Here is a 133,290-nt window from a genome sequence, read left to right as displayed (position 1 = left end):
TTATTCCCAAATTTTCGACCCTCTCAAAATTTTCCCTTTGGAGCCAATTTTGAGCCTTTAAGTCTATTCTTTGGAAGCCAAAATAAATAGGGACAATTCCTTGGGTTAGTATAGTTTTATTATCTTTTGTAAAGGAATTGGAGTGATAAGGAGGAAAGTTTTAAAAAAAAGTAGTGTGCTTAAACATAGAAAAATGCAAGTTGTGAAATAGTGATAATTCAAAATTTGATTGCATTAATTCATGCTTAAACATATTTGATTGCATTAATTCATGCTTAATCTATTCTTCCATCTTTTGAGGCAATTACGACGTCTAGTCGTTGTGCATTCCGTGCGTCTATTCTCGTGTCTTTATTGTTTTGTTTGAGGATAAACAAAGTTTTGAATGTCAAAGTTGCATTACATGTCTATTATTTTTGCATATTTTATACATTTTGGTATTTTAACATGTTTTGTGAGAAATGTGCATATTTGAGATTAAAAATGGAGTCAAAACGCGAAGTAGAAAATCTGGAGTTTCAGGTAGCGTCCAGCGACCGCCGCAACATTGCCGGCAACCACCGGCGCTCAGCGGCCGCCACTTCTGTAGCGGTCCGTTTCGTGAAATCTGTGCATGGAATGAAGACACGCCCGACGACCGCCGGGCAAGGCGTGGCGACCGCCACCCAAGAGTCAGAAGCCTCGGAACAATACATAACGACCGCCGGCCAAGGTGCGGCGGTCCGCCACAAAAGAGCGGCGAGTAGATTTGCCCTAATTTCTCTCCAAGATTTACCATATTTTGCAACAATTTTCCTTATTTGAGAAGGGCGATTTCTTCCCTATAAATAGCCCATCAAGCTTCTTCAAAAGGATCCTCTAGAGATTAAAAGTTAGAGTATTTCATTGTGCACGGAGTTGAAGAAGGATTCAAGAACATCAAAGCTACAAGGATTCTACCTTTGGGTTTTATTTGCTTTAGTTTTATGTGCCAATTGTTTTCCCTTCAATCTATGTCTTTAGATTATTACATCATGTGTAACTAAATTCATAGAATTCTAGGGATGTGTTAGTAACGACTTTGGTTATACAATTCCTTTTCTATTTAATATCTGTTTTGTTCTTACTTTGTTTCTTCCTTAAGTTGTTGGATAATGCTTCACGTTTGAGTAACACATTCTGTGATGAATTAATATAACTTGCTACATAATCGTGAGAGGAGGTTGGCGAGTTAGATCCACTTAATAGACACTACAATTAGCTTCCTTTAAAACGGCGCTGTTAATTGAGAGTGAGGACTTTTCAAGGGTCTTACGAGCTTTTATGAGTTACGTATTTAGGATTGACAACCCTAATGTTTGTAACCAACGTTTGCATCGCATGGGCATAAACTAGGTGACTCGTTCTATCAAAGTAAGAACTGCGCTAGGGTATTGTAGTTGGAACTTGTATAACCCTAACTGTGTACGCACATCCCTGGAATTCCCTTATATCTATACTTTTATCTCTGTGATTTATTTGCAATCAATTGTTTATTGCTTTCAAAAGTTCTTTTGTTTTTAAAAATTTTCAAAATATTTCGGTTCTCCAAATAGTAATTGAGTTTTAGTAGAGGATAGTCCGTTTGTGTTTGTTTTCCCCGTGATCGATATCATGTACTAACATTTAGCTATACTATTCCCACTCTATATACTTGCAGGTATTTATAGTGCTAATAAAAAGTGCATCGTAAAAAATGAGAGAATGGGTCATTATAAAAGACATGAAGTGGAAACAAGCTTATAGATCACTCATTTGATTGGATGCACCTGAGTCTGAATCTCAGAAAGGGCAAAGATATTCCTTGCTAACCTAGGGCCAGTGGTGGATCCAAAAATTTAGATTTAGGGGTGCGATAAATAGAAATATAATACTCTAATATTACATAAAGTATATATTAAAGGTTTGATTTATTTAAAAAAATATTTTGTTATATAATAATCATACAATCACAAATTAAAAAAATAAAAAGACTAGTACAAAAAGTGAAATAATAAAGAAAAATAATAGGAAAACATACAAATGAAAAAAAAATGAAAGTAACATTGAAAAACATAAAGAAACGAACTGGTAAGATTTGAACTCTGCTCTCTGCTTTGACTTTGGTTATACACTACCAATCCACCAACGAAGCTTAGGTTAGAAAGATGGCTCAGATATACAATTAATATTCTATACCTGGTTGTTATACATTGGATAGGACTTTAGCTCGGATCTACATTCAAGAATGACTGACAATACACACAAAAAAATATCAACGTATATAATATCGATCGGTAGCATGTAATATCAATGTCATGACAATCTGGAGAATATAATATCAATAGGATGTCATATATCATAGTTGATGGCTAATCAATCTAAGTTGATTATAAGCCACACATATGTAGTATAACTACAATTTACTAATACCGTTGTTTGCACTATCAAATAATTTCAATATTAAGAAATTATACCATGTACAAAGATTGTATTTTTATATCACGTGAGTTTAAAGACTGGATCTAAAATAAAAACAAATCCTTTGACGTAAATAATGAAATCATAAAAAACATCATCTTAATATCACCCCATGCACCAGAAACATACCTTATGATGTGTAAGAAACATCAATAGAATCAAAATCGTTTATCAAGTATCGTCGTCTTCTTAGAATCACGCCGAAGAAGATTATTGTGATGGATATCGCCAGTGGCGGACACAGTAAGTAGCAGTGAGGGGCTTAAGCCCTTCCCAAATGTTTTATTTTGATGTTTTTCTTCTTCTAAATTTTTTAAAATTTCCAAAATTTAGCTATAGCCCTCCTAAGATTTTGCCGTAGGAGAGTATATTGTCGAGTTTTAATGAGTGAAAGGGGCTGAAAAATCTGTAAATCGGAGAGTTGCAGAAAAAAAATGGTTGTTGCAAATCGCAACTTGAAGAAGACGACTGGTTGTAGACTTGTATAGTATAATTAAGTATTACTCCCTCCGTGCAGAATCAACCCACTTTCTATTAAATGCTGCAGGCCCTCTTAAATGCTCTCTACTTAATATCTTAAAAATACTACTACTAAAAAAAAGTGACGTGACTTGATAGTATTATACTACTCCGGAATCTCTTATATTTTTCTTGTGAATTCTATTATAATAAAATTGATTTTTTTATATTTATTTAATTATAAAAAATTGACAATAAAAATTAGAGTTTGTAGTTTACAAAGTTTATACTATTAGTGATTAATTAAAAAATAATTTTGCCTTGATTTTTGTCCAGTATGTTCAATGCAACATTTATCCTATTTCAATTTTTATTATACAAAATACTTCTTCCGTTCATAAAATAATATCATATTTTATTATTTTAATACGCCTGTAATTTAAAATCTGATTCATTTTCTTTGGATAAGTGAACCCGTTATTTTGCTCAATCATTATATTTATATTTCATTATAAAATCAATATCTAAAGTTTTTCTACCCTTGCGGAGGGCCGGGGGGTTTAAATTCGCAAGACGAAGTACACAATAGAGCCCCTGCAAAAAAACATTTCTGCGTCCGCCACTGGATATTGCTGTAGTGGAGATTACATGCCTGAATATTTGTGAACATTGAATATATTTTCTTTCCATAATATGCATATCTATCGTTTGGAATGCGAGAGTGAAATTGGGACATTATAACAGATGAAGTAATAAACATTTCCATATATGTCCTTACATTGACATCATATGGCATCTGTTGACATTCCAATATAACCTCATATTATTTGTAGAATCTATGCATATATAAAAAACTAGTTTTGGCCTCTATTTTGAATATTGATTAGTTTTGGGCATAATTTTGAATATTTATAAGTTTTGGATGGTATTTCTAACAATTTAAATATTTGTAAGAACTGCAACAATTTATGCAATTGACTAATCTTTGGATAATCAATAGCTAGAGCTAATAGCTATTGGATGACTATATATACACGTTGCTATAAATATTGATGGAAATTTATTTAGTTTGATGCACTAATTTAAAGGATTATAATAGGTTACATAATATTGTAATAAATGGCGTAACTTTTAATGCAAATATTAATAGGAATTTATTTGTCGGAGAAGTTACATGATAGATTTAAGCTATATGAAGATTGCATAATGTTTTAGTGGGTTGGTTTATCGATGCCTAATATTTTATATTTGAATAGGTTTTTGTGAAAGTAATTAAAAAATAGATAAGGATTATGTATGAGTATAATAATTAAAAAAAAATCAATATACCATATTGCATAACACTATTTCAATATATATGAGGCGAATAAATTTTGTTTGTACAAATTATAGGAATAGATTATAGGTGTATAGATGTGACAAGCCAAAATATATGGATTAGTTTGTTATGCCTTCAATGAAGCCTTCAATGAAATGAAACTGTCGCGATTAAATTTGTAATCAATTCGAAATATTTAATATTCCTAATTATAATATTTGTAACTGTCACCTTATTAAGAAATTGTATTACCCCACAAACTTTACCGTTTTTGCAGCCAACTAATGGTATATATATGCCCTAGACTATCTCATACTCCAAATATTCACACGGTCTATTAGCTTCTCCAAAATACGCAAAAGTTCATTTATTTGAAGGTATATTTTACATCATTTCTAGCTTATAACTCACTTCTTCATTGTCTTCCTTTCTTCATTGTCTTCCTTTCATTGCATCAACGAATTTTCTGTAAAAAATATGTGTATTTTCAGCATGATTCTTATTGTTTACCAATAGAAGTATATTTATGTTAATTTATTGTAAGCACTCTTCATGTGATTAATGATCTCCTAATAAAGCGCTTTATCCATAAAAAGAACACTGAAATCATAAAATTCACTCCTCAATGATCTCCAGTCTAGCAGAACTTCATCAGTCATCAAAGTCCGAAATGTGTGTACTTTTGAAATGACTAAGTATGGAGATCAAGCAAATATTGTTAGCTTGAAATGGGTTTTCCATGATCCCATGGTATGAGTTTTGTCATTTCTTATCTTATTAGGTTTTTTTTAGTAATTTAGCTAAAATCATTAATGTTAATTTTTTTTCCATGCAGGAGGTTTGGATTCAATGAATATTTTCCCACATTTAGCGCAATGGATAATTGTATGTTGTCGTGTCAAGAATTACAAGTCATGAATGATTGAAGATTTTAGTTTATATCGAAAATGTTGATGGTATTTGTAATTCTTTTGTTAATGTTGTTTACAAAGAAATTTCCTAAAATTAATTAAATATTTCTCCCTCCGTCCCGGCTAAGATGACACATTCCTTGACCGGCACGGGATTTTAGGAGTTATTGATTAAAGTGTTTAATTGGAGAGAGAAAATGTGGGTGTAAGTATTAAAATAGAGAGAGAAAGAAAGATGAATATTTTAATAGGGGCGAGAAAAAGTTGTTGGGTGTATTGATTGGAGAGAAAGTTTCCAAAAAAGGAAATGTGTCATCTTAGTTGGGACAAACTAAAAAGGAAAATGTATCATCTTAAGCGGGATGGAGGGAGTATTAAATTATTATTGTGTTAGTTATGGATTAATTATGTCATATCAATAGTATTTTAGTATTTAATTGTATGAGTGGCTATGGAATGTAAAAGTGTTTCAATCAAATTTGATTTAATTCAAAATTATTTACTTTCATGCTTTTCATTATCTAATATGTGTTTATGATTTTTTTCTGATCATTCAATTAATTTACACTTTAAAAATTTACAAAGAGGAAATAAAATGAGCAGTACAATGCACGAGTGTGATATTAGTATAATTACTGGACCAAATTATAGTTTGAAGTTTGAAAGATATTTGAAGTTTGCATTTGATTACACACACCTACATATATATATGATAAACACATATTTAGCATGTTTCTAATGCCTAATTAGGCTCATTTTAAATATCAATCATGTGAATTACATTTTGGTATTTTAGACATAGAAAAAGGTGAAAAAAAGCCAATTTCAGACATAGGCCTACTAAAGAGGGTCAGCGGTCAATCACCAGTGCCTAGCGGCCCGCTTTGGAAAAGCACATAGCCAAGGAAGTCCCGATCAGCGGTCGCTGAGCTAGCCATGGAGAGTCCAGAAAGAATTCAGCGACCCGCTGAGATATATACGGATATGCAACAGCCTTAATCCAAGCCAATTTTTCTGGCGATATTCAAGTCCAATCAGTGCCTAATTCAGAACATTCTCTTCGTCTTCGAAAGAGCTTCGCGTGACTACTTTGAACGTCTCAATCGAAGTTCTATGCTATGACCATTCAGGTACGTACAAACTAGTATCATCAATATTAGCAAGAAAGGTATTTGTATTTTTTTTTGTGTGTGGATTGTATTGCAGTCTACAATATGTTTATTTCCAGAAATGCGTGAGCTGGTCGGTGAGGGATATCCATGAAAAGATGCATGTGCAGCACTCGCAGTATTGAATCCTGATACTATATTATGTCAAGTCAAGGATTAGAGCATCTCCAGTGGGCGGACATCCCACTAGGACATCCCAAAAACACCTTCTGCCACGTCACTAGGACTTCCCATCCCACTGCCACGTCACTAGGACATCCCCTCCTATGTCCGCCCTTCCCACTAGGACATCCCGCATCATCCCCGCCATCATCCCCGGCATCATCCCCGGCATCATCATATTTGGGGTCATGCCCCCCATCCCCATCCCCGACATCATCATATTTGGGGTCATGCCCCCCATCCCGGCTGCCCTGGGCATCATACCACCCATACCACCCTTCTGTCCCATCCAATTGTACATATAAGGGGACATCATCCCACCCATGACCCCCATCTGTCCCATTCCCGGTACCGTTGTCGCATTTCCGCTTACGTTTCCCTCCAGGTCGTTGGGAAACGCCGGAGTCTGCGACTCGCTCGTGGCCGGGGAGTTCCTATCGTTCTCCATTAAAAGTAGAAATGAAATTTGTAGTAAAAGAAGAGAGAAACTTGTTAACAACAAGTGGTGCAAATGAAATGAAGTTCAACGAGCCGTATATATAGGGTTTAAAAAAAATAAAAAAATTCGGACGTCCGAGCGGGACGTCCGACCCTTGCCACAGTGGCGGACGTCCGCCCACCCGTCGCAGGGACGTCCGAGGACACCCGACGTCCTCACGGGACGTCCGTATCCGACCCTAAACGCCACAGTGGCGGACGTCCAGGTCGCCCGTCGCGATGTCCGACCGGATGTCCGACCGGACGTCCGCCATTGGAGATGCTCTAATGTAGAATACAAATTCACACTTCATTTATTTTGGTGCTTCTGCTATCCTGTTCTGATTAATTATAGTTTCATATCCTGTTCTGCCATTCAAGAGATACATGAGACAACATTAAATTATTAACTCTATATGAATGTACCCACAATATTTTCTGGGACCAAAATTGAGTAAAACAGTTAGTTTAGGATCAATTTCAGGCTTTATAGTAAAATATAAACTGATCGATATTTTGAGTACGATTTATAATGGCGATGGGTTTCCCAAACAAATCAGACGACCCTTATTTCATACAACAATGTCAATCATATATACGAATTTGTTCGAGTTTTTGTATTTATGCATTTTCTTAATTCCTTTGGGAAAATGGGCGGTAGCCAATCTTGAAGAATATTCGCATGAACAAAAGCATGTCCAGTTAAAACCACACAGATTTTTCTTTCCTTTCATACCACAATTTCTTCACCGCTGCCGCTCCTTAATTCCCTATATAAACATCACTCTTTCATTTACTTTGCTACCACATCTTATAACCAATAATTCACGAGACAGAAAAAAAATATGGCAACTGTAGCAGATTTACGCGTGGGAGAGCCGACAAAGCTAAGAGCAAACATGAGAGAAAAAATTCCATTATTTTTAATTTCCAGAAAAAGGGATGCTGCTCAACAAGTGGAAGAAAGCCAAGAAGCAAAACAACAGGCCAAAAGAGAGGAGACGATGTCGGAAACCGCCATGTTCTTGCTCATGGACCGGTTCGCGCCAAGCTGAGGACAACGGATCTTCTTTTGTTCTGTAAATGATCATTTATGTTCCTACTTGTCTACAAGAATGTTGCTTGCTCTTGTATAATACTATAATGTTTCATATTACAACTCTTAATCTTGATTATTATATGCACATTAAACTAAGCAATCAAGAATCATCATGTTGATCTTGAATTCGATATGCATACCTGAAGCTAAAAGAACAAGGTTCAAGATCTGCTTCTTGTCTCATGATACAAATATAGATGTATACGTTTCTTTGGATTACGAATTTGATGCTCGAATGGAACAGAATATACAATCATGGCATGGAGTGAAAAGACATGTTTGGTGATGGAATTCAATCATGAGTTTTCATTTTCAGTTAAATCAATTTGCCACATTTTAACTATGAAACTATGTTGATGACTTTTTTCCAGCTACAATCAATCACAGAAAACAAAGAAACAGGGGAACTATGAAAGAGCCTAACACATGGAGTAGAAACTTTTAGACATTCTTTCCAACCAACAGTGGTACAAATGACAAGGCTGGTTATTGCTGATGCAACATTCACACTGTTATTACCAAACAAAATGATGTTTTTTTCTTTTTAAGTAGCATGCCGTGCTTTAAACAAAATCGTACATGAAACTTGCACATTGAAAAGCAAGCAAAATGGAAACTAGTAGCAATGTTGAGTTGAGTTGAATCCAGCAGCTTGAAGTAGATATAGACATGAAAAACGAATGTCAAAGTACAATAGCATGAACTCTACTTTAGTATGATAATCTCACTTGGTTTCTCTCCTTGATGCATAATTAGGATAGGCCACTTGTAAAAGTATAAGATATAATTAAGCAATTACCCACCCAAGTGTAGAAAGAAGAGCTTGGTTTGCAACATTACCAACTCTGTAGTAGGTGTAGGTGGCAAGCAGTTTTTAAGCATTCCACAACACTTTTCTCCCATTATTCCTTTTATAGTTCTCATAATTCAATGCCACTGGATATTTGCATTCTGCCTTGGCCAGAAATACACGTGATGAATTCTCTGAAGAAACTTCCATCGACTTGGCATTCCAACTTTAATCATATGAAACCAGCAGCAACACTTTCATAGTTAAAGCCCACAACATCCAAGCTGCTCGGTGCCATCTAATTTTATTCAGTTAAATGAGCATTAACAATTGGTGTTCTGTTAAAATAAATGGAAAAATAATTCAAATTCATCAAGTCGTTGTAGTATAGTGGTAAGTATTCCCGCCTGTCACCCGGGTGACCCGGCGTTTCCATTTTTGAATAAGGTTTTGTGCTTTATTTGACGTTTTAACATTAACAAGATCAACTTTTATAGTTCAAATGTACTCCAAATCTTCTCTCTTTCTGATTAAATACGAATCACAGAAACGTGTCATCATGTCGAATTCAAGCCATAAGACGAGCATGAGTTTTGATGGCAAACAAACATTTGTCAAGTTTTAAAAAAAAAATGCTAAAGTACAAATAAGTCACAGTAGTAATTTATTTGGCAGTTTTAAAACAAAGTTAAAGCACAATCCTACATCTACTCTTCACTCGAGTGTGAACTATACCTCACTCAGACACCCTCCAAACCTTAACGCTCTTATCCAAACTCCCACTATATACAATCCACCGACGACGACCCTCCTCCTCCGCCGCTAGGCACTTCACGGGCCCACCATGCCCCCTCAGCACCGCCACACACTCATGCACTCCTCCGCTGCCCCTCCGCCACACACATATGCTCTTATCCGCCGATCCGCTCATCACCAATCTCCCCACCGCCACCAAACACAGCACCGCCACCTTGTGCCCCCTCAAAACACCGCCGCACGCCACCATCCGCTTCCCAACCTCCCAAAATCTCACCAGCCCATCCGACGATCCCGCATACACAGCCCCTCCCCCTCCGACTCCCGCCACCGCCGTCACGGCGTGCTCCTGATTCATCAGCACGCCCTCCAGAAAATGCTCTGTCCTCCTCCCGACAAACTCCCGCCGCCACGCCTTGAGCGTCCCATCAGCGGATCCCGTGAAGACCATCTCGCCCGGCGCCGCCATGACGGAATTCACGGCGTCGTCGTGCGCCGCAACGGACTCGAGGCATTTGGAATCAGAGATTCTCCAAATCTTGAGGGTTTTATCCCATGAGCCCGAGTACAGTAGGCCGTGATATTCATCGACGCTCATGCATGAAACGGCGTCGTAATGCTTTATCCACGGAACATTACGATTCCTTTTCACTTTAACGTAGCTTTTGGGGCTCAAAGATTTGAGCAACAAATGCTTGGTTTTGGGCAAATAGCCGAGGCGGGTGGGTTTATCATCGAAGAGGGTCCATACCCGGATTTTGCCATCTTGATGACCGGTGAAGATCTTTCCGTTGAGGAGGACAATGGCTTTCACCATCCCACTCGTGGACTTGAATCCCGAGAAAGCTTTCATGTTTTTCCATACTCTAACGCTGTTGCACTCGGAGCCTGTGTAGAGCATATTTCCGGCGGCGGCGAGGGAGTAAATGTGGCCTTCTTCCCGGAAGATCGACCCGATTGAGGCCCATTTGGCATTGGGAGTTGATGATACCGAGTTTGAAATGGAGGAATTGAAGTCATTCATCATTGCATGTAGTTGGAGCAGTACTACTATTGTTTATTTTATGAGAGGGTGTAACGGTAAGGTAAGTGGGCATAAATATATAGGTGAATCGAGCTAGTAGTGAGGGACACGTGGTAGTATTATATCATTTGCGATGGAGAAAAAACTTGTGCCTACTTTCTTTCTTTTATAATTATTAGTACTATTATATTAAATTCTTTAGAGTGAACTAAAAAAATAGTCCCTGGATTATGGGTTTATCTCGCCCATAGTCCCTGGATTTTAAAAATATCCTCAATAGGTCTCTGAACTAATGGTTTATTTCAAAATTCGTCCTTTTAGTTATTTTTTAACCGAAAATTCCCTTTTGAGCATTTGGGCAATTTCTTCTTTTCTCATTTTAACTGTTTCAATATGATATTATTTCAATGATGTACTAAATCTGATATTATTTCAAAATTATCTTTTTCTTCCCTTTGTCATCCTTCACTTTATTTTTAATTTCAATATTAGATTTAATTTTATAAAATTAAATTTATATTTTAGATTTTAAATATCAATAAATTATTTTAATTTAAATTATTAATTTATGTATTTTTTTCTCGTCTCATAGCTATATATATAGAAATAAAACTATGCAGCCAACTCACACAAAATTCTTTTATAATAAATATATAAATTAATAATTTAATTAAAAATAATTTATTGGTATTTAAAAATTCAAATTTTAAATTTAATTTTATAAAATTAAATCTACTATTGAAATAAAAAACAAAGTGAAGGATGACAAAAGGAAGAAGAAGATATTTTAAAATAATATCAGATTTAGTACATCATTAAAATAATATCATATAGAAACAGTTAAAATGTGAAAAGACGAAATTGCCCAAATGCTCAAAAGTGCATTTTCGGATAAAAAATAGTCATAAGGACCAATTTCGAAATAAACCCTTAGTCTAGGGACTACTGCTGATATTTTTAAAGTTCAGGGATTATGAGCGAGATAAACCCATAGTCCATGAACCATTTTTGTAGTTTACTCAATTTTTTAAATGAAGGACTCCCTCCCATTCGCCGCCTACAATTTGTAGTTTTATTTTGACTAGGGACTAATTTCGATAAATGTTAAAAAAAATGAGTGGAAAAAGTTAATGAAATGTGAATCCTCCTTTATAGTAAAATATGAGTCCCCTATTAATGATTCTTATTCGGCATCACAATATTTGGAAGCACTTGTTAAGATGGACCAAATGAGATATATATCCTGACTTTAGTTTTCGTTGCAAAGATGGATGAGGTCATTTAAAGGATTTTGTTGGTGACTTCTGTCACTGATTTTGAATTTTTTATCTATATATAGTTTTGATTACTTGGCTACACCCGATTTGTAGGGTTTTCTGATGGAGTACGTACTAAACAAGCCCAACAGCAGTAAAGCCCATCAGCCTAAAGCCCAAGAAAGAGTATCAGTTCGGCATGACTAAAGAGTATCAGTCCGGCATGACTAAAGAGTTCAGTTCGGCACAACCAAAGAGTTCGGCCCCAGCCTACAGCTCGGTAAAAGCCAACCAATCAAACTCTGCTCTCAGGTCGGCATCAAGCTCTACTCTCAGATCGGCAAAAGCTGCTCGGCAATAATTCAGCAGTTCGGTCTCAGTATTCGACCGAACTAGGAGATAGTGGACTCATGCAGGATTTCCACCTCCACTACACCCACGATCTATTTAGTGGTGTCAAGCAGTCATTAACTCATGCAGGATAGTGGACCCATGCAAGATCGCCACGATCTCCACGACATCCACTACCTAGTAAATGGCTGCATGCCACGATCTTGGTTCAATGTATAAATAGAACCTAGATCAGATAGATAGGGACTCTCTCTCTCACTCTCTAGAGATAAAATATCAAATAGCAAGTTTGTATTTGTAAGCTGTAGAAAACAGATCAAGCAATACAACTCTGCCCTCTTTTCTTCCCGTGGACGTAGATTTACTTCAGTAAATCGAACCACGTAAATCTCTGTGTCGTGATCTGTATTTTCCTGCATTCATCAACATCAAATTTTCGCGGATTCATCACTGGCGCCGTCTGTGGGAAACAGAGAACCAAATTTGTGATAAAGCGAATTTTTGACCCTTTTTCCACCCCAAAAAAATGCATACCAGATCACATAACACCCATAATACCGTTCGTGATAACCGTGAGGAAGCTAGTCCAGCTCGCAGGTCTGAAAAACGGCCTCGGGAGACATCTACCTCCGGTTCTCACGAAGAAGGAACAAGCCACTCCAGGAGTCATCGCACCGAGTCTTCCCAGCAGCCCGATTTAAATGAAGCTGTCAAGCTGTTCTTGGCCGAGAAGCAGGAGGAGTTCTTAACCTTCCTGCAGAAGAGCCAACAGCCGGAGAAGACAACGACGGATTCTCCCTCCTCATCTAGGCATGAAAGTCACTACCGCAGTAGTGACGTGTCTTCCAGGAGAAAGAATCCTCAACCCCGACATGTTCCTGTTCCTCCTCGGTACCGGAACCACAGGAGAACTCCATCTCCTCCGTACCGAAGAGATGTCGGGTTCGCCATGTACGGAGCATTAAAGACTCCGTTCTCGGACGATATCACCCGAACTCCTTTGCCGCAGAACTACCGAACTCCGTCGATAACCTATGACGGACTCGTGGATCCTCACGATTTCTTGGGACGCTATCAATATAACATGGCGAACCAGGGTCTCAACGAGGTCCACATGTGCAAGCTGTTCCCCGAGCTGCTCATCGGGAACGCCAGAAGGTGGTTCGACAGCCTTCCTCAAGGCAGCATTAGATCCTACCGAGATCTAATGGATGCTTTCCACAGGAGGTTCTTTCAGAAAGCGGAAGTCCGAATCACTTCGGCTCAGCTGCTTTCCATTCGTCAAGGTCGCGACGAAAGAATCAGCGACTTTATGACAAGATTCCACAAGGAATGCCTGCAAGTAGACGATCTCAACGATCTGCTTGTCATCTCGGCATTCCAAAATGGAATCCTGCCCGGAGCTCTCTACAGGAAGCTCGTTGAGTGCGGTCCGCAGACAGCTCAGGAAATGTGGGACATTGTGGACCAGTACTCCCGGGCCGATGAGGCAGACCGTCGCAAACGGTCGTTAGACAGCTCATCGTCCCGAGGAGACAGAAGGAAGCCCGATCATAGCGATCAGGGGCATCCTCGCTGGACTCCATTTGAAAGAATTCAAAGGGCTCCAGTGCAAGACAGATTGGGACCCCGTCTCAATCCCGAGAAGCCGCCCGCTCAGTTCGTACCGCTGAACAAGTCAAGAGCGGAAATTTTCGAACTACATTCCGATATGTTCGAAAGACCAAAGCGGATGACGAAATCAGCCGCGCGGCGACCTCAGGATCAATATTGCTCCTTCCATCAAACCCACGGTCATGATACCGAGGAGTGCCGAAATTTGGCTGCAGGTATTGATGTTCTTGTGAAAACAGGAACGTTAAAAAAATACCAAAGCAAGCAGCCGAAAAAGAACAAAAGGCAGAAAGGTGCGAACTGCAATCCTCAGGATCCGAAAAGGCATGAGGATCCCGAAGACGACGCCGAGCCGCAATATGATGGAGTAATCCAGACTATTGATGCTCTCCCTGCCGGGAAGACTAAGTCGTCCCTAAAAGCAGAACGCAGAGGTTCCAATCAAGAGGAGCCAACACATAAAAGGCTGAAGAAAGACGAAGTGATTACATTTTCAGATGCCGATCCCGTCCCAGCCATCTCTCCTCACCAAGACGCTATTGTCATTCAAGCCGGAGTGGCAAACAAACTGATCCACAGAGTATTTGTGGATACAGGAGCGTCAGTCAGCATTCTTTTTAAAGAATGTTTCGATAAAATGGAAGTGGATCCAGCTCGGCTCAGTCCGGCTCCACTTCCTCTGAAAAGTTTCGCCCAGGAGGACACCCGCCCTGAAGGTATTATCAGCCTTCCGATCACGGTGGGAAAAGCGCCTACAAGCTCCAATACGATGATCGAGTTCTTTGTGGTGAAAGCTCGGTCCCCGTACAACATCATCCTGGGGAGAGACTGGCTCAACACAGTTCGGGCCGTTTGCTCTACTTATCACCTCACCATCAAGATCCCCACTAAAGGTGGGATAGCGGTCATCCGAGGTGATCAAAAGAGAGCAAAAGAATGTCTGCAGATTGCGCTTAAAAGTGCCGAGCAATCAGTTCGGCACCATCAAGCATAGCAATCACAGCAACCGGAGTCAGAGGCAAGCGAGATGACCGAAGTCACTTCAGAGCCGAACTCAATGACCGTTCAGTTATACGAAGATGATCCATCCAGAGCGGTCAAGATCGGCTTCGCAGGAACGCCTCTACTCCGGGAAAAGACCATTCAGCTCCTCAAGGAGTACAAAGATGTCTTTGCATGGTCTCTGATGTGATAGTTTAGAGTTCTTAATCAAAGCATAAAGATTATCAAGTTTAATTATTTTAACTCTAATAATACTACACTACTGCAAGAATACAGTATCGTAGTAGTATTTCAAGTGTCGATCCACAGGGAGGCGAGATTGCTTACGCTTAATAAGACTACACAAAGCATAAAAATATTTTATTTTGATTTTGAGATGGTTAACTAACTTAAACTACTGAAACGAGATTTTTAACACGAGAAAGACAAGTCACTCCAAGTTGCTTTCTAAGCTTGCATTGTTTTACACCATTACAACGAACCATATGAAGGGATTAGAATTATCAACCTAATCGCGTGCACTGAACATGTCTACGACGTATAGTTCACAGTCAGCTGAACACTTGTTCCATGAACCAACTTTCAACGACATTTAATTCCTGCGGATGCGCTGGAACAAACGTTGTCTACTATAATTACTTACCTAATCCACTATCAAATTATCCCCTGAACAGTTCTAATTCGATAGCATACCAACAAACGATCAATCCTAAGCTATGTTAAAGAGACAATAGTTAAGATTTAACAACACTACATCATTAGCCAAAAACGTAGCATTTTAATTATCAAACACAATGTTGGTATCAAACATACGATTCAAGGTGTTAAAACAAATACACAAGCCTAGATTACAACTGGGAGCAACAAAGAGAGCCTAGCCTATACACATGGTAGAATGTAGAAATAAAACCATAGGTGTGATGCTCTCGTCGAGTGGAGTCGGGATTCGGGAATGGATGGTCGGAATAATGGCCGGAATGCCTTCCTTCTCTTCTTCCTCTCCTCCTTTCTTTCTATTTTTTTTCTCTATCTGTCATTTCCCCCCAATCTAAATCCGTCTCCCAGCCTCTTTGATCCATCAACCGCTGGGTCAACTGCAAAATCGCAGTTACGCGACTAAAACGCCCGACCGGGCGAATTCAAAGGAGGTAATCGCCCGACCGGGCGAAAGGCTACTGCATGGCCTCGCGGGAAACGCCCGACCGGGCGTTTAGTTGAAATCAGAACGCCCGACCGGGCGAACTTTCTGGACTCCGCATGCACAATATGGAAACGCCCGACCGGGCGTTTAGCGACATCAAAACGCCCGACCGGGCGAACTCTCTGGAATCTCAGCTATGCATTTCCGATGAACTTCCAGCTTCTAACACCCGAAACTACACTCAAAGCACGACTTGGTGAGTTATAATTAACATGAAATCCGGGGTAAAGAATAGGAAATAAGCTTCGCATCAAATACCCCCAAACTTAAGCTCTTGCTCGCCCCGAGCAAGGTACATTTTTTTTTTTTAGCACAAAAACTCAACGCAAGTCTACCCCGCAGAGAAATTTTCATCACAAAGAATCATGTAGGGACGTGAGTGACAAAATCTAAACCCCCAACATTTCCAATCAAGATTTCCCACTCTCAAGAACAATCACTCATCCCCCTAGAACGTCAAGTTAAGGTGCACTTCAAAATAAGTCCAAGCATGCGATCAAACAACTCAAACCATCATCATTGACTCATTAAGCAATACTAACCACATAGACTCACAGATTTCAAATCGAACCTCTTTAACTCTACCAAGTTCTTTACACAACATCCACAAGCATCAACGATAAGGTCCAAGGTCTTATTTCAAGGTTGTAATGGGGCTAGGGACGAGGTAGGATAAGTATGGATAGTGAGCTCAAAGGCTACACATTTGAGTGCCAAAATCTTCCCTCCTACAACTTCCTTCCAAAGATTAACCAATGAAAAATTACAACCAAACCCACACTCCCCCAAACTTGAGATCTATTCCAGACGAGATTACACAAACAAACATAGAAGCTCTATCTTTATTTCATCAACTTATTTCTTTTTTTTTTTGTAAAGACCTCGACTTTTGTGAATTTGGAGGTCGTCTTTTTCTTTTTCTTGTTTTTTTTTTCTTAGAACTTCATTCTTTTCACCTTCTATCAAGTCTAGAAATGTCTACTCTTTACAATTCACCACCCACACTCAAACTCAAACCACAAAGCTCAACTTGTATTTAGCACCCAAATAGTAGCAAGGTCTATCGATGAGGCTAAAATTAGGCTTATTTCAGTGGCTAAGTGTTTGGCTAAGTGTTTACACAAAGAATAAGAAATTAAGCTCAAGGTGGCTTCTAGGGGATCATTTGATGGACTAGGCATGTGATCATTTGGCCATGGAGTTCATCCTAGTGCCTTGTCCTCCCATATCGTTAACACAAACGAACGCAAGCATTTCACTCGATAAAGCAAATCAATCCAAAATAATTTCCACAAGTCATGCGATTTTCATACTCTCCTCAACTTAAGAAATCGGATGTAATCACGACATGCTTTTTCAAATAGATTCATGCACCCATTCTATTCATCCTAGGCTTCAAAGTTCAAGTAAAATTAAGCAAGATTTCCCAACCAGAAAGCCGAAGATAAAGCATGCACCCGTCAACTACATAGATTCAAAACATCTTTATCACGCAAAACACCCAAAAAACATACATCACAAATCATTCATAACCCCACAAACTTGAATGCATCATTGTCCTCAATGCATGCAAAGAAGACAAATAAAGTAAAGGGAAAGGAAACTCCCCCAAACTTGGCATGACGTCCATAGTGCATTCGGGTGGGAGGGTGGGTGTAAAAATCCTTTGCAGGTGTGCTTCCTCCTAAGCTCCAATCCTAACTCCCAGTTGCTCCTACAAAAAAAACAAAAACTACAAAAAGAACACTCAATTCAAAATAAATGTTGGAGGAAAGAATTGAGCAAACAAAACCTCCAACATATGAAACCAAAAGATAAAAGAAAGATAAAAACTTGGGTTGCCTCCCAATCAGCGCCTTTGTTTATAGTCGTTGGCTCGACCTTCTTCATCTTTGGTCTACACTTTCGGATTCTCTAGTGTGACCACCTCTTCTGTCTCCGTGCCACTTTCAACTCCAACATAGGCCTTCAAGCGTTGGCCATTCACCTTCCAAATGCTACCATTCTTCTGATCCCGAACATCCACAGCACCATAGGGGTATACCTTGTGCACCACATAGGGACCCCACCATCTTGACTTGAGCTTGCCCGGAAACAGTCTAAGCCGAGAGTTGTACAAAAGGACCAGTTGTCCCTCATGGAATTGACGAGGCTTAATGGCTGCATCATGTACCCTCTTAGCACGCTCTTTGTAGAGATCAACGCTCTCATATGCATGAAGCCTAAACTCATCCATCTCATTCATATCGCACATCCTCTTCTCGGCTGCAGCATCATAATCCAAATTAAGCTTTTGCAAAGCCCAAAAAGCTTTATGCTCAAGCTCTACCGGCAAATGGCAAGCCTTCCCAAATACCAATTTGTATGGTGAAGTTCCAATCGGGGTCTTATACGCCGTTCGATAGGCCCACAAAGCATCATCTAGCTTTTGAGCCCAATCCTTCCGAGACGGCCTTACAACTTTCTCAAGCACCCGCTTTATCTCACGATTGGAGACTTCAACTTGACCACTTGTTTGGGGATGATAAGGGGTAGCAACCTTGTGTTGGACACCATACTTTCCTAGGAGGTTTTCAAACAATTTGTTGCAAAAATGAGTTCCTCCATCACTGATAATGGCTCGTGGTGTCCCAAAGCGGTTAAAGATGTGATTCTTGATAAATTTCAACACCACTTTGGCATCATTGGTTGCCGAGGCCACTGCCTCTACCCACTTAGATACGTAGTCGACAGCAACGAGAATGTATTGCTGCCCATTAGACTTGGGAAACGGTCCCATGAAGTCTATTCCCCAAACATCGAAAAGTTCTACCTCGTGAATATTATTCATCGGCATTTCATTCCTCCACGAGATATTGCCGGCTCTTTGGCAACTGTCACATCGTTCTACATAGGCTTTTGCATCCTTGAAGATCGATGGCCAAAAGAATCCGGACTGAAGCACTTTAAAAGCAGTTCGTCGTGCTCCAAAGTGGCCGCCATACAACGAATCATGGCATGCAGACAAAATCTGAAGGTGCTCATGCTCTCCAACGCACCTTCGAATCACTCCATCACTACAAATCCGGAAGAGAAACGGATCTTCCCAAACATATGTGCGGGTGTCACTTAAAAACTTCTTCTTTTGGTTAGATGACAACCCTTCTGGTATAATGCCCGTGACAAGGTAGTTTGCCAAATTGGCAAACCACGGCACATATGTTTCCCGAGCCTCCACTTGCAACACTTGCTCGTCGGGAAATTTCTCATTTATCCTTTTCTTTCTTTCATCTTCCGTCTCTTCCAATCCCTCTAATCTAGACAGATGATCGGCTACCAAATTCTCGGTCCCCTTTTTGTCTTTGATTTCCACATCAAACTCTTGTAGTAAAAGGATCCACCTCACCAACCGAGGCTTTGCATCTTTCTTGTTCATCAAGTACTTGATAGCCGAATGATCCGTAAACACTACCACCTTCGTGCCAAGTAAGTAAGCACGAAACTTCTCAAAAGCATACACTACTGCTAGCATTTCCTTCTCTGTCGTGGTGTAATTCAGTTGAGCTTCGTTGAGTACTTTGCTAGCATAGTAGACAGCGTGTAGAACCTTGTCTCTCCTTTGGCCTAGAACGGCCCCCACAGCATAGTCCGAAGCATCACACATCAGCTCAAACGGCTTTGACCAGTCGGGTGTGATAATAATAGGAGCTTCGACTAGCTTTTTCTTCAGCAATTCAAATGCCTCAAGGCATTTCCCATCAAAGACGAACTTGGCATCCTTTTCAAGCAAGTTGCAAAGTGGCTTTGCAATCTTTGAAAAATCCTTTATAAAACGTCGGTAGAATCCCGCATGTCCAAGGAAACTACGGATGCCCTTCGCATTCGTTGGGGGAGGTAACTTTGAGATCACATCAATCTTCGCCTTATCCATCTCCAACCCCAACTCTGACACCTTGTGTCCCAACACTATGCCTTCCTTGACCATGAACTGACACTTTTCCCAATTGAGCACGAGATTTGATTCTTCACATCTTTGTAGGACCCGTCTCAAGTTTTCTAAGCAAAAGTCAAATGAGGATCCAAAGACGGAGAAATCATCCATGAAGATCTCCATGATGTCTTCATTCATATCAGAAAAAATTGCCATCATGCAACGTTGGAATGTAGCCGGTGCATTACACAAACCAAAAGGCATCCGACGGAAGGCATAAGTTCCAATAGGACATGTGAATGTCGTCTTTTCTTGATCTTCCGGGGCAATTGCAATCTGATTGTACCCCGAATATCCATCTAGAAAGCAATAATGGGAATAACCCGCAATCCTATCGAGCAACTGATCCAGAAATGGCAACGGGAAGTGATCTTTTCTCGTCGCCGTATTCAACTTTCTATAATCCATGCAAACTCTCCATGAGTTCACCAATCGAGTTGCCAAAACCTCATTCTTCTCATTGACGGTCACGGTTATTCCCCCTTTCTTTGGTACACATTGTACCGGGCTAACCCACTCACTATCGGAAATGGGATAGATCATCCCATATTTCAGCAATTTCTTCACTTCTTTTTCAACCACTTCCTGCATAAGTGGGTTCAACCTCCTTTGTCTCTCTCTTACCGGCTTAGCTCCATCTTCCATCAAGATTTTATGCATGCATATTGCGGGGCTAATTCCTTTGATGTCGGCAATGGACCAACCTAGAGCTTTCTTGTGTGACTTCAGTAGCTCTATCAACTTCAATTCCTCTTCATCATTCAACATCGCCGATATCACAACCGGTAAAGATTCATCCTCACCAAGGAATGCGTATTTCAGATTTGTCGGGAGTGGCTTCAATTCTAGCTTTGGTGGTACTTCAATTGAGGGCTGCACATCCGCCACGAAAGTATCCACCACACATTCATTCTCTAGACTTGGTTGATCAATTTGAGCATCCTCACTTTCATCAAAATCAAAATCAACTTTAATTGTCGAACCAAAGTCTCTTTCCAAGCTCCCCTTATCATAAACGCTTCCTTCTATACTTGCCGAGCAACGCATCTTGTCAAAGATACACTTGTCGAGGACATCAACTCTAAAGCACGCTTTTGCATCACTAGGATGCTTCATCGCTTTCTCCACATTAATGGTCACTTGCTCACCATTAATTCTAAACGTGACCGAGTTGTCCTTTGCTCCTAGCAACACGTCCCCTGTGGCAAGAAACGGTCTGCCAAACAGAATTGGCACCTCTTTGTCCTCGGGCATATCCAATACTATGAAATCAACGGGGATGACGAACTTGTCTACCTTGACCAAGACATCCTCTACTATTCCAGTGGGCTTCACAATGGAATGATCAGCCAGTTGTAGAGCAATGTCGATGGGCTCCATTCTGTTCTCCAGTCCAATGGCACGTGCTGTTTTCAACGCCATCAGTGAGATCCCCGATCCTTGATCCAATAGACATTTGGTGAAAATTGTGTTGCCTATCTCACAAGGAATCACACAACTTCCCGGATCCCTCTTCTTCATGGGCATCATTCCCGAAATCAATTGTGAGCAATTCATGCTCAATGCCACTATTCCCTCGTCTTGAAGTTTCTCCTTGTTTGCCATCATGTCCTTAAAGAACTTGGAGAACTTGGGGAAATTAGTGAAGAGGTCCACCAACGATACATCCACATTCACTTTTCGAATCACGTTCATCATCCACTCGAAGCTTTTCTCCTTTGGAGCTCTCTTCTTCCTCTTCGGTGGATATGGTGGAGGAGGAATGTGATCAGGGAAGTTGAACTTGCTTTTCGGGTCTAATGCCGGACTTGTCATCAGCTGTCCATTTGATCCCATCTCTACTTTCTGCTTTCCCTTCTTTTCTGCCAAAAACTTCTCACTTAACTCGGCTTCTACACCATTTTCCTTGCTGCCGGATGCAGCCTGTTCTTGACCATGTTGGGCACCCTGCACCAACGCGGGACTTCCCTTACATGCCTCGTCCGCCCCTGCGTGCGAGGAATGCAAGCCTAACATCTCATCCGCCCCTGCGTGTGAGATGCCGGAAGTACCTTGGCCGTCCATTGATGGTGTCGAATCCAACTCACGACCACTTCTCAAGACCACTGCCTTACACTGTTCATTGCCTCTCGGATTAGGTACGGTATTGCTCGGGATGGTGTTAGGAATCCTCGTGTGTGATGCCGTGGCAAGCTGCCCTATCTGCGTCTCAAGATTCCTCATTGTCGCATCCATCTGCCCAAACTTTTCCACCGTCCTTTCCTTGAAATTTTCGTTCTCCTTTTGACTCTTAGTCATGAAAGAGAGAATCTGCCCCAACTGATCCTCGACGGTTGGCTTCTTCTCATAACCCGGCGGTTGAGTGTTGTTCCTCCATTGATTTCCCGAGTTGTTGCTAGGACCAGCCTGATTCCATCCCGTTTGTTGAGGTCTCCAATTTTGCTGATTGTTGTATTGGTTGCCTTGATTGAACCCTTGGCGATTGTTGCCAATATAGTTCACATCTTCCACAGGTGGTCCTTGAAGACTTGGGCACTGATCAGTATGATGCCCGCCTTGGCACAACCCACATCTCATCACCGTCACAGCTTGGGGTTGAGGAGTCAGTTGAAGAGATTTAACTGCCTTTGTCATCGACGACATTTGAGTGCTAATGTCCGCCAGTTGAGCCTCAATTGCGGTCACTCTTTCCGCATCCTTGGTAGCACCAAATGTATCTCCCGCTCTATCAGCCCCTCGCCTTGGATTGTGCCAATTCCGTTGATTGTTGGCCAGCCTTTGAAACAAAGCCCTCACCTCATCGTGAGTTAGATCATCTAGGTTCCCATTCGAACCTGCAGTCACCAATCCCGTGCCTTCACTGTTGAGTCCCTTGTAGAATTTCAAAAGGTCATGCCCCGGAGCTAGTCCGTGACTTGGGCATTTCCTTATCAATTCCGTGAATCTCTTCCATGCTTCCGCGAAGGACTCGTCATACTTTTGTCGGAAAGAGGTGATCTCCTCTCTCAACTTCTCAATCTTCATAGGAGAATTGTATTCCAAGAGGAACAACGTCTTCAACTCTTGGAACGTTGCTATGTTGTAGCCCGGGATAGAGTCATACCAAGCTCTTGCTTTCTCCCTCAGAGAGAATGGGAATAAGACCCTCTTGATTAGATTGTGTTCCACATTCGGGGGTCTGTGAGAGTTCGTCAACTCGTAGAAGGCATTGAGGTGGCTCACCGGGTCCTCATCATCCCGTCCATGGAAAAGATTCCTCCCATTCACCAAACTAATATAGTGAGGTGGAATGTTGATGTTGTTGTTCGCATAAGCAAACTCTCCGGGGTACTCAATTCCCGATCTCAGTGTATCGCCAAACCTCACAACAGGTGGTGGTATCTCATTGTTATCTGCCATCTCACTTTCTGATTCTGAATCTCTTTCTGTACTCGGCTCGCTGAACAAGTTGCCTCTGATTGGACTCGGATAGTCCGGGAAGATTTCAGTAGGCGATCCTCTAACTCTTCTTCTTTGATAACAGAGCAACCCAAACGGTGGTGTACCCTAAAATAATACACTCCTTCGTCTTCAAGTCCGGACGTGGTAAATGGCTATCACACCGTAGAACACGAACAAGGTACCTAAAAAACTCAAAAAAGAAAAATCAAACAAAACAAAATAAAAACTAAAACAATTAAGCATAAACAAGCTATTGCCTCCCCGGCAACGGCGCCAAAACTTGATGTGATAGTTTAGAGTTCTTAATCAAAGCATAAAGATTATCAAGTTTAATTATTTTAACTCTAATAATACTACACTACTGCAAGAATACAGTATCGTAGTAGTATTTCAAGTGTCGATCCACAGGGAGGCGAGATTGCTTACGCTTAATAAGACTACACAAAGCATAAAAATATTTTATTTTGATTTTGAGATGGTTAACTAACTTAAACTACTGAAACGAGATTTTTAACACGAGAAAGACAAGTCACTCCAAGTTGCTTTCTAAGCTTGCATTGTTTTACACCATTACAACGAACCATATGAAGGGATTAGAATTATCAACCTAATCGCGTGCACTGAACATGTCTACGACGTATAGTTCACAGTCAGCTGAACACTTGTTCCATGAACCAACTTTCAACGACATTTAATTCCTGCGGATGCGCTGGAACAAACGTTGTCTACTATAATTACTTACCTAATCCACTATCAAATTATCCCCTGAACAGTTCTAATTCGATAGCATACCAACAAACGATCAATCCTAAGCTATGTTAAAGAGACAATAGTTAAGATTTAACAACACTACATCATTAGCCAAAAACGTAGCATTTTAATTATCAAACACAATGTTGGTATCAAACATACGATTCAAGGTGTTAAAACAAATACACAAGCCTAGATTACAACTGGGAGCAACAAAGAGAGCCTAGCCTATACACATGGTAGAATGTAGAAATAAAACCATAGGTGTGATGCTCTCGTCGAGTGGAGTCGGGATTCGGGAATGGATGGTCGGAATAATGGCCGGAATGCCTTCCTTCTCTTCTTCCTCTCCTCCTTTCTTTCTATTTTTTTCTCTATCTGTCATTTCCCCCCAATCTAAATCCGTCTCCCAGCCTCTTTGATCCATCAACCGCTGGGTCAACTGCAAAATCGCAGTTACGCGACTAAAACGCCCGACCGGGCGAATTCAAAGGAGGTAATCGCCCGACCGGGCGAAAGGCTACTGCATGGCCTCGCGGGAAACGCCCGACCGGGCGTTTAGTTGAAATCAGAACGCCCGACCGGGCGAACTTTCTGGACTCCGCATGCACAATATGGAAACGCCCGACCGGGCGTTTAGCGACATCAAAACGCCCGACCGGGCGAACTCTCTGGAATCTCAGCTATGCATTTCCGATGAACTTCCAGCTTCTAACACCCGAAACTACACTCAAAGCACGACTTGGTGAGTTATAATTAACATGAAATCCGGGGTAAAGAATAGGAAATAAGCTTCGCATCAGTCTCCGTTGGACATGACCGGAGTGCCCCCCGAGGTAATCACTCATCGGTTAAATATTGATCCTTCAATCCGGCCAGTAAAACAGAAGCAAAGACTCTTTGCGGCAGAAAGAAGCCAAGTCATCCATGACGAAGTCCGCCAATTACTAAAAGCGGATGTACTATTCGAGGTGAAATATCCTTCTTGGGTGGCCAATCCTGTGATGATCAAGAAAAAAGAAGGAGGATGGCGGATGTGCATAGATTTTACCGATCTAAACAAGCACTGTCCTAAAGATTGCTATCCCCTTCCGAATATAGATAAAAAAGTAGAAGCTTTGATCGGCTTCGAAATTTTCTGTTTTCTTGATTTATACAAAGGATATCACCAAGTGTTGATGGATGAGAGTGACGCTCCGAAAACAGCTTTCATTACCGATTTCGGCATTTTCGCTTATAAAAAGATGCCATTCGGTTTAAAGAATGCCGGAGCCACTTATCAAAGGATGGTAGACAAGCTTTTTCGGCACCTGATTGGAAAGGAGGTCGAAGTGTATGTTGACGATATAGTCGTCAAAAGCAAAAGCACTTCGGAGTACGAGCACAACCTCAAGTCCACTCTCAACGTGCTCAAGAAAGCCAACCTCAAACTTAATCCCCAAAAGTGTACCTTTTTGGTAGATTCGGGAAAGTTTCTGGGTTGTTGGGTTTCAAAGGACGGACTCAAGGCAAACCCCTCAAAAGTTCAAGTCGTTCAGAACATGGCAATGCCGAAGTCCATACATGACGTGCAAAGGCTAACCGGATGTCTAGCCGCACTGAATCGATTCCTTTCCCAAGCAGCCGAAAAGCAACTGCCGTTCTTCAAGGTGTTGAAAAAGGCACCAAAGTTCGAGTGGGGAGCCGAGCAGAAAAAGGCCTTTGACGAGCTCAAAAGTTATCTAGCCGAGCTTCCTATTCTCGCTGCTCCAACCGAAGCCGAAGTAATATTCTTATACTTAGCGGCATCAGATCAAACCATCAGCGCGGTGCTTGTACGAGAAGAAGGCCTAAAGCAGTTTCCCATCTACTTTACAAGTCGAGCATTAAGAGGTCCAGAAACAAGGTATCAACCTCTGGAAAAAATTGCTCTGGCGTTAGTAAATGCAGCAAGGAGACTGCGGCCATACTTCTATGCTCACAAGGTATGCGTCTTAACCGATCTGCCTCTTCGGCAAGTTTTGACCAAGCCAGAAGCATCAGGCAGAATCGCCAAATGGGCCATAGAGCTGGGAGAACACTCAATCGAGTACCTACCTCGGAAAGCCATCAAGGGACAAGCCTTGGCAGATTTTCTTACAGAGGCCAAGTTCGATCAAGCAATCCCTGTCATTGCCGAACAGAAAAATTCTGCCAATGCCGAACTAGCACAGCCCTTGGAATCCGAAGTAGAGCCGCCAGACTGCTGGAGCGGATTCGTAGATGGAGCTTCAAACAAGATGGGAAGTGGAGCTGGTATTTTACTCGTCGCTCCCGACGGACACGAGGTAACCTACTCACTTCGGTTCCTATTCCCCACTACTAATAATGAAGCCGAGTACGAAGCCCTCCTTGCCGGACTCCAGTTAGCGCAAAGTCTGCTCGTCAAATCTCTCAAAGTCCATTGTGATTCACAAGTCATAGTAAATCACATGTTGGGTACAAGTGAAGCTCGTGACGAGAGAATGAAGAAGTATTTGGACAAAGCGCAAAGCATCAGCCGAAGTTTCTCCTATTTTCGGATAATCCGCGTTCCCAGAGCGGAAAATAGCCGAGCAGATACCTTAAGTAAGTTGGCCTCAGATCCGAGCTCAAAGGCGGAAGAATTAATGCATCGAAGCATTGATGAAGCCGAGGTACATTCAGTATCCAGCTCGCCGAACTGGATGACGCCGATCTTGCAGTATCTGGATCAAGGACAATTGCCCGAGGATAAGAGAGAAGCTCGGAAGATCACGTGCCGAGCACTTCGGTACGAACTTCATGAAGGAGTCCTCTTTAGAAAGTCTTACCTCCAGCCGTTATTGCGGTGCGTAGGACCAGAAGAGACGGACTACATCCTCAGAGAAGTTCATGAAGGATCGTGCGGCAGCCACATCGGAGCTAGAGCTTTAGCTAAAAAAGTTCTAAGATGGGGATATTATTGGCCAACCTTGGTACAAGAAGCAGTGCAGCTCGTCAAGACATGCCCGAAGTGCCAAATCCATGCAAATATCCCAAGGATGCCGCAGACCGATCTATCCACTATGCAAAGCCCTTGGCCTTTCATGCAATGGGGCAGACATAGTGGGACCACTTCCTCAAGCTCCTCGGCAAATGAAATTCCTAATCGTTGCCGTGGACTACTTTACGAAGTGGGTGGAAGCTGAACCATTAGCTACGATAACGAGCTCGAAGGCATTGGATTTCGTCTGGAAGAACATAGTGTGCCGATTTGGCATACCCCACATCCTCATCTCGGATAACGGGACTCAGTTCACCGACAAGACGTTCAAGAATTGGTGCCAAGAGCTGAATATTCAACAGCGGTTCACTTCGGTCTCTCATCCACAAGCAAACGGACAAACGGAGGTAACAAATCGTATCCTGGTGAAAGGGTTAAAAGCTCGGTTAGAACAAGCCAAAGGACAATGGGTAGAAAATCTCCCTCAAGTCCTATGGTCCTACCGAACTACACCCACAACCTCCAACGGTGAAACTCCGTACAGTCTGGTGTACGGCACTGAAGCCGTAATTCCGGTGGAGATCGGCGTACCCAGTCCCCGAACTCTAAATTTCTCAGCAGAAATGAATGACGACGGACTGAGAGCCGAGCTAGATCTTGCCGAAGAAAGAAGAGAATTGGCATGCATAAAAGCAGCCAAGTACAAGGAGCAAGTAGCCCGGTATTATAACCAAAGGGTGAAGAAGCTGCAATTTCAAGTGGGAGATCTCGTCTTGAGAAACAACGAAGTAAGCCGAGCAGAAAAGCTGGGCAAGCTCGAACCCACATGGGAAGGTCCATATCGGGTGTCAGAAGTCCTCGACAAAGGGTCTTACAAATTGGCTCACATGTCAGGAGAACAGGTACCCCGAACATGGCACATTTCCAACCTCAAAAAGTTCCATTTGTAAGAGACAGTCCGGTCAGTCAGTCTTGAGTCCTGTTCGGTCAATGTGCTTTATTTGGTTTACTTGGTCTTTGTTTGTCTCTATGTGCTTTTTATTTGTCTATATGCGTTGTCTGTCTATGTGCGTGTCGTCTCTTACAAATGTTACTGAGGTATCTTGTTCTTCGAAGGCTGATCCCCTTCTTAGAACATATACAAGCCAACGATTGTGAGTCAAAGCTTCTAAAGAGGATACAAGACCACAATTCAGCTTAAACAAGCAGTTCGTCTGAAACGAGCTGCAACAAGCCAACGATTGTGAGTCAAAGCTTCTAAAGAGGATACAAGACCACAATTCAGCTTAAACAAGCAGTTCGTCTGAAACGAACTGCAATAAGCCAACGATTGTGAAGTCCAAGCTTCTAAAGAGGATACAAGACCACAATTCAGCTTAAGAATCAAGCACTTCGTCTGAAACGAACTGCAACGAAAGTCCGATTCTCGCGATAAAACTTGCCTGAATTAGGACAAGGGAAAGTCCGATCCACGCGATAAAACTCGCCGAATTAGGACAAGGGAAAATCCGATCCCCAAATTAGGACAACGGAAAGTCCGATCCGAGCGATAAAACTCGCCAAATTAGGACACAAGCTTAGTCCGGTCAAAGATGTTTATTTCATCAGACCAAAGACGAGTCCGGTCAAAGAAGAGTTCACTTCATAAGACCGAGGACAAACATCAACTTACCCCGTACCTTTATCCAGAATGCCGAAGTGATTCACTTCGCTTTCCGGGGGGGGTAGTGATGGAGTACGTACTAAACAAGCCCAACAGCAGTAAAGCCCATCAGCCTAAAGCCCAAGAAAGAGTATCAGTTCGGCATGACTAAAGAGTATCAGTCCGGCATGACTAAAGAGTTCAGTTCGGCACAACCAAAGAGTTCGGCCCCAGCCTACAGCTCGGTAAAAGCCAACCAATCAAACTCTGCTCTCAGGTCGGCATCAAGCTCTACTCTCAGATCGGCAAAAGCTGCTCGGCAATAATTCAGCAGTTCGGTCTCAGTATTCGACCGAACTAGGAGATAGTGGACTCATGCAGGATTTCCACCTCCACTACACCCACGATCTATTTAGTGGTGTCAAGCAGTCATTAACTCATGCAGGATAGTGGACCCATGCAAGATCGCCACGATCTCCACGACATCCACTACCTAGTAAATGGCTGCATGCCACGATCTTGGTTCAATGTATAAATAGAACCTAGATCAGATAGATAGGGACTCTCTCTCTCACTCTCTAGAGATAAAATATCAAATAGCAAGTTTGTATTTGTAAGCTGTAGAAAACAGATCAAGCAATACAACTCTGCCCTCTTTTCTTCCCGTGGACGTAGATTTACTTCAGTAAATCGAACCACGTAAATCTCTGTGTCGTGATCTGTATTTTCCTGCATTCATCAACATCAAATTTTCGCGGATTCATCATTTTCTATTATATGTTCTTATTCTGTTATTGGGTTCAACTCACTTTTAGGCTTGGGCTATATTCGTGACTATTGATTTTGGTTATATTCACAAGTTTTGGGGTTCTTCTAACCCCATCCATTTTGCTTTAAAAAGGGATATGTTGCTAATGCAGTTCCTTATACTTTGGACTTAGATCCACCACCAGCAGTTTTTTTAAGAATTTATAAATTGTTAGAGCTTGTTTTATAATTTAAATACCATTTAGAAGTTAATTTCGTGAAATATTGCTAGTAGTTAGGCAAACAAAATCAAACACAAGAATATTTATGTAAAACCTAGTCACTCACCAAGAAACAGAATTGCTCCAACTGATCTCTGCGAATATGACATGGTGACGCGTAGTCTTTACTGTTTATGTCTGATTAGGATGCGTCATTGATTCACGATTCAGACCACGACCTCCATTATTGAGCCATATACCTATATCTTCTTTTTTTTTACTTGTAGTTGAATGGAGAACTGTGAAGTGACATTTGTCATCCTACGTAGCTTCAATAAAAATTACGAGAAGATGATCGATGATGCCCACTTAAAGTATGTAGTATAATAATCCAATTATATGACCTACTAAGTTAATAGTAGTATAACTTTTGGATTAAACAGTCATCTATAAAAGAGTATCAAGACTATTGTGCATATATTACTATGGTCCTGATGTGCAATTTATAAATACGTCTATAGAATTTGATTCATATTATCGAAACATAGAAAGAGAAAACATATTTTTTAAGGACGTTGACACTTGGAAGACAAATTTTTTATTTCAGAATTCATCAAATAATGGCATGAATCTGAATCTAAATACGCTTTCACTTTACGTTTATCAATCGTATACGACATGCATTGCGATTAATTTTGTTTCCACAATTTGGAACCATTTTGATTTTTGGACATTAGAACAACCATTTCAGGCGATCATTCGTATGTATAAGAAGAGACTTTCCCTAAATTCTCATTCTCTACATTTTTTATAAATTTTTCATTAATTTATGACGGGGATTTAAGTGTCGTGTTTTTTTCTGCCAAATCCACTGATACCGATTATTTGACATTTTAAACAGTCATAACCAAAAGCGTCAATGACTCCATAAAATGGGATGAGTCATTCCTCTTTTATAGAAGCAGTGAAGCACTACTTACAACCTTTATCATTTTTAAGTGATAGATTAATCAGATGTTTTAGTTTTGATACTCCCTATTGTAGGCTATTTGACTCTTGTATTGACTTCTTATCCACCTACAAAATAATGTGATTGGCTAAATGACAGTGCAAAATAACATAAAGTCTTCACCCAATTTAATAATTTTGCACCCAAACCCTTATATATTTTCAAACCCATCATACCATTTTCTGCCATTATAACTTTTTTCTAGTCAATTTTGTAGTAATTAATTATTTATAGTCATATATATAAGTCGCAACATATATCCTAAAAATAGATTTACATTATTACGTACAACAAAATCATTCCATATAAACTAATCAGTTTAATTATTTAGAAGCTAATTAATTAAGTGTAGATAATGTTATGAAAAATAAGCAATTACGAAGAGAAGAAAAACATGCAAGAAATGGTTATTTTTACGAGAGCGTAGGTGTATGTTGTGAAGTCAAAGATTTCCCAATAGTTATACACGTAATGGATGGGTGGGTGAGACTTGAGAGACGCGTAGTTAACGTGTTAGGTTATAGACATAGCTAATTGAAGTTTAACTACATATGTACGCTGTAAATATCTAATTATACTTACTATCTTAAGATATCACACTTCATACAAAATACATACTCCATCAGCTCCAATAGTTTTATTTTATTTATCAAGTGAAGATAGAATAAAGTCAGAGAAAATAAAATAAAGATAAATAAAGATATATAAAGATAATTCTATATTTTATTATTATTAGTGATGTTTGAGTTATATAAATAGTACTACTAATTAAATGAATTGCACTAAATATGTAGACCTGAACCGAAGCAACGTAACTAGTTGTGCCAACTTTAACTAACTCCTCCTTATTAAGGGATTAAAAGCTAAAGTTAATTAAGTTAAAGCTAATGTCTACAGGTTTAGGCACCGCTTATTGATGATGCATTAACTATTAGTACTACTACTATTTTGAAAAATCGAGTAATAGATAAAACCAAAAATTTCACATGCACCAAAACATCTTCAAATTATGGAGTAAATAAATGGGATATTGATCCCTAAAACCATGAACTTTGGTCTAATTTTGGTATTTCTCAAAAACTTTAAAATTGGTCTAAAAAATTACAAACTTTACATTTTGTTTGTTATTTCCCATAGCAGCCCAAATAAGATATCTTCAGCAAAAATGTTATCATACGAGGGCAATCGTGAAATATTTATGATATTTTAGATTACTTTTTAAGTTCGTGACAAGTAGGAATCAAGTTGATTTAGTAGTGCCAAGTAGGATAAAAAAATGTACTAAAGTTGGTTGGATATGGTGATTGACCTTCCATGGGAAATAACAAACAAAATGTAAAAGTTTGTGATATATTAGAATAATTCTAAAGTTCGTGGGAAATACCAAAATTTGAACAAAGTTCATGGTTTTAGAGACCAATATCCCTAAACAAATAGACCATACTATATAAATTAAGATAATAATCTTTTTGTCCCACATTAATTGTCCACTGTTGCCATTTTCCTCTGTCCCTCATTAATTATCCATTTTCACTTATGTCATAAATGTTAAGTAAGTCTCACATTCCACTAAGTCTAACTCATTTCACTCATATTTTATTATAAAACTAATATATAAAAATAAGACTCATATTTCACTAACTTTTCCAATCAACTTTCTTTTACATTTCTTAAAACTCGTGTATGAACCAAAGTGGACAATTATTGGGGGACGAAGGAGTAGTGTGTTTCTTTCCACCGTTCTATCAATTAAATGCAAAAATGATACTCCCTCCGTCCACAAAAAATAGGTCTCATTTATGGACGGCGCGAGTTTTAATGAGAAATTGATAAAGTAAGAGAGAATGCGAAAAAATTGGTAAAGTAAGGGAATTATGGAGAAAAAGTAAGTAAAATATGAGATATGAGAAAAAATGGATAAAGTATGAGAGAGAAACTTACACTTTTTAGAAATGAGACTATTTTTTGTGGACTTCCTAAAATGACAAAATTAGACTATTTTTTGTGGACAGAGGAAGTACTAGATTCGTTCAAAACAACAATCTTAATTATAGATGTGTGGATTTTAATGTAAAACTAATAAAGTGAGATAAATGTAATAGTAGTATTGTTAGTGAAAAATGAGAATCTCATTATTAGAAAGTGAAAGTCACTCTAAATAGATACTAGCGAATAATTTTGATGGATGACCCAAATTAAAAAAAATAAAATTATTTTTTATGGATGAAGAATAGTAGACCTACTACTACTATTAATTAATTTTGAATATTGTTTTCCAAAAAATAAACTATGCTATTATTTTTTATGCAAGCAATTAAAAACTAAAGAAACTGATGTAATACACCAATGTTTCTTTTCTGAATCCAGCGCCAAACTATTAGGCCCAATGTATTATGGACATGTCCACAGACACAACAGGCTTTAAAAAAAATATTTCGGCGCGTTTCTTCGTTTGCAAGAATTCAGTGTAAAACAGTTGATTAACTGAAAATTGCAGCTCCAAAACGACAGTGGAATTTGCAGTAATGGAGTTCTACCTCGAAGATGGAAAACAATTATCCTCTAATTCATCCACTCTAATTCTGGTTTGTTTCAGTTTTACGAATTCTCTTCACTCTTATTTACCGTTGCCCTAATTCCTTCGTTATGATGTGCATTTCTTAAAATATTGTGTTTGTTGATATTAAGGATATCATCTCATATATGCAGCCTGCTCTCCTTCACCATAATCGTCCAATCCATGCAGCCACATGCAGATGTCCATGCACCGCAGCTACACTCGAGCACAACTGTGGAGCTTGAAGAGAAGTTAGTTTGTTAGTTGTTAGTTAATTAGTTAGTGACAGTTGGATCTTAGTTAGTTAGTTACTTTCTTTGTTAGCTAGCTAAACACCAATATATATGGTGGTTTGTATGTTCTCGATCGATTCATTGAATGAATAATATCTCTTTTTCTCCCAAGTTCTCTCTCACGGTTTCTCCAATCAACTCTATCATTTTATCTTCATAGATTTATCATTCTATCTTCATAGTTTTATCATGGTATCAGTGAAAATCGTTTCCGCATTCTCCATCTTACTCTAATATCATCTTCTCCACTCATACTCTGTATCATCCAGATCTATTTCGTTTTCAAACGATCTCCAGATTTCTACTTCATCTTCTACAATGAACAATCGCAATCGAGCAGCTCAACCTCCATCTGAAGATATATCCAGCCCATACTTCCTTCATCCGAGTGATAATCCAGGGATTACACTCGTTCCACAACAGCTTAATGGATCTAACTATGCTACGTGGAGCCGCTCCTTCACCACTGCCCTCCTCGCTAAGAACAAGCTTGTATTTGTTGATAGATCCATCCTCCGTCCACCTCGTGAAGATCTTCTCTATCATCAATGGATTCGATGTAATAGCATGGTGATCTCTTGGATTCGCAATTCCGTTTCTTCACAGATATGCTCAAGTATCATGTATCTCGATGATGCATACACAATCTGGTTTGATCTGAAAGAGAGGTTCTCAACTGCTGATTCAGCTCGGGTTTACCAACTCAAGCAACAATTCATGTCTCTTTCTCAAGGATCATCTGATGTCAACTCTTATTTCACAAATCTTCGCATTTTATGGGATGAATACAAGGATTCACAACCTTCCTCCTGGTGTACATGCAACAAATGCACCTGCGATAGTGGCTCTAAGTGGAATCAACATCAAGAGAAAGAATGCACAATGCAGTTCCTTATTGGCTTGAATGCCTCCTTTTCTCAACTTCGATCTCACATATTATCCATGATTCCTCTACCTTCCTTGTCTAAGGTTTTTTCACTGGTGATTCAGGAAGAAAGGCAACGGTTGATTGATGGCAACAGCTCATCTTCAACCACTGTTCGAGCTCCAGTAACCAGTGAATTACCTTTCGCCAATGCTGCAACTTCTAATGGCAGAGGCTACAACAAGTTTCTATGCTCTCATTGTGGAAGAACAAATCATCCTGTTGAAAAATGCTTCATCCTTCATGGATTTCCACCAGGTTTTGGCAGAGGAAAAGGCAAGTATTCACCATCATCTGGTTTCTCTAAACCTCAACCACCATCTGGTTTCTCTGGAAATTCGAACTCCTATCAGCAAAGGTCTGTTAATCTTGTTGAAGACATGACCACTCTACCAAGTTTTGACCAGTATCAACAGCTCATCAGCCTCTTGCAAAGTCAGAAACTCCACAACTCCACTTCATCATCCCCAACTGCCAATGATCAGCCTGCTCAATCTTCAACTCCTATCTCCACCAATTTCTCTGGTACAGTTTTCTTTACTCCTTTTATCAATTCTATTTCATCCTCGTATTCTAGCTCATCTACATGGATTCTAGATACAGGAGCAACTCACCATGTTAGCTATGATCAGTCTCTCTTCAATTCTGCCACACCAATAGCTAATGCCTCTGTAAATCTTCCTAATGGCAACACAGCCCCCATCACTCATCTAGGTACTGTGAAACTCTCCTCTCTCATCACTCTTTCTCAAGTTTTACTTGTTCCATCCTTTTCATTCAACCTCATATCTGTCAGTGCCCTCACCCAAAATTCAGCATGCATTGTCACTTTTACTCATAATACTTTCCAAATTCAGGAAGCTACACAGGGGACAGTGATTGGGAAGGGTAATCGTGTTGGGAATCTTTACATCTTCGAGTTTCCAGATTCAATATATTGTCATACTGATGCATCTCAGCCTTCCTCCAAACAATGTGATCAGATTCCCTCTGTTTCTGCTGCTGTAAACTCAGTTGTAAGCCTAGACATATGACACCAACGTTTGGGACATCCCTCATTCAATAAAATGAAAATCTTGTCCAATATCTTGTCTCCATCTAACTCGCAACTTACCACTTGTCATATCTGTCCCATTGCTAAACAGAAAAAGCTTCCCTTCCCCACATCCACTTACACTTCGTCTACAATATTTGACATGATTCACTGTGATGTGTGGGGTCCTTTCTCTACCCCCACACACGATGGTTTTAGATATTTCTTAACCATAGTTGATGATTTCTCCCGATTTGTATGGACTTTCCTTCTTGCTCACAAATCTGAAGTCCAATCCATTCTATCTCAGTTTTTCTCAACTGTAAACACTCAATTCTCCAAGAAAATAAAAGTGTTTAGAAGTGACAATGCACCTGAATTCAACCTCCATTCTCTTTTATCAACCTATGGAACTATAGCTCAACACTCTTGTGTAGAAACTCCCCAACAAAATGCTCGAGTTGAGAGGAAACACCAACATCTCCTCAATGTAGCCCGTAGCCTCTTGTTTCAATCTCACTTGCATATATCTTTCTGGGGAGAGTGCATACTTACTGCCTCTTTCCTTATCAATCGCACTCCTTCATCTGTTCTGCCAGAAAACATCACTCCATTCCAAGCTCTTTTCAACAAACTTACATCTTACACTCATCTCAAAGTGTTTGGTTGCCTTTGTTTTGCTTCAACTTTGGACAAAAGCAAACACAAGTTCTCTCCAAGAGCTATCAAATGCATCTTCATCGGTTATCCATCTGGTTATAAAGGCTACAAATTGATGAATTTGACCACCAATGAAATCTTCATAAGCAGAAACGTTTCTTTTCATGAAACTGAGTTCCCTCTTTCATCTCAAGCTCAGTCTGAATTTCCCTCTGATATCTCTGGCCTTCCCACACATTCTGCTCCCCTCACTGACCCTCCCACATCCATCTCAGCTACAAATGATCCCAGCTCTTCAAATCCCATTTCTCACTCAAAATCTGGCAGATCTCTCAAAGCACCATCTCGTCTCAGTGATTATCTTTGTAACTCCACTTCCTCATCTTCTAAATATCCTATCTCATCTTATTTTTCTCTATCCAAACTATCACAACCATATCTCAACTTCATTAGCCTTCTCACCATTCTCACTGAACCCACATCATACAAGAAAGCCTCCCAATGCCCAGAGTGGGTTTCGGCTATGCAAGAAGAGCTGCAAGCTTTGATCCGAACCAATACTTGGTTGATCACTTATCTTCCACCGGGCAAAGTTCCTATCTCTTGCAAATGGGTGTACAAAATCAAGTTCAAGGCCAATGCCACTGTGGAAAGGTACAAAGCCCGTTTAGTTGCTAAGGGATTCACTCAACAGGCTGGTGTAGACTACCATGACACCTTGTCACCTGTTGCCAAGCTCACTACAGTCAAGCTCATGCTTTCTTTGGCTGCCATCAAAGGCTGGTTCCTATCTCATCTAGATATCAATAATGCTTTTCATTATGGGGATTTAGATGAAGAGATTTATATGACTCTACCCCCGGGATTAATCATCACAGATCCTCCATCAGGGTCTGGACAGCTCGTTTGTAGGCTAAAGAAATCCCTATATGGCCTTAAACAAGCCTCTAGACAATGGTACCTCAAGTTCTCTCAAGTGTTGGCCGGTTTTGGCTTAATCCAATCTGCCTCAGATCACTCCTTTTTCCACAAGCACTCTGATGGGAAATTTTTTGGTATTGTTATATACGTTGATGACATCCTTGTAGCCAGTAGTGAAGAGTCCTCAATTACTGACTTCAAATCCTTCCTCTCCAACCATTTCAAGTTCAAGGATTTAGGCAAGCCTAAGTACTTCCTTGGTATTGAGATTGCTCGAAATAGCACTGGAATATTCATCTCACAGCATAAATATGCTATGGATCTTGTAACCGATGCTGGACTTCTTGGTTGCAAACCTGCTTCAACACCCATGGATTCTGCAAAACAGTTACAGATGGATGCGGGTGATCCCCTCCCTGATCCAACTATATATCGAAGACTCATTGGTAGACTTGTTTATCTCTGCATCACTCGCCCAGACATCACATTTGCAGTTAACAAGTTAAGTCAATTCTTGTCCAATCCATGCTCAGATCATCTCGCTGCTGCTGAAAGGGTTCTGAAGTACCTAAAGGGAACCATAGGTCATGGTCTCTACTACTCATCTCAAGCTGATCCTTCCTTAAGCATCTTCTCTGATGCTGATTGGGCCGCATGTCCAGATACTAGAAGATCCATCTCTGGATTTTGTTTATTTCTTGGCACTTCATTGATTTCTTGGAGATCCAAGAAACAACATACTGTTTCTAGATCCTCAGCCGAAGCCGAATATAGATCGATGGCCCTTGCTTGTTGTGAAGTAGTGTGGATTATTGCCTTACTTAAGGATTTTGCTCTAGACATAAAACGGCCGGTCCCTTTGTATTGTGACAGCCAAGCCGCTGTACACATCAGCTCCAATCCCGTATTCCATGAACGAACTAAACACATTGAAATTGATTGTCACACGGTTCGAAACAGGATTCTTGAAGGAGTCATCAAGACAGTACATGTGCACAATCAGCTCCAACTTGCAGACATCTTCACAAAACCCTTATCTACCACTCCATTTCATAATCTTCTATTCAAGATGGACTTTAAAGGACTTTAAAAGTCTTTATAGTCCATCTTGAGGGGGCCTATTAAGGATATCATCTCATATATGCAGCCTGCTCTCCTTCACCATCATCGTCCAATCCATGCAGCCACATGCAGATGTCCATGCACCGCAGCTACACTCGAGCACAACTGTGGAGCTTGAAGAGAAGTTAGTTTGTTAGTTGTTAGTTAATTAGTTAGTGACAGTTGGATCTTAGTTAGTTAGTTACTTTCTTTGTTAGCTAGCTAAACACCAATATATATGGTGGTTTGTATGTTCTGGATCGATTCATTGAATGAATAATATCTCTTTTTCTCCCAAGTTCTCTCTCACGGTTTCTCCAATCAACTCTATCATTTTATCTTCATAGATTTATCATTCTATCTTCATAGTTTTATCAGTTGACGTTTCAGCCGGCTCTGTCAATCGGAAATGTAGGACAATTAGCTGTGGATTTGTTAATTTCGTCTCTAAAAGCGGATAAGGTGGGCTGTTTAGACGATCCGAATGTGCTTCCTTGCTTTGGCAATGATGCTTATTCGCCGTCGCCTCTCGGAAAATTAGCTCTTTCTCTCGAAGGTTATTTTCCTCTTATTTTACTTCCAATCTTTAGAAATTTCAATACTTGGGGTGTTTGTTTTTTACGTAGTATACTGTTAATTTTGTGTTTGTGAATTTGGGGCAAAATAATCGCAGCTTATGAATCATCTTCCAGTGGATTGACACTTGTGCAGCAGCGGTCTCCAGTACTTAAGGTACGATTTTTTGGTTTGTTCAATTATTGAGATGGAGTAGTTTTTATCTAGTTACTGCTAGTCCTACTTGTTGCAAAATCCACAAAATTCACATAGTTCTATAATGTAATTGGATCATTTATTTAAAGTGGACTGCAAATTAGTGGTAGTTATTTATAGTTTAACCAGTAGGGATGCTTGTGAAACAGGGCATAATGGTGGCATATGCAAAGAACATAGCAAATTTAGCAGCTGCTAAAAGAAAAAGCATGTGTCTTACGTTCCAGCTTAGATTTTGGGCGATGGAGGAATATTGATATGTCAAGGTATTTTATCTAGGTAATTGTTTTGTGTTTTATATCAACTGTTTGTGTGTTTAACCCCGGAGACATTTCCTGCTAGTGGTAAAGGAAAGACACATGCAGTTTTTAATTCCCCTAGTTTCAGTTTGTTGTCTTCTCATCCCAGTGAGAAGTTTGTGATCCATCCATGCATTTTCTTCTAGGAAATAAACTTCAACTTCGCAGAATAGGCACAAGGAAGAGAAAAAATATTTGTATATTATTCTCTCTATATTTGATTTTTCTACACCAATATTCAAATGCATGTAGCACACTCCTCTATTTGGTTTCCTCAACCTTTTTCATGTAACTTCTTGTTTTATGTGTATAAAGTTAGGCAGGGTAGTAGTGAGAAATTTGAGGAATAAGTCTACTTGTTATGCTGCCAATTCATTTTTGAACGACTGAATTTTGGTAATTTCAACTAATTCAGCAGTGATATATACCAGTGGTTTGCAAATCTATTACTTATCTAGCTCCAATTCGGACGGAACTGATTCTGCATGCGAAAGCTTTGGGTGGAAATGACTGCAAGATTATGATTCCGCCCTGAGAACATGGAAGTATCTTGATACATTAGCTCAAGTGTCTGTACCTGATGAAGATTCTCCTTTTGACGAATTGAGTGATGATGATTACTATCCAAGTTTACCTTTTGCTGCACTCTTTTCATGCTTTAAGGTAATGGTTTTGAATCTAAATGACATTCTGGCACGATATTACATTTGTTTGTATGATCCAGCTTGCACAACCTGGAGTTGGGATTTTGGATGGGTAGGCTATTCAAAACCATAACATAACCTCTTCGATCTCTTCAGATGAACCTTTTGTCGTTTATAGAATATGGTCAGCATATTGTAGCAGCACATATTTTGTGTATGGGACTTACTATGTGTCTCAAATGGTTGGCAAAAATCAGTCAGAACAAAATCTGCAATTGTTTAGGATCTAAACCAAAACCCATGGCTAATCTTGTTCTTTTTAAGCTATAGGAATAAATATTAAAACATACATATCCGGCTGAGCATGATTTACTTATTACTATCATTGTATTTAAAAGTTTCACATGTTTTGATAGGCTAAAGGGTTGAAGGTGACTTGCTTGTTCTGTTACTGCTCGGAGGGGGACAATATGCCTGAAGCTTTCTCAATGGCTGAGGCAGCAAGCAAAGCTGTTGGGTTAAATGACTTTCTGGGTGAGAATTTTCCTTCATCTGACCTCATTCGACTTGAATTACTGTACTTGTTTTTCCTTATTATGTTATTTCTTATTTTTCCAGCCAATAAAAGTACTGAAGTCTGTCCATAAACAAACACATGCATCTATATATATCATTGGTCATCGAATGCACTATATAATAAATTAATATCTCCAGCATTCTAGATCGGTATGCCAAAGTTATGTTTGTCTAGTAAGTTTTCAATCTTTGATAGTATTTGCTATGCTATAAAATCGACTTGTACCTAAGCTTAAAGCAAGATATTCATTTTTTCTGGTTCGAGTTTTGTTCTCGAATATGGCTTACAATCTGATTTCTTATATATCATAATAATACGCAGGCGGTGACAATGGTGCTGGTAAATGGATCACACCGTTCTCATGGCAGAGTGTATATGGACCCCCAGCAGATATGACTCTTTTCTAGGAAAGTGTCACAATGTATGTATTCATCTTGGGAAACTAGTAATACTCCCTCCTTTCCATACTAGTGGAGTCATTTTGCCATTTTTGTACGTTCCATAGTAGTGGAGTCATTTCTCTTTTCAGTAAAAGTCAACACATTTCTTCTCACTTACTTTACTCTCTCTTACTTTATTCACTCTTTATCTCTCTACCTTTTTTCCGAATCCGTTGTAGCTTAAATTTTTGCACAATTTATGCTTTCATTCACACACCAACCTTTGTTGTTCACAAGTTTTTAATTTTAACTTGCACACACTTCACTATTTTTTGTGTCGTGCATACTTGGCAATAAAAAAATTCTCCTTGTTTAATACTCCCCAATAAAAAAGATAACAATATCATCTCTATATTTTTCTCTCTCTTACTTTATTATTTCTTTATTTAAATTATAAAATAACACTAAATAAAATCTCGTGCACACACTTCATTTTTTTGTTTCACACACACTTTGCAATAAAAATATTCTCCTTATTTATTACTCCCCTTTAAAATGGATACAACATCATCTCTATATTTTTTCTCTCTCTTACTTTATTATTTCTTTATTTAACTTATAAAATAACACTAAATAAAATCTCGTGTCGAAAAATAAATACTCCACTTTACATTTGGTGGCACAAAGGGAGTTATTGTCACCATCATTTTGTCATTCGTTACTCCTTATTTATCTATATATCTCGTAACTTCCTACCAACTATATCTATATATCTCGTAACTTCCTACCAACTATACCACAACTACTAGCGGTGAGGCAAATATCGAAAAATACTTTATAGCTGTTAATAGTAAATTAGACTTTCTATAGTTGAAATTCTGCGTCCGCCACCGCAAAAAAAATACCTAAATTACAAATTAAACTAAAAAAATACCTTAATTACAAATTAAACTAACTTATGAAAGCAAGTGAAGTCCAACAAATTGTAAAGAAACCTCTGTCTCTCTCTAGTTAGTTATTCTTTGGCAAACAAAAACAAAGCAAAAACAATGGTTGGGCAAAAGTTGTTAGGTAACATATCCCTCTCCAACCAGCAAACGTTTGACAAGTGCCAACAATAGCGATGGGGGTACGTAGGCACACTTCTTAAGTCATCTCATCAAAGCAACATTTGTCTAGTTTCAACACCACAAACATTTATGATATCACATGCCATTATTATTATTTCAATAAAATCCAAATCCAAATCCAAATCCAAATCCAAATCCAATACATATGAAGTGCTAGACGAGGTAGCCTGTCGGCAGAGCTCACAAACAAACCACTATACTTAGGAAACGAATTGCCAAATCAGAATCCATTCACACCACAAAATGTCGAAAACTCTTGAAAAACAATTCTATCCATTCACCTAGAGATTCCACAACAATAAAAAGTAGATGAGTCCTGCCCATCCATCCATGTAGTATAGTGAAGGAAGAAACTAAGATGAGATTGGTAATACTGTACAAAAAGTGAGTAATGAATGGTGAAAATGGTGAAAACCCATTTCCTGAGAATTCTAGCAAGTTGATTTCACCTTGCAATGAATGAGGTTTTGGTGGCAAAACCATGAGGAGATGGTATATAGAAGAAGGCAGTAATCAGACAGAAAATCACCTTGTTTACAATCACAGCATACAGCAATGAAAAGTGTAGCAGGGTCTGTAGGAACAAGTGGTAGCATTGGTTTGAGATTTGGGCAGCTCTTATTCTCTTCATCCTCTATAGTCTTCATATCTTTGGGAGTTGGATTCTACAGCTACACAGCCTTTTGGTAATTTCTTCTGTTTTCATAGTGATTAATGTAATAGTAATTTTTATTCTATGATTGTCCTTTCAGCTTTTCAGTAACGATAATGGGGTTGGCTATTCCATGGAGTTTCACTTTGGCCATACTTGACGGATATTCCATCCTAGCTAAGTTTCCCGTGCATCAATCTGGCATTTTCATGGTGATCATAATAGGGGACTTGGTAATTAATTTTTAGTGTAGCCTAGGTCAATATGTAAAAAGATTTGATGATAAGTGATCAAGTAACAACAAAGTGTATGTTGATATATACAAGGTGTTATCGTTTCTGGCTCTAGCAGCAGCGAGCTCAACTGCAAGTCTTGCTGATCTTCTGCTAAAAGCTGATGTATCCTTTTGCCCCCCGAGGCTGTGTAGCAGATATCAGATATCAGCTGTAATGGCTTTCTTCTCATGGATCCTTTTGCTGCTATCATCTCTTTCCAATATTTGGCTACTTCCATGGTTGGATACGGATTGATAATCTACCAAACCCACACATACATACTGAATGTGTTACGCACTCAATGTCCCATGCACATCGGTTGTAAGAACAACTGGTATGGCCTATATGGACTAAATAGGCTCTCTCGGCTGCCTAGTCTTTTGGTCTGTATCAGAATGCTACTGCACATTCAAACCAATGCTTCCCAATACTAACAAGGTTGCGGCATTAACATCTTTACACTGTTATTTATAAGTTCCATTTTTGTTTCTTCACTCTTTATTTATTAATTTTTATTCTCTTTAGCAGAGAAGAATGATCAAGTGTTTATCACTTGCCATTAAAATTCCAGCAAAGATTAAGGCAGCAGCATGACAGAACAGAGAAAGAATTCATTCAAGATCAGCACAAGGACCCTTTTTGTGATACCTCTGTAACGAAAAGGTTTCCTCTTGAGAATTCACAGCTAAATTCAATATCAATCTTCTATTTTCTACTACATGTCTGTGTGAATAACAAGATTATGACTCGAGTTCATCATGTAACTATCACTTCTATGTTTAAAGTTGATAGTATATCGTAAAATCATGTGACTCGTCAATCAAGTTTCGTTCATTTTTTTTTATAAACTAAATTTTCGCTCTTTGTTAACCTATTCAGATGAATTTCAGTTCAAGATCAAGTTTTCATTATTTTTGTGAGTAAAATCGTGCTGCAATATAGGGCTGGCTGTAATACTGCAGCTACATTTAAATGTGTAAGTTAAATTTTGATACAACTGGTGTTTGAGAATTGAGACGCTACGCCATTAATTTTTAAATTGATATTGACAAAAAAATTCAACAGCAGCTCTTGGTTTGCAGCAAACATTTGAAAGTAGGGAAAGAGCTAACAATTAAATTATATATAAACAGATATTGCATCAAATTACATGTCTATGAAATGAAGTAGATGAGCTTCCACGAAACAGAGTTTTGAATCAATTTATGCTTTCACCGTGTTTCCCAGGTAGACATGGACGTTCAAATGAATATTTGCTATTTCCTTCTATAAATAGACTTTCCCATCTCAATTGATTCATAAATCCAAGTATCCAACACTCTATAGCCAAAACATATCAAGAAATGGCCCTCGCACCTTCTTGGAAGCTTCTCACTGCAGCAATCGTGCTGCTACAGCTCTGCGCTTCTCTAGCTGCAGCCCCTCATGCATCGATGATCGAGAGGCATGAGAAATGGATGGTGTAGAACGGACGTGTGTACAAAGATGAGGCCGAGAAGGTGAAGAGATTCAATATCTTCAAGGAGAACGTTGATTATATCGAGTCCTTTAACGAAGCAGCTTCAAGGCCTTACAAGCTTGCTGTCAACAGATTTGCTGATCTCACCAATACTGAATTTCAAGCATCTAGAAATGGATACAAGATGGTTTCTCATTCAAAGCCGTCTAAGGTTTCTTCGTCGTTTAGGTATGCAAATGTGAGTGCACCTCCGACAAGCATAGACTGGAGGAAGAAGGGAGCTGTTACTGCTGTTAAGGATCAAGGCCAATGTGGTATATATATATAACTCTCACATTTCTAATTCATTCAAACATTAGTAGTTTGCATTTTTGATGTTTAAACCAAAATGCAGGATGTTGCTGGGCATTTTCAGCAGTTGCAGCCACATAAGGAATCAACCAAATTAAGACAGGGAAACTTGTTTCTTTATCGGAACAACAACTTGTTGACTGCGACACGAGTGAAGATCAAGGCTGCAACTGTGGATTAATGGATGATGCATTTCAGTATATCATTAGCAACAAAGGCATCACAACAGAATCCAACTACCCTTACCAAGGAGTCGATGGCACGTGCAACTCGAAGAAGGAATCGTCTGATGCAGCCAAGATCAGTGGGTACGAGGATGTGCCATCCAACAGCGAATCAGCACTTCTGAAAGCAGTGGTGAATCAACCGGTATCCGTGGCCATTGATGCTAGTGGTTCAGACTTCCAGTTCTACTCGAGTGGAGTCTTCACCGGAGAGTGTGGGACCGAACTAGACCATGGTGTGACTGCAGTTGGATATGGGGTGGATAGTGATGGCACCAAGTATTGGATTGTGAAAAACTCGTGGGGCACGAGCTGGGGCGAGGATGGATACATTAGAATGCAGAGGGATGTTGGAGCTGCAGAAGGCCTTTGTGGCATTGCCATGGAAGCTTCTTATCCAACTGCTTGAAGAAGTTTGTGCAAGCTCATTACAAAAGTCATATGTGAATATATGTAAATTACCTCCTTTCAAAGAATTATAACTTGTGATCGAAGAAGTCTCTTATCCAAAATTTAGTTGATTGAATTTATCCAAGAATATCTTAGATTAGCCAAATACTCTATATTACTAAGCACAATCTTCATATCAAAGACTATTGAATCATCATTAGATACCCATCTACTTATATTGGATTATCATTAGAATTAGCTTCGTCACTTCATTGACAAATTGCAAATGTTTTGAAAATTAGCGTTAAACATACATTAAAATTATGCATTGTTAGCACACAAAGCGACCTTTTTTATTACGATAAATATTTATTTGTTCTTTTGTTATCAAAACTTATTGTTCGTTACACTTTATTAACATTCTCGTCAAGGCGTATAGATTAATTGGCATGACTGATTGAGGGAGATCATAGTTCATCAATATAATCACAATTAGTCGGACGAGAAGCTTTATACACTTGATTACGAAAATAACTTCCAATAAGTAAATTGGATGAAAATTCCTTTCTTTATCGATAAAAGAAATTCCGCCATATCTTATTACTAAGTTTTACTCCAATAAGAAATTAAATTATTTTTCATAGATGAGCATTAGAAGAAATGAAGAATTTTAATTATAGAGTGAGAATCTTCTTATCTCTCATTACATTATCCCTTGCATCCAAAGTGAATGCAATCTTATTGTTTAAAACAAAAATATATTCCAGGTCGCTTTCTGGACCATGAGGGAGGTAATGGAAAAATATTTTTGAATTATACTAGTATAATTTTTCTAGTATTTGATGCCACGAGGGGCATTCCATCACCTTTTGAGTGATTGGGGGATACGTTGCTTAAGCAATTGGTTATTCTCTATTTTCTTCTGCATGTATTAGCATGTTGTGGAAGTAGAAAGCCAAAGAGCTTGGACACCTTTATGCCTTCCTAGACTCATTTTCGAAGTTAATATTCATCAAGATATTTGTTTATCACTTTTTGGATTTGTTGAGCGATGAAGCTGATTAGAAATTAGAATCAATCCAATCACACATTGTCCTTTAATTTTCTGAATTCAGGCATACTTTTATGAAAATGTTTCGTTTGCGTGTGTGAATTTTATTTATTCAGTTAAGACTCGGGAGTATTATAATTATGGAGGTTCAGAAAAATACTTATTTTGAATAATTACAAGCATAACATATTTGCATAATTACATTAAGAACATAATTAGCATATTAGTTCATAATTTTGATATGTGGTAGTATTAATTTATATAATACTATAAAATATATCATCAGTTTAGCATGTATGTAAAATATATCAAAATACTTTAAAATACTAGGAGTATATGATATGAATTTCGTATCATGGCAATAAAATCAAAATTTACCTAATATTCTGTACGTATTTAAAGAGGATGGCTTCAACTTTATGAATAAGATGGTGCATTTGGAGAAATCATGTAAAGTGAAAATTCCAATTCTTGTATACTTTATTCGTTATGCACCCCAGCCCCACCGACGTCGACTTAAAGATTGTAAAAAAAAAAAGAATAACCGTGCCAAATGAAATGTAACCATAAATCAATTCTGTCATGAAATGCACATAAATAGTGTATATATTTTCAAAATCGTTAATTAATTTAATTTAAAATTCCAACTTAAACTTACACAGTAGTCATTTCCAAAATACCAAACATAAAGCAAAGCCAAATAGAAAAAAAAGAATATGGTAAAACAGAAGTTTTATAAATGAAGTGGTGGAGAGGGCATAAACATAAACATGAAATACAAGGAAATCTCCCACTGGAGCCACCCCCACCAAGGCCTCAAATTCGGGTACGCGGAGGCGCCGTTCAAATGCGACGGGTGCAAGGAAGTAGGGATCGGGTCGTCCTACAAGTGCGACGGCGCAGCCTGCGATTTCGATCTCCACAGTCACTGCGCCATCCCCTCCCCGACCCTGGTGCACCCCTTCTACCCCAAGTGCGCCTTCCAGTTCCTAAGGCGGCCCCCAGGGACAGAGGCGCGTTGCTGCAACGCGTGCGAGAGGCGGGTGACGGGGTTCGTCTATCACTGCAAGCTGTGTGGGTTCGACCTCCACCCTTGCTGTGCTAAGCTGCCCATGCTGCACCACGACGCCGATATCAAATTATTTTTGTACGCTAAAGTTACCGCCCCCTGCCACAGGTACATCATATTACTAATATTTCATTTTTTTCAATTATATATGTTACCTGCACTCACCAAAATCAAGCTGACGATTAATTTGAAGTGTGAAGAATTCATTCATAAGCAATTAATTAAGGTAAGACAAAATTGAAGCATTGGTAAGTGATTCAGATGTGGAAGGAAGGGGAGGAGTTGGAGCTATAGATCCTCATGCAAGAAGTACAATCTTCATGTGGCGTGCGTGATGGACATGTTGGTGGACAGCTGGCACGAGCTGTACAACGGCAACGGTGGCGGCGGGGGAGTGCAGCAAATCCCTAGCCTCAAAGCCACGCTGGAGACTCATGTGAATCACACCAAAACCAAAGGCGGCAAAGCTAAAAAATGTTGCGAGATGGCGGCTCTCGCCCTACAATTTGTGGTGTCTGCTATTCTAGGGGATCCCACCACCCTCATCGCTGGCCTCATCGCCTCCTTCATGTCCAAATAAATAATACTCCTACTATTCAAACTAATAAGTAAGTATACATACCAAACAATGAAATTCGATGCTTATTACTGATTTATGTACATACATGAATTACACTACTAATACTAGCTAGCTACATATTAGTATATGATCCTATCAAATTCAAATGGTACGTGATCTCGTTTATTACCCAGTAAACCACGACCTTCTATTAACTATCACATCAATTAAATTTTGATGTTTTCCCATGCTAAATTAACAGTTTCGGTTGATTCTCCTTTTTAAGACAAGATTATCGACGAAGCCAAACTTTTAGCTTTGGGTGATGGAGAATTCATGATATGCGGTACTATTAAACTATGGAGAGTTTATGGAGTATCAATTTAGTTTTTTGAATTTCTTAAATGATTGGTAAGATTGCATAAATGAGAATATGGAGAATTAGTCTATAAATATAAAATATATAATCAGAATCAATCATTTCAAATTAAATTTATCAATCTAAATACAAATTTCAAAGTAACATTTTAGGATTTTTAACTAAAGAAAGCTCAGTTAAAATTAACAACACAAAAAACATCATCGTTGACTCATATTCATTTTCGTGATTTTATTGTAGTTGAGTCATTTCCTTATTCTATCTATACTTAATACATTAATCAACACTGGTACACCAAAATGGAATGCTTCACATTGAATGAAACGTTCTATTCTCCCCTCAATCAATTCACTACACATTAGTAGTTCGTCAATTTTCGTACCCAAAAAACGCATCTACGATGATGGGGAAGTAATAATATTATTATTATGAATTTTGTTCAAATACTTTTTCTGAATTCTGGAGCCCATTTCTCTTATTGGGCTTTCTTAGTTTATGTTTATTTTTTTCCTTTTATTACTTGGCCCATTGTAATAATGTTATAGAGTTTTCAAAAGCGTGTTAGTACGTTTTTTACAAGAAAAAATGAACAAATGCAGCTGTAGCGTGTAGGCCTTGCCTGCTGCTGAAATAACGAGGAAAGGCTCCGACGGAGGACCTGATAAGAGACTTCGGTAAAAAAAAAACTTCCAAACCAGACAACACAGCCGAACAAAGAGAGAATTTTTGGTCGCCGACTCGTCTCATCTACATTTCTTTTATATACTCCCTCTGTTCGAGAATATGAGACCCGTTTTTCTATTTTAGTCCGTCCACGAATAGGAGTCCCGGTTCACTTTTACCATAAATGCTAATAGGGTCTCACCTTCCACTAACTCATTCCACTCACATTTTATTTAAAACTAATATATACAAGTGAGAGTCTAGGCATGCAAATTTAGTCCTCGGGTTTCGGGTATACCCGATCTCGACCCAATACCCGACGGGTTTTGGGTACCCGAAACCCGAAATTATGGGTTCGGGTATGGATTTGGGTAGTTATTGTTAGGATTTTTCGGGTTTAGGGTACCCGAAACCCGTATTAGGGTACCCGACTAATACCCGATTAAACCCGATTAATTATGTATTTGTGATAAATATTTTTATTTAGTATAGGGCCAATGGCCCATAGGGTAAATTTATTTAATCACATGTAAATTTATGCCAAAAATTTCTTTATTTTAAAATTAAGTAGTGTCTATTTGTTTAATGCCTATTATATACTCCCTTCGTCCCATAGAAATAGTTCATATTTCATTTTTCCTCTGTCTCATACAAATAGCTCATATCCAATTATGACAACATTTTTCTCCCTCTTTACTTTATCTTTTTATGGTCCCACCATTCACTACATAATTTCAATTATTTTTTCTTCTTCTCTCTTACTTTATCAATTATGCATTAAAATTCGTGTCAATCTCAGATGGTCTATTTCTATGGGACGGAGGAAGTGTATATGGAGTATATAGTCATAGAATCATAATCTAGAGAAAGCTAAAGCATTAGAATTGAAGTTTAGACTTTTAATAATAGTCAATAAATAGTATTATTGGTTATTTTTAATATTTTATATTCTCATCACAATATAATTTATATAAGAGAATAAATTTGAAATATACAAATTTCGGGTTTATGGGTACCCGATTAGTTAGGTTCGGGTACCCGCACCGGGTATTAGGGTACCCGAATTCATATACGGGTAAGGTATTGGGTATGATATTTTTGAGATTTCGGGTTTGGGTACCAGCGGGTACCCGAATTTACAGGCCTAAGTGAGACTCATATTCCACTAACTTTTTTCTACTCATTTTTCTTAACATTTTTAACATTTCTTAAAAATCGTGTGCCCATAAATAGGACTCCTAATGGCCGAATGAGCGTATAATGTAATTAATTTTCGCACCTTTAATCTAAAATTTGAATCTGCGACTACGATGAGTCGATGAGCAGCCGTTGTGAATGGTCCGTTAATCCGATACTATAAAGTAATGATAAACAAGTGCCACGATTTTGTTATGAATAAATGGGACCGTTAACTGTGATCAAATGAGAAGAGGAATCAAATTCGTGGGTACACCTATATTTTGCCAACCGCGGCACAAACAATTGACCCTAATTACTTACCAATTAACCATTCTCTTTCTGACACGCAAATTGCGTTTTATTCCGAATTGAGGCAGGCTGAATTCTTATTAATCTCTAATAATTAATTCATGTCATTCACTATCAGTCCTTCAATATATGTATAATAAATAGATTCGTCGTCAATTATGACTTTCATCCAAGTAATTAATGTGATTCGGTGTATGAATGGCAACTCAAAAAATATCATTGGGGGTGTTTGAATTTAATCATGACATTCCAATGCTTGCGCCACGTGGTTCGTGGACGTTCCAATGCTCCATTACATGTGAAGACGCTTAAATTGGGCGAACATAGAATCTTTTTATTACTTAATTAAACAAACCTAATTCTCAAACTACTGTTATCTGCTAAAATTATGTAGGATGTAGCAAAAAAGGTAAATTCTGGGTTTTATTTGGGAATTGCGGTTATAATAATAAGCACTATATCAAAATAATTAACGCAATTAAACTCCTATAATGAAGGATTCACGATGCATTACAGCACAAGAATTTATTTTACCCTACCATAAACTCATAAGTAGTTAATTACTAACAAACATCAATAGCGTTTGTAGTCCAACGGTTAGGATAATTGCCTTCCAAGCAATAGACCCGGGTTGGACTCCCGGCAAACGCATATGTATTTTCTTATTTTTTTATTTATCATAGATTTTTATGTAATTTTATGTTTCTCAAATAATATCTAATCCTTTTATCAATTTTATCTTAGCTAATAGAACTGGGTTCCTGGCAAACACATTTTTAATGTTATTTTATTTATTTAGATATATCTAATCATTAATGTATCAAATTACATATTTGCACAAAAAGCAAATATTTGTGATTGTGTGTTTTACGAGTAAAATAATTTCATCATAATATATGCCAAATCTTTAATAAGGTAAGCAAATTAATTGATGATGAGTGAATATGATTGTAGTGTTATACTCCTAATAATTATTTTTAATTAAAAATAGTCGATTTAGCAATCAAAATTCAAAGATGGACCTCCCTCAGTTAAAGTCCAAACAAGGACGGATGAAACGACGTGACAACAATGAAAATAATTGTTTGAAAAAATGCATGCATCGCAATCCATCTCATCTCACTATAAAATATGACTCTCAAAATTTCATTTTATTCCTCACAAAAAATCGTTATTCCCTTGGTTCCAAATTAATGGGAAATTACAGATCATGCGAGTCAAAATCCACTCTCACAGCCACAGCAAAACTAATCCTCGTCTCCGGCCAACTCCATGAATTTGCTTGGCCGGTTAGGGTTTCGCTTTTGCTGCCGCCGGATCCCGACTGCTTCATATGCAGCTCCGACGAGATGGAATTCGGCCAGTTCCCGGCGGCGATGGGCGGCGACGAGGTGCTGCAGCCAGGGGAGATCTACTTCGAGCTTCCGCTGGCGTGGCGGAACGTGCGCCTGCAGGCGGAGGACATGGCGGCGCTGGCCTTGAAAGCGAGCTTAGCTCTGGCGACTAATGATGATGATGACGATCGGATTGTTAGATGCTGCTGCTGTTGCTGGTCTAAGCGGGCTCAACCGGCAGCGTTGTTTTGTGAGAAGGAGATGCCGCTCCTCGGTGGCGATGGGGGCGGCGCCGGCCAACGCAAGTTTGTTGCGAAGCTTAGTGCAATAGTTGAAGATTGAAATGTTTAAGGCAAAGTTTATGGTAATATGGAGTTGTTTTTTATTTTACGGAATTTGTAAATTATTTCGATATATATCTAGGATGGATTAATCATTCTTGCTATGAATTGACTACTTCAGAGTTTTTCTTGTTGAAGAAGTTGCCAGACTTTCTGTTTTTAAATTGTTATCTATTTCACGATCTTCGAAAATATCTATGTTGTAAATACATGATTTATGTGATCAAATTATGTTTTGGGTTATTGAATTTTCAAAGAATATTCAAGGATCATTTCGTGACATAAATTAAGTGCAGTTGCATGTACTATTATTGTAATCGTGTTATCACATTTTTTGCAAATTAAATATTCAACCTTTTTAATTTGAGTGAACTACATAAAAAGTCCCTGACGTTTCCAAAAGTTTCGCTCTAAACCCCTAACAAAAAAAAATATCCCCAGAAGTGCCTAACCTTCAACCTAATCACGAATAGGGTTTTTTCAGACGAAAATACCCTTCAGCCATAAAAGGGCATTTCAGTCAAAGCGCAATTAATCTGCAGTGGCCGCTCTGCAATGATGTCTGCGACGACATGGCGTGATGTGACGGCGCACGTCAGCCGTCAGGGGCGTCAGCGGCTGTTCAGTGGACTACCCATACAATTGCAACACGTGTTGAAGACTTCCTACGTGATTTAACAAAACAAGTTTCAAAAATTGCATACAGTTTCCGGCTCTAATCAGCATTATTTCCGCTTATTTTCACTCCCGCCTAAAGTTATAACAAAAAGGGGAGTTTACCGCCTTAAAACTGCAAACCATTGTTTTCATTTCTTCATTCTCCCTGCTCTCCATTGCATGAATGGCTCCTAAGAGGAAGCGAGCTGGGTCCTCAGGTGCTTCCACATCACGAAACTCTCGCCGTAAAAGGGAACCAATACCCCCGCGATCGCCACCACACCGACCACCACCGAGACATCCACCTGTGGTCATTGATGTGGAAGAAGAAACCTGGGATATCCGAGATCCTGAGCTCGATTTTTTCGTCCCAGAGGATGAATATAGTAAGTTAACCTTTAATCCTCGGTTAGTGATTTAGGGTGTACGAAATTGATTTTTTGTGAATATATATTTGATCAGCCGAATATTGATTTTGTGATTGAGGCTCCATAAATTGATTTTGTTGTGAATTTTGGTTTACTGTTTGGTTTGAGTTTTAAATGTGCGTTTATTGTCTTCCTTCCTAGGGGATGCACCTGGAAAGTTTTCAGTTGCTTTCCATCATGGAGGTTCATTCTTCTCTACGAATGATGCGAAAAAGTATGTTGGTGGGCATTTGACATACTTCGATTTCTGTAACATAGACAAATTCCAGCTTATAGACCTATCGAGCATGATATTAAGGTTGAAGTATGATAGGAAGATGATATGTGTGTTCTACTACTGTGATCCAAAGTACAGTCATGACTGCGCAGGGGTTTTAATCGGAGGCCCGTTGTTGCCCATTGTTGAGGATACACATCTGAAGGATTTTCTCAAAGTAGCGTCTACAACGACAAAGTTAGTTCACATCTACGTTGTGGAGATAACCCGGGCTCAAGCCATACTGAAAAAAATGAAGGAAGAAGCGCAAGAGCTTCTTAGTTTCAAGGCGTCTAAACCCCCAGGAGTCATTATTGAAGAGATTGAAGAAGTCACACCGAATGTGCCAAGGCAAAAGCCTAGACCGAAGAGGAAGCAACGGTCTCAGTTTGAAGGGCAACGGCAGGAGCCTTTAATGATTGGCTGGTATGATAGGGATGTTGAGTTCGAGGAATATCTTACGAAAAGTTTAGAAGATGATCGTGCTCAGAGGAAGAGGGCTGAGGAGGTAGCCAGGCAAAATTTGGCGAAAGCATTTGAAGCCGTGTCCCCTGAAGCTCCGGTCTCTGACGTTGGAGAAGTATCAATACATGACGTGGAATTTGTAGCAGAAAAAATATGTGTAGTTGACTATGTTGGAGAAGCAGAAGCTGGAGGTGGAGACTCCCATGCACACGTACAAGAGGTAACGACTTGTGTGATTTACATAGTGATTTAGTACATTATTTGTGATTTAGTTCTTGTTTGTAATTTAGTCCTGCATTTGTGGTACTGCATTTTGTAGGATGTAGCTTCAGCTTCATCTGTTGACCATTCCAATCCGATTGTCGATTTCCATGCACAAGTAGCAGAGGTAATGAATTGGTGTGATTTTCATATTGATTTAGTACCTAATTTGTGATTTAGTTCTTGTTTGTAATTTAGTCTTGCATTTGTGGTACTGCATTTTGCAGGATGTAGCTACAGCTTCATCTGTTGACCATTCCAATCCGATTGTCGATGTCGCTGAACAGGCGACTGAGTCTAAATCTGTAGTTCACCAACCATCTTCGGTCGGGCCAGGAGCATTTGTACAAGAAGATGTGTACCGACCGGTATTGGATGATGGTAGTCAGCCACAGCCGGACATACGGGTAGACAATGATTTCTTTCCGATCATTGAGGACATTACTCATGAATTGTTCATGCATGAAGCTCACACCCAAGTGCAAGAGCCAGCTCCAGCTGAAGCAGCGTGTGCAGAACCCGTACCGGTGGTAGGAGATGTACCCCAACAAGCTGATGAAAGTGTTTTTTGTCCGTCAGCCGATTATGTTCCCGACGGATGTCATCTTCATAACGAGGGCAGTAACGACGAAGATGATGATAATGATGTCGGCCACTTTATCTCGTTGGCCAACATGTGTCGTGATGAACAAATGTTTACCTCGTATTACGAGTCGTTACGTCGGGAACAACAGCCGGAGGAGATGGCAGGACAAGACGGGATTGAGGAGCCATCAGGCGAAGCAGAAGGGTCTGGCCAAGGCAGCGGCGGCTCCAAGAAAAGGCGAAAGTACTCCCCTGTTGTTGAGAAAAGGAACTCGGCAGACTCAAACCCTCTGTTCGAGCAAGAGACGGTCGATGAGCTGCAAGATCTCGAGGACCTAGAGGATTTGGAAGGTTTAAGTAGAAAGGGTATCAAGTACACCCCTTTCAAGCTGACAAATGATTTACCAAATTGGAAGCCTGGTGATTTTTTTAAGGATAGAGAATTTTTTTTCAAGGTTATTCGACAGTACGCAATAATGACGAGACGCCCGGTACATGTGAAGCAAAATGATGGCAAAAGACTTCGTGCTATTTGTAGAGGAAAGTCTTGTGAATGGTATGTATATGCAAGACGGGTCGAAGCCCACAACGATACCGATTTTGTTGTACTGAATATGCAGAGAGACCATGCACACACAAGCTCTCAAGTGTTGGATCAGAGATGGCTGACGTCAAAATGGCTAGCTGAGCGATACATGGAGAAGATAAAAGCGAATCCCCATATCCCATTGGCAGCCATAAGGCAGTGTGTGGATGAGGAGTTCGGACTCCGAGTTGGCAGGATGAAGGCGTACCGAGCAAGAGACAGTGCATTGGAAGGTATTTTTGGCAAGGCGGGACTCCAGTATCGAAGACTTTTCGATTACAAAGCTGAACTGGAACGGACACACGCTGACTCTAGTGTGCACATTCACTACGAGAACTTCAGGGATCCTGAAGTTGTGGGCCCGCGATTCTTGAGGTTTTATACTTTTCTCGGGCCGTTGAAAAAGGGTTGGATGCGTTTTTGTCGTCCGATTATCTTCTTGGATTCATGTTTCTTGCGTGGTATGTACAGAGGCCAACTTATGACGGCCATAGGAATTGATCCAAATAATGGTTGGTGGCCTATTGCATGGGCGGTGACTGAGGCCGAAAGCTACGAACAGTGGAAATGGTTTTTAGGCTATCTGGCAGAGGACCTCCTCATACATGAAAATGCCCCCAGATTTGTCTTCATGTCTGATCAGCAAAAGGTATGTGTAATGTGATTTCATTAAAAGGTGTATACGTTGTTTGTGATTTCTTTTGACATACTTCAATTGTGATTTTTAAAATATTGTTGTATTCGGAGTGTGATTATAATATTGTTGTATTCTGTGTCAGTGGTTGTGTACATGTAACAATTTGTGGTGAATTTAATAGGGTCTTGCAAAGGTAATCCTTGAGGAGTTTCCACAGAGCGAGCATCGCTTCTGTGTGCAGCACATATACAACAACTTTAAGAAGCGTTTCATCGGAGAGAATTTTAAGGAGATTTTGTGGGAGCTGGCGGCGAGTACAACCCAGGAAGAATATGTTGAGCGGATGAATGCACTGCGGATTATATATCCACAAGCATATCAATACCTACTCGGCGTAGCTCCCAAGGAAAAATGGGTGAAGGCTTATTTCTCTCTGCATGTTTGATGTGATGTTATCCTGCGAGACCTTTAATTCGAAGATAGCAATTGCTCGTGAGTTGGCCATTGTCACCATGTTGGAGGAGATCAGGACAAGTCAAATGGAGAGGATACAGATCAGGGGCCAGTGGATCAAGACGTATGATCATGCCCTGCCGCCTGTTATCAAAGAGATCGTTGATAAGTATTTGGCGAGGGCTTCTTCATGGAGACCCACATGGAACGGACAAGATTCTTACCAAGTCTCTGGACCGTCAGGTTAGTACGTAGTAAACATGCGGGAATTTACTTGTTCTTGCAGACTTTGGCAGCTGAATGGAATCCCATGCACTCACGCCATCGCTACAATCAACAAGAATGGTAAGGATGTATCTGACTATGTCTCCCGCTATTATTTGCGGTCCACCATGACGCTATTGTACGAGAATGTCCTCTACCCAATCAACAGGATGGATAATTGGCCGAAGAACTCAGAAGTTGGATTTGAACTGGCACCTCCTAGGACAAAGCGGCAACGTGGCCGGCCAAAAAAACTGAGGCGTGAAGATCCACAGGTTCGTCAGCATGCAAATGGTTCTGAGTCTTTGCGCCGAACCTTTATACTCAGGTGTCGTCGGTGTGGACAAGATGGGCATAACAGAAGAACATGCACTAATGATCCTCGTATAGATGCCCGGACCGAAGTTGGACAGAGTTCAAGTTCACAGCCCAGTGATCCTAGTGAGCCACCCACTGTTCCAAGGCCCAACACTTGTCGGGCTACGCGGTCAAGCCAGGAGGTAATGACCACCATCACCTTTCGTTTTGATAAACATTGAAACTCAATTTGACCGGGGTTGTTTTTTGTAGACTAATCCCACTGATTCACGTCCCAGCACTCGTCGGTCTACACGGTCGAGCCAGGTAGTTTTCAACACCCTTGTTGCACTTTTACTTTCTATAAAATCCAGTTAACAATCACAATTTTTTGTGATATTTGTAGGACAATAACAATCTTCCTCCAAGCACTAGCACTCGTCGGACCAGGACGCATCCTCAACGTTGTGGCCGTCGAGGGGATCGTGATTGAATACCCGCGCTTGCGTAGTATGGGACTCATCCAGGAGGCAATTGTGTTGGTTTATTTTTTGTGTCTCGTAGACAATGGTGAATGCGAACCCTTTTTGTCAAACATTATTCGGATATAACCTTCGGTGATCGGTAGGGATCATCATTAGAAGACACTTGTATTAACTATGCATTTTGTGTGTCGTAAACAATAGCGTATTTTAACTATGCTTTTGTCAAACTTAATGCCTGTTTTTTTGGAAAACTTTTGATATGACTTTGGTGTATTCTGTATCACAAGTGCCCATAACCTACATCACACAAAGTTCTGTAAGTCGGGTGTTATTTCAACAGAAGATGCGTACTTCGGAAGTGATTATAAACTAAAAACTGCAAGGTGTTAGTTCATACGACAGTGTTCCAAAAAACCATATTCTCGAATCAGATTTCGCCAGCGGAACTTCAAATTCTTATTACCAAAATTCCCCCTCATCGCTTGAAAAAAAAGTGGTACCATTAAATTAAGAAAAAAATTACAAAGCACAAAAATAAGATTACAATTTTCAGCATTCGGGACGTTTTTTTGGTTCTAAGAAGTTCTGAAGTAAGACCTGCACACTCGTCAGTCTTCATGGTCAATTTTGCCTTCAGATCTGCACATTCATCACTTTTGATGCGAAATTTAGCTTCAAGATCACCATGCACAATACTCTTCGATCGGAGTTGTTCTTCAAACCTGTCTCGTTCGAGCTTCATTCGTTGAAAGTAAGTGTCTTGGCTTGGCGATAGACCAGCATCAAACCAACGGAAGAATCTACAATCGTCTTCCTTCCAGAATGGACACCGATAGTAACATCAACCTGGATTAGCCGACGTCCTAGACGTCACCAGCTCGGCCGCGACATCGTGACTACAGAGAACAACCAGTGGACGAGGCCAATCCCAATTGAAACTTGAACCGAACGATTTCGTACTTGAAGAAGACATTGCAAGAGCGACCTGAATTGGAAATTCAAACCCAAACATATTCAAGTTAATTTATATGTCATTATTTATGAAAGTAATTTCACAAATAAAAATGGACCCCACAGCCAGCCGACCAAACATAACCTCACACATAACCCCTAAATTAAAAACGCACAGCGTCAGCTACGAAATCCAGCCACATTCAGCAACAAAATAAGCCAAAATTGATCGGACTACAACAAACATCGCCATCTCACAGACAAATAAAATCCCAAAAACAAACCTCTACCCAGCCAAACAACCATAAACCCTAATTTGAATTGAATACACCCAAATTCCGTTGCAATAACAGCCCAATAAAAATCACCAACCCACGGAGGAATTTCAGTGCGGCAGAATAAATTACATAAATTGGGCTCTTACAACTGATGGTTATATGGTAGAGTTCAAACAACGAATGAATCCCTTGTTGAACCCTTTTTGCGAGAAGGAAGTGAAGAGAGAGAAGGAAGATGAGAAATTATTTCACACTACACTCTTAACTATAGACAAAAGAACACGGTAGTCTGTGCACATCAACATTGAGTTGACCACTGTTGTCTGCAAAAGTAAATTATCAACGCAGAGCAAGACTGCTGCGACAGGGAATGGAATTGTCTGAAATGCCCTTCAAGGCAAAAGGGCCTTTTGGTCCGAAAAATGGCTACAAATATCTCATTCGTGATTAGGTTGAAGGTTAGGCACTTCTGGGGATATTTTTTTTTGTTAGGGGTCTAGAGCGAAACTTTTGGAAACGTCAGGGACTTTTTATGTAGTTCACTCTTTTAATTTTTATAGAAATGAAATCATTCAAATTAAACTCGAATGGTTATGACCTTCAAGTTTCAGGCCATCCGCAATGCTGTCACTTATCCGTCCTTTAACCGTCCCTTAAATTACTATTCATTGGCCCCACTGTACTTTTTTACTCCATCTCTTAACTAAGGGACGGAACCTGCAACCCTCCATCTCTTATCTGTCCCTTAACCGTCCCTTAAATTACTATTCATTCACTTTTATTTTTTATTTTTATTTCCAACCAAATTCAATTAATAAAAACACACTTCATTAAATAAACTTACAACATAAAATTCGTAAAAAAAACATAATTTAATAATTTCCTAAAAAAATTTAAAATACATAATTTAATAATTTCCTCTGCCAAATTTTGCTCAAATGTGCTCCATTAGATCATCTTGGAGTTGGGCGTGGGCGGAAGAGTCACGTGTCTTTGCCCGAATAGACAATCATTCTTGTATAGACGGATGCACTCCACTGCGTGGCGGACTACTTGCGGTAGAGTTTCCGGGGGTTTCAGGGTCGAACCAATTTCCCGCCTTGGGTCCTTCGTCTTGGACAATCATGTTGTGCAAGATTATGCACGTATACATGATGTCGACCATGCTCTCCATGAACCACGTACGAGCCGGGGCTTTGATAATGTTGAAGCGCGCTTGGAGAACCCCGAACGCCCCCTCCACATCCTTCCGAGCAGCCTCCTGCTTCTGCGCAAAAAGTGTAACACCCCGAGTTTTCGTGCACGGATTTTTGGAGTATAAAAAAAAATTTTGGACGAAGAAACACTTGGAATTAAAGTGCAAGGAATTTAATTTTTATGAACTATAATTGTTGAAAAGAAGAAATGCCAATTAATCAAATAGAATGCTCTAGACCTAATTATACACAAGAAATGAATAGCTATGTCTTAGCTATTCTAAAGGACAAAGTCTACAAGTTTGACTCTAGCTAGAAATGGTAATGGAATCAAAGAAAGCTAAGCATGAGTCATCTTCTCTTTCCTTCTCAATTTTAAGACAACCACAAGATGCCAAGTTCCACCTTGCAACCTGCCAAGATACACCAAAATGGTTATATATTTCCTGTCTAAGAATCAAAGGAAAACAAAGTCTCTTTGCAAAAATAGAGGTAATGTGCAGATGGTAGTAAGCAAGCTGCCAAGACAGCCTTAACCCTCCAAGTATCACAGAAATGGGAAGCATCAAATAGGACTTGAAGAAAGCCTCTGCAATATTTTGCTCAACACCAAATAGGAACAAGTGGCATGGTGTTTTGAGTTCCCTAGGATAACCGAAAGAGGGAAAAACTCATCCATAGTCAAGGAATCAAATAAGGGTGAGATAAGCAAGATATCTCCTATCCCCAAGACTTTCACCAATTTATGCATAGAAGCTTTTATCTCAAATTCAAAAGAGAAGGAATCTTTATCCAAAATTAGCTACAAAATGCCAAGGAATTTGACTATAAATACCAGCCCCACCACCATCTCCTTCCACACACCTCTCTATATTCACACGACACAAGAAGTGCAGCAAGAGAGGAAGGAGTGGCGGCAAGCTTAAGGGCAGTCCGGCGTTCGAAGGAGTCATCAAATGAGAGGTAAAACACTAGCACACCCTCTGCTTTATTTCGAACATCATGCTAGGCCCAAGAACATAGAATCATGGCTGTAGAAACCTCATAACAGTAGCCTCAATAATCAAGTAATGCCCAAAGTATTCCATAGACTACCTCTTAGACTTAATGACAGTAGCAAGTGGAGTTTGGAAAGGTTAAGCTCATTCCAATAAGCAACCAAATAAATTCCAACAAGTTCAGAAAATTCCCAGATGGTCGAGTAACAATCCCACATAGCTTCTACCCAACCTTCCACAACAAGGATTAGCTAGATAATAAAGTAAGGATGGACTTAGCTTGAGGTGAGGGGCTGTCCGGCGATGAACCGGCGACGCCGAGGGGCAGATAACTCCATGGTGGCGGGCTGAACAGCGACGGTCTCGGAGCGAGACCAGGGAGACGGAACCGCGACTATGGTCGAAGCCGGGTACCGATTCGAAGGCAGGGACGGAGCGCGCGGCGCTGCTGTTCGCCGGGGGTGTCCCTATCGTCGTGAGAGTGAGCCGACGGAGAGAGAGGGAGCCGACGCGGTGAGAGTGCCGACAATTCGATGGCACCGGAAGCGATGACCGGTGGAATTGGAGATTGATGGCAATTTCGCTGGAGTGAGAGAGCTCGACGGAGAGGAAAACGCCGCTGCTCCTCACTCCAAATTGAAGGATTCGCCGCTGCTCCTCACTCCAAATTGAAGGATTCTAAATTTGGCGGCAGTATGATGTGAATGAAGTGGATGGAGAAATAGAAAAGGAGAGGGCCGAGGAATAGCCGGCGCTAGCAGAGTTTCGGTGGATCTGGCCGCCGGCGTCGACGGAAGAAGTGAGGAAGGTTGGAGGTAAGGCGCCACTGTTGTGCTGGCTTCAATTAGGGATTTTGGAAAATGGAAATGAGAAATGGGGGAGAAGTCATGGTGGAGAAGTGGAGCATAATTGGGCATTTTATAACTGGGCCAACACATTTATTTGGAATAATTGGGCCACCTTGTAAATTAGGATGTTTGGGACATGTATTGTTCTTTGATGAGATTTGGGCTGCCTGACTTTAATTAGCTGGGCTAAGGAATAAATTAAAGGAGTGGGCCGAGAGTGAATTAATGGAAATGGGCTGCGAATTTTATTGTGCTTTGGGTTGTAGTAATTGATCTTTGGGCCGGAAATGGTGTATGCTTGGGCTGAGGGTTGCTTCCGTATAAATTATTTGGACCGAGTTCTTAGAAAAGGAGAAGAGCAGTTGGGCTGAATGGAAGTAATTTACGAGGGAGCTTGGGTTGCAAACTAATTTGGTTTTGAGCCGGAATTCTAATTAAGTTCTTGGGCCATGATTAATTAGCGCATGCATTCTAATTCTAATTCTAATTCTAATTCTAATTAAAGTTTAAGAATTTTCTTAAGTCTTGTTAGTAAGTGGTGTTGTTTTTTAAAAAAAAGGTTATCTCCGCGAGCTAAGGTTGGAGTCAGGAAAAATCAAATTAAGGAGTTTAAGCGAACAAGGTGGGCTTTCGAACTAAAATGTTTTTATGAAGGTTTACAGTTACTATAAAGTTTTTATGAGAAGTATTTTCGTGTGTTTCTATTTAAGATACGATGTTAAGTGCGCGCTCACTATTTGATGTGCAGTTTTTGTGATAAGTGCTTTTTGCTTGGTGTTGTTATATGATGTTATGTGTTGCTTAACGAGTGCTTATGAAGTGTAGCCTTCGTTGATATTTGAGTTCGGCTTTGACCGATAGAAAAATGAGTTTATGCTTCAAGAGTGTTTTATGAGGAAATAGAAGTTTTGAATGTTTTGAGTTCGGTTTGGACCGATAGAATTGAGCTTTGTTGAAAGAATGTTTACGAGGAAAATGAAGCCTTCATTGATTTTTGAGTTCGGCTTTGACCGATAGAAATGAGTTATGTTAAAAAACGGTTTTACGAGGAAAATAAAGTTGCAAGGTTATGTCAAGCCATGTTTTGTTTTGAACGTATGCCTATCCGACTGGCTAGCAAGGACGATGTCCCCACTAGACCAAGAATTTCAGTTTTTGTGAATTCGGGTTTGTAAGTGGGTTGAGCCCATATATTCCGTTTCACCAGGAGTTTTGTGAATTCGGGTTTGTAAGTGGGTTGAGCCCATACATTCCGTTTCACCAGAAGTTAGTGAATTCGGGTTTGTAAGTGGGGTGAGCCCATACATTCCGTTTCACCAGGAGTTAGTGAATTCGGGTTTGTAAGCGGTTGAAGCCCATACATTCCGTTTCACCAAGAGTTTCGTGAATTCTGTTCACTAGCAGGTTAGTGGGCTTCTGTTCCCCAGGAGTTTGTCAGATATGGCATATGTTCCAGGAAAATAGATCGACAGATCGCTTTTGGAAAAAAAGGAAAATGTTTTAGTGTTCTCGGACCTTTTCCTAAAACCCCGAGTTCACTCAAAGAGTGGCTTGACAAAACTAGTTTTTATGAAAATATATTTCGGCACGTGTCAACTGAGTACACCAAGTACTCAGCCCTGCATATGTTTTAAAAATGTGCAGGTTGAGCAGTGATGACGGCGGGCGGTGTTGAGCATAGACGATGAAGATCCTTCGATAAGAATAGTACTCGGATGCGACGTGTCTCCATACACGACGTCATCTACTCTTGACTCTTCCGCTGCAATGTAAAAAAATCTAGTTTGCACTCTGTTTCATGCACTCTGATATATACTATTTGAGTTATTTTGGTTCAAGTTTCAGTTGTGACACGGTATTCCCCTTTCTTCCCCGCTTCTTTCATCCTCCCCTAGTCGCGATCAACCGGGCTTTCTATCCTTAGAAAGTGCGGTCGTGACAAAAAGTGTCTGCTTTGGGTTCACAGGCCTGGTGCACGTCTTCACGAAGGTTGGCCACTTCGGGTAGATGTCGTCGGCAAGATAGTACCCCATTTTATAGCGTCGGTTGTTAGCGATGAAGTTGATGGCCGACGCTTTACCATCCAAAACTTCGGCGAAGAGGTCGGATTGGTGGAGCACGTTTATGTCGTTGTTCGAGCCGGGGACCCCGAAGTACGCATGCCAGATCCATAGCCGGTAGTCGGCAACGGCCTCGAGTATAACGGTGGGGTGGGTGCCTTTGTGGCCGCTCGTGTACGACCCCCTCCATGCCACCGGGCAATTCTTCCATTGCCAGTGCATGCAACCGATGCTGCCAAGCATCCCGGGGAATCCGTGCACTTCTTCGTGAAGGCGGAGCAGGAACTGGCAATCTGTCGTGCTTGGCTTCCGGAGAAATTCGTCGGTGAAGGCTGTCCGGACGCCTTTGCAGAATTGGATCAAGCACATTCTCTCAGTGTTTTCTCCAATGTGGAGGTATTCGTCAAACACATCCGTCGTTTGTCCAGTCGCAAGCTGACGGATTGCTGCAGTACATTTCTGCAGCGTTGTGTGGCTGGGACGTCGACGGTGTCGAACCTTTCTTGGAAGAACTCTTCCCGGGCTGCCAATGTATTTGCGATGTGGATAAATAGCCGGTCGCCGCATGCGGAAACGGCGACGGAAGTAGGTATCTCCCCACACCGGGTTATCGCAGAAGTAGTCGCGGACTAACCTTGCGGCTGCTTCCTCCCGGTTACGATGGATGTAAGTCCGGGAGCGTCTTTGGGGCTGCGCGGCTTCCTCCGCCTCCCGGCGTCGATCTTCTTCAAGTGATTCTTCCATTATTCGACGCATATGCTCATATGGATCCATTAGATAGATTAAATTTGGGGAAGAATAAAAGAGATGATTTGAGATGAAAATTGAAGAGGAAACAGAAATGATTTAAGAGGATTAGATGTGTGTTTGTGTGTGAAATGAGGATGAAATAGGAGTATTTATAGAGTTAAAAAATAAAAAAAAATAAAAAAAAGGAAAACGGTCGAAAACGGTAATATTACCGTTTTCGATTTTTTATTTTTTTATTTTTTTATTAAATTCCAATTAAAAAATGAATTATTGCGTCAGCGTGACGAAACCCACTCGCGGGCCGGCGAGTGGGCGTCACGCATGGCCCCAGCGTGCGCCACGTCGCGGGAGCGCGTGGCGAGACGTCTCGCACTCGTCTCGGCATGACGGGTGATCCGGCAGGCTGGTGACGGGACAAGACGCTGCAACGAGTCCCGCGCCCGTCTCGTCACAGAGGAACGGGACTCGTGCCACCCGCGTACCGCGTTGCGGGTGGTCTCAACATTACTAATTGTGACGAAGGAAAGTATATATTTGCCTTATGCAAGCTAATTGGTCAATGGAAAATGGGAACAGAAATGTTAAACGATAATTATTTTACTCATTGGAATCACCTCCCTATTAGTTTAAATCAATGTAAGATAAATTAACCTTTTCATTTATATGAGACCTACAAAGAGAATAATACTGGTAGATATTATGTTTAAAATCCAATTTTCAATAGTACTTATAATTTATTCAAGCGAGACGATAAACTATTTTCAAAAGTTAATGAATAAGATTATGGAGGTTCAAGATAGAAACCATAATCCTGAAAACAAATATTAAGGCTCAAAATGATGGATGGTGGCGGGTGGGGACATGTTTCGACATTTTGTCTTGATTATGAAGACATGATTTATTTAAAAAATCAATTTTTTAGATTGATTATTACTAGGTTAATATCTTTTTGTTATAAAAGACGACATTTAATAATGTAAAATGACCATTTTTTATTTCAAGGGATGACGACTTTCTGTATCTAATTGGTATTCGTAGTATCCAAAATAGAAAACGAGACCAGTAGCCCTCTACTCCCAGACTATTTAATAATCATATAATTGAAGTAAGCTTCATTCACATTTTCAAGATAAAATCACCTAACATAAATATTATAATAAGGACTTGATTTGGCCCAAATATAGTCAAATACAAATGAAACTAAACAAGAATTATATAAAATTCTAGAATATATTCCATCTGATCGGATCAATAATAGAATCAAGGTTAGACATTTAATGCGAAATAATAACAAACCAAATGAAATAGCGCATATATAAGTAGTAATAATTTATTCAAAGTAATTATATTGATTATAAATAGTAAATCCAATTTTAATTTGAAGAGGGGGGCTTCATTTCCAACTTGATGATCGTAAGCTTTGGACCAAGCACTCTTCATCTCTGACAACCACATTTCAGGCACTGCTTCCTTTATAGTCTCCAACAATGCATATGTTGTCACCTAATTTCATAATATATTATACCACCACCATCATATTCTGGAAAATAAATTCATTATGCTCACCAACCAAATTTCTTTACAAATATAACACGTCAAGATAGAAACATCGAATCTTTTGCTTTTGGGAAAAAAAATGTTAACAGATTGTGAGAGAATGTACCTCAAAATGCTCATCAACCCCACCATAGCTAAAGTGTGTAGCCCCCAAATCTAAGATCATCCACTGCGTTGTCTCTATACCGTCCCTTAACTACTATTTGACCACTATTTGAGGGCCCCACTATCCTTTTTTCCTCAATCCCTTAACCGTCCCTTATTCCGTCCCTTAATTACTATTCATTCAATTTTATTTTTTATTTTTTTTACAACCCAATTCAATTTAAACAAACACAATTCATTAAAATTAAAACAACATTACAACTTAAACTTAAAAAAAAAAGAAAAAAGACATAATTAAAATTCTAAAAAAATAAAAATGACATAATTTAATCTTCTCCGCCAAAGTTTTCCCAAATGTGCTCAATTAGATCCTCCTGGAGTTGGGTGTGGGCGCTAGAGTCGCGTGTCCTTGCCCGAATAGCCAACCGTTCTTGTATAGACGGATGCGCTCCACTTCGCGGCGGACTACTTGCGGTTGAGCTTCCGGGGGATTCGGGGTCGAACCAATTTCCCGCATCGGGTCCTTCGTCTCGGACAATCATGTTGTGCAAGATTATGCACGTATACATGATGTCGACCATGCTCTCCATGAACCACGAACGAGCCGGGGCTTTGATGATGTTGAAGCGCGCTTGGAGAACCCCGAACGCCCTCTCCACATCCTTGCGCGCAGCCTCCTGCTTCTGAGCAAAAAGAGCCTGCTTGGGGTTCGCAGGCCTGCTGCACGTCTTCACGAAGGTCGGCCACTTCGGGTAGATGCCGTCGGCGAGATAGTACCACATTTTATACAGTCGGTTGTTGGCGACGAAGTTGATGGCCGGCGCTTTACCATCCAAAACTTCGGTAAAGAGGTCGGACTGGTGGAGCACGTTTAAGTCGTTGTTCGAGCCAGGGACCCCGAAGTACGCGTGCCAGATCCAATGCCGGTAGTCGGCAACGGCCTCGATTACAACGGTTGGATGGGTGCCTTTGTGGCCGCTCGTGTAGGACCCCCTCCAAGCCACCGGGAAATTCTTCCATTGCCAGTGCATGCAATCGGCACTGCCAAGCATCCCGGAGAATCCGTGCACTTGTTCGTGCAGGTTAAGGAGGAACTGACAATCGTCCGTGCTTGGCCTCCGGAGAAATTCGTAACTGAAGGCTGCCCGGACGCCTCTGCAGAAGTTGAGCAAGCACATGCGCCCAGTGGTGTCTCCGATGTGGAGGTATTCGTCGAATATGTCGGCCGTTTGTCCAGTCGCAAGCTGACGGATGGCTGCAGTACATTTCTGCAGCGTCATGTGGCTGGGACGGCCGACCGCGTCGAACCCTTCTCGGAAGAACTCTTCCCGGGCCGCCAAAGTATTCGCTATGTGGAGAAATAGCAGTTTACTCATGCGGAAACGGCGACGGAAGTAGGTATCTCCCCAAATCGGGTTATCGCAGAAGTAGTCGCGTACTAACCGTGCAGCGGCTTCCTCCCGGTTCCGATTGATGTACTTCCGGGAGCGTCGTGGGGTGGCGCGGCTTCCTCCGCCTCTCGTCGTCGATCTTCTTCAAGTGATTGTTCCATTAATTGACGCATTTGCTCAAAAGGATCCATTTGTTTGAGTTGATTTAAGATGGAAATTGGAGTGATAGAGAGGATTTGAGAGGAATAGATGTGTGTTTGTGTGTTAAATGAGTATGAAATAGGATTATTTATAGAGTAAATAAATAAAAAATAAAAAAGTAGAAAATAAAAAATTAATGGTAACATTACCGTTTGAAAATAATTTTTTTTTATTAAAATTCAAAGTTTTTTTAAAAAAATGAATTATTGCGTCATCCGTGACGACGCCCACTCGCGGGCCAGTGAGTGGGCGTCACGCATGCATCGGGGGCGCGCCACGTCGCCCGCGCGCGTGACGGGCCGGCGCGTCCCATGTCTCGCGGATACGGGCTACGGGACGGGACGAACGTTGCAACGCGTCCCGCGGCGGAACCGTCCCTCCGGAACGGAACGCGAGCCCCGCGCGAGACGCGTAGTGGATGCTCTAACACTTGAATCCTTCACACAAACTTTTTCAGTTTTCCTAAGTTGCACTGCCGATTCATAAGAATGTATATCAGCTTTCACACACGCACACACAAATTAATGGTGTTACAAACAATGTTGGACACAGGATTCAATTGGAGTGGAAAAAATAAGACAAAATAGAAAGACCAAGACAAAAACTGTGAGGGCATGAGGTTTGACCGTTTGAGATTCGGATGTTGAGCTTGGCAGAAGTAGATCCAATGTTGGAAGGTGCTCATAGTTGATGATTCAAGCTTAGAACAACACAGGAAAAAATCACTCTCTATGTCTACTTGAGTGAGTGTGTGCTGAATTATATAAAGTTGTTTCAGTGAACAATCAAACTTCAAATAAAATAACTCAAAAAGGGGAGATAATGACTGACTATTCCAACTCTTCAGTCTTGGCTCAGAACCAATCAAACTGTCTGGCCACGAATGATTAATCAATGGGAGGGAGCATCTACTTATTCCCACAATTTTTAGGAAGAAGGGGATCACTATGATCCTCTGTTTCACTACAAAAAGGTAAAGGCCTTGAGTCTATACGTTTCCAATATCTGGACATGTATATATATTTGTGAGCTAAAGACGGATTTAGAATCCGAAATGTGAACTGAACCTGCTATTATCTTTATGATTGACAAAACTGCATCGTGGAGTTCATATCTGCTCCAATAGATCCCATTAGTCTTCTCACTCACATACTTTTCCATGTACATATAGATATAAATCACGAGAAAAAAAATTGTTAAAATCAAGAATCACATCAAACGAATGAGTCATATCAGTATGTAATCTATGATCATGTAAACTTCCAGTAGTTCAACTGCTAAAATGAAAAGCAACTTCCTATAAATATTACTATCAAATATGCATCCCAAGGGAGTAATAGATAATAGATTAATCTGATGAATGAGACGGGGATTTGATGATCCTCTGCAGAATGACAGTCCTCGCCTTCCTTATATCGCGGCTGCAGTTATCCGCCTGCGCCCCCAACTTCTCCACACTCTTCATGAACACATCCACCTTCTTCTTAATCTCCTCTATCCCAACTCTCACCGTCCCCTCGTTCCTCATCGCAAACTCCGCCGCCCCCACCAGCGACTCGATCTCGATCTCCAACATGTCTATCAGCAACCGAATGCTGTCCAAATCCTTAATGGTCACTAAGGTCCCCACATTCATGCAATTCACCATCTCCTTCTGCCCCATGAAAACCTTCTCGTACCCCTTCATCAGCGAGTCTATCCACTTCCCCATCGACCCCAAAGGGATCGACGTCGCTGCCGCCAACGCCGCTGCCACCGGCGGCGCTGCCATTGCCGCCGCCACCACCGAGCATATCAGCACCGCAGCAAAGGTCGCTGCGAATATCATGGTCGAGACTCTCCTCCATGAGCTGATGCATTTCAGCTTCTTGTCCAGTTTATGCTTCGTGTTATGAAGCTTATCCAGCATGTGCATCTGCTGCTGGTAAACGGATTGAAACATTTGGAAGAATTCATCGGTAAAAGGATCCCCGGCGTCTCTTAAATTCTTCAACTCCTCCAGCGTTTTCGAATACCTAATTCCCCCCGCGACATGGTCGTTGTCGTTGCGTTCCTCCTCGAACTGGTTGAGGGCGAGGAGGATGAGGAGCTGGCTGTCACGGGCGCCCTTGAGGCATTTGTCGAGGGCGGCGCAGAAATCGAGGGTTTTGAGGCTGTTGTCGAAGTAATCCTCCACCAGATCGAACAGGTCTTGATTCCTCCAAATATCTTTCTTGCAGTCTAGGATGACTTTGACCACTTGCTGATTCATGTCCAGGAGGCATTCCGTGACTTGTCGGAGTGAATCCAAGGAGAGGGCTCTCACCTCCACTCCTGCGGCGATGGAGCTGATCACGTTGCTTGTTCGAGCTTGCAGAGACGCGTCGAACGCCTGTAAATCGGCGTCCACTCTGCAGGAAGCCGAGTACGAGTTCAGCTCCCTCGACAAGGGGAGATTGTTTGATGATGATGAATGGCTTTCTTGATCAGGTTTCTTGCTCAGATGGCTTCCCATGATCTTCAATCTTGAACACCACAATCATCCAACACTAATAAATAAATAAATAAATTTTTGTTGCTTGGAAGCTAAGTAAGAAAAAATTAGAGAGAACGTGCAAATAGATCAATCTGAGTTGATGATGTATTGAGGAAGCAGAAATAGTGATTTGGCTGTTTAAAACTTTAACCATACAGATATGCATGCAATACATATGATATGAAGAATTCGAACAGAAGACTCAGTCATGAAACATACCAAAATTAGAATGGTTCAAGATCTATGTAAATATTGGTGGATGGGAAAGATAGTATAGAATTTCAAGAGATTTGGATAGAGGGGGATGGGAAAGTGATGTTGTATATATATGTGTATGTGTGGAGACAAAGATTGAAGAGGAGAAGTTTAAAGAGAATTAAATCCGGTTAAGAGGAAAAAATGAAATAGTGGTGGATTGATATTACCAACAAATAGCTTGCACGCATGACTTAATTCATGTGAGTAAACGCGGGAAGCAATCTAGATAATACTTTCATAAATGTATAAATTAATCTTTATCTACAATGACCAGGATTAATTTGATAAATGGGAAAAATATGAATATATTGTGCCAAAAATAAAATAAACGTGTCTCTTTAACAACATGGATAAGAACGTAAGAAGTGATTGGTTATTCAGGCAAACGCGGAAAAGTTATAACTGAAATGATTTTACTGAGTCAAAACTTGGGATCAAAGCAACTACTTTTACAGCTACTTAGAATTTTATTTTATTGCAATGCAAGGTTCAAATCCCACTGTTGTCGTATAGTTGCTTTCATCTCTCGGGCATAAGTGTGAGGCCTTGGGAGATGGGCTTCTGGCAGTCAGTGAGTTAAGACATCCCCTTAACGGGTTACTGCGTACCCTGATTTAACCTCCTCATATGATGTCGGGCAACAGTGTGGGGGCCGCCAAGGCGACGGAATCGTCTTTTTTGCTGCAATGAATTTTATTTTGTTTTAGTTTGTTTTGTTATGTACTGTTATGAATTACAGCTTTCAATGGCCGAAGGAAATCAGAACAAAGAGTCAAAGATGATACTACTACTAAAAATTATAAATGTGAAAACTGTTGTGTAAAATCCAATGTGATTTATCAGAAGCTGTTGATATTAGTATTATTTACTCATCCATTCCACATTTCCACATTACTTAGACACACTTCATTTTCGCAATTAAATTGGAAAATGATATAAATAATTAAATTAGAAAAATAGTAAAGTAAGATAAAGAATAATATATAGAATATTTTAAAAACCGAAACTCTTTTATTTTTAGCATGTTTCCTAAAAATAGTTCTTTCCAGTTTTGGAAATAAACCCCAAAATCTACTAACACTAATTCATGACTTTTTCACTCTAACTCTCATACTTGTACTTATTTTTTTCCTTTATCTTTCTTATTTTGCCAACTTTACAAAATAAGTTGGGTTATTGTAAATTGTAAATTGGGGCGTAGAGAGAGTGAATAATGGGCTTCCTATCTATGGCCCATGGATCCAATCGAATCAGCATATAGGGTTTTCAGAATGACGCTTCCCCTTATAAATACTACGGCAGAATGACCATCATCCTCACCGCTCCTACGATCTGAATTAGATTTATTTTCTACTGTATCTGTTTGTTTTAGTTTCCGATGATTTGTTAGATGCCTTCATAATCCCAGATAAGCTTGCTTTGGTTCTTATCTGATTCATGGGAGGCAAAGATTAAAGTTTTGGGAGTTTCGCTGATAACGCCGCTTATATTTTTTCAAAGACGGCGTTTAATAGTAGCTTCACCATACATTCTTTTCTCTTCTATTTCTTCATTTCTAGTTTTACTCATATGCTTTGACAATTTTTGGTATTGAAGAAACCATTTTCATTTTGAACACCTTGAGACGTTTTTTTTGTTTTGGGTATTAATGTGGAAAGGCCCTCTTTATAAACTTATGTCAATCAAGAAATTCGAAGTTCACATTTGTTGAATGATTTGACACCCTCGAAATGTTAATTTTATGGGATAGCATGTCTCTAGGTATTGGCCGTACGTTGAATAGAATACGAGCAAGATTCTCAGGTTTGAGCTCGAATTGGGATGGATCTTTTACTCGCTGAAAGGGTTGCAATTGTTTGAATTTTGCTGCAGTTGCTTGGTGTTCACTCTCTTTTACCCTTACCAGTTCAGCAGTCAATATTCCAAATCACCATCAAACACCTCTCAAACAAATATATCGCGTCTCTTTTGCTTGATTTGATGTATTGCGTCTCTTTTGGCAAACACTAATCTTTTACCCAAATAAATGAATCGTTTAATGAAATAAAGCATCAATCATGCTTGTCACTCCCAAACTGAGCAATTTGCCTTACATTACACACGTGCAATTAAAAGGATAACTGGTTCAAGATATCTTGCGACAATGCTGGGGTTTGTCTCTAGTTATTATTCTAAACGAACTACCTACAAGCTGAAATGGATTAAACTTCATCTTTTTCAGTATTTCTACTTCGCGTACTAGGTTTAAAAAGTCCTTTAGAATTCATGGAAAATAGGGCTTCTACCTAGGAACATCGATTTAAATAGCAAAACTCAACCAAAGATTGGTACAGCTCAATGTAACGTGATGAAGGGTGCTACAGCGCTCTTTGTTTAGAGTCTGGACTGTTGGCAATTTGTTGAAATTTGCCTGACAAAATTTTTATCCCACATCGGTGGGTTAGGAATAGTTGGTTGGAGTTGCTACCAATAAAAGGAGTATTTCTCCCTCATTTGTAATGCACCTTTTCTTCTCGTCTTATATACTACTCCCTCATTTGTAATGCATCTCAAACCTTTGTATTTTCTTCTTGTCTTATATATAAGATGAGAAGAAAATATAAATGTTTGAGGTGCATTGCAAATGAGGGAGCACTTTTGTATTTTATTCTCGTTTTATATATAAGATGAGAAGAAAATACAAATGTTTGAGGTGCATTGCAAATGAGGGAGGAGTGCTATAGGTAGCAACTCCCCCAACTATTCCTAACTATTCCTAATCCACATGGGATAGAAATTTTGTCAAATTTCAACAAATCTCCACCTTGACAAAATTTCAAATCCCACCGAACACAAATCTTCTCCAAATCACCAGCATAGTCGGAAACACAATATCCAACTGCATAATGACCAAGTGATTTATCCTGCTCAAACAACAAACCAATATCTACAGTATCTTTAATATACCGCAGAATCCATTTCACAACTTGCCAATGACCCTTTCCTAGATCATGCATGTATCTGCTCACAATACCAACAGCCTGTGAAATGTCTGGTCTTGTACACACCATTGCATACATCAAGCTTCCAACTGCGTTAGCATAGGGAACTTTTGCCATATATTCTCGCTCATCTTCCGTTTTTGGAGATAATTGAGAACTAAGTTTCAAATGAGGAGCAAGTGGGGTACTTACAGATTTGGAATCATCATTTACACAAAAACGTTGTAGTACTTTGATCAAATACTGCTTTTGTGTCAGCCAAAGCTTGCCTCCCTCTCTATCCCTTGTAATCTCCATACCGAGAATCTTCTTGGCTTCCCCCAAATCCTTCATCTCGAACTCTTTACTCATCTGAGCCTTCAATCTGTCAATTTCAACTTGGCTCTTTGATGCTATCAGCATATCATCAACGTATAAGAGTAGGTAGATGTAGGAATCATCTTGAAGTCTGCGCAAATACACACAGTGGTCGTATTTGCTTCTTGGAAAGGATCACTCTTCTTCAGAAATTTATCCTCTAGTGTCTTCCACAATCTATGTGCAGAAGTCTCATTCATAGTGATACCTGGTCGGTATTCAAATCGGAACAACATTTTCTTCATAAGGAGCTTATTCTCCTTATGCTTCAATATTTAAAAAGAAAAATATTTTATTTTTAATGAGACATAGAAAGTATGTAACTAAACTTTAAAAAAATGAAATAGCTAAAAGTGCTTCCTTCAAGTGTTGGTTATATATAACCAAATCTCTCATTCAACAAAAAGAAAACAAACTAGTACTAGTATTTCTGTTCACACTTTTTATTTCACTGCATTTTTATTTTATGCAGTAGTACTATATTTAGCCCTCTTCATGTTTGGTGATGATAATATTATGCGCTATATAAAATAAAACTTGGAATTAGTGTCCACACTCCACAGTTGTATAACACTTAATTTGGACACGCATTCATCAGTAAGTCAGTTACCAATTTGATTTTAAATTTGTTTGGGCATCTTTCCATACAGATGGGAATGGTCAGCCTTCTATTTTCCACTTTATAAATATTTTAATTGGCCATAATTACATTTTTAATTAGATGCAGTTATGACTTATGTGTATGATGCATATACAGGATTATCAATTATGATGAGTGAACTAACAGAAAGTTGAAAATGTAAATATCAACTTCTCGTTTCTCAACATGAATATTACTATAATTTCTCTTTCGGATTTTCTGCTTTGACTTTGCATAACTCCGATCCATTCTTATATATCCCACTTTTATAATGGTCATCGTTAATTATTTTATTCCATTTTTATTATTTTTAATAAATAAATTTTATATTCTACTGACTCATCTAAAATTTGTATCGATCGTCGACTTCACTTTGGTTTAATATTGTTCATTTTTAGTCAAATTTGTATGAAATTATTTTTGGATCACTTTCAAAAAAAAATCGTAAAGTAATAAACCAAAATGAAAAATAGACTATTTTACTTAGAAGAAGATAATATATAAAAACATGATTCACATTATACTTATTTTTATAACCATTTTTTAAATTTTTTTTAAAAATCTATGCTTAGTTAAAATAAAATAATTAATTCCGAACAAAAGAAAGTACAAATTAAAAATTAAACTCTCGTTGAAATTAGCATTCTTAGAAGGGCCCGTCTTTGAGTGAAATAAAGTAATTAATGCTTTAATGAGGAAAGTATATCTCATATTTGATCAGGATTTAAAGATATTATTTGACTTTATAAGTATAGAGGGTGGAAAAATTAGATGAACGTGGGGTCTATTTTTACGGAGAATTATTTTTATAATAAACTGTGAGTGAAATGTAAGATCTACTTACCAAATATAGTAAAAGTGAAATAGAAAATTTATTGGAGGATGGTTGAAAAGAAAAAGTATAGCGGAGGGAGCGTAACCTCCAAGTATATTATCAGGTGTCTTAATGCCAAGACTTCTTACATGGTCTCCCATATCCTATAAATAGGTGGAGTTTGGAAGAAGAGAACACACCAACAAAACATTCTCTCCTCTCTCTAGCTCTCAAGCATTCTAGTTCGCATCTAGGAGTATTGCATTGCTCGGTTCTCGCCTCCAATTCAAGTTTGCCGGTGCCTATGAGTTTGAGGTGCTTCAACTCGGTAGAAGGAAAGTCGTTTCATCTTTGGGGATGTTACTCCAATCCGTGAACACTAGCCGGAGCGTATCTCGTCTTGCGGAGAGAGATACCTTGACTCGACTTGAAAAAAACAATAGTTTGCATCTTGTTACTTTTATTGTATTTACTTTGTTATATTTACCTTCTAGTTTTTTGTTCCTTTATAATAGCAAGAGTTTGCCCGTGTAAAGGTTACCTTATCTCTAACATCCTTCTTATTGGTCAAATATTATTATTTTTTTGTTTTAACTATTGATTTATTATAGTACATATTTTGGTATTACAATTATTACAATAGTAGTACTATATAATTCCAAATCACGTATTGACATTTTCAATCTCAAACATTTTGCACTAAATTAATGGGGTTGAGATGGGGTTATTGATAGAAGTAAAAATTTAGTAAATTAGGGGGTGTATATATGGACGACAGAAAAATGAATATTTCATTAAAAAATTGATTAATGTTGGGTTGAGTAAGGTGAGGGTCACTAATCGATATTTTTAGTTTATATCTCTTTTTAGAACCCCACCAAAAATAAATAAAATTAGAAAATTTAATTAGAGAGACTAATAATCTCTCATTTACAAGTGCTTATATACCATCTCCATCTCTGAAAAATATAAACTATTTCTTTATTAGTCCATTCATAAAAAGAATGAACTTTATGTTTTTGGAATATTTAAATGTAACTATTTCTAATTCATTACTCTTTCCGTCCTTTAAATATAGAAACTATTTCCATTTCGTTTCGTCCCTTAAATATAAAAACTTTCTATTTTAAAATTATATTTTTCTCTTAAGAGGTTTAATATTCTTTATTAACAATACTTAAATATTTTTCTCAATCTCTTCTTTCTTTACATACTGTGCAGTTTTAAAAGTTTCTTGAAAGAGGAGAGAGTATTATTTAATAAATATTTTTAAAAAACATAAAAATTAAAAGTGTATGAAAAAATTAAATTTTCAGCACAGTCCAGTCCAGCCCATCCCATCCCATCCCATTTACCAAGTGGATCTTGGCTGGCTGGGTTTGAATTTATAAAATTAAACCAGTCCAACCCAGCCCACTTCAGTCACGGGCTTAGGCCTAGCCGTGACCCAAGCTGCCCAGCTTAAGACGGGCCTTGGTCGACCACTATATTTATAGGCTACAGCCTACATGCCTACATATTGTCGGTTTTTCTCTCATAATCGACCTTTTTTTGATGCTTTTCTAAACTCGTGCGTTGACAACTAGCACATCAGAACAAAATGAAATTGTCTTCTTTCATCCGATTCCGACGCATACACAGTGGGCAATCTAAGCTCCAACTCATAACATGTTAGTATTGACTTTTCTTTAATTAACTTTATTTCAAAAAATTCTTCCTTTTGTTGCTAAAACAATTCCGTTGGTAAAGCCTTCACAAATACTACCTCCATTCCACATTAATTATCACATTTAGTGTGGGCATGAGTTTAAAAAATGTAAAGAAAAATAGGTTGAATAAGTCAGTGGATTATGAGTCTCATCTATACATATTAGTTATATAATAAAATGTGAATAGAATTAGTTGGTAGAATGTGAAGTCTACTTACCATTTATGATAAAAGTGAAATGTGACTCTTATAGTGGAACAGACCGAAATGACAAAATTTGACACTTATGTGGGACGGAGGTAGTATATCTGCTGCTTGATCACGACTCACCACAAGACTCAATTCATTTCTCAAATGAAATAAAAAGGGGGCGCCTATATGTTTACTTCTCTCGTTATATAGTAGATTCTTCATTAACTCAATTGCTGATTTATTATCGACTTAGATTTCAGTTGCCTCATGTTGAGAGAGTTCAGCTCACGTAGCAAATTTCTCAACCAAATTGCATATATGCTACTACTACATATTCCCTCTGTCCGCGAATAGGAGTGCCATTTTGTCATTTTAGTCCGTCCGCAAATAGGAGTTCTGGTTCATTATTACTATAAATGGTAAGAGACCTTCACATTCCACTCACATTTCATTTAAAACTAATATATACAAGTGAGACCTATATTTCACTAACTTTCTTGCACCCACTTTTCTTAACATTTCTTGAAACCCGTGCCGGATAGAAATGAGACTCCTATTCACGGACAAAGGGAGTATATACTTCGCTTCACATGTCGGCAAAGTCACATACTCACAATTGATTTTTTCCTCTAAAAACAAGTAAATGTTTGTCTCCCAAATAAAACACATAACCTGAAGTGTTTTTCAAGTCATTTACATCTCCGCAAATTAAAAATCATTGTCAGAATAATTAACTGATCAAAATAATTATAGAAATAAACGCTATTTCATGCGCTATTGTTATAAACTTTGAAATTTTGAGAGCGCAAGTTTGAAAACCATGGATTCAAATGAAATCAATAATCAAAATTTCAAGAGTGGGAGTGAATAGGTGGTCCTTCGACTACTATACATACAATATTGTAAGCGTCCAATTATTTCGTGAAATAGGAAAGGTCCCAAAATTGTGGGGATAAACTGCTTCAATTATTGAAAGCCGTGTTATAATTCAATCCGCAGGAATCCACTAAATTTTGACAATGACATCCTTTCCTTCTTCTATAATTTCCTTTTGCAAAATATACTAATGTTATCTTTAAAGAAAAAAAAGGTAAATACTGATCAAAGATCTAAAATTAGTATACAGTCCTAGTTACGTTTTTCAGTCATATAACAATGTCGTAATGTGTAGGATTGCATTATTAGTAAAATAAAATACTCTTTAGATACATTACAAAGATAAAAAAAATGATTATCTCAAGATTTAATCTCAGCGCATGTCATTATATTTCTGAACTTATAGCATTAAAATATATTTTAGTCAGAAATTATTAAGAAATAGTACTGTTTTGAGGAAAAGCTATAATTTTGCCTAAAAATAAGGAAGTGCATGGAATCACTTCCCTAAAGCCACTATGTTTCCAAGTATATGATGTAATTTAGAACTGAACATTTGTTTTTAAAAATTTGTATCACGTAGAGAAAAATCAGGAAAATGAATATATATATCTTCCTAAAACCATTTTCTTGTTGATCCATTACTACAGAGCAACGACGGTGATCAAATTTTCGTATTGTGATGGCAATAAATAGTGTAATGACCTAAACCAACTGATATACTGACCTGTGTTTTCAAAAAAGATCTGTTTTTTTTATTAATATTAGTAATAAATTGAATTCATCATGCTTCCTATATATTTTGCATCAGTTTTATTGAATATTTAATTGATTTATATTGGGGAACACCAAATCATATTAGAGTATCCACAGTTGCAGACGTCCCGGCGGACTTCCGACCGGCGAGCGGGTCGTCCGTCCGGGAGGTCCACTATTGCGACGGACGAGCGCGCGACGGACGAGAGGTCATCCGCGGTCATGCGCGGACGTCCGTCGTCTCGTCCGCTATTGCGGTGACTCGATGGACGTCCCGACGGACATCCCAATTTTTGATTTTTTTAAAACTCTGTATATACGGCTCGTTGCAGTTCATTTCATTTGCACCACTTGTATTAACGAGTTTCTCTTCTTTCTCTCTACATTTTTCATTTGATAGGTGAATCCAAAAATGGCTAGTGGTAGTGGTGCGGGTGGTAGTGGTGGGGATGCGGATGACACACAGCGGCAAATTAACAAAGAGTTGCGGGCCTAAACGTCCGCGGAGATAAATCGCTTGATACAAGAGCACTTGCAGCAGCAGCAACAACCGACGGTACCTCGCCCCATCCATCATCAAGCTGTAGTACCTCGGGACCACATCGCTGCCCACCAACGGTAGTTTGACGACTACTTCGCTGAGCAGCCACGGTCTGGGGAGAACTTTTTCTGGCGGAGTTTTAGGATGCACCGGCGCTATTTATGAGTATCGTGAACGCTTTAGAGCGACGATACAAGTATTTCAGGTTCAGAGAGAGTGTGAGTTGGTAGACCCGGTCACACGCCTATACAGAAATGCACTGTCGCAATCAGGTAGTTGGCCTACGGAGGCACGACCGACATGTTCTACGAGTACCTCCACATCGGCGAGATAACTGCCCGCGAGTGTCTGAAGTATTTTTGTCAGGGAGTCATTAACATATTCGGGGATAGATATCTTCGGAAGCCTACCCCCCGAAGACTACCAGGTTGTGATGGATATGCACGAGTTTCCGGGGATGTTGGGCAGCATAGATTGTATGCATTGGGAATGGAAGAACTGTGCCACTGCCTAGAAAGGGCAGTACACGACCGGCTTCAAAGGCAAGAATCCCACGATGATCCTCGAAGCCATAGCTGATTACCGGCTTTGGATTTGGCATGCATATTTTGGGGTAGCCGGGTCGAACAACGACATCAACATCCTCCACTCGTCACCCCTTTTCAACGAGCAGTGCATGGGCGTTGGTCCGGCCACCAGTTTCGTAGCCAACGGCAACCAGCACGATATGGGTTACTATTTGGCGGATAGGATATTCCCTAGGTGGGCCGTCTTTGTGAAGACGATCAGATGCTCAACAGATCCAAAGAAGATTTATTTTGCGCAATGACAGGAGGCGGCGCGCAAGGATGTGGAGCGGGCATTTGCTGTGCTCCAGGCTCGATGGGCTGCGGTGAAGGGTCCAACACGTTTGTGGTATGACGACTGCATTGCTGATGTCATGTACACATGTATTATCATGCACAACATGATCGTAAAAAATGAAGGTGCAGAACTGACTGATTCGGCCAATGAAGATGCTGATGCTGCCTGTCCAAGCCACGGCGTGGCCAACGCCAATGTACGAATGGGGATACCTCATGGGGACGCCGATAGGGTCAGTGCATTTACTGATCTTCGACAACACGAAGCTCTTATTCGACTCCAGAAAGATATAATTAAAGAGTTACGGGCGCGGAGGAGTGTACGTTGATATTTATAATGTAATTTGTTTAAATCAGTGTTTTTTTTGTTGAATTGTACTATTTTATTTTATTTTATTTAATGAAATTATTATTGCACTTTCTCTGTCCGTATTCGTGTCGAAATTTTAATTTCGTAATTGTTAATTTGTAAATTTTTATTATTGTGCTTGTCCGTCGGGATGTCCTAGGGGATGTCCGCTATTATGTAGTGGGATGTCCTAGTGACGTGGCAATAGGTGTTTTTGGGATGTCCTTGGGCTTGTCCGCGGGGATGTCAGCCCCTATTGTGGATGCTCGTACAAGTCAATATACACAATAGTCAATAGCTATGATCGTTTTAAAAGTTAAAACCATTGAACCATCAGAAAACATCAAAATATGCTTTACAATGCGCTGCTCGAATATTATTCGAGAATATATTTAATTAGTACTCCATCCGTTCACGAAAAATAGGGCACATTTGTCATTTTTGGTTGTCCACAAAAAATAGGGCACATTCATAAAAGGAAAGTTTTCAACAACTTCTCTCTAACTTTTTTTCCTTCTCTCTAACTAATAATATGGACCCCACATTCCACTAATACTACTTCTCTCTTACTTTAATAATTCTACATTAAAACCCGTGTCATTCACAAAATATCCTATTTTTCGTGGACGGAGGCAGTATTATTCTTTTCTGATTGTATTAGATTCCGATCGAACATGTGGCCCCAATATTACTCCATTCGTCCCTAAAGAGTATGCACTATTTCTTTTTTCGTCCGTCCCCAAAGAGTATGTACATTCCAATTTTGGAAATTCTCTTCTCTCTAATGAGGTGGGACCCATTCTCCACTAACAATACTTAAAAAACTTTCTCTATCTCTCTCTCTCTTACTTTATCAATAATGCATTAAAACTTGTGCCGAACCCAAAGTTCATATTCTTTGGGGACGGAAGGAGTATTTAAATGTGATATTAGGTTTCTCGAAAACGATTAAGGAGCCTTTTGGCACTGCACTGCACTGTTACTTTCTTGAACTTAAAACGATAGAAAAAGTAGGATCGTTACAATTATTTTGGATTGTCCTCATTGTTTTAGAAACAATAAGGACAATCCAAACAAAAACCTAATGGCTACTTTCACAAACAAAAACCTAATGGCTCCACCAACTAGCAACACAAGAACTAGCAAGCATACCTTAACAAATAATCTAAGCCCGACAATAGATTAAATGCAACCACAAGGGATTTTGGATAAATCTTCAATGATGAAGATGGGTGCTCACAATGGAGTCTTTGTTCTTCAATAATGTTCAAAGTCTGTCCACAAAAACCCTAGACATGGGTATTTATACAAGAGAAAAAAAAGCAAAAATAAAACAATTCTTGGTCAAAAGACACATCCCGGACAAAACGGCCGACCGAGCATTTCCCTAGGCTCATTTTGCTCAACCGCGTGAAGTTTCTGGACAAAAATTGATCTTTCGAGAAAAACGCTCGACCAGGCGTTTTGCATGAGGAAACACGCCCACCCGCGCGTTTCGTTCTGCATTGCGCGACTTTCTTAAAACGATCATAACTTCCTCATCCGGGTTCCGATTGAGGCATGCAAGATACCTACGCGAAGCTCTTTCGACGATGAAGATAATGATGGTCTAAGGATTGGGTTTGGATTTTAGCTTCACAGTGAAATTCCTGTTTGAATCAGACCTCTGAATCCGGCTTGACTCCTTGCCATATCTCCACCTTATTCTCGGACCTCAATCAACCCATGGCCCGCGATGTCTTGGCGATTTATGATGTTGAATATCTAGATTCACATCATCCTGTCCTTCTTTGTGAAATGATTTGTCCTCAAATCCGATTCTTCGATTTTTCTTTAGGACTCTCGGATTCACATCAAGTTTATAGGTCCCAAATAAGTTAACTTAGGCCACCCGCAACGCGTTACGCTGGTGGCCCGTGTTTCGTTCCGCAGTGACGGAACCGGGACGGGACGCGTTGCAGCATCTCATCCCGTCACCAGCCCGTCCCCCAACTCGTCCCGCAGTGACCAATCGCGTGACGTCTCGCCACGTGCCGAGGAGACGTGGAAAGATCCCAGGCGATGCGTGACACCCACTCGCCGGTCCGCGAGTGGGATTCGTCACGCTGACGCAATAATTCATTTTTTTAATAAATTAAATTGTGAAAACGGTAATGTTACCGTTTTTTATAGTCGTTTCCAAATTTTTTTTACTCTATAAAAACTCCTAATTCATCCTTATTTCACACACAACTACATATTCTTCCCAAATCATCTCCATTTCATCTCCAATTTTCATCTCAAATCATCTCTCTTTTATTCTTCCCCCAAATTTAATCGATCTCATGGATCCATATGAGCAAATGCGTCAAATAATGGAAGAATCACTTGAAGAAGATCGACGCCGGGAAGCGGAGGAAGCTGCGCCGCCCCAAAGACACTCCCGGACTTACATCCATCGTAACCGGGAGGAAGCCGCCGCAAGGTTAGTCCGCGACTATTTCTGCGATAATCCGGTGTGGGGAGATACCTACTTCCGTCGCCGTTTCCGCATGCGGCAACCGTTATTTCTCCACATCGCAAATACATTGGCGGGCCGGGAAGAGTTCTTCCAAGAAAGGTTCGATGTCGTCGGTCGTCCGAGCCACTCGACGCTGCAGAAATGTACTACAGCAATCCGTCAGCTTGCGACTGGACAAACGACGGATGTGTTCGACGAATACCTCCACATTGGAGACAGCACGGCACTGGGAGAATGTGCTTGCTCCAATTCTGCAAAGGCGTCCGGGCAGCCTTCACCGACGAATTTCTCCGGAATGCAGCACGACAGATTGTCAGTTCCTGCTCCGCCTTCACGAACAAGTGCATGGCTTCCCCAGGATGCTTGGCAGCGTCGACTGCATACACTGGCAATGGAAGAATTGTCCGACGGCGTGGAGGGGGTCGTACACGAGCGGCCACAAAGGCACCCACCCCACCGTTATACTCGAGGCAGTCGCCGACTACCGGCTATGGATCTGGCATGCGTACTTCGGGGTCCTCGGCTTGAACAACGACATAAACGTGCTCCAGCAATCTGACCTCTTCGCCGAAGTTTTGGATGGTAAAGCGCCGGCCATCAACTTCACCGCTAACAACCAGCCGCTATAGAATGGGGTACTATCTTGCCGACGACATCTACCCGAAGGGACCAACCTTCGTGAAGACGTGCGCTAGGCCTGTGAACGCAAAGCAGACGCTTTTTGCGCAGAAGCAGGAGGCTGCTCGGAAGGATGTGGAGCGGGCGTTCGGGGTTCTCCAAGCGCGCTTCAACATTATCAAAACCCCGGCTCGTTCGTGGTTCATGGAGAACATGGTCGACATCATGTATACGTGCATAATCTTGCACAACATGATTGTCCAAGACGAAGGACCCGATGCGGGAAATTGGTTCGACCCCGAAGCCCCCGGAAGCTCAACCGCCAGTAGTCCGCCTCGAAGTGGAGTGCATCCTTCTATACAAGAACGGTTGTCTATTCGGGCAAGGACACGTGACTCTTCCGCACACGCCCAACTCCAAGATGATCTCATGGAGCACATTTGGGCAAACTTTGGTGGAAGAAATTAAATTATGCGTTTTTAATTTTTTTAGGATTTTTAATTATGTTTTTTTTTAATTTTTTACGATTTTTATGTTGTAATATTATTTTATTTTTAATGAAGTGTGTTTTTATTCATTGAATTTTGTGGAAAAAAATAAAAAAATAAATTGAATGAATAGTAATTTAAGGGATTGTTAAGGGACGGTTAATGGTTGCATGTTCCGTCCCTTAGTTAAGGGATGAAGTAAAAAAGTACAATGGGGCCCGCAAATAGTGTTTTAAGGGATGGTTAAGGGACGGTACAGTGACAGTGTGGATGGCCTTATAGTAATTCTTTACACTTTCTCAATTCCATCCATTTATGTTTTATTTAACTTTTTGTTGGGTTAAAGAATATGGGAGCAATTTTTGGGCAAAAAGTCAAAACTTAAAATAAATCTATTGAGAAAGATACACACCATTTCATTTTTCACATTTTTCTTCTGTTTCTACCTAATTAAACCTACCCGTAAATGATTTCCTTCTCATAAACCTGCCTATATAGTATTTCCACAAGTTGAAATGTTGTAAAAAAAATTATCATCGAATTATGCCTTGTGATTTTGAATACAAATACCTAACTACCGAAAGATAATAACATCAATAGCATGAAGTTATTCCATTCTTAAATGAGTGAAAAGGTAAAATATTTTCATGGAGAGTAAAAACAAAAAGAAAACGTTCCTAATTTATGTTATCTTGCTATGGTAAGATTTGTGTGATTTTTAAACCACCATAGTCCTTAGTCGTTATCACTTTATTCATGATATTAATGAGAATGGCCGTATCTTTGAAAATGACTTTGAAATTTTTTGCAGTAGATAAATGTCCACATAAATATAACTTACAATAAATAATAATTAACTAATCGATCAGGGAGGGCTGCGCAATCCGTGTTTGAATAAAATGCTCAAAGAATACAAACTTTATTTGATAAAATTAATAGGAAAGAAACTTGAATTGGGAACTAAAGTTTATAAATGTTTCATAAAACGACTCGAAATCACAATTTGTTTCTAATAGTTGGAACTACATAACGACGCTAACATCAACTAGATTAGGCAGGGACGAAGCCAGGAATTTTATATAGGGGGGCCCAAGTTTTAGGTATCGGTACAATCGAAACTTGTTGCAGCATCGGCAATGGAGAGTTGTAAGAGATATAAATGAATAATGAGAGGAAATAAATTAATGAATGCGTACTAAGAAACTATATATAGATATGTTAGTCATGCTTAGAAAATAAGGTGCAAGTAAATAAGAAAATAAGACTAAAAATCAGATATTATGTAAGTAAATAGCAGTCCGATTAAACCTCTTAAACATAAGAGTGTAAGAATAAAACGAAGACTCAAATGTAATTTCATATAGAAATCAATCGGAAGGATCTAATTAATTGCAAAGATTGCTAAAGTTGTAATGATCCTAAAGATTAGGTATTAAACTGCAAATGACAAATTAATGATGGGCATATGTGTCAATATGTGTACTGCCTTGTGGCCAAACCGTCTGCACTACTCGATTGCAATATAAATTGATAGGATATACATAGTAATAATTACATATGCTGGGGGGCCCAGTGGCCCCCCAGGCCCCATAGTGGCTTCGTCACTGAGATTAGGGTAGATAATTTTTGACACGACTGTAAAGCCTTGTTATATTCAGATCTGTATCGGGTCCTCTAATAGGCACGTGATTATTTCTGATTAGATTTGGACTGAGTTGAGTTTAAATGGAGTTCGAGTAACAAATTAGGAGTATTATTAGTATTAGTATTAGTATTAGTATTAGTATTAGTATTAGTATTAGTATTATTATTATTAGTATTTCTTTTTTTATTATTATTACTTTAGAGTTAGGATTCTATTTTAATTTCATTAGTATTTTTCATTAGATGCATTTGTTGCCTTCATTGCCATGACCACCACCTCCGCGGAGGCCGGTCTTATCTCCTCCATAACATGCATGCTTCATTTCATGACATTGTCATATGGTTGTAATGTGTTGCGAGTTTGTGTCGTGTCAATATGAATAAAACTGCTAAAAAATTATGATCCAACACAAATGAAATGAAAGGAGTATAAATTAATAATTTATCCACAACTTTACAAAATAAAACTATTTCACATTTGGACAAATATTTATCCCAGAAACTTTTCAGATTGCAAAAGGTTTTAGTTAAATTTTTTTAATTATATTTTTAAGTACAAAAAAACTACTTATGTTACATAATAGATCTCACAGTTTCCTTTTTAGTTTGTTTAACAAAAGATGTCACATTTTTTTTAAAAGAGTTCTCTCTCACATTAACACAAATATATTAGTTTTTCTCTCCACTCAACAAGCAAAACAACATCTCTTAAAATTCTGTGTCATTATCTGAGTATGTCAACTATTATGGGACGAAGGGAGTATAACGATAAATTAACTATTTGAACTTCAAACCTTTGAATATTCAAACTCTAGTCAAACCAAAACTCTTGAAACAGAGAGTATGTCACCAATCTGTCACTTATAAGATGATTTTTAAGTATACAATTTATTATCACCGTGATAAAATTTAGAATACGAAAAATAAAAGATACTGGAGAACTATAATATTTTATGAACTATATTGTATATATTGGACTAAATGATTTTCTTCTAGTTATTACACAACATTTTATAAGTTTCAATTCTAACTCTACAGGAAAGATTTATTATAATTTGAAAAGAATCATCTTGATTTGATTTTTAATTCATGATTTACAGTTATACGAAGTAGAGAAGAGATTTTAAGCAAACTGTACCATGTTAATTCGAGAGTGCACTTAATTTAAACTTTAAATACAGCCATATTCTTGTCAGGAGCATCAACTTTAAGGGACACACAAATGATTATATTTGTGAGATTGATAAATTTGGTTTTATTTGATTTTTGATAGATTTACGAAGAAAATATAGTGTCCAGGCTGCAGAGAGAAAATAACATTAACTATTAATGAATTAAAGTAAAGGATAAGAAAAACTAATAAAATAAATAAATATACTGTGAAAGAACTTAAAAATGGAGTATATATTAAAGTGAATCATGTGCTTCAGTAGCCACCAAAGTAAACTAGATTGACTTAACACAACAGCAAGTCAATAAGTCAACATAAAAAGAAAAAGAGGAGAGAGAAGAATCATTGCATCAAGTGACTCAATAAATCATTTACTATGCTAAAGTGACCCAATTATTCAAGTGATAGACAGAGCGGTAATGATAATGATATGTATATGTGAAATTTCTGTATGAGATAACAATATCATTTTTGTATTGCATTTTGTTGCCCGGAAATTAAAGCAATATGAAATTATCGTTTGATGCAAGACGAAGAACCCTTCTTCCACAATGATACAGTATACTGAATTAGCAAAATGATGACTCATACTCGAATGTTGTCCACAAATGTTAATTGAAGAAATAGACGTTCGACCCAAATTGGCCATATTATATTCATCTTTGACCATACATTGCAACTTGCAAGGTAACTCAACTAGTAGAAGATTATAATCCCTCTATCTATATATATTCACATTCACACTCACACTCACACATCACTACCACTCATTTTAAATTCTCTCTCTATGGGCGACGCCGCCGGCCAAATCAGCGCCTTCGAGCCGCCGCCGAAGCCAAAAAGAAACAAGTATGCTATGGCTTGTTCTTTCTTGGCTTCCATGACCTCCATCTTACTCGGATACGGTATGTTTCTTATTCTTCCTTAAATTAAACATGAATTGTGGATTTTAATTTATTTGTGCAACGTGCAGATATAGGAGTGATGAGTGGGGCTATACTCTACATACAGAAAGACCTTGGCATATCAAGGACCCAAAAAGAGGTGATAATGGGGATTCTCAACGTCTACTCGCTCCTGGGCTCCGCCGCCGCTGGCCGCACCTCCGACTGGATCGGCCGCCGATACACCATTGTGTTTGCCGGGGCCATTTTCTTTGTAGGCGCGCTGCTCATGGGCTTCGCCCCCAACTACCCCTTCCTCATGGCTGGCCGCTTCGTTGCTGGCGTTGGCGTTGGCTACGCCCTCATGATAGCGCCCGTCTACACGGCTGAGGTCTCGCCGGCGGCCTCCCGCGGCTTCCTCACTTCTTTCCCTGAAGTCTTCATCAATTTTGGTACGTTATCATTGTGACTTCTTTTAATACTTGTATATTAGTTGTGTCTATCTAGATAAATTAATTTTATGGTCCTCGATCTCATCTGGATTTTACGTCCATATTTGTCTTTCTCATGCACATGAGCTGGAATCGTGTTATGATTGGTAGGTAATGAAAATTTTCAATCAAGTGTCGGAAGAGACATACTACAATGTTTAACACGCCTATTCATACTATTTTATTATACACTTGTCGGTGAATACCAATCAAGAGATTAATTAGGTACTGTTATTTGTTTTCTAAGGTTATCATTTGCGTCTCATTTGATTAATGATGATCAGCCTACTTATTTATGTCTTCCCAAAAATACAAGAGTTCGACATTTAATTTTTATTTTTTATGGTATGAGGTTTATTAATGTATAATGCTTAAGTTTAAGTTTATGACATATGTTTCAGCTATTAATGCAAGTAAAGTATAGTGAGGCACCAATTTTGTACATAAACATTTATGCATGATGTTGACCAGGCACTAGAAAATGTCAGTGTTAGATATGTTTCATTAGATGATTTATTTGATTTTGGACTATCTACCTCTTCATATTCTGTCAATTAAATCGAGCTAGGGGACCACTTATTCTAACTGATTTAATTATTGCAGGCATTTTACTAGGCTATGTTTCCAACTTTGCCTTCTCCAAACTCCGATTGGAGTTAGGGTGGCGACTGATGCTGGGCGTGGGCGCCATTCCTTCCGTCTTCATCGCCCTAGGCGTCCTCGCCATGCCAGAGTCGCCGCGGTGGCTGGTCATGCAGGGCCGCCTCCGCGACGCCAAGCACGTCCTCGACAAGACCTCCGACTCCCTCGCCGAATCCAAGCTCCGCCTCGCCGAGATCAAGGAGGCCGCCGGGATCCCCCAGGACTGCGACGACGACGTGGTGACCGTATCCAAGAAGAGCCACGGCGAGGGCGTATGGCGCGACCTGCTCTTCCGCCCCACCCCGGCCGTGCGCCACATCCTGCTGTGCGCCGTCGGGATCCACTTCTTCCAGCAGTGCACCGGCATCGACTCCGTCGTGCTCTACAGCCCGGAGATATTCAAACGCGCGGGCATCAAAGACGACACGCACCAGCTACTCGCCACGATGGCCGTCGGATTCGTGAAGACGCTCTTCATCTTAGTGGCCACGTTTCTTCTGGATAAGATCGGGAGGAGGCCGCTGCTCTTATCCAGTATGGCAGGTATGATCCTGTCTCTACTAAGCCTCGCTATTGGGCTAACCATCATCGAGAATTCGGAGCGGAGATTGATCTGGGCCATCGCTCTCTGCTTGGCTTCGGTGCTGGCCTACGTGGCGCTATTCTCGATCGGGATGGGCCCCATCACGTGGGTCTACAGCTCCGAGATTTTCCCGCTGCGGCTGCGGGCGCAAGGGTGCAGCATAGGCGTCGCAGCGAATCGGGTCACTAGTGGGGCGCTGGCAATGTCGTTTTTGTCCCTGAGTGAGGCAATCACCATAGGAGGGGCCTTCTTTCTTTACACGGGATTGGCCGTAATTGCCCTTTTGTTCTTTTACCTTTTATACCCCGAGACGCAGGGGAGGACTCTTGAGGAGATGGAGACTTTGTTCGGAACTTTCTTCCGGTGGCGGGCGACAGCAAGGACATTAAAGGAAAACCAACTGGCCCAAATTGAAAAGGAAAACCATGATGGGACTGCTGTGGTGAGCCATTAATTGCAAGTGAAGAGTAGTGTTATCGCATGGTGGGTGGGAAGACAACAAATTTAAATAAGACTACAACAAGAAATTGCAGTTCCATGTATTTAAGGAAATACTACTACTAGTACTACTAAAGAAGCAAAGTAAATTGATTGCAAAGGGTTGTTTATGTCTCTAGCTAAATTATTTGCATCTTAATTTTATACATGCACACCAACATTACACTTCAACCATCTAGTCCACATCCTTCACAGAGTGTGGTAATTGGTAATAGTAACAAAATAGAAACGGAAAAGATAAAGAAACCAACATAAGAAAACTGAAAAGTATATCAAGAAATATAGACCAATTATATAAAGAAAAAAGTTGGCAACCTATCTGTTTTCTTGGTTGTCATTGGTCTAAAATAAATTTAAGAAACAGTCTTGGAAAACAATGACATCATATTGCAATAATTGTTAATAAGACATGACATTAATAGTGAGTTGGAATTTATTGACAGAGTAGTCGTCGTTAGATGTACCATTTCATTTTATTGTCCAAAGTTATGGACTAGCAATAGTTCTTTTGTTTGTTTGTGGAAAGTAATTTGGCTATGGTCTGAAAGGAATAACGCCATGTCCCATCCATGAAATCACAGATAATAAGTGAACTTATGGCGACAGTGAGTCTTATATGAAAGGCTCGCAATGCTCTCGTCCATGATGGGACAACTTTCGAACCAAGACATATTGTTTTTGAAGTCAAGAAGACCACTTATGCCACACTGTACTCCATGTACCCGGAAGAGCTTGTTCAGCGACACCTTGGAACGTGAGGGGACAACATGAAATTGCAAGGTTTTCATTCTGCTTGTATTACGTTCCTCTCATTGTTTTGTACCCAGCTCATTGTTGCATGATGGAATATAAAATGGCACCAAGGGATTTCCCTTGGCTCGGGGTCTTCGCCACTGCCTATGTGGGGTTACCGCAAGGTAGGATGGCTACTTGGGTATACTTATGGGACCTTCCCGACTTTTCCCTCCTTTTTTGACACCCACTTTCCAATCTTATTGGGGCCACATCTTTTAATGGTCGTAGTTCATTGACCGAGAAGAAGGCTCGATTGCTAGCCATTTACACGTGCCTTAGCCCACACAAAGATTGCCCTCCTGACCATTTTGCCGTGTATTGCCCCATCTTTCCTTCTCTTGTGTCGCTATGCCCGCGGTTAGGTGCTTGGCTCCACCCTTGGCGCCACACCTTTTCCTTTTCTCGGTCTCCCTATATAAGATTGTGCCCAGTTTTCCGTCCCGACCAGTATGACATTCATTTTCCCACGATAAACTTGAGTTCCTACGAGCCGCCTCAGATTCGCTTTCCCGAGCTTGGCTCGAGCCATGGGACATGCTGGGCTTATTTTTCACCAAAGGCTCAAGCAACGCACACACTGGTTCGTGAATGGCCCGAACTTATCCCCACCCTACGCTTGTCCCGAGCCTTTGGACACCCTGCTGCAATTCCCCCGAGCCATCTCTGAGCCACCCCCGCAAATTTGAACCCCCCTCTTACCCTGGCAGTCGGGTTGGCGTTGCTTTGTATGATTAACAATTGCACTCAAGATCAAGGCTTGTGAGCCTCTTACTTACTTCAAGCGTCCCACAACCCCTTCCCCCACTTAGGGTACTCTTTTTCCTCTTGGGGATTTTTCCCATTTGGGTTTTGCCCCAAGAGGTTTTAACGAGGCCCGCCCTCCACCGTTGGAGGGTCTTTGTTGCGGTTTCGGGATAGACCCGGACTATCCCACATAGGTATGCCTATGTTGATGTGTAATCTTTACATGGCAAGGACGTTTGTCTAAGCCATTAGGCTGGGTAGGATCCTCTTCTAAACCTCAAGGTCTTTTTGTTGTTGTAATAGTCTTAGTACAAGCCCTTGGGAATGCCCAAGTTCGTGTGTATTTCGTTACTTCCCCCTCCCCAGCTCGCTAGCCTAGGCTAGTTGGTTGTACCCCTCGGGTATGCCCGAGTAATGCTTGTATGTTTACTTTTGCTATTTTATTGATTGATTCATAAAAAAAAAACAGATAATAAGTGAACTACTCCCTCCGTCCCATAATAGATGACATACTTAGAAATTGACATGTGATTTTAGGTGATGTTGTTTTGTCTATTAGGTGGTGAGAGAAAATAGTATATTTATATTATGTGAGACAGAGCTTTTCCCAAAAAAAGAAATGTGACATCTTTTGTGGGACAAACTAAAAAAGAAAGTGTGATATAAATACTATGTTTTTAAACAAATTAGTCTAGGAAGAGTTATCCTTATTAATCAAATTAGCCTCTCATAATATTTTTTTTGTTTAATAAAAGCCCATTTGCTTTTATTTTCATTTTATTTAATCAGTGTGTGTGAGTTGTCCAAGCAGTAAAATAAAGAGATAATGGTTGCAGCTGAACGTCTTGGATTCGAGTCTTCTGTGGTGTAACCTTTAAATTTAATTTCATTTGCTCATCAAAAAAAAGTACAATATCAACTAAAAAGGTTCGAGTTCTATGTAACATGACCTTTAAATTTAATTTCATTTGCTCACAAAATAAATTACATTAGTAGTAGTATAATATTTACAACATCAACTAAACTCTAAAACGGGACTAAATCCAACGTTTCGAGTGGAAAGTATTAGTGGGCTTTGAAGGATTGGCCCATATAAAAAATAAATCTACTAGAGTATAATTTTATGGCCTCGTCTATTAATCTTAATCTACAAATATATGGATAATTTGATGTCAGTCCAAATCAATGGAGTACTCCTTGCAACACAACAAACTAAATGGCTACATTTAGGGGGGTTATTTCATTCTCTCTCTTCGAGAGATACGTTCCACATGAATGAACTAAAACCAAATGAGTCTATAGAAGCGCGATGCGTAAATTATCCATAAATAAGAAAGAAATTTATGTCAAGCTGATGCCACAAGTGACTAATGAAAATAAGAGCTATACTTTATCTATATAGGTACTATTCGGTTTGAAAGATAAAATAGTATGAGATTCAATATAGGATAAGGTAAGATGGGCCTTGTCTTGGACTAAATTAGTACTACTAAATTTTATATTGATGTTTGGTTGAAGAGACTATGTCTAAGACACAACATAAGTTAAAAGTTTGGTTGATGAAATTAATACAAATATTACAATTAATTAATTTATTTATTATAAAATTTACAAAACAATTTAAAACTATTCATTATCTGAAACAATAAATAAATATTAATTAATTATATATTCCAATAAAATATTAATTAAAAACTTACTATATTTAATTATTATGAAGTATGAGCACTACATAAATAGTCGGACAATACAACCCAGTAAATCTCATTCATGAAGAATTGATAATATCCATTAACCATTTATAACCTCATCGACTTAAAAAACAATTGTTAAAAAAAACCTTTAATAAAAAAAATTGTCAAAAAAAGTAAGAATGCCCGTCACCGCTAGTGATAGAAGAGAGAGAAAGGGATGTACTACTGTAGAGACAAAAATAGTCGGGGTGTGAGATGGATTGTATGGGATTAAAGCCATATTCTTCAATCTTGGGCTTCGTCGGGCCATGACTCTGAGTTGCGGGCCGAATTTTGGTGGATATTGACCAACCGAACACCAGATTATATGCAATCCTGGCATAAGTTCGAGTAACCGAACGGCGCCATAATAAATTAAGAATTCAATATTATGAATTTTTACTTGTTCGGTTTAATCTTTTCCCACTTTCGTTCTTATCCAAGTTGTGGTTCACTTTCACGCAATTTACAAGTAACTGAAAGTCCAATCGCGAATTGTCTTTTATTAAAAACTTGAAGAAAATTGGATTAAATTTCATTGTTTTTCCACTACAGTTTATTAAAAATTTAGATATATTAACCAGGGGATGTGATCAAATCCATAAGTGAAATTCTGTCAATAATCAAAACAAATCTCAGCGGATCTTGTGATGTAACCGTTAGATTAATGTCACGTGTCATCTAATAATGTAGATGGTGTAGTCTAATAATGTAGTTCGCCTAATAATGTAACGCGTTTTAGTCTAATAATGTAGCTCAGCTAATAATATAACACATTTAGTGTAATAATGTAGCACGGATATTATTATCACAACCATTCAATCTAAGGATCCAAGGACTGAGATTTGCTTTGAATTTTTACAGAATTTCATTTATTAACCATAATGCATCCCTATTAACTAAAATTAGAATGCAGTGTGCAGTGGCGGATCCAGGATCCGAAAATGGAGGGGGCGGAATATATAGTATTAGCTTGGTTTAGTGCGGACATGGCTATTTTTTTTGTTGTTCGGGGCGACGCCGGAGGCAAACGGAGGGGGCGGACATGGTAAATTTACATCCCGATAAGAGAAAAATAGTCGCGCGGAGGGGGCGACCGCCCCCTCCTGCCCCCCCTAGATCCGCCACTGGCAGTGTGCACAAGGATAGATTGATTATTACCAGACAGAAAAAATGAATAAACTGCGAAAGTACTCGTCTGCTCAAATTCTTGAAGAAAGGGTGTTGATGAAAAGTGAAATTGATATTTACGTAGCATAGAAGGAAATCTCTCAAAAATATTACTCCCTGAAACATTAACTCATTTCTTGGTTCTTAATATATGTGTTGCAAAATGCAAATCTCGATTTTCAGTATATGTGCTGAGAATATTTAAGGTTGTTGATGTCTGAATTTCGAGCAATAAAATTTGCAAAAAAATAAAAAATAAAGTTAGAATATACTAATTCAAACGGTCTGTACTTGTAACCTTTCTTCATCAAATTTAGTTCCAGGTAAATCATTTCTCTTGAAAATATAAGATTATGTATATCTGTTATATTTCACCATAAAATATCAATTCTATCCAGTCCTCGTTGCAAGCATATATAGTACTACTAAATGTGTATATACAGATAATTAAAGCAAACAAATTCTTATTCTACAGAAAAAAAAAGCAACATATTCAAACTATCAAAGCATAGGGGATTAAAACAAATTGAGTAACCACTACCACACTCAAACCCTTTCATATGCTACAAATTTGATTTATTATATAACGACCGACACCTAATTACCTTCGATTTCAGTATGAGCATGCTCACGGCTGTGATATATTATAACATTAGGCTTTACATCAAAATCCCTAACGAAACGATTCGAGCCCAAATCCATAAGATCTTTGATTGCGTTAGGCATAGTCTCTTCATCCATCACAGCCTTCCACACCTCTCCTGGCTCTTTCCTTGCATCACACACATAAGCAAACTGCACCCAACACATCAAATTTTGTTAACTAATTAATTATTCAACAAAATATGAAACTAGCTAGAGATGTTGGGCTAAACATGATTAATTGATTACCATGAGAAGACAGACAAGGAATGAAGCTGAGAATGCTTTGCTCTTTTCCATCTTCTTTGCTGCTGTCAACTGTACAACCTCTGACTTCCTATTTATAGACAAACTAAACTGCAATAAAGATTCGGACAAATTAAAGGAGATGATAATCAGAAAGTCAACACTCCACGTTATGGAATTTGAATAACAATTGACAAAAAATCGGTAGTGGTAGCTATTGTTTGAATATGCATTAATAGAGTTCTCCTACATAGTAATTTCTTACCTGCCACCTGCAATTTGTTCCCAATCTTACTGACTAATTAATTAGTCATTTTATGATTAAGATTTTTGTCAAAATATAAAGGTTCCTTTAACGATTTAAAATTTTCGATTCAAATGTTCAGAAAAAACAGTTCTATATTTCCATTTCTTCCGTCCATCCAAATTAGTCTCATAATAAAAATAAGAGTGAACTACCTCAAAAGTCCCTAACGTTTCCAGTTGTCAGGGCGGACGCAGAAATAATCTTCCATAGGGATTTCTAAATTTTATTTTGATGTATATTTTTGAATAATTTAGATAATTTGTAGGGGCTTTTAAACTATAACTTACACTAAACTTGACTAAATTTAAAAAAAAAATAATAGAAAAAAGTTTAAAAAAATATTTCATTGAGGGCTTAAGCCCCTCCCCCTTACACTTTGGGTCCGCATATGCCAGTTGTGACACTGCAGGCCTCTAACAAAAAAAAATATCGCCAGACAACCCTAACCTTAAACATAATCACATATCGTATATTTGTAGCCATTTTTCGGACCAAAATGCCCAAATGCCTTCAGGGGCATTTTAATCAACTTACCTTTAACCTGGGGACCTACACTGCAGACCTCAACTGGCGTTGCAGCCCTACCCTCTGTAATCGCACAGTTCATAACTCATTTCATTTCTCACACTTCAACTTTCCCGACGATATATACAAATTGTAAGTCACACATTCTCACATTTTCATTTCCCCATTTTCATTCCTGCACTCGCAATTTAGGGTTCATTCATCCCTATCGCTGAGTTTCACATCGCAATTTAGGTAAGTTCTTCCACTGTGACCGGTAAAATGTAGGATGATTTTTGTGAGTTCATGCGGCTGATTTTGGTTGTGTTCAATTTAGGGTGTTTTCATCCCTATCGCTGAGTTTCACATTGCAATTTAGGTAATTTAAGATGTTTTTTTGTGACCGGTTAACTGTAGGATGCTTTTTGTGAGTTCCTGCGGTTGATTTTGGTTGTGTTCAGTTTAGGGTTTATGTCTGTCGTTCCAATTTTGGGCTGTGTCATTCCAGTTCTTGGGGATTCGTTTGACAAATAATAGCGTATGAGTTATGAAAATATTTTTGGTTTTAATTTTCAATTCAGGTCCCAGTTGCAATGTCTTCTTCTAGTTCTCAATCTTTTGGGTCAAGTTTCAATTGGGATTGGCCTCGTCCACAGATTGTGAACTGTAAGCATGATCTTGAGGCTGAGCTAGTGATATCTAGGACGGCTACTAATCCTGGTCGACGTTACTATCGTTGTCCAATATGGAAGAAAGATGATTGCAGAGTCTTTCGTTGGTTTGATGCGAGTCTATTGCCAAGCCAAGACACTTACTTTCAAAGAATCAAGCTCGAACGAGACAGGTTTGAAGAACAACTCCGATGTAAGAATATTGAGGTGTGTGTTCTTGAAGATAAATTGCATTTGAAAAGTGACGAATGTGAAGAGCTGAAGTTAAAACTGAGCATGAAGACCGAGGAGTGTGTACGTCTTAATGTAGAAATTGTTATGTGTTGTAATTATTTTCCTAATGTAATGGTAACACTTTTCTTCTCCAATCAATAAGAGGAGCTTTTTCAGTACTACACGTTTGCAGTTTCACTGCATTTATAAGGGGTAGGTAAATAAGAGACACTTTAATTGTTGTACACGAATGAAGTTTTACAGTCACGCATGAAGTTCCCGAATGAAGTTTGAAGTTTCACTGCACTTACAGTCACGAATGTAGTTCTCGAATGAAGTTTTATAACAGCGACTTAAGTACCCAGCTTTTGGTGAAATACCACCGCACGTACAAAACGTTTTGTTGAAAAACACTCGACGTACTAAACTTTTTGGGAAATAACACCCTACGTACAAAGTTAAAATAGGCATTACTCAATTAATAACACCCGACGTACAAGACTTTTTGTGAAATAACATCCTACAGACAAAGTTAAAATATGCATTACTCAATTAATAACATATGTTTATGTAGTTATCAACACAGAAGAAGGGTCTTCTCCCATAAAGGATACACAAAAGTACAGTACAAAAATACAGACAAAAAATGCAGTTAACTACAAATACATATAAGAGCCTTCCCATAAAGCATAATGTTTGTCAAAAGGCAGTTAACTGCATACAATAGCACTAACAAAAAACCAACACCATTTTTAGACTTTTCAGGTTCCCAAGCTTGATCACCACGATTATTCAATCCTGATCCCCGCGACGGCCACAGCGTTGCGGCTGAGCCCTGGTACGAGGTGTGCTAGCCCTTGTACCTGTGGGATTGGTCTACAACAAACAACAAACCGGTCAAATTGACTACTACCTCTTGGTTTGACCACGTAGACCGACGTGTGCTAGGTCGTCCCCGACGAGGTAGATTGGCCAGTAACAAACAAACCATTAAAATACAGGCCAACGGGTAGGGAATTCATATAATCGTGCTGAAAGAATACCTCTTGATTTTGAAACATGGTAGACGACTCAGCCCTGTCACCGCCATCCGTCGTGGGTGGCTCACTGGGCTCACTGGGCTGTTAACTCTGTCCAACTTCGGTTCGAGCATCTACACGGGGATCATTGGTGCATGTCCTCCTGTTATGACCAGCTTGTCCGCACCGATGACATTTGAGTACAAAGGTTCGTCGTAGTGACTCAGATCCATTCTCATGATGACGAACCTGGGGCTCTTCACGCCTCAGTTTCTTTGGCCGTCCACGCTGTCGCTTTGTCCTCGGGGGTGCCAGTTCAAATCCAACGTCAGAAGTCTTGGGCCAATTATCCATCCCATTGATTGGGTACAGGACATTCTCGTACAGAATCGACATTATGGACTGCAAATAATAGTTGGAGACATAGTCTGATACATCCTTCTCATTCTTGTTAATTGTACCGACGGCATGAGTGCGCGGGATCCCAGTTAGCTTCCATGATCTGCATGAGCAAGTAAATTCACGCATGTTCACTACATACTGGCCTGACGGTCCCGACACTTGGTACAAATCCTCTCCGTTCCATGTTGATCTCCAGGAAGAAGCCCTCACGTACAACTTATCCACGATCTCTTTGATAACGGGCGGCAGTGCGTGATCGTATGCCTTGATCCACTGGCCTCTGATCTGAATCCTCTCCATTTGACTCGTCCGGATCTCCTCTAACATGGTGATAATGGACAACTCGCGAGCAATTGCTATCTTCGAATTAAAGGTCTCGTAGATATTGTAGAGGATAACATCACAGCAAGCATGTGAAGGGAAATATGTCTTCACCCATTTTTCTTTTGGAGCAACACTGAGTAGGTATTGATGCGCTTGGGGATATATAACGCAACGCATCCATCCTCTCCACGTACTGTTCGTGGGTTGTACTCGATGCAAGCTCCCACAGTATTTCCTTAAAATTCTCCCCGATGAATCTCTTCTTGAAGTTGTTGTAGATGTGCTGAACACATAAGCGATGCTCGCTCTGTGGGAAATCCTCAACGATGGCTTTTGCAAGACCCTACCAAATTCATGTAACACAACACCCATTAGGACATGTATAAGCCACAACACAAAATCTATAATCACAAACGCTAGTCTATATGGTTAAATCACAGCTAAAGTATACACTTTTAACTGAAATCACAATTGCAGTATACACTTTTAATTGAAATCACATTACTTGTACCTTTTGCTGATCAGACATGAAGACAAATCTTGGGGCATTCTCATGTATGTGAAGGTCCTCTGCTAGGTAGACGAGGAACCATTTCCACTGATCATAGCTCTCAGCCTCAGTCACCGCCCACGCAATAGGCCACCAACCGTTGTTTGGATCAATTCTCATGGTCGTCATAAGTTGCCCTCGGTACATACGTCTCAAGAAACAGGAATCCAATAAAATAATTGGACGGCAAAAACGCATCCAGCCATTTTTCAATGGCCCGAGGCAATAGTAAAACCTCAAGAATCTCGGGCCGTCAGCTTCAGGATCCCTGAAGTTTTTGTAGTGTATATGCACACTCCAACTAGGATGTGTCCGTTCCAATTCAGATTTGTAGTCGAACAGTCTCCGGTATTGGAGTCCAGCCTTGCCAAAGATACCTTCTAAGGCACTGTCTCTTGCGCGGTATGCCTTCATCCTACCAACTTTCAGGCCGAACTCCTCATCCACACACTGCCGTATAGCTGCCAATGGAATGTAGGGATTCGCTTTGGTTTCTCCATGTAATGCTCAACTAGCCACTTGGCCGTGAGCCATCTCTGAGCCAGCACTTGCGAGCACGTGTGAGCATAATCTCTCTGCATATTCACTACCACATAATCGGTATTGTTGTGGGTTTCGATCTTCCTTGCATACACATACCATTCACATGTCTTGCCTCTACAAATGGCACAGAGTCTCTTGCCATCATTTTTGGATACATGAACATTTCGCCTGGTCATTATCGCGTACTGGCGAATGACCTGGTAGAAGAAATCCCGATCCTTAAAAATATCACCAGGCTTCCAAACTGGAAGCTCATTGGTCAGCTTGAATGGGGTGTACTTTATACCCTTCTTCTTTAACCCCTCCAAATCTTCAAGATCCTGCAGATCTTGTAGCTCATCCACTGTATCTTGCTCGCGTAGTGAGTTTGCATCCGTCGAGTTCCTTTGTTCTACAACAGGGGAATACTTTCGCATTTTCTTGGACCCTCCACTGTCCTCACCATTCTGTTGTCCAGACCCCTGTTGTTCGGTCTCCGCATCTGCATTCCGTTGTTGTTCATCTTATTGTTCCGGTTATTGCTGACATAGAGATTCATAATAGGATGTAAATAGATGCTCATCTTGACACATGTTTGCCAAATAGATAAAATGGCCGACCACATCCTCATCATCATCACCTTGGGTAACTTATTGGGGTACTTCTCCTGCAGTTGGTTCGGAGTCATATGTAACTATAGTAGTTGGAGCTGACTCTTGCACATGGGTCTCAACTTCGGCTATGAACTGTTCATGGGTAATGTCCTCAACAATCGGGAAGAATGAACTGTCAACCCGTATGTCCGCTTGAGGTTGACACCCATCGTCCATGACCGGTTGGTACACATCTTCTAGTGCATTGACACCGACAGTTGCATCTCCAAATTTTGACGTACCAAGTACATCCTACGCAAAACAAAACCCAATCAACACACTGACAAAAGTAAACACAAATGAACACAAACAGAATAGAACTAAATCACAAATGGGGTACTAATTCATTCATGTAAATCACAACTCACAAACGTGGGGGTAATATATCATACTCATTTATTGCAAATCACAACCAATTACCTCTTGCACGTGTGCATGGAAGTCTTCTCCTCCAACTTCTCCACCATCTGCCACAGCTTCAACAACGTCTGGTATTGCTTGTGGTATAGCTTCAACAACTTCTGGGCTGCTTCAACTTGTGGCATAACTTCGACCTCAAACAACGATGGTATAGCATCTGATACTTTTTCCATAGCTTCTGACGCAAAGACTGTGGACTCGAACGGTACTGCTTCGGATGATACCTCTTCAAAGACTTTCTCCAAATTTTGACGTGCTACCTCGTCGTCCCTTTTCCTCTTAGCACGGTCAACTTCTAGACTTTTTATAAGAAATTCATCGAACTCTACGTCTTTAACATACCACCCAATCATCAAAGGCTGCTTTTTTTGCACCACCACATGCTCATGCATTCTCTTCCTTCTCGGTGGACGCTTTGTGACATTTGGTTGAGCTTCTTCAATCTCTTCAATAATCACTCATGCGGATTTCGCCGGCCAGAATTTGAGAACCTCTTGCACTTCATCTTTTATCTTTTTTAGTATAGCGGCCGCCCGAGTAATCTCCAACACGTATATGTGAACTAGCTTTGTGCTAGTACCAGCAACCTTGAGGAATTCAATTAGGTGTGCATCATCCACAATGGGCATCAAATGGCCTCCTATTACTTTGGCCTCACACCCAGGACTATACTTTAGATGACAGTAATAAAACTCGCATATTGTCTTCATGTCATACCTCAACTTAAGTAACATACTAGACAAGTCTATCAGCACGAAGTGGTTAATGTCGCAGTCGTCGAAGAAAGTCAAATATCCCCCAACATACTTATTCTCTTCTTTGGTTTCGAAAAACGAACCACCATGATGGAAAGCAACGGAAAACTTCCCAGGAGCGTCCCCTGTTAAGAATATTAAAAATCAGACAAAAATTAAATAACCTAACTTCTGACAAACTGAGAAACGGAATTATATCAAACCAAGACATGGATCTAAATTATCAAAATGTACAAATTTTGGAGCCCTAAATCACAAACCGAGACTATCTATAACTGAAATTGTAAAATGCGATTTTCAACCCTAACTTACTGTATTCTTCTTCGGGATAGAAAAAATCCAGATCAGGATCTCAGACATCCCAGGTTTCTGTGTCGACATCGATGACCTCTGGTACACGTCTATGTGGTCGTGGTGGCGATGGCGGTGGTGCGGGATGTGTTTTACGCCTAGACCCATTTCACGAGGAGGAAGCACCAGAGGACCCAGCCCGCTTCCGTTTTGGCGCCATTCATGCAAGAGCCAACAATGACAAATGGAGGTTACTGAGTACGGGTGTGGGAGTTAAGTGGTGTGGGAGTTAAGTGGTGTGGAGGGAAGTTTAGAGTTAACTTGTGAATATTTTGAAATGGTTTCAAAATACCCGCCCCAAGTTTTTATGTGAACAATACGTAATGGCCGCAAATTATGTCAAATCGCCGGCCAACCCAACCATCACTTGCGTCAGTCACAGTAAGCGTGACAGCATGCAGGCCTGGCCCATGTCAGACATTTAACTGAACTGACCTAAATGCCCTTTTAGGGCTAAAGGGCAATATAGTCACAAAAAACACGATATGTGATTATGTTTAAGGTTAGGGTTGTCTGGAGATATATTTTTTTGTTAGAGGCATGCAGTATCACAACTGGAAACGTTAGAGACTTTTGAGGTAGTTCACTCTAAAAATAAAATTATTATTCACTTTTATCTTTTCTAAAAATAAAATTATTATTCACTTTTATTTTTTCTTTCTCCTATTTTATTAACATATTCTCTTTCTTTTTCCTACTTTACCCAATTTAACTCAGTTTTTAATACCAGGTTCACTTCACCACTAATAAATTTCGTAAATGAAGCATTTAAATACCCTAACCTTTGTGTTTTCAAAAGTCTTTTGTGACTATTATATATTAGCCCATAGAATTAAAGAAACTATTGTCTTTATGTGAATCAGAATATATAAATAACACATAGTCAACTGAACTGGCCAGTTTACACAGTTAGCACTAGCTTTGTTGTTCTTTTTTTTTTGAGGGATGTCTTGTGTCTTTATTTTATAGACTGGTTGCCATTTTTAATATAATATGCCACGTATCTAGATGTAAAGTATTGGCCTGGCCCTGGCCTTGGCCTGGCCACCCAAATTTTATGAAATCATTCATAAATTGGTATAGCAAATCTATCCATTTAAAACTGCAACTAACTAATATAAAAAAATAAATGAGGGTTTTGGTGTTTTGTTTAATGAGTTGGAAAATGATTTGAAAAAAAGTCAACTTTTGGAAGCGCGTAGAATAAAAAATGTTAGTCAAAATATCAAGAGAGTGTATTAGGAGTATATAATAATACTAATAATTATGCACTTGGCAACATATACAGTCAGAAGATAAGATTTAAGTAAAATAGAAAAACGAAAGCTGCATAGTTTATTTATATAGTTACTCCTAGAACCTTCTCCCAAAGTCAACACTTGCAACACATAAAATTGTATAATTTCAATTTATAAATAAAGACAACTTTGAAAAACTTTCAGATAATGAAGGTGGAGTGAAAACCTATGTAGCAGAATGCAATCATGAGATCACTCCACTAGATTTTAGATTAGATTTGAATCCCCACACATTCTGGTTGATATTCATCCTGAATATAATCTGAATTAGTCCTATTACATATTTCAGGTTAAACTTATTTTTTTTTCCTATAAAATTTAGAACTTATTATACACCCCCTCATACACTATACATGGTTTGAAATATCTCGATACATCAAATACTTTAGGACAAACGCATCAAAACATGTTGTCTCTTTGCCATTATATATCTAACTTTATTAAGTACATCATAATTTTGAATTTTAACATACTCCAACTAACTTTATTAGTAAAATTTGGACTGTCCTAATTGAAATCTACAGTGCAGAATAAGCTCACTATTGCATACAGAGGCAATGATGGTGTATGTGAATTAATGTGGGGATGGAGAAAGTTGAGTTGACATGCTGGTATGGGGATAAATATTGGGTGGTTAGAGAATAGTACAAACAGCATTTCTAACACGTACATTGTACTTATCTACTTCACCTTTTTAAGTAATGTCAACTCCCCAAACCAATATCCAACGCATGCAACAATTTGATTCATATATATACTCTCAGAGTTATACTCCCTCCGTCCCACCACAAGTGAAGATTTCTTTTGGGCAATGGATTTAAAAAAATTTTATATATTGAGTTAAAGTAAAGAGAATAAAGTATGAAAGAATAAAAGTAAGAGAAGTGAAGAGAGAATAAAGTAAAAGGAGATAATAAAGTAAGAGAGTGTTAAAGTTTTGTTTTTTTTTTTAAAATTGAATTGATCACTTGTGGTGGGATAATCCAAAATGGAAAGTTGATCACTTGTAGTGGGACGGAGCGAGTATAAAGATTTAATACTGATTCAGATCTAATCACAAATATAGAAGAAAAAGTTTTATTGGGGATGGAAGACTCTTATGACACTTGAACACATCCGTTATACAATATATATATATATATATATATATTCTCAATTAAGAATGAATTGTCCTTAATTAAGTATCCTTTAAGAATTAAACGTTTATGCATTATAGATTGATTATTAATGTATATTAATATATATATATATATTCATTGTTTAATTTAAGCTGCATATATGATCTTATTCTGTCAAATTACAAAATATAACTCCAAGAATTATAAATGGAGTAGTAGTGACGTTCAATAATTTAGACGAAGTATAACTTTTATTTGCATGCCTTGGAAAAAACCTTGCCTACTTAGCAATTCAGATTAAAAAAACAAGCATCTCGATGAGATATTATAGTAGTATGTGATTAAAAAGGTTACATGACATGTGCAATAGAAAACTGTTACCCACAAAATGTATGTGGCACTTGTCATCAGAGGCTGAATATAATCTTCAAATTTAATTAAAGAAGAAAACGCCTCTTCTGTTTTACGAAGAACTATGGGTTTCTCCTACCCTGGAAATGGACAAAAAGTATTAGTCCAACAAATATCCGCTTACTCCATACATATCATAATATATTCAACTTGTATTTTAATAGGGTAGTGATAAATTAACAAAAAATTGGACATTTTAGGTATTTTGCATTTATAATTATTAATTCAAGTAATGTATTACATACTTACCCTTTTATTGATCATTTAGGAAATATTAAGTTTTCAATCAACATATATACATTTAAGGAATGATTACTACATCACACTAGTAATTAATTATGTAGATTAACCGTTACATAATTATTCCTCCTATAACAAGAATGAGTATATTTCTTTACCATTTTATCAAAATTTAAACTCATCCCTTCAAATTTGCAAAATACTAAAAGGATTTTAGTTGACTTACCTCAATGCTGAATTTTATTTAATATTCAAAACTAATAAAAAAGTTTATTTATTATTTGCGTGTGAGTAAAATTTGATAAAAATACTAATTTTTAAATTTATTCATCTAATAGTTATTGACATCAAATTATCTATTATGCAATAACTTTTAAAATTTTAAATTACAAATACGACTATATGCATATATACTTAAATATTTTAATATTATCATTCAACAAAATAATAATAATCATTCATATCCAATTATGTTGTTATTAAATGATATTCAAAATTCTAAGTTATAGAAAGAATGCATGTGTATATACTTAATTTTTTAGTATTATCATCCAACGAAATAATCATAATCATTCTCATCCAATTATTTATAATTCTTAAAATTCAACTATAAAAAAGATTGCATGTATATATATTAGTGTCTCATCCAACGAAATAGTTATAGTCATACTCATTCAATTATTTATTTTTAAATAATTCTTAAAATTCTAATGTTTTAATAACAAATACATGTATATATACTTAATTTCTCAGTGTTATCATCCAACAAAATAATCATAGTCATTTTTCAGTTATTTTATTATAAACTATTCTATAAAAATTATGAGTTATAAAATGACTACATATATTTTTATACTTAAGTTCTTAGTATTATCATCCAACAAAATAATAATCATCATTCACATTCTATTATTTTATTATTAAATAATTTTTAAAATCCTTAGTTATAAAAAGAACTACATGTATATATACTTGATTTCTTAGTGTTATCATCCAAAAAAGTAATAATAATAATTCTTAAAATTCTAAGTTATAAAAAATACTACATGGATATATGCTTAATTTCTTATTTTCTTTTGTCATTTTTGGTTGACAAGATTTTGTCTGGAAAGTAATCTGATTCCTTAATTTTTAAGTTCATGTATTTATTTTGATTCCTTAATTTCTTAGTATTATCATCACACGAAATAATCATAGTCATTCGCATCCAATTTATACAGTATTTTATATTATTAAATCATTTTTAGATTTCATATTATATAAAAATGACTACATGCATATATACTAAATTTCCATAATAAAGTATTTCACTTACAATTATTTTATAGTTAAATGATTCTTAAAATTCTAAGTTATAAAAACGTCTATATACATATATACTTAATTTCTTATTGTTAGTGATTCAACAATTTATTCATAGTCATTCACATCTAATTATTTTATTATTACATCATTTTTAAATTTCTAAATTATGATAATGACTAAATACATATATATTTAATTTCTTAGTGTTACCATCAAACAAAATTATCAAAGTCATTTACATCCAATTATATTATTATAAATAATTCTGAAAATTCCAAGTTATAAATGACTATATGATTATATACTTACTTTCTTAGTTTTATCATCCAATGAAATATTAATAGTATTTTTAAATTCTTATAATTATAAGTTATAAAAATGACTACATGCATATATACTTACTTAGTTTCTTTAGTGTCATTGTCCAACAATTTAATCATAGACATTCACATCCAATTATTTTATTTTTAAATAAATACAAAATTGGCTACATGTGTATATATATTTAATTTCTTAGTGTACCAATAACCGAAATAATCACAGTCATTCATATCTAATTATTTTTATTATTAAATTATTTTTATGATTCTAAGTAATAAAAATGACTATCTGCATATATATACTTAATTTATTAGTGTTATCATCCAAATAAGTAATAATAGTATTTTACATTCAATAAATTTATTATCAAATAATTCTTAAAAGTTAATTTATAAAAACGACTACATGCATATATATACTTAATTTCTTAGTATTATCATCCAACAAAATAATAATAATATTTTTCATTTAATTATTCTATTATTATATTCTTAGTTCTTTTGTCATCCAACGAAATGGTATTTCTTAATGCTTTAGGCAAATAATAGTGTTATCATCCAATTTTTTAGTGTAATCTCAATTTATGCTATTTCTCAAAAACAAATGGCACCTTTTTTTGAAGTGACCGTATTTAATATTTTCATACTCCATTTCCATATATAATCAATGTAATTTGATATTGATTTAACCTTTGCAAATATAGCAAAAGGTCAATTAAGTAAATGGATAATAGTTAATGAGAAAACCGGTTTAAATACAAACCGGTTTAAAATTTAAGGGCATTTTGTATATACAATTTTTGTTAATTAATCTTTACTTATTTTAATATAACTAGTGTTAGCCCATGTGCGATGCACGACGGAATATTTTTTCGTCATACAGTTTTAGATCGTTAATTGATTAATTAAAATAAGAAATAATATAACTATATAATATTTAAAAATAGAAAAATATACTATATAATAAGAATTCAATAAATATATGCTCCTCAATTCATTTTACACCTAAAGACATAAAATTAAACATATTTGAAATGGAATCAAGACAAACAAAATTATTTGGACAACAATAAAGAGACTATATCAAGTGTTTGAAAAATATGTTTAAAACAATCCTTCATATTTCTCTACCGAAAATAATGTAAATCACACTTTTAACAAAATAATAAATCGATAACTTATAATATTCAAAACGTCAAAATTATGATCATAAAAAAATTCAAATGATAAACTACACAGAAAACATGACATTTATTGGTTGAATTAACACTATTATATTAATGAATAATGATAGTCATTTTGAACGTTGGAACGTTTATCTTTATTTATAGCACTTTTAAATGTGGCGTATTAGAACATGAAACATCTATACTATTTTTTATGCTACTTTACAATTCTCAATACTGCAAATTTTCTTTTTGTAAAAATATATTATATTTAATATAATATACTAGTATATTTTACTCACCATGATCATCTATAGATAAGATAATTAGATTCTCTATATAAAATCAGTTGTATCCCAGAACAATTAAGTGCTAAATCCTAATTTTAATAATAGTATTATTAGTAAACCATAATTTGGTAGCAGGCTATTTTATTTTGTTTGAACAACTAATTGTTTGATCAACTCGATTTTGATAGGTTTAATTATCTCACTGCAAAATATACATATTATGCACTACTTATTAATTCATCATAAGTGATAAAAAAATTATTTTTTGTGTGACACCACTTAATATAATTATAGCGCCAATGACAATATAAATATACAAAAATAATAAATTGTGTAAAGATGAAGATAAATATTATGCATGTTTCAAGTTAAGGATGTTACAATTCTTCCATCTCTAAGAATTGTAAGAAATATTAAGATAAAATTCATGAACCATATACACACGGTACTCTAACTATAATCAAAGAAAAAAAAACAACAAATGAAATGGAAACTACAATCAAAATTATAAAATAAACCGAACCATAAATCTAGTCGATAAAAACCCTCTTTGCGCAAAAGAAATTACATCACGGTTAGTGCTCTCGAATTGACGTATTATCCCCAAAGACGAAACGACTTCCTCCTAACGTATATAACATCTCAAACCCGCTAGGCACCGATGAACTTGATGGAGCTCCAAAAATTGAGCAATACAGTGTTCCTAAAATATACAATAAAAAGAGCTTGAGAGAGAATGGAGAATGCTTTTGTTGGTGTGTAATTCATCCACAACTCTATGCCTTTTATAGGCACAAAATTAAAATATGAGAGATCATGAAATTAAAACATCATAAATTATAAAAATAAGAGAATAGAGGTTACAAATTTTGTTAAATGCTCATTATCCTATTTAAAGATTTGTAATTGCTTACTCATTGTAGTGCTTTAAAAATTAGTGAAAGAATTTCATAGTTTTTTATTTTTTGCATTTACATCCCTTGCACAAAATAATTATTCAAATCCTCTCAAAACTCGTCTTTTATATATGTATAGATACTCGTCCATAAAAAATAGTTTTACTAATAGAAAGAAATTTGTAAATGGAAAATGGACTCAATCTCTTTAAAAAGAAAGTAATTTTAATGATGGTCCAAAAACAAGATTACTATTTGTTATAAACGGAGGTATCGAATAATTTAGAAACTTTTCTCTAAACAATTTTTCATTTTTTTGAGTTAGAATACTCACCCACTGACTTGAAGGCCAACGTTGAAGTGGAAATTATCAAACCTATAGTAGTAGTATTATTTGTTTCCAGCTTTCCATATCCAACAGTATGTTTTATATTTTATTCTTCTGATTTCCATTAAATATCTCATAGTACTATTTTTTTTTTTTGATAGTCTCCAATAAATGTTACATTTCATTTCTACCATTTTTAATAAGTAAATCTCATATTTCATAAACTCATTTTACTCTCGGTTATTACAAAATTAATACTCCATCCTACTAAATTTTTTCCACTCATTTTCTTTCATAAAGTCAAGCAATTTTTTTAAGAATTAATTACACATTTGTCTATATTAATTATTACCTAAGCATATATGAGCACTCTTACAAGTTGGTGAATAAAAATCATATAAAGAAATTTGGGAATTGAGAAGCAGAGAGTTTGAAGAAAAGAAGATCAACATGACTCCTCCTTCAATCTTGCTTGTGTATTCAGTATTTGTTCTTCAGGTAAAACATATCAACAATCAATCCAATATATACTAGCAATGTTTGTGTCAAAAATCTCACCTGAGCTGTGATGTCATTTTCAGTGTCTCCAAACAACACAAGGGCACCTGCATCTGCACCATGGCAGCCACTGGAACAACCATCTTCGATCAAGAACCCAAGATTCCGGAATGAAAAGGCATGATCACATAGAACCCGAACTCAAGGTGTTCTTCCATTACAAAGACCTCAAAGCTGGCAATAAAATGGAGATCTACTTCCCCACAAGAGACCCTTCCACCTCTCCCCATCTCCTCTCCAAACACGAATCCGACGCCATCCCTTTCTCCTCCTCTCAACTCTCTTACATCCTCCACCTCCTCTCCTTCTCCGAGGGATCCAAACAGGCCAACGCCATGACAGACACGCTCCACCACTGTGAATTCCCTCCAATCAAAGGTGAGGCCAAGTTCTGCGCCACGTCTCTTGAGTCCATGTTCGACTCCCTTCACAAGATCTTCGGTCCGAGCTCCAAATTCAGAGTCCTCACCACCACTTACCTCTCTGACTCAATATCACCACTTCAGAACTACACTATATCTGAAGCTCCGATGGAGATACCAGCTCCCAAGATTGTAGGGTGCCACACGCTGCCTTATCCATACGCAGTTTTCTACTGTCATGGCCAAGAAAGCGATAACAAGGTGTACAAGGTTGTGGTGGAAGGGGAGGACGGAGGGAGAGTGGAGGCAGCTGCTATGTGCCACATGGATACCTCACAATGGGATCCTACTCATAACGCCTTCCGTGCTCTTCGAAGCGTCCCTGGTGCTTCCCCCGTGTGCCATTTCTTCCCCTCAGACAACCTTGTTTGGCTTCCAGTTACCTAGGATACGAACATCAGGTGTTACATAAGTATGTATGGTGCAATAACCTCAGTCTGGTCAGGTCTACGACCATTCAAGGAATGTATGGTTTGTACGAGTGTGTTTTAAATACCTCTGGAAATTAATCAACAACAACTTGTCCCTAAACATTACGTTTTTTAACAGATAACAATTTACTGTTTGTAACGATTCATATAATAAATTAATATAGAACTATTAGATAGTTTTGTGAAGAATGTCAATTTGGAATTCTTCATCACGAAGATTTTATTAAGTATCGTTGAAGTTTTGATGAAATACAACGATACCACCACGCCCATTTCTTGTTTAAACGTTCCATTGTTTTAGCCACATATAAAAACAGAACAAAAACCCCCCCACTTTGCTTTGTATTAGTAGCACATACTATAAAAGACCCATTCATTGGAGACTCAAACCAAAGAGTGAATCAACTCTAATTATTGGAGCTAGTTTCCATTCCCCTTCTAACAGGGATAACTGTCAAGAGAGAAACATATTCCTAAGTCTGGTGAAACTCGGTGTAACTTATGATGATACTTCTCCAATCTCTTCTTGGCTAGTTATAGTCTGTTACGGAGGAATCACATTCAATCAATAAAGTTATCACAAGCATAATGGTGAGGGAACGAGCTGAAATTCACATCTCTTACCCTATTTTCCAGAACAGCGCTGTAAGGGATAACTATCCTCGCACCAGGTCCAGCGTGGATATTGACTTCCCCCTAATGAACACGGGAATGGCATGGGAAAATAGTAGTAAGAACCAGTAACCAACATGACTGGACAAAAAAAGAGCTTAAAAAAGGTCTGTTCGAAAAAGTCCCATTATAAATCTGGTCAAGTAGAATCTGTGTTACCTTAAGAGTTATGCCAGTTCCAAACCAAACATCACCGGTCACCTTCAAGCTGTCAAGTCCTACAATACTAGGTGTATACTTGAACCGCTCTTTGAAATCATTGACCTAAGCAAGAAGAAAGAATCAAGTAAATCCAACTTTGAGTTAATGAAGCATTTCACGAAAGCTCCAGTTAGAAAAGAATTACATTTCTGAATACTGGTCCCAATTGAATGGATGGGTCCGTGGGATTTTCTCTGGTTATATTTCGAGTCAGCTTGTCCTCAATAAAGGTATACAGATCCGACTGAATGGCAAAAATTAGTTATTAATACATATAACATCAAAACTATCAAATTGCAAATGATAGTTGGGTTGGACGTATTATCAACCTGTAGCAAAAATAGGTCTGATGTTGCTTCAACAGGAAGATATCTTGCAATTGGAACACTTATTGCAAAATGCTGATCGAAAATCTGAAAGATAAAGGAGGAACTAGTGACAAAGGTACATAGGAATTCGATCAAAACTATAAAACATGAAATAGGCCTTTTCTAAAGAGTAAAACTGCTTGAGAAGTACAGCCAGAGAAAATGCTTAATCCACCAAAGGGTATGAATTGGGTCCATCTGTGATCCTGATGGCACGTTTAAAATCAAACATTTGGTACCTTGGAAATGGTTAGACTATCTTCAGCCACAAGTTTTTCCATGGATTGAATGCTCATCCACCTAAAAATTTGGAAATAATGTGGATAAAAGATATAGCTTCTTTATGTATGAAAATGGAATAAACAAGTTTTCAAGAGCAATAACTTACATTGTCTCAGTAAATCTCCAATCCTTCTTTGGCGTCAGAATCTTCAAGATGCCCACAAGAAAAATTATAAACATCAACTACCAAATTATGAGCAGAACCAACAACACACAGTTACCTAGTTCCCACTATAGTATTGTCATACCAAAAAATAGGACTTCAGCAATAATGTGGACTTCCGAAATGCATAAAACGCAAAAGAAAAACCAACCGGAGTTTTGGCTTCATCATGTGAATGGTGGGTCTCTTCCCTTACAGTTGATTTAGGGGTCACCTGCACCCATATTAGAAAGAGTTACCAACCAAAGTTTGGCAGCAAGTTAGGTGAGCTGTCGAGAATACCTCTAGGCAAAGCTCAATATCATTCTGACCCAGATAATTCAAGATTTCTGCAACCATGCATTAAGGAGCTCAATTGTAGTAAATTCATACTCCCTCCATCCCACAATAAGAAGTCACATTTTGCTCTTTTTGTCCGTCCCACAATAAGAGTCACACTTCATTTTTACCATAAATGGTAAGTAGGCTGTAGGTCTCACATTCCACTAACTCACTTCACTCACATTTTATTATAAAACCAATATAAAAAAGTGGGTCTCATATTCCACTAACTTTCCCAACCCACTATTCTTTACATTTCTTAAAACCCGTGCCCACAATAAGAGTGACTCCTATTGTGGGACGGAGGGAGTATATATTATTAGAATATGATGGAGTCCTTAGATTCAGATGTTGGGAAAACTTGATGAGAGCATCAAATTTCAGAGTGACATTTATCGCGATCCATAACAAAAGGATACTTGGGTCAATGACACAACCAAGATTATCTGAGCCCAACAGCAGTATATACTCTTTACCCTGTTCGCAAAATCTATGTCATCAGAGCCTGTATTAAAATAAGAGAATATTTTTCTGTTAACAAGACATCCAGAAAGGGGTGAAAACAAACCTGTGATAATAGTATATCCAATCTTCCACTATTTACCAACGGGAGGATGGCCTGAGCAATATTGAATGAATTCCTTCACATGTAAAAAGTAAAGCAAACTTCATATGTGATATGTACATTAAATGTCATAGGCAAAACAATGTATGTAACATGAAGGAAGCTAATACATGCTGTGCAAGATTGGACTAGCCTTAAACAGTGTTGTTAGGGTCGCGGGGCGCATCGGGTCGATGAGGTGAAAATTCGGGTCGCGGGTCGACGAGTCGACGGGGTCGAGAGACCCACAAAGCTAGGTTAATTTTTTTGCCTTTTAATATTAAATAAAATAAATATATTGCTCTAATGTTTATAATATATCAAATAATATAAATGTAGATGCAATTCATGTGAATATAGATAAAATGGAAAATAGAAATGATCAAAATATCAAAACAATTCATAAGTCATAACACAATAAATAATTGAAACAATTGTCTTAAATTAATATCTTTTAGAGACTTTAGATAACAATAATAATAATAATAATAATAATAATAATAATAAATAATGAAAATCAATAAATCTCCACTCATATTCAAAAAATCATAAATTACAAATTAAAACCTAAATTTATAACTATTTAGATGCAAAATTAGTTATATAGTTAAATAAAAATGAACATATATTTAATTTAATTAGAACATCACAATATATTTAATTAGATTTGAATGTAATTTTGATTGGTAATTAAAGGTATTTTTTTATTTAAATAGGAACTAATCATATTTAAAGAATAGAGAATCTTGACAACCAATATTAATACTAATATTAAAAAATGAAGGTGGAAGAAAATGATTATTAACTTTTATAGGTCCTAGAAGTCCTAGCTATAGCTTCTGCCTACTTTACTTTTAAAATTTCTTGTCTCGGTAAACCCCCCGTCTTCTCTCTTCATTCCCATCCCTTCTTCTCTCTTCATTCTCACAGAGTCACAGACCCATTTCTGAGCAGCCATGGCCGAGGATCTTCTTCTTCCAGTCGCTCGCCCCAGCCGCTCGACCCAGCCGCCTCAGCCGCCCCGACGGCGACCCCTGAATCTCGACCCACCCACCCACAATGGGGCGACGTCGGTCTCGACCCTTGCGACCCGCGACCCAAGCGCTCTCGGGGCGCGATTTTAACAACACTGGCCTTAAATTAGTATTCCTGAGGGAAAAACTAGAAAGATATTCGTTGAGGTATGAGGAATCCATGGCCATGACAAATTCTTTACACTTCGTAGTTGAAAAATAATAAGCTTAATGTTAACAAAAGAAGGAGAAGAGAAATGAGGAGGGTTCAAACATAAGCCACCATTTGATCCAGAAGAAAAGTGAAATTGTAAACTTGAAAAGCTACATGGGGAAAAAAATTCAAACTCCAAACGATCTTCCCTTATATAACTTTTAAAATGTGAACATCCCTTTTAACCAAGACCATGAGGTGCTGAAAGCCCCCCATATGCTAGGCTACTTAATAACTGAAGAGTAAGAACAGAACAAAGCCACAGTTCACCTAATATTCATATCCATCATCCAGAGTTATTAGTTTTTACGCATAACTTTGATATTGATCAAGGATCCAGCTTGTCGTTTAGTTGTGGAAAAACAACCACATTTTGAATGAATATGTATGCATATTATTTCTCCCTATCATACAAATCATCATATCTGATCCACAAGGTAGGAAAAACACACTGACAGTCTAACACACAACAACAATTAGAAATTGACAATGTTCAAAAGTTCCCCCATCCCCAAGGGGAGAGAAGAACTGAAACTAACATTTCATCCTTGCTGTCTTGGCCTTTAGCTGAACGAGGTGCAAACTTGCTTGCCTCTTGTAGGTCAGTGATGCTCTGTAAAACATACATATATCAAAAACTAAATGGATAAAGTTTTCCGAATAAATGAATCAGACATAAACAACAAAAGGATCAAAATGTCAAACCTCTTGTAGAGTATGGATGTTCTTATTCGGGTGCTTTTTCAGGAACTGCCATCAGTTAAACACCAACATCAGTTCCCACCACAGTTCAGCTCCAGATGAATATCAGAATATATAGAAGTTACCTCTAATACTTTCCTATGTGCATCAACTGTATTCACCACATATAGTGGAATATTAGTTCCATATTTTGCATTTAGAGCCTACAGATATTATCAGATAACCAAAATCAAACAACTGCAGCTCCTGCGTGGAGCCGTCATAAGCTTCAAAAAAGAGAAACAAGGAACTGACAGGAAACTTACCTCAATTTGGTTGATTATCAAATCAAGACAAGTCAAACCATCAACAATTTCCATAGTAGACCTGCATCAACAAAAATTGATTTAAAACTACCATAGAGATCTGGGAGAAGTGTAACTTGAGACTTTAGGTAAAACATAATGAAATTCCCACTAGACTTGATCAATCATACAAACAAGAACCACACTCTCACAGTTGGACATAAATCAACAAAACAACAAAACTTAACGTCCAAATGTTATGTTATAAGTTATAACCTCCATCCCTTATAAGTGTTCCACATTTATTAAAATCTGTGCCCGGAAAGTTATAGGAACACTTATACCCTTACAAGGGACGAAAGGAGAATATCTATTAATTCCTCATTCATCTTATTGATACATGAATGGTCAAGACAAGTTACAGACTTCAGAAAAAATCACATAACTAGGTTTTATGCTTTAAATGAACTGGAGAACGGTATCATTTTGAAACTATATTAAAGGTAATTTTCTTTGGGATATCATACATATCAACTTCTAGTACTTATCAAATGCTCTGACACAGTTGCTCAACAATTTAGAACATAGCTCATGAACTGTGGTGAACTCTCAAAACTTTGGTCAAATATTTTTTTCCTTTCAAACTTTTTCTTCATATATAAATAAATGAAATTAATTTTCCATGCTGCACCAGGTATAATCCACTGTCCAAGTTCAGATACCACTTTCTGATGAAGTAATAAACTTTTAACAAACCATAATTTCATTCAGAACATCAAAAAAATAATTTTTGATTTTATCTTCATTTGTTAACACATGATGTGTCATTTTATCTTCATTTGAATACATGTGGTGCTGATGAAATTGAAAAATTGTCTGAAAAGCATTTACTAACAAAGTTATCAATTAAGAGGATATCTTTTTGATGAAACGCTCACCAATGAGGAAGCATACTAAATTTACTAATAAAATTCATGATGTTACCACCTTATCTTCCAGCTCATTAATGTGCTCTTAATTCACTGAGGAAAAGCCACAGCTTCCACAGATTCAGAGAGTGAACTTTCAACAATCCAAATTGAAGAATAAAAGTTAATCTTTTCCAACATTAGAGTGGAACTCACTTGGGGCCAGAAAATCCTATTGTGGTTCCTAGATCGCCATTTAACCTCACTATGACAAGCTTGTCCAAGAGCGCCTTAGTTTCTGAAACATCTGTAGAAGTGGAAAGTATTATAGTACCATTAAAACCATATAACAAGAGTTATCTGTAAAACAGACAAAATAACTAGGGAACAAAAAAACAGAGAATTGAATTAGTGCTCCTAATTATTGTGATAACTGCTCATCGCATCAAGCTTGAAAAGGTCAATCAATGATGCTCCACATAGAGTTCAGATACATTTGAAGACACAAAAGATTAATTATTGTAGAACTTGAATAGTAAAAAACACTGTACAAAATTAGATTTCCCTTTGCCAGTAAAAAACGAAAAGGAATAGATGATGCTAAGAACTGACAGTCAATTTTTAATGCTCCCTCTGTCCCACTGTAGTTGTGATCTTATTCCTTCTTGGTTGTCCCACAATAGTTGCCTCCCTTCTTTTGTGGCAAAAAGCAACAAATTTAATCCCTCCTACTTTATTCTCTCTTCCTCCTACTCTATTCTCTCACCACTTACCTCCCTAAACACCATTTTCTAAATTCTCGTTTCCAAAAGAAATGCCTCAACTATAGTGAGACGGTGGGAGTACAACAGTTCATAGAAGCATTTCTTTTGAATTTTATTAACACAAAACACACTAACTATCAGATTATTCTAGTAGTAATTATAGCCTATGAGGTGGCCTTGATGTTTTGATAAGATAAAACAAAGCTGAGCCCCTCACAAATGTTTTGGTGCAATGGTACAAGGAGGGGGCAATGATCGGAAATTATATTTACCTTCAGGAATTGCAGATAGTTCTTCATAAGGAAGCACAAACTTGTCAGTTGATTGATTAGTCAGGTCATCTAGTTCAACATCTCCACTGGCAGATGCAAATTTCACATTACCAACCAAATCAGTATATAAGTATTAAGTTTAACTAAAAACAAATAGAACTAAACACAAATGGAACTAAACACAAATAACATAATATTCTAAAGAATTGTTCAAAATTTACTATTTCTAAATCAAAAGGGATCACTTTGAATTGGTTTCTTGAGGGAAAATCATAACTTGTTACAAATCATCAGTGAAAAACAATAATCATTGATTAGCAAATTCGAGTAATCTTCTCAAGAATAGCATGAATTAACCTAGTACAGATTCTCCATAAAAGTGTCAAGAGATTATTGAGGCCCTCTGCAGTATATCAAAGTCATACATTCAAAAGAAGAGAGGTAAACACCAATAAATTCCCAGATTATCAAAATACACTTCTGAGAGACTAAGAGCAGAGAAAATAAATCGTCGTGAATCCAAAAACAAAACATTGGAAATGGCATCATGAAACTTAGAAGTTAAAACAAGCAGCAATGAATCAAAGTTGCCGTACCGATTATAGCCTCCTCACCCCTCTCAGCCATTGCCTCCTTCCGCTCTTTCAAAATGGTCTTCGTGATCAAATTACAGAACATATACACAAACTCCACCGAGTCATTAGCAGGCACAGGGTACGTTATCTTGCTATATGTCTCCCAAGGCATGCTCGAATCGACCAATCCGGCCACCGGAATCTGCAGCCGGTTCGCCTCCTTGATAACCGAGCTCTTCCTCTCAGTGTCGAAAATCACGATACAATCCGGCGCCTCCGGCGAGCAGATGTTGAATTTCTTGTTCCGGCCGCGGAACCGCCTAGGGCTCGAACTATTCGTTAAAAAGCCTCCGAGGCGCCACGTGGTGTCGTGCTTGATTCCAATGGTCTTCGTCATCTGCACTATGATCTCGTCGAAGAGGGAGTTGGTGTTGACGAAGAGCAGGCGCGCATTGTTGCGAGAGAGGTGACCGATGAAATCGCAGGCGTTGCGGAGGCAGATTAGGGATGCTGACGCCGTTGCGGGTGCCCTCGGAGAAGATTTTGAAGTGGTTGGAAGTCACGCGGCGGCCGATATGGGCGTTGGCGTTGAGGAGCTTCTGGATCACGACGGAGTGGAACGACATTTTTGGGGCTCTGCTGGACAAGTTGTTTGAGAAATGACTTCGTTCGCTAATTGATTTCAAATGGCCATATTATATGTCAGCGGTGTGTATAGCTTGCAATTACTGTTTGCAATTGCAAAAGCCTGCAACAATATAGTTCAAATTAAAAAAAGGCAATATAGATTTAGCAGTTTTCATGAGAACTACCGTGTACATTAATCAAGAGCCATTCCAAACGAACATGTATAAAAAAGCTGATGCTTTTAAAGCCTTATCAAAAGTGTATTAATCAAATTTTATTTTTTTTTTAAATAGCTAAAACACCTAAACTTCAGTATATAAATCCCAACTCTCACATTTGTGAGATATCTTCAAAATCTGAAATCTGACATGTTTTACGACGAAGTAATCTTCAAATTCATAGTAGTATTTTTTGTGGAGCGGGAAAGGCAGAATTGAATGAGATAGAGGGAGTGTACTTCTTGTAGAGACAGAAGATGGTTTCAATACTGTATACTTCAAACTGTATGAGAGGGGAATGAGCCAGAGGCTTTTTCAAACCTGTGAGAAGAAAGAAAGGTATGCATAGCTCGGGAAAATCTGGTTTCTAGGGCACTTTGCCTTTAAAATTACAAAAATGTACCTATTTTGTTATCTATTCCATATATGGGAAAAACGGCGACCGTATTGGCGTTTCAATAAGTAAAGACGCCAACAACATTGGCGTTTTATAATTTCGTCGTATTTTAACTATATTTTCTCCAAATACAGCTACGTTAGAAAACGCCAACTCAATTGGCGTGTTATTTGAAAAAACGCCTACTGTGTTAGCGTGTTCAATTTTGAAGACGCCAATGTTGTTGGCGTCTTCAACTAAAAGACGCCAATGAGATCGGTGTTTTTATCATAAAACACGCCACCTGGTCGGCGTGTTTCTGTTGAACCATATACCAATCAGATCTCCCCCAACATCGCGAACCCTAAACACTTTCCCTCCCCAAAACGCGAAAACCCTTCCCAAGGCGGAAAAACCTTAAGGAAACCCTTGCTCGGGTCGACCCGGTGGTGGATTTGAGCGTGGAGATTTCGATTTTTTGCTCATTCTTCCAAACATTAGTCCTTCTAATCGGTTAGTATATCAAATTTTAGACTCATGGATTTGATGGATTGTTGTGATAATATATATTTTAGTGTAATTAATATAATATTTTGACCAATTGTTATGGGCATACTAATATTTTGATGGATTATTATGATAATATATATTTTAATAGAAATATTTTGACCAATTGTTATGCTATTATATGTTGTAGTATATCTAATTTTGTTACCAATATTTAATGGATTGTTATGATAATATATATTATAGTGTATTTAATAGAAATATTTTGTCAATTTTTTGGCTGACTCTACATAATGATGAATGTAAAAATAATACATATTTATTTGTGTTTTATATTATTGCAGATAGTATGACGTGGTGTGTGAATTTATATTGGGGTGGAAAGATAATTCCCGGAGCAGTTATTTCGTATGATCCTCCTTTTGCTAAAGGATTCATTATGTTGGATGAAACAATTTCGTACGATGAGCTTGTGGAAAAAATTTGTGAAAGGATGGGGATAAGCATATATGAAAACAAAATTCAAATAATATGGAAACGTACTATATGCTTTGGATCCGGAGTCACGTTTGTAGGTGTTCTACTAGAAGAAGTATGCATGCAACTAATGTTTAGTGAGAGTGTGGTTATTGGAGGTCTAATTGAATTATATGTTGAGTATTCGGCAATTACTCAACATCATAGTCATCATGTCATAAGTTATGATGTTGGTACGTCTACGAGAGCCCAAGAACCAAATTTCGCTGCAACATAAGATTTTGATGTTGGTACGTCTACGAGAGCCCAAGAACCATATTTTGCTGCAACACAAGATTTTGAAGCTGGAGGCGTGCATTTAGGGGAAAGTGACAATTGTGATGTGGTTGAGGACATAATAGGTCCTGATAAAGCCGACTTTCTTGATCCACAATCACCTTATTATTCTAAAGATTCCGACCCGGTTAGTACAGACTCAGATGGTGATCCGTCGGATGATGAACAATTTGTTGCTTCAAGACTGTTAAGGACCGTCCTCCTTAACGTCGATTTCCCTGGAAAATCAAGAAACGAGATGTCGTCGTTGTCGAGCGCCCAACGTTGGGTCGTGACTTGGACGGCAAAAAGGGGCGGTTGAGCGCGAGATCAGCCTCGTCGGCAACCTTAGGAGATGTTTCTTGTTTGCTACTCAATTGAGCCAAAAGAATGATAATTTCATATATTGATTGAATGAATAAAAAAAGATAACAGTCTATCCTATTTATAATGCTACTGACTTAATGAACAAGAAAATAAAGATATAGAAAAAGATATGCTAAATCCCTATAATATCTAAACTAAATAATAATAGTATAAGACTCGTATCAACTCCCCCACGGTTAAAATCCACCTTGTCCTCAAGGTGGGAACCACGAAGCAAAAAGGAGAGTTGAAATCAGAAGCTTCGGCGTGGCAACTCCTCCTTTATCAAACACACATCGAACAGCTGACCGTCTCCCTTCTTCACCTCCATAAAAAATCAACAAAGGTAGACTAATGTGGTCGTCCAAATTCAACTCTAAAATGGAAAGTTCTGCCACACAGTCATGAATGCTCAAACACGGCGTGTTATTTCGCAGAGGAATCAACCTTGGATCGACGTCGAGCGATGTTGAACGTTGATTCAGACTTGTAACATCACCAACATTCAAATCCTTATAGACACAAGCACTTTCGTGGAAAACAGTGTAATCACCAATAGAACCATCCTCCTCTTTATCTTCTAGCAATGTCTCCTCCTTTTCACCAATCTTCTCATCATATACCCCAACGAGCACTTGCGGTGACTCATTGTCGTTCTTGACAATCCCTTTGTTCTTGACGAACTCTCCAGGGGACTCGTTGTTTGGAACATCAAGAGGAGTGCCATCATTGTGAACATCGGTAACGTCATTGGGAACATCATCACCGAATACTATCGTGGGAGTATTATCAGTTTTCTCTTCGGCTAAATTCTCATCTTGAATGTTCTCCTCAAACTCCTCCCCATCATCCGCATAACATAGAATGCGTTGTTTACACACATGTCCCCTCACCCATTTCTCGGGACAGTGCCAGCAGAGACCCAACCTGGACCGTTCTGACTTCTCCACTTGGGAGACCCGTATTAGCGGCAGGCATGGCTGCTCTGGAGTTTGTCTGGTCACACGCGCTGGCTCACTGTACAGGTCCCGCGTTGGCTTTTCAGTGGAGTAGCGGGGCTGGTGGGAGGCGGGCTGGACTCGCGCTCTCACCTCCTCCCGAGGGCGAGGTCGGTCCCAGCACGTCTCCGAGCGTCGGGGCCGGTCAACGGTCGGGTAGCCGCGGTCCTGCTGTTGAGCCGGTGGGTCGCCCAACGTTGGGCGGTGCCTCTGCGTTGCGGTTGGCGAGTAGCGATCAAACCCTAATTGAGTCTGATGATCTCCGCGAACAGATAGGTGGCCACCCCTCTCGACGTAGCCACCGCGGTGTCGGGGCCATGCGTCTTGCGCGCGATCGCGGTACCCGATGGGCTGGTATCTCGGCTGTGGGCGAGGATCAGGTGGATCCAAGTGGTGTGATACGTAGGGTGATTCTGGATCAGGCCACGAGGGCGGACGAATTACTTCCACCCAGCTGCTCGGAGGGTCCCAACTGGTTACACGACAAGGTTGGGCCGGCTGGTAGGGACGGAATGGCTGTGTGGCCTGAGGGAAGTCGTATTGACGACGGCGATAGCCGGCGTAGTCGTATGACATGTTGACGGACTGAGGCGTGGCTGTGGTGGATGATGATCGTCTGACTTCGACGCGGCACGCGGGAATCCTTCCCGTCTGCGTTGCAGAAGTAGTGTTGTCCGGCGGCTAGAGCTCGGCGGACAGGCGAGACTCGACAACCAAAGCAGTTGCTGTGCGCGGAATGTTTTCCGTCAGGCAGCGGTGTAGCTTCGGTTCGAGATGGTGGGAGGGTCAGCTCTTAATGAAAGCACCAGTTGTTAAGGACCGTCCTCCTTAACGTCGATTTCCCCAGAAAATCAAGAAACGAGATGTCGTCGTTGTCGAGCGCCCAACGTTGGGTCGTGACTTGGACGGCAAAAAGGGGCGGTTGAGCGCGAGATCAGCCTCGTCGGCAACCTTAGGAGATGTTTCTTGTTTGCCACTCAATTGAGCTAAAAGAATGATAATTTCATATATTGATTGAATGAATAAAAAGATAACAGACTATCCTATTTATAATGCTACTGACTTAATGAACAAGAAAACAAAGATATAGAAAAAGATATGCTAAATCCCTATAATATCTAAACTAAATAATAATAGTATAAGACTCGTATCAAAGACCATCCATTCCACTTGAAGAAACAGCAGTTGGAGAAACATCAGTTGGTGGAAGGGCAGTTGGAGGAAGAGCAGTTCCACAGTTTTCACAGCGTGGAATCAACTATTTTCGCACCTTACCAGGTCCATATGATAGTTTTGATCCCAAAAACTTTGAGCGTGATGATCCCAGTGTGCATTATTGGAGTGAAAAAGATCCTAGCAATGTAGGTTTGCATACTAAATTTAGAACGAAGTTGGAATTGAAGGCAGCTGTGACTCATTGGAATTTGGAAAAAATCCGACAATATACAGTTGCTGAAAGTAAAGGAAAGAGATGGCATGCAGTTTGTAAGTGGCCACAAGGAAATCCGAAGGATACCTCATTACCGAAATGTTTGTGGGAGTGCCGAGCAACACTGAGAAAGCATGATGAACACTGGCAAATTAGAGTGTTTAGCACTGCTCATACTTGCATGGGGATCGTAACTATAATGGGCACGCTAATCTTTCGTCGGGTATGATAGCATTGAGTGTTCAACATCAGATAGAAAAATATCCTTGCTACAAGGTAAAAGCAATTGTGGCGGATATTGAAAATAGATTTCATGTCAAAGTTAGTTACAAGAAAGCATGGTATGCTCGGAGGACAACGATTGAGCTTGTATACGGTGGATGGGAGTGGTCGTTCAAAGTGTTACCAGCTTATTTGAATGAAATGCAAAGACAAAATCCTGGCACAATTGTGGAATGGTTGCACGATGACATATTAAGCAATGGTATGAACAAGGTATTCAAGTATGCATTCTGGGCTTTTGGACCAGCTGTGAAGGCTTTTCAACTATGCAAACCAGTTTTAACGATTGATGGAACTCATCTGCGTGGACGATGTCGAGGTAAAATTGCCGTTGGATTTGATGCTAATAAGAAATGTTTGCCTGTTGCATATGCCATTGTTGATGAGGAAACCAAAGAAAGTTGGAATTGGTTTATGGAACTCATTAGACTTCATGTAGCAAAAGCATGAAATATGTGTCATATCTGATAGGCATGTGGGAATCATAGATGCAATGAATTCTCTCATATGGAAAGAAGAACCTTTAGGTCATCACAGGTTTTGCTTGGTACATGTTAGAAAGAATGTTATGCAGAGGCACAAAGGTATCATGGTTAAAAGACTTGTTTGGAAAATTGGTATAGCTACCAAAAAGCGCAAGTTTAAGAAAAGACGTCGTTTACTTCGAGACATCGACAACGAGGCTTTGCAGTACCTTGATGCCGTGGAGTTAGAAAAATGGAATTTGGCGTACGACAAACACAAAAGATGGGGTGAGATGTCCGCTAATATTGTGGAATCTTACAACAATGTGTTGAGAGGCGCAAGACAACTCCCAATCAAAGCTTGCATTGACATGATATTTTGGAGGACTATAGAATGGTTCAATGAGCGGTCAATTGCAGCAACACAGTGTGTCACGCCACTTACCCCGTGGGCGCATGAGAAAGTGTGCAAACACGATGTAAAAGGTCAGTTACATAATGTCAGAGCATCAAACGCAATTGCAGGGATTTATGTGGTTCGAACAAAACGTCGACTTGGTGGAAAGGGTGATAACAAGTGGAAGATAAAGTACTTGGAGTCGAAGTGCAAATGTCAAAAGTGGCAGATGTGGAGACTTTTATGTTCACATGCAGTGGCAGTTGCGTGGTTTAGAAACGACAACATGCTGTCGCTTGTTGATCCCGTATACCGCACAAGTGTTTGGGTACACCAATATTCTACGGTGTTCAATCCACTCAGACACCAAGATTATTGGGTCGTGCCTGAATGGACTTTGCAATGTTCACGAGCTCAGTTAATGCCTAAAAGTCGCGGTCGATACCGTACTACTAGGATTTCTAATCAGATGGATGTCCGTGAAGCTGACCAGCCACGAGCCCGACGACGATGTAAACATTGCCGTCAACCAGGTCACGACAGGCGCAACTGCCCGAATGCTCTTTCAAGGACGGATACTCAGTTGGTAGATGATGCCGCTGACGATTTTATGCCTCCACCTCCACCAAGATCTGAAGTTCGAGGTCGTCATTCTGTCAGCCACACTGATGATGCTGATCACGATTTTATGTCTCCACCTCCACCAAGATCTGCAGTTCAAAGTCGTCATTCTGTCAGCCACACTGGTGGTACAGGCGAAGACATCGGTCTCAGTGATGTCCCACATTCTCCACCTCGGTCTTCTGTGCGAGATGATTTTTTCGGGGATGATTTAGAGAATGTCGTTGTGCAAGATACTCCTCCGTCTAGACTCTCAACCGCCAGAATCAGGAAGGGTATCCGTAGCTTTTTTACGCGAAAAAGGCGAGACAATTGAACGTTTAACAACTATTTAGTTGAATTGAACATTGTTTTGTTTATAATCCTAGTTATTTATTGAGTTGAACATTGTAACGTTTTAACAATTTTTTTTGTTTGGACTTATGCATTGTGTAATATTTGGACTTCTGTATTTATGGCTGGTGGTTTTTTATATGAAACGACAACTTGATTGTCGTTTTTTCAGTAAAACACACCAACTTTATTGGCGTTTTTCATTAAAAATGCCAACTTGTTTGGCATTTTTTGATAAAACACGCCAATGACGCTGGCGAGTCTTTACAGAATGTCCGCTTCTTCCGTAGGAAAAAATTGGCCAAAATTTCTCCATCTTAGAGACGCCAGTGAGAGTGGCGTTTTTCAGAAAAACGCCAACGTTGTTGGCGTGTTATGAAACACGCCAATGGCGATGGCGAGTCTTTACAGAATGTCCGCTTCCTTCGTGGGAAAAATTGGCCAAAATTTCTCCATCTTAGAGACGCTATGAAACACGCCAATGGCGCTGGCGAGTCTTTACAGAATGTCCGCTTCCTTCGTGGGAAAAATTGGCCAAAATTTCTCCATCTTAGAGACGCCAGTGAGAGTGGCATTTTTCACGCCAACGTTGTTGGCGTGTTTCATAACACGCCAATGGCGCTGGCGAGTCTTTACAGAATGTCCGCTTCCTTCGTGGGAAAAATTGGCCAAAATTTCTCCATCCTAGAGACGCCAGTGAGAGTGGCGTTTTTTCATTTTAATTATGAATCCAAAACAAGTTATCATGTTTTATAAAGATGATGTATCAAATTACTAACATAAAGAGTTTAAATCAATGAAAAAACACCAATATCAAGAGGATGTATCAAATTACTAATATAAAGAGTTCAAATCAATGAAAAAACACCAATATCAAGAGGATGTATCAAATTACTAATAAAACATAACAATGTTCAACTGGAGAAATGAACACAAAAATTGTTAAAATGCTATAATGATCAATTCAACTAAATACTTGTATGTTCACTCATCTCGCCTTTTCCGCATAAACAGACCACGGATTCCCTTCCCGATTCTGGAGGTAGGGAGACGAGACGGAGGAGTATCTTGCACAACCATGTTCTCTACATCAACCCCAAAGAAGTCGTCTCGCACAGAAGAACGAGGTGGAGATTGGGGACATCACTGAGACCGATATCTTCACCGGTTCCACCAGTGTGGCTAACTGAATGTCGTCCTCGAACGACGGAGCTTGGTGGAGGTGGAGGCATAAAGTCGTCATCGGAATCCACCACCATCCTTGTGGATGACGACTCTTCACCCGCTTTCTTCTTACCACGCCGCTTCCCTTTTTGCCTCAAGGGCATGTCAATGTCCAGCTCAGACCGCTGGTAAGGACGGCAGTCCATCATCTCAGGTTCCCCAGATATGTGCATGCCGTCTTCAACCATCCTCGAAATTGTGTACAAAGACGGATGTCCTGCCATGTCTTGCTCACTAAGATAGTGGCGTATTTTGTGAAGCGTCTCTACCTACAATTTTCAATGTTAAATACATTTCATCATATGAAATAAAATAATGAATAGTTGTTTCAATTTACCGCGTAGTTGTGAGAGGCTGCCGTTTCCTGGAAGCCCTCCTGAGCATGCACGCCAGGTTTTGTTATGTACACCACGGTTATCCGGCGAAACCAATCCATGTACTCATCAAGTGCAATAGGCTCCATTGAGTACTCCAAATCCACGTACACCGTGTCGTGCCTATTATCCCAAGCCTGTAAATGATTGGCGTGCCAGTCAACCCAATTCCGTCCAGCTTTGCCACGTCGATCCTGTTTCAAAAAATCAGCACCGTGGAACCTGTTGACAAGCGGGATATAGGGTTGGACAATCCCAAATTGTCGCAACACTCGCTCTGGCACGTGTGGCTCAACCAGATTCCAGCAAATAAGGGTTGTGCTCGACGTCCATATAGGACGACCGGCAACACAAGCATCCGGCAGGCTTTGATGGACATATGGCCTCCAAATAAACTACATAAGAAATAAATTTAGTCAAAACAAGTTCAACCAAAACATCATACAAACACCAATTTAGGTTACGTAAATTACTTGGTTGGCGTGCATTCTAGAGAACTGATCTCTGAAAGTTTCAATGCAATGCCCGGGTGCTTTTACATAAGAGGCCGGGCCAGTCCATCTACAAAAAATAAATTATGACCGAATAATGCAGAAATTAAAAAAAATGCTTTAAAAATTAATTAGTGAACAACTTACGCGATTGCACATGGTAGGTAGTCTACAGGCACGGGATTTAGCATCTTCGGTCTAATAATTGGGATTCTCTCCCAAGCTCACAACTGTAACAATGTAAGAGCTCCCCCGACATCGGTCCTCTTTGCAAGTGCAGCTTCACATAGATTGTGGTACAAGCATGCAAGAGTCGCACCACCCCAGCTATAGCTGCTACATCGTCCTAAATCCATGAAAAATTGAATGTAGAAGAATGGAATTTTATTACCGGATGCGTTAGGGATCAACAGACCACCAAGTAACAACAGACAATACACACGGGCACGTTGCTCGTATATGTACTGTTCGTGGTGATCACCCAACTCAATCCTCAGTTGAGCTGATAAGGCTGTCTGCTTCCAGTTGAGCTCTTTCAAATCAACAGCATCTGGAATAAAGCCAAGAAAATCCAGACAAACATCCTTCCAATAGCTTACATCCTTAGTGGGGATGAAACCTGTCAGAGCATCACCGTCAGTGTTGAGGCCCCACAAGACCTCCACGTCTTCTAATGTCACAGTCGCTTCACCGACTGAAAAGTGAAACGTGTGAGTCTCTGGCCTCCACCGTTCAATCAATGCGGTGATGAGATGGTGGTCAATGTCTTTCGGTTTACCACACCTCAACATCCCCCCAAACCCCATCATGTCTACAACCGCCAGGACACGAGGATGTATGGGAATATCGCAAATGATACCTTCGTACCTTCTGCAGCGTACGTCTTCCAATGGAACTCCAGCCCATATGTTGTTAGAGACGTGTTGTCTCTGAAAATATAATACAGAGGGGTCCTCAGGACCACATAAGAGTCTTCTGCGAGCACTAAAAGATGATGCCATAGTTCACCTACACAACATTCACAATTCAAATGAAACAATCTACAAACCTAAACAATTTCAATACCTAAACAAAACATAAACAATTTCAATAATTTGTCACTATTGAACCCAAATAATGCAATACACTTTAAAACCCATATAAAGCAAAATAAGTTGCCAAATTTTAAGCAACATCCCCACTAGGGTTTAGGTTTTAAATCCATATTTATACCCTAACTAAACACTAATATCTCCACTATTAAGCAACAATAAGGTCATTCTAACAATCCAATATGCTAAGCAACAATTCAACACAATATTTCAACTCAATTCACAACTCATTACAAACCCTAGCTACTATACAACAATTACTCTAATAATGTAAAATATAAGCAAACTAACCGAAAATAATATTCGAATTTGGGGAAGAATAGGTCCGATAGTTGAATGGAGGGCGAAATCCTGGAGAGGAGGGTGAATTCGCGTGGAGCAGCCTGCTTTGGATAAAATCGCAAAGTGTGTGGCGTGAGTTTTTCGCGATTTGGGGGAGGAGAGGCTGGTATATCAGATCTGTATAAACACGCCAGTCATATTGGCGTCTTTCAGTAAAACACGCCAACCTTGTTGGCGGCTTTTCCTAAACACGCCTTTCATTTCGGCGTTTTTACTTTTCATAAACACGTCAACTTAAAAGGCATTTTTTACGTATACACGCCAACTTAAAAGGCGTCTATAACTTTAAACACGCCAACAAAGTTGGCGTGTTAACACGTAAAATGCTAACCTAATTGGCGTGTTTTAAGTTAACTGTATTTGGAGAAAATACGAGTAAAATACGCCGGAAGTGTAAAACGCCAACGTTGTTGGCGTCTTTACCTGTAGACACGCCAGTACCATTGGCGTTTTTACTTATAGAAACGCCAGTTTCATTGGCGTTTTTCCCCTATATGGAATAGATAACAAAATGGGTACATTTTTATTATTTTAGTGGCAAAGTGCCCCATAAACCCGATTTTCCCTGCATAGCTCCATCAAAATTGAGTCGTGCATCACCGGCGATGAAGGAGATCCGGCGGCGGGTGAGGATTTGGGTGATGGCTCGATAGGGGTGAATTCAGGTGGTGGCGGATGTTTTTGCGGTCGGTGAGTCGGAGTTGATGATTTCCGATGAGGGGAAGAAGCGGGAGATTGGGTCGATGGAGACAGACAATTTTTTTTGGGGGGAGATGGATTGAATGTGAATGTGTGTACTTTCACGTTGAGTGGGCCGAATCCTTTTGTTATGTTTATGTTAATGGGACGTTATTTGGTATTTAGCCGAGATAACACATTTGTGTAGAGTAGTAAATATTCTTTTAGGCCCATTTAATTATCAAACTTAAAGAAGTAGTATGTGATAATTTAAGATCTTTGACCTCAATTTCATTGAACGAAAACTTTAATCATGATGTTGTTAAAATAAGCTTTTCAATTTTGAAGAATGAGAATTATAGGATTCTGTTGAAAGATATGAGTATTATTCATTCAACTTGTTCAGGGAATTATAATAGGTATGCCTCCTTTAAATAGGCCAAGGGTTACATAAAATTGGCTAGATTTGCCATAATACTCATTCCCTAATTAATTTTTTTTCCTTGCTTACCTATTTTCCTTACTTACATATTTTCCTTTCTAACACTCCCCCTCAAGTTAAGTAATGGGATTACCGATACTTAACTTGCCCAATACCTCATGGAAGCTTCTTGCATCGACAGCTTTCGTGAGTATATCCGCCAACTGATCTTCAGATCTCACAAAAGGAAGTTCTACCGTCTTGGCCTCTATATTGTCCTTGATGAAATGTCGATCCACCTCGACATGTTTTGTCCGATCATGCTGAACTGGATTTTCAGATATACTGATTGCCGCCTTATTATCACAGAACAACTTACATGACTTCTGTGAGTTTAAGTTCAACTCAGTCATCAATTTCCTCAGCCACAGAATCTCAGTCAACCCACTCTTAATCCCTCGAAATTCAGCTTCTGCACTTGACAAGGCTACCACTTTCTGTTTTTTGCTTCTCCACGTGACAAGATTTCCTCCCACAAAGGTAAAATATCCAGCAGTTGATTTTATGTCATTTGGGTTCCCTGCCCAATCAGCATCCGTGAATCCATGAATCTCTAAATGTCCATGATTCTCGAATAGAATCACATGGTTCGCTGTCCCTTTCAGATATCGAACAATCCTCAGTGTTGCTTCCCAATGAGCTACTTGAGGTGCATGCATAAACTGACTAACTACTCCAACTGCATAAGCTATGCCGGGTCTAGTGTGGGATAGGTATATCAATTTCCCAACTAAACGTTGATATCTCGTGCGGTGAGTGGCTTCAGCTCCTTCAACTATCCGCAGACCATGATTTTGAACCATAGGAGTATCTGCTGGCTTACAGTCCAGTAGTCCTGTCTCGGTTAACAAGTCAAGTACATATTTCCTCTGACTGATGAAGATCCCCTTCTTTGACCTTAGCACTTCTATACCCAGAAAGTACTTTAGTAATCCCAAGTCCTTCATTTCAAACTCTGCAAACAAATTCTTCCTTAGCTTGCTTATTTCCTCTTCATCATCTCCCGTGAGAATCATGTCATCTACATAGATGATGAGGCATGTAATCTTTCCTTCTCTTTTCTTCAAGAATAATGTATGATCAGAGTTGCTTTGTTCATACCCATACTTCTTCATTGCCTCAGAGAATCTCCCAAACCAAGCTCTAGGTGACTGCTTTAGCCCATATAGTGTCCGTTTTAGTTTGCAAATCTTTCCTCCTTCGAAATCTCCAACAAATCCAGGTGGTGGCTCCATGTAAATGGGCTTCTTCAGTTCCCAATGTAAGAATGCATTTGTCACGTCGAACTGATGTAGTGGCCATTCCCTGACTGCTGCTATTGAGAAGAGCACTCGAATAGTACTCATTTTTGCTACCGGTGAGAATGTTTCAGCATAATCAACTCCATAAGTCTGAGTGTATCATTTGGCCACAAGTCTCGCCTTATACCTTTCAATCGACCCATCTGGCCTCCGTTTGATAGTGAAGACCCATCTGCATCCCACAGTTCGAACTCCATCAGGTTTAAGACATACTTCCCATGTATTGTTCTTCATCAGAGCCCACATTTCTACTAGCATTGCTTCTCGCCAGTGAGCAATTTTCATAGCCTCCTCGGCCGTATATGGGATTTCTTCTTCTTCGTAAAGTGCTGCTTCAAACGCCCTAGACATCTCTGTTAGATTTGCTTTAGCCAGATTCGCCATAGAATATCGGCTTCTACTAATCCTCTCAGGACTGTATCTCTTAGCCGGGACCCCACGAGTAGTTCTGTTGGGGAGTATATAGCGGCCGGTATCACCATCAATTGCTGCATTCTCATTCTCGTCTACACCAAAAGTGTCAGGAGTAATAACTATATTATCTGAGCTAGTTTCAGGAATTACCTCGGATATCACTGGAGGAGGACTCGATTCAGGCGTAGGCAGTTGAGGAGGCTCTACAGCAGATGTGACTGACTCGGCAGTGACACTAGCTTGTTCTGTTGGTTCCACGTTCGAGATACTTGGATGTGGCATCAGAAAACTGAGGGGTCCAATTTTTTCACACTCCCCCTGAACAGCACTCCCTCCTGACCCCGAGGTTGGGTGTGATAGAAGTATTCACTTTCTAGAAAATTACAATTCATGGTTGTTATAACCTTCCTAGACCCCGGGTGATAGCATCGATAGCCCTTCTGATTTACCCCATACCCCAAAAAAACACATTTTATTGCACATGCAGAAAATTTTCCTCTTTCGTGTTTCGGTACATGCACATAAACGGAACAACCAAAGATTTTGAGCGGAAGTATGAGAGGTGGGGGAATATCAGTTAGGGATGCGAGAGTCTGCAAAGGAGTTTTCATACCCAAAATTTTTGTAGGCAAACGATTAATCAGGTAGACAGCAGTGGCAACAGCTTCGGGCCATAAAAATTTAGGAACATTTGAGTCAAAAAATAGGGCTCTCGTGACCTCTAGGATTATCCTATTCTTTCGTTCAGCTACACCATTTTGTTCAGGAGTGTAAGGACAAGTAGTTTGATGAACTAACCCCTTTTCTTTAAAAAAATCAGTCATGTCTTTGTTAACAAATTCCTTACCATTATCGGATCTAAGAATTTTGATCGTGGTTTGGAATTGTGTCTGGATCATTGTAAAGAAACGGGTAAATTTTTCA

The 133,290-nt window shown here is 39.0% G+C and overlaps 7 protein-coding genes, 1 long non-coding RNA gene, 3 other non-coding genes and 3 pseudogenes across 12 annotated transcripts; 10 read left to right on the top strand and 4 right to left on the bottom strand.

Annotated features, from left to right (window-relative positions):
* Positions 1-9,382: 9,382 nt before the first annotated feature.
* LOC121801528 (protein JINGUBANG-like) lies at positions 9,383-10,676 on the bottom strand. The gene has a single exon (XM_042201037.1). The coding sequence runs from the start codon at positions 10,644-10,646 to the stop codon at positions 9,600-9,602; it is 1,047 nt and encodes a 348-aa protein (XP_042056971.1). The 5' UTR covers positions 10,647-10,676; the 3' UTR covers positions 9,383-9,599.
* A 12,266-nt stretch (positions 10,677-22,942) lies between these two features.
* LOC121758002 lies at positions 22,943-23,049 on the top strand. Its single transcript, XR_006041301.1, has one exon. It is a non-coding gene; the product is annotated as a small nucleolar RNA R71 (small nucleolar RNA).
* A 10,245-nt stretch (positions 23,050-33,294) lies between these two features.
* Positions 33,295-41,092, top strand: LOC121803791 (annotated as a pseudogene).
* A 2,193-nt stretch (positions 41,093-43,285) lies between these two features.
* LOC121742265 lies at positions 43,286-45,611 on the top strand (annotated as a pseudogene).
* Positions 45,612-47,204: 1,593 nt separating this feature from the next.
* On the top strand, positions 47,205-48,328 carry LOC121795789. The gene is made up of 2 exons (XM_042194404.1): positions 47,205-47,679; positions 47,833-48,328. Exons 1-2 carry the CDS (start codon positions 47,273-47,275, stop codon positions 48,149-48,151), a joined length of 726 nt encoding a protein of 241 aa, XP_042050338.1. The 5' UTR covers positions 47,205-47,272; the 3' UTR covers positions 48,152-48,328.
* Positions 48,329-51,239: 2,911 nt separating this feature from the next.
* Positions 51,240-51,311, top strand: TRNAG-UCC. Its single transcript has one exon. It is a non-coding gene; the product is annotated as a tRNA-Gly (tRNA).
* A 542-nt stretch (positions 51,312-51,853) lies between these two features.
* On the top strand, positions 51,854-52,336 carry LOC121795027. The gene has a single exon (XM_042193492.1). It carries the CDS (start codon positions 51,854-51,856, stop codon positions 52,334-52,336), a length of 483 nt encoding a protein of 160 aa, XP_042049426.1.
* A 7,756-nt stretch (positions 52,337-60,092) lies between these two features.
* LOC121742261 lies at positions 60,093-63,818 on the top strand. Its single transcript, XR_006038015.1, has 3 exons — positions 60,093-61,097; positions 62,540-62,602; positions 63,625-63,818. It is a non-coding gene; the product is annotated as an uncharacterized LOC121742261 (long non-coding RNA).
* A 5,379-nt stretch (positions 63,819-69,197) lies between these two features.
* On the bottom strand, positions 69,198-70,939 carry LOC121742246 (UPF0496 protein At4g34320-like). 2 transcript variants are annotated; one of them, XM_042135337.1, is made up of 2 exons: positions 70,779-70,939; positions 69,198-70,572 (listed from the first exon to the last, which is right to left on the bottom strand). In XM_042135337.1, exon 2 carries the CDS (start codon positions 70,536-70,538, stop codon positions 69,393-69,395), a length of 1,146 nt encoding a protein of 381 aa, XP_041991271.1. In that variant the 5' UTR covers positions 70,539-70,572; positions 70,779-70,939; the 3' UTR covers positions 69,198-69,392. The 2 variants fall into 2 exon arrangements, with proteins under 2 accessions (XP_041991271.1, XP_041991279.1); XM_042135345.1 differs by having other exon boundaries at positions 69,198-70,548.
* A 1,279-nt stretch (positions 70,940-72,218) lies between these two features.
* Positions 72,219-72,349, top strand: LOC121758179. Its single transcript, XR_006041369.1, has one exon. It is a non-coding gene; the product is annotated as a small nucleolar RNA snoR83 (small nucleolar RNA).
* A 15,704-nt stretch (positions 72,350-88,053) lies between these two features.
* LOC121742236 (polyol transporter 5-like) lies at positions 88,054-90,513 on the top strand. Its single transcript, XM_042135325.1, has 3 exons — positions 88,054-88,220; positions 88,289-88,651; positions 89,294-90,513. Exons 1-3 carry the CDS (start codon positions 88,103-88,105, stop codon positions 90,367-90,369), a joined length of 1,557 nt encoding a protein of 518 aa, XP_041991259.1. The 5' UTR covers positions 88,054-88,102; the 3' UTR covers positions 90,370-90,513.
* A 4,789-nt stretch (positions 90,514-95,302) lies between these two features.
* On the bottom strand, positions 95,303-100,147 carry LOC121794869. The gene is made up of 7 exons (XM_042193276.1): positions 99,695-100,147; positions 99,378-99,526; positions 99,074-99,316; positions 98,707-98,959; positions 96,009-96,041; positions 95,747-95,854; positions 95,303-95,650 (listed from the first exon to the last, which is right to left on the bottom strand). Exons 1-7 carry the CDS (start codon positions 100,145-100,147, stop codon positions 95,453-95,455), a joined length of 1,437 nt encoding a protein of 478 aa, XP_042049210.1. The 3' UTR covers positions 95,303-95,452.
* Positions 100,148-110,151: 10,004 nt separating this feature from the next.
* LOC121742229 (BURP domain-containing protein BNM2C-like) lies at positions 110,152-111,317 on the top strand. The gene is made up of 2 exons (XM_042135315.1): positions 110,152-110,304; positions 110,388-111,317. The coding sequence occupies exons 1-2, from the start codon at positions 110,257-110,259 to the stop codon at positions 111,171-111,173; spliced, it is 834 nt and encodes a 277-aa protein (XP_041991249.1). The 5' UTR covers positions 110,152-110,256; the 3' UTR covers positions 111,174-111,317.
* Positions 111,318-111,417: 100 nt separating this feature from the next.
* LOC121794784 lies at positions 111,418-119,260 on the bottom strand (annotated as a pseudogene).
* Positions 119,261-133,290: the final 14,030 nt, after the last annotated feature.

Source organism: Salvia splendens, chromosome 1 (assembly GCF_004379255.2).
Source record: "Salvia splendens isolate huo1 chromosome 1, SspV2, whole genome shotgun sequence".
NCBI classification, from domain to species: domain Eukaryota; kingdom Viridiplantae; phylum Streptophyta; class Magnoliopsida; order Lamiales; family Lamiaceae; genus Salvia; species Salvia splendens.
The sequence above is the reverse complement of the archived record's forward strand: the minus strand, read 5'-3'. Positions and strand labels throughout refer to the sequence as shown.

Coding starts and splice junctions, on each gene's coding strand:
- LOC121742246 (XM_042135337.1), bottom strand. CDS start 70,538: ATGGGAAGCCATCTGAGCAAGAAACCTGATCAAGAAAGCCATTCATCA.
- LOC121801528 (XM_042201037.1), bottom strand. CDS start 10,646: ATGATGAATGACTTCAATTCCTCCATTTCAAACTCGGTATCATCAACT.
- LOC121794869 (XM_042193276.1), bottom strand. CDS start 100,147: ATGAAGGCATACCGCGCAAGAGACAGTGCCTTAGAAGGTATCTTTGGC. Junction 99,527..99,694: donor TCATGTCTGATCAGCAAAAG/GTACAAGTAATG, acceptor TGAATTTGGTAG/GGTCTTGCAAAAGCCATCGT. Junction 98,960..99,073: donor AAAGAGATCGTGGATAAGTT/GTACGTGAGGGC, acceptor TTGCTCATGCAG/ATCATGGAAGCTAACTGGGA.
- LOC121795027 (XM_042193492.1), top strand. CDS start 51,854: ATGGGAAATTACAGATCATGCGAGTCAAAATCCACTCTCACAGCCACA.
- LOC121742236 (XM_042135325.1), top strand. CDS start 88,103: ATGGGCGACGCCGCCGGCCAAATCAGCGCCTTCGAGCCGCCGCCGAAG. Junction 88,221..88,288: donor CTCCATCTTACTCGGATACG/GTATGTTTCTTA, acceptor TGCAACGTGCAG/ATATAGGAGTGATGAGTGGG. Junction 88,652..89,293: donor TGAAGTCTTCATCAATTTTG/GTACGTTATCAT, acceptor TAATTATTGCAG/GCATTTTACTAGGCTATGTT.
- LOC121795789 (XM_042194404.1), top strand. CDS start 47,273: ATGAAATACAAGGAAATCTCCCACTGGAGCCACCCCCACCAAGGCCTC. Junction 47,680..47,832: donor GTTACCGCCCCCTGCCACAG/GTACATCATATT, acceptor TAAGTGATTCAG/ATGTGGAAGGAAGGGGAGGA.
- LOC121742229 (XM_042135315.1), top strand. CDS start 110,257: ATGACTCCTCCTTCAATCTTGCTTGTGTATTCAGTATTTGTTCTTCAG. Junction 110,305..110,387: donor ATTCAGTATTTGTTCTTCAG/GTAAAACATATC, acceptor TGTCATTTTCAG/TGTCTCCAAACAACACAAGG.